Source organism: Phalacrocorax carbo, chromosome 3, assembly GCF_963921805.1.
Source record: "Phalacrocorax carbo chromosome 3, bPhaCar2.1, whole genome shotgun sequence".
NCBI classification, from domain to species: domain Eukaryota; kingdom Metazoa; phylum Chordata; class Aves; order Suliformes; family Phalacrocoracidae; genus Phalacrocorax; species Phalacrocorax carbo.
The window spans coordinates 66,148,523-66,292,701 of NC_087515.1; the positions used below are offsets into that span (position 1 = coordinate 66,148,523).

Here is a 144,179-nt window from a genome sequence, read left to right on the forward strand (position 1 = left end):
CCAACACTATCATGATGCCACCTGCATCTATGTTTGAAGTCGTCTCAAAAGTAACGTGAATCATGTCTGACTTTGTATGAGTATCAGAGGTCCAGTGTAAGACCTTGAAAAGAAAATTATCTGGCTTTAAAGAAGTTAGTTACTAGCTAGCAAAAAGGTACACATTTTCAGCATTGAAGTCGATTACCTCCATTAAGGTAATTTGAGGCCCTAGCCATACCCTTATATGCCATGACCCCTACTCCTTAGTTCTTTCCCAAAAACTACAGCCCCAAACTCTGTACCACATTCCCATCCTACCTTGGGACCCCAGTAGCAGATGTATCCACAGAAGGTGTTTTTGCTTGGAGCTGCCCCTCATTCAAGTACTGTGAACATCTTCTTTCCTAAGACTTCATTCCTTGCCTTCAGACATACTGAGGGAAGAATGAAATAACATCTCCTGCCAACCTAAGAAGAAAAGTCACCACCATTGTGACAGAATTATGATTGGGCAGCAACAGTCAACAACTCCCTCCTTCCTCCCCAAACAGCCAGATAAATCTAGGATGGTATCGGTAGGTGTCTCTCAATTTCAAGTACCTCAGCTTGAAGGGTTGGGTCTTATCACAACATTACTTTTACTAGAGGATATGACACTTTTTTTGAAAGCAAGGTACTGCCAAAAAGACCCCCAAACCATGAGAAATACTGACAAAAACCAAAAGATGCTCAGATGACTGAATACAAATTTCAAATGTCTATTATTCCCCTTACATGAATGAGAACAAGGGATGGTCCCCTCTGCTCACCTGAACCTGTGGAGAAAATTCAATGCCAAAAAAATTAACACTATACTCAATTTCATACTGAAATGTCATCTACATAGTAAATCTTGCTTCCCTACCCCTACCCGCCCAGTCCAGAAATAAAGTTGATTTTAAGACAGCTTCAGAAGACAACTATATGGAGTTGTGACCAGTTTGTCTCCTTCAGAAACATGCATCTTCCTGTAAATGCTCAAGATTTTCAATTCTCAAAATGATACTTTGTCATGTTATTACATTTACCATGATCTCATGATTGTACGTACCAAAGCTGTGACTGTTCCATCACACATTGTTTTCATCTGGAGTAAAACCAACCTATTATCAGTAAGGATGGGCAACACCTGTCCATTTCCTCAGCACGTAGTCAGCTCAGCTAGCTGTTAGCCTGCTTTTAAGGATAGTTACCACATCACATATATACTCGGGGGAACAAAAAGGAAGGAAAATATGCAAGAACTGGGATGCAGGATGAAACTCTTAAAACACACATCTCAGAGATACTGAGGCCCCCAGACCATGGAAGGGTGTACTAGATAAGTTTATTAGATACACAGTAGTCAAGCCAAATAGAAGGGAGGAGTGAAGGGATTATGTACACAGGGAGTGTTGCATAAACGACAGAGAATTGCAGATGGAGAAACCTAGGAGAATGACTGCAAGCTTAGATAAAGGTCACTGAACTTTTCTTACACTTGCAAATCAAACAGGGTCAGGTCTCATAGTTATGCACCCTTCTGGAGTTGCTGATACTTTTACAGTTTTAGCACACTTCCAAGCACTACTACCCTGGAAAATGTGTGGATGTTGCTAAGTGGACAGCATGTTACATTAACTTTTGCCATTAGGAGGCCTGGATAAAATGAATCTGTTTGGGATGGGATGTTGGGGATTTTTGAACCTGGATTCAAGCCATGTCATACGTCTTCTGGGCAAAAGCACGATCTCCAATCTGTTTTACTTAGAAGTATAAATGTAGCCTGAAAGACCTGTTGTAGAAAGGGAGGCAAAGTGCACTTCTTTTCTTGATTTATAATCTGTAAAATGATCAGTATTCCTGGACAAGACAGAAAATAAAGTTTGTTGGAAAGGAACAATAAACTTGCAAAGAAACCATGTAGACGTAAGTTTAATTCTTGTGAAGATGACAGCTGCCTCAAGGTTACAGGTAGTTCCATTATTACTGAATGTGAGAGACAAGTACAAAATCAGCAGAAGCCTGTGTGGGTTGTCAATGAATATAAAGTATTGCCTTCCAGCTCTCACTGGTGTTACCAGGAAAAGCCTCACAGTCTTCATCAGCTGTTGAATGTAGCATAATGAAGTGCAATATGTCTGGTTAAACAAATCAGACGTAGTATTCTTGATAGATTACTTTTTGTGTTTTGCACACAGATGAGAGGTGTCATTCCTCTTTTTGTAAATGTTTTCTTGCTTTTGTGGAGAACACTGTTTCATTTTGTGATTTTTTTGAGGGGAGATGTTTTGATTTTTCAGAACCAGGTAGGTTGTGAGAGCAGAGATGGAAATACTGAAATCACCTCATTTTTGTTTCTTAGTGGGAGGCCCACAGGGAAGAGCAAAAAACAAGTTTCCTCAGCCCAGACAAGTTTAGCAAGATAGTGTGAGGTGAGGGCTGAAACATATTCTCTGATCATCTGCAGGCCGTGTATTGGATGAGCATAGAGCCCTTATTGTTGATGGTGTACAAATTACCCAGGAACTGTCACACTAAAATTGCATAACCAACCACTCAGTGTTCAGTAGAACAACTTTACACTAATGAATGGGGACAGTCTTTGAGAAATATTATGTGAATTCTCATGTCCATTAATCAAACAGAAAAAAAAAGTTTCTTGCATACAGCTGATTTTTTTTTTAATTGATGATGGTTTAGCTCTAATCCTTTATAAGAAGGGACTGTCTTAAATCATAGAATCATTAAGGTCAGAAAAGACCTCTAGGATCATCAAGTCCAACTGTCAACCCAACACCACCATGTCTCCTAAACCATGTCCTGAAGTGCCATGTCTACACATTTTTTGAACACCTCCAGGGATGGTGACTCAACCACTTCCCTGGGCAGCCTGTTCCAATGCTTGACCACTCTTTCAGTAAAGAAATTTTCGCTAATACCCTATCTAAATCTCCCCTGGCGCAACCTGAGGCTATTTCCTCTTGTCCTATTGCTAGTTACTTGGGAGAAGAGACCAACACCCACCTCACTGCAATCTCCTTTCAGGTAGTTGTGGAGAGTGATAAGGTCTCCCCTCAGCCTCCTCTTCTCCAGCCTAAACAACCCCAGCTCCCTCAGCCTCTCTGCATAAGACTTGTTCTCCAAACCCTTCATCAGCTTTGTTGCCCTCTTCTGGACATGCTCCAGCACCTTGATGTCCTTGTACTGAGGGGCCCAAAACTGAATACATTATTCAAGGTGCGGCCTCACCAGTGCCGAGTTCAGGGGCATGATAACTGCCCTGCTCCTGCTGGCCACACTGTTCCCGATACAAGCCAGGATGCTGTTGGCCTTCTTGGCCACCTGGGCACACTGCCGGCTCATGTTCAGCTGGCTGTTGACCAACACCCCCAGGTCCTTTTCTGACAGGCACCTCTCTAGCCACTCTTCGCCAAGATTATAGCGGGGGTTGTTGTGACCCAAGTGCAGGACCCGGCACTTGGCCTTGTTGAATCTTATACAATTGGCCTCAGCCCACTAATCCAGCCTGTCCAGATCCCTCTGCAGAGCTTTCCTACCCTCGAGCAGATCAACACTCCCGCCCAACTTGGTGTCATCTGCAAACTTACTGAGGGCGTACTCAATCACTTCGTCCAGATCATTGGTAAAGATATTAAACAAGACTGGCCCCAATACTGAGCCCTGGGGAACACCACTTGTGACCAGCTGCTAACTGGATTTGACTCCATTCACCACAACTCCCTGGCCATCCAGCCAGTTTTTTACCCAGCGAAGAGTACACCTAAGACAAGAGCCACCAGCTTCTCTAGGAGGATGCTGTAGGAGTCAGTATGAAAGGCTTTACTAAAGTTGAGGTAGACAACACCCACAGCCTTTCCCTCATCCACTAGGTGGGTCACCTTGTCATAGAAGGAGATCAGGTTGGTCATGCAGGACCTGCCTTTCATGAAGCCATGCTAACTGGGTCTGATCCCCTGGTTGTCCTGCACATACCTGGTGAGCTCATGCAAGATGAACCGCTCTATAACCTTCACTGGTACCGAGGTCAGTCTGACAGGCCTGTAGTTCCCCGGATCCTCCTTCCAGCCCTTCTTGTAGATGGGTGTTACACTGGCAAGCCTCCAGTTGTCTGGGACCTCCCCTGTTAACCAGGACTGCTGATAAATGATGGAGAGTGGCTTGGTGAGCTCCTCTGCCAGCTCCCTCAGTACTCTCAGGTGGTTCCCATCTGGCCCCATAGACTTGTGAGTGTCCAGATGACGCAGCAGGGCGTAAAATGTTTCCTCCTGGATTATGGGTGTTTATTCTGCTCTCTGTCCCTGCCTTCCAGCTCAGGTGGCTGAATACCCTGGGGATAACTGGTCTGACTATTAAAGACTGAGGCAAAAAAGGCACTAAGTACCTCAGCCTTTTCCTCATCCTCGGTGGCAACGTTCCCCACCGCATCCAATAAAGGATGGAGATTCTCTTTGGTTCTCTTTTTGTTGCTAATGTCTTTGTAAAAACATTTTTTGTTATCTCTTACAACAGTGGCCAGACTGAGTTCTAGCTGGGCATGATTGCAGCATTAAAGCTGTCTGCAGATCACCCATGTCCATCCCCCTGCTTTACAGACAGACAGACACCTGAAGGCCAGGGTCTGACCCTTGCTTCTTCCCATGATCCCATCTGACTCTCCTGCCAGTGAGTCACAGCAACATTGTTGTTCTACCTGCAACCTCCTCACCACAACCTCCTCACCACTTGAAAGGCTGGGTGCTGGCTTCATTTCCCGGTTTTCCGGGCTGTTTAGTTCACGAGAGGCTGCTGAACTACAAACAAGTAACATGGAGCTGGGGCTCACCACAGTTGTTAGGGGTGAAGACAAGGTCACTGACAAGCAGCAGGAAATCACAAGCTGAAGGCACAGACTCCGTTAATATAAGAGCTCTGCAACATTTGGGAATGTACCGGTAGCTGGTTATACTCAAAGAGAATGGATAGGGGGGTGGATGGATGGATGGTGGATGATGGATGATAGATGATGGATGATGGATGGATGGATGGATGGATGGATGGATGGATGGATGGATGGATGGATGGATGGATGGACAACGCGTTCCCCAGAGCAAGCACAGCATTTTGGCTTCCATTGCCACTCATGCCTTCCCAGCCCTTGCAGAGGAACACTAACTCCTACTGGCAGAAAGCCTAATAAAGACTAATTATAAGATAATATTTGCACACTGACAATTGAGAACTATATTTTGAAGCACACGCTTACTTTTCTCTACTCATCTGCTGAGCTGTGGTTATACAAGTCTTTCTGTACTTTGTTTTTTATAAGACATTTATCCCTCAAGTTAAGAAGAGAAGCAGAGTAAATAGTAAACAGCAGTGTATGCACTGCATACAACTGGTAGAAATGATTGATTTTTAGGTAATGAGTTAATCAGTTGCCTTTTAAAATGTGATTATTTAAAGATTTGGAACCTTTATTATTACAAATGTCCTTTTCCTTGAAGATTCAGTCATGGGGAAAATGGGTACAGAAGAATCCATTATTCCCTCCTTCCCTGGGGCTGCAATTATAATGTTAGGCCAGATAGTACCTTTTACCTGCCTGCTTCCTGTTATTTTTGGAATGATCTTAAACAGGGTGAAAGTGCTTATTCAGGGTGTGGGCATAGGAAGGTTTTATTTCACCTCTCTGAATATGAACTCTATATTGAGCCAGTATTTTACATGACAAGCTAAGGACTGAAATAGATTGAATTCTACGTGAATCTTACAATAATGTCAAATAAATTTGGAAGAGAACCTGAAACAACAAGAATACACAACCTGTGGGGATCTGGAGGAGATGTTGCATTATCATTCTCAGCAATTGCTGTAGACCATGTGGCAGTGCTTGCAAACAGCACTTTTTTTCACTTTCTTGCCCTCACAAAGTATTTACTGTTCACACAGTTAAGTGTGTTAAGTCTGTACTAGGCTCAGACTATAAATAACCACATTGCTTTTAACTTGAACAGATTGTTTGTTTGAGCATTCTCATGGAATAAACATATTACATCAAAGCAACACATTCATCCATTCACCAGCTAGAACAGCATAACTTTCTCCTCAATGTTGCTGATGTGAAGAGATAACTTTAAACTATATTAAAAGTCTCTCTGAGTTTTACTTTTTGCTACTGATATAAAGTGCTGAAAGAGACAACTTCAGCATCCGATCAGACAGGATACCATAACGACTAGCAATCTGGGTAAAACTAAATGTAGACCTAGTTTTACGGATTTTGCCCTTACTGAACGAAATACGTGCAACCATTTTGACTTCCCTCAATTATTTTCCTTTCTGCATGTATACACCTTTCTCATGGCTACATTTTTGCCCTTCATTCTCATTTCTTTCATTTTCCCCTGGTTATTTTCAACAGGAAAACATCCCCAAAAGATTTCAAGAGCTCATTTTGTGCCTTGGAAACTCAGAACCAGTGTGACTAATTAAGGCTTCTTTAACTAACGTGGGTAAGTAGTAGATTTCTGCTATTTCACATGTAGCTTGGGATCCTTCCCAGAATGAGCGCTCGATGTAAAAGACAGGAAAATCGGATCCTCTGGGTCCATACCTGAACAGAATTTTCTTTGAAAAGATACAGTAATTGCTTCCAGGTTATGAAGTGGAAATTTTAAATCCTGCAAATTTAATGTGCAGCCACATTAGAGGTGTCTACAGATTCAAGAAATTATTCTCATTTGAAAAATTTTAATTCATTTCAGGAACCTCCAGAAGTCATATAATTCCTTCAAATGCAAACCAGCTGTAAGATTACAACTGGACTTTCAATACATTGACAGTCTTTTGGTTGGTCATAAATACATATATGTTTATATCCATATTTGAGATACCAATGTTTTATTGCTATTACTTTTGTGTGCCACTCCTGGAGAAGAACCATGCTGTACTCAGTCAGGTAAAACTATAGAATAAATAAAGATGATCCTTTTCCCAAAGAGCTTATAACCTGAGACAAGCATTTTTTCTGGTTGGGGAATAGTTACATTTCAACATACAAGAAGTTTTTTTAAAAAATTCAAATCAATGGATCATGAAAAAACTCTTCCTCTTCTTTTTAAGAGGTGATCATTTTTTCTTGATATGCACTCAAAGATAATGTGTCAGGTCTGCTTTAAAATACTGGAAAGCATCATGTCTTTATTCCAAGGTGAAGGAAGTTTCGTACAAGCACACAGTATTTGCTAAGTCCCTTATATTTTTGTAAACTGGCAGGCTCCCTCACCAGCCAGGGAAAAAAATCCGGTACCCAAGCCCCTTTAAGGTCCTTCCCTCAGGCACAGTTTATTATCTAAAATGCAAACTTTACCAAGCAGCACAACACAAGGTTATTTCCCCTGACTAAAGCTACCCCCAAGGGCCGCTACAGCCAGAAGACAACAGATCCCGCTGAGTTTCTTGGTCCTTAGCAGGACTCACTTGATGCCTTCCCTTTTAGTCAAATAATGGCTCAGGACTGGCTGGTTCCAGTGCTCCTCTCCCACCTCCTTAGGTTCAAAGAGGCAGCCTTGGTTACTCGCCTCCTCTTTGCTATGTTTCACTTTTTTTTACTCAATCTTGTGTTTTCACAGATAACATCCATTGACATTTTCTCACTGCCTGAGAACATAGATAAGAAATTTTCTATACCTATTATTATCTTTTGCTGCTCAGCTCATGGTTTCTTTAGCAGTAATAGGGTGTCTCTAAAACAATGTACTCCTCTGGAACTCGATGTACAATTCCGCTGTTTTGTTCTACCAAAATCCTCTCCTCAATGTGTTTTGTTGGTCTCGTTAGTGTCAAATTAATTCATGAAAGGAAATGCAATTATCTCTATTGACTTTCATGGGGTTTGGACCTGGCCCCAAATTAATTTCTATAAAAAGATGACCAGTACCTTTTCATTGGAGAGTATTAATAGAATTCTGCTGTAGCATTTATTGAGAATGAAATGTGGATTTCCACATGAGCACATCTGAATTAAAATGAAGTAGGAATATTTTTTGTTTCTGTTGCAAATAATGCTCTTACTGATCCTACTTGTAATATTTCCAATCATTCTAAACTTTAACAAAGGTAAGTTACCAATACAGAGTGCTGGCATTGCATTGTAGCTGTAAATTATGATCTCAAATTTATGAAATCCAGCAAAGCACTGATGCATCTGTCTAATGTTCTGCCAGAATAAGGTTTCTGAATGGCAAGTAGATACCAAAATTTATTGCTATGGGGTTAAATTCATTCCCGATTAAATTTCATTGAAGTCATTTTTACATGCCTTGCCAAAAAAATTATACTGACTTAATCCATCCACACTTACTACTGGTGAGTATCAATTATTGAACACTGAATAGAAGCCATTTTGTTAAATCCTGAATATCCTACCATCAACTTAAGTAATGTGGATAGACTGTGACTATTCCTATTAAATACTCCAGACTCCAGGAACAGCTTCTGCCAAATAAAACAGGCTGCTCCACAAACAGCAAAGGGATGAAACCTGGATTCTTCTGCACTGTATCTGTTGTGCTCCAACTACCCTTCACAGAAGCGACCAGAGCTGTCTATATCTCTGTGACACCATCATCATGCCCATACTATGGCTAATGTGAAAATCTGTATACACACAGAACATGTAACAGACCAATTTTAGATGCCTTTCTATCTAAGGGAGCACTAATTTGAATCCCTCTCTTGTATCTTGCCACTCAATTTTATGAAGATTGAAGGAAAACTGATTTTCCAAAAGCCTTGCTTCTGTAGATTTTTGCAAAACCCCCCACCCTGATTACTGACATAGAAGGAAAATTAACTTAATTCTTGATTTCCATGAGTGCAGAGCAAAGAGAGGCTTTGCTGCAGGGATCCACTCCACTGAAAGATGATGTACTTGTCACCCTAAGTCAGATGTGTTAGACTCTTCAGAAGTTGTCTGCAGGAATGATTGGTGCAAGGTACACCTGATTCAATATGATGCCTTCTGGGAAATTACTTTATCCATAGCAGAGGGACAGAAAGAACCATTTCTTGCCATTGTGTCCATGCATGATTTGGGAAAAATGACTTAAATCCTAAATTAATGTGGCTTACACTGCAACATCATTGTGTCTGCCAGGGAATTCATTGCATGGTTACAAATATAAAAAATAGATGGACTTCAGTGCAAAGATGAAAGTTCACCACACCTCCAATCAGCAAAAAAATCAAATAAAGCAATTATAATTTTAAGCACGTTAAGCAAAATTTTATGTAGTTAACCTGTCCTCAGAGACAGCTTAGATAGTGAGACAATACTCTCTTCAGAAGGGGATACTTGGAGGTAGCATACTGTTTAAATAGAACAGCTACAGCAGTTAAGCTTTTGACACCAGTATTAAAATGTTGATTCATAAGGCCTGAGCCATGTTTGTTTTTATAAACAGTGCAGATACGAAAATTGGGGAGATGACTAAGATCTCTCCAGTTAAACTGAAATCCTGCCATCACCCACGAGGTAGCTGCTGCAGCACCCTAAGACCAAAAGCTTACATGTTCCTTTTCGTAACATACGGTGTACAGACTAGGGAACTTTGAACTGGTACTGGTTTTTTTAATTGGTGTTTCTCCTTTACACTTTGTGGCTAATGTTTTCCTATTATCAAGGTCTTGCATATTTTCAGCACCCACCCAACTCTGTGGTATTATATGTATTTTTTAAAGGTCTGAGTGACAAGTACATTGATATAAGTGAATCATCATTTTGCAGGCATAAAATTTTATCAGATTGGTTTTCAAGTAGATTTATGCATTTAAGACAGTGCATCTGCCATACAAGATTAGCTCATGGAAGATAGGACACTCTAATACTGAGTGATAGAATTTTATACTTCAAACATGTGAAGCAAACTAGATAGTAAATGAGCATCTTGTTAAGTAGTTCCTGGTTATCAGATAAAGTAAACAAAACTGAACTAAAAGGATATTATTGTGCAAGATTAGGCCAAGTTTCCATTCCCTGCTAGTGTCACTGCTTTTTGCTCCAGGACTACATTTGACTCTAGGATACACAAAATATAACCAGATGACAAAGCAAGAAAGGCAAAATAAAAGAACATCTGAAGTGCATTATTTCCTGTGATTGCAGGATGAATTAGCAATACCTGCAGTACATGAGAACTGATTGAGAGATAAAGAGGGACTTGAAAATTTAATGAAGAATTACCCTTTTGAAGTTAAATTTTTCTTGGGGAAGAAAACAAAGGCTTTAGTCAAAGACCAAAGCATAGTATCAATCTGAATGAAGCCACATTTCTTATTCATCCCATGACGCTCCCTGTCACACTTAATAATACCATACATCTCTTTTCAGCCTGACATATCCCGATTTTACAGATTCAGTTCTGAGTCTCATATGCAAAAGAATGTGATTCAGGAAAACCCTGCAGGCAGCAGATTTCCAAGAGAAGCGAGTACAGAGGGTTTCCCTGACTCAGGGGCCATGGTGTCCCTGCCATTAAGATGCCTGCAGTTTGCCCCTTCTGCATCACATAAAGGTAACCAAACCTGAGGCTGCCTACGGACCGCAGAAGGCTGGACAGCCCTGCACTGCGGGCGCGTGGCAGCGCTCCGTGGTACAGAGGGCAGCAGGCTGCGCACACCACCAGGAAGGCTGTACTCAAAATGAGCCTAAGGAACTCCTTGTAGCTGCGAATTCTCTTTCAGGCTACCCCACGACTTGCACTGACCCCATGTGTGAGTCTGCACTTCAAAGAAAATGGATACGTGTCCACTGAGTTTGCCACAGCCTCATTTAATACATGAATATCAAATGGTAATTCTTCTGGATGTCTTCCGGAAGTCGGTATTCATTCTTCTGCTGGAAGTGTTTGTTGCGTTTTCCATGTGTCAGACAATTCTCCCCCTGCCCCCTGCTAGGACAGCTTTTTTTTTTTTTAATGTCAGTAACCAGAAAGGACAAAAAATAAGTCTCTGAGAGACTAGCACATGAAGTTTTCTTGACAACATGATCTGTTCTGCCCAGCATGTATAGTTGGGTTTGCCAAAGTCAGATCCCAAAAATTTAAAAGTGCGGAACACAGAAACCAAAATCAGAGTAATGTCTTCCCAACAACCCAACTATAATTATGCCTCCCCCAAGCATACATCTGCCAGCATGTCTTTTTAATTTAAGGTCTATACAAAGAGATCAGTAGTGGAATGTCCTGGTCAGATTTTATCACATATTACTTTATCTAGAAAACTGAGAGACTTTTCAAACTGCATTTGCCCAGCTTTGATTTGCACCTGTGGACGCTTGTGTAACGTTTCTTTAAAGATATTTTCCAGTATCTCAATTCTTTATTTCTACTGAGGCAACAGAAAAAGATCCTGCTGGTGTTACTGGAAGCTTGACTGCATCCCTGTGTACAATAAATATACCTCACCACAGACATATTGGTGAAGACGCAGTACACGGTAGTAGCCAGGGCCCATGACAAGCTTTTCAAAGTGCTTGATGTGCACAACCATATACAACAGAACGCTGCCACTACGTATGCATGTGAGTCACTATAATATGCTTTAGCACAGACACATGCATCATATTCAGCCCAGTCATAATGACAGCCTTCTGGTTTGGCTCTTCCTTATGTCTGTACCTCCCATTAATTTATCCTGTCAGCCACCTGTAACAAAAGTAGATTGAATCACTAACATAAAGATTTTCATGCCTTGCAGAACTTCTATATAGATTTTAAATATTTACTGCGATCATGTTTAAGTATTCTGGTCATCCACACAAGTATTTGGCCGTGATAATTTCTTCCAGCATTGAATTTTACAGTCTAATTCTGTACTGAATGAAAATTGTTTACTTTTATCACTTTAAAATTTGCCTTCTTTCAGTCTCAAGGAGTTTCAGTTTTTACTACGAGGGAAAAAACAATGACTGCTTCTGAGCCATTCCCTAGTATATACTTTGGTCACATCCCATTTTATACATCTCCTCTGTAAGAAAAATTCTTTATCCTTTTAATCTTTCTTCATGTAAGAGATTTCCCATGTCCTGATGATTCTCATCACTTACCTCGCTCTGTATCAACAACATACCTCATAGACCAACCAGAAGTGAATGCCCCTCTCTGTTGTAATCATATCTTATTTTTTCATTTGCATGTAAAAACGATTGATCAGGGATTTTCAATGAGTGCTTCACAGTGACTATATCCACCATGCTCTTGGCAACTGTGCTTGAATTTGAGCTCCCCGCAGCTGTGTGGTTCAAGGTGGTTCCCCTCCTTGCAGAGACAGAACTTCCCTTTCTGGGCTGATGTTGGGTCATTGCAGATGAGAAGCAGCCTGAGAGCCAGCAGGGAGGCAGCAGGATGACAGGGGAATTTGGGATTGAGCACAAAGTCTTTCAGGAAGTATAGATATAGCTAAAGTCACTGAAATATTTTATTCCTTATTGTAACAGTAAGTTTACATACGTGTGAGCAACACGAATGTGGTGGGTTTTAGGTGTGTTTACGGTTGGACTCGAGAATCTTAAAGGTCCTTTCCAACCTAAATGATTCCGTGATTCTATGTTAAACCATCCAAATAGGCAACTTCTCCAGATGAAATTGCCATTACATTACCATTTGCCATCGGTTGCCATCTGACTTAGCTAGATCTTATTGAAATTGCATAAGGTCTTGACTGTCATAAATCAGTAACTCACATGTGAAACCTGTTGTTCTGCAGACTGATCCATTCTCAAAGAAATAATGAATATATTAACAAGCTCATTCATATTGTGGAAAATTGGAGACACTTGCTATTTACCATATGTACAAAATGATCATTTATTAATACTCTCTGCTTTCTGACTCCTAAATCAGCTTCTGCTCTAGATGGTGTAATTTTAAACAAAAACACACATGTATTTATTGGCTGCAGTTCTTTTGATCACATAATTTATCAGCTGGAAAAGTGCTTAGTGACATTGTTAATATCTATACTTTAAAACTTAACACCCACACTGCATACTGTGGTATAACATCTGGAATTATGCTGGATTTTTCCCAGAGCAGGTCTTGCTTAACTTTGGTTTAAAAGGAAACAACATTGAAATAGACTGAATGTTTTTTAACTAAGAACTTTAAAGCTAGTAAAAAGCTGGATAACTTCACCTTAAGAAGAACTAACATAATTCAAAAGACTTTCTGCTTAGCTAAAAGAAATTATTAAATATTTCATTAATGGATTCTTACTGTTAAAAAAAAATTAGTAGTGCTGGGGCTGGGAGTGCCCAGGAGACTGCTGAGAAAACCAGGATTACCAGTAATGCTGACACCTGGAATGAGACAGGTGGTCTTTGTTCATTTCTTAATGCACTTCTTAATTAAAGTAATATATAAACTCAGTGGGCAGGAAGGAAGTGAACACTCACAGCTTTTACCAGAATTGACCTGGTTAGTCATTCCTCAGTCAGAGCTGCTGGAGCCAGACTGACTAGGTTCTCTGATGGTGCTTTAATTGCTGCTGAAGGAATGTTTAGTTACAGGCTGCTTTGCTATCACATGAATACCTTTCACGAACCTTGCATTCACGTACAAATAGCACTAACTAAAGTATAGCTAGGGCATGAAGACTAAAGCTTATTATTTCTTGAACACCCTTTCCCCAAAACATTTACATACGTCTTAGACTTAATGAAAGGCAAGGAATGATCACAGTGTATTTATGACTCTCTTAAGATACTGCTGTGATATGAAATGGTTGTGCCTCTGTAGGAAATTGTTGTTCCTGCTTTTTTTTTTTTTTACCCAGGTCTTCCTATGACATAACCTACTGCACTTTAAATGAAGAAAAATAGCAGCCTTCCAAGTTCACTCTTAATGCTATGGAAAGACTACATAGTGTATCACCTCCTACACCAGGCTTAGATAATCTTTATATTTTTACAACTGTTTTTTTCTTCTTTTAAATACTAATTTTGAAACCTTGAAAACAATGTTACATTTGACTATGAAGCAAATGAAACGTGGGTCATATCTGTGAAGGCCACATTCACTGAAAATCAAAAGCAATAACATAATAACTGTGAACATAAAATTCAAACATGAAAAAAATTATTATTTGATAAGCAGCCGGAGTAAAAAGCATGAATAGGGAGGATAAAAGAAACATCTTTGCAATAGGATGGTCAGGTGTGAAATGAGAAATGTCTGCTTGAAAGAAAAAAAAAGGCTAAATTTACATTATTAAGATTTACTAGAGCTTTTAGCATTTGAAAATGGGCTCTAAGTAATTTTGGAGGCTGGAAAGAGTCCCGTTGCCAAAGTAAACCTGTTGGAGGCAGACTGGCAGGACTCTGTGAGGGTTGTAGTGCTACAGTGTGTTGTTACTTCGCTAAGGGGTCAGATAACACATGCTTGAATGAGATTTTAGAAGTGTGTCACCCTGGCCATGTAATATTAAACCATAACGTAAAATAGCAGTTCTCACTTTTGTATATTTGACCCATATCAAAAGACTGGGAGAGGTAAGGATCAATATAGCTTCCATCAAACCTCTGCTCTGAAGAACAGTTGGGTCACTGAAGGTCAACAGGACACCAGCATTAATTAGAAATCTTTGTTTCCAATTCTATTTTAATGTTAGCACCATAAGAAAGATATTATCTAGATCCTAAGTTTGTGCAGCTGCATGTGCTACTCTGTACGAATTAGTCAGAAATATGCAAATAAGAAAACAATCTGCACATTTGCATACAATTTGAATATGAATACAGGCTTTGGCTTATGTTTTACACACCCTGCCTCCGGCAGTGACCAGGAAGCATGTGGAGTCACAGATATTGAGAGATTTGGCATGTGGGCCAGGGTGAGACAATGGTTAGGTGGCAGTTACAAAACAAAGTTTGTAGGGATATTGTGGCTGCACGGTGGGATATCAGAGGACACCTGGGGCATGCAGGTGGCTGGAGGAGGCTGGATTTCTGGTGTTGTCAAGACCAGATAAAAAGATGGTAAATAAAGTATTAAAAGGTCTTGAAGATGGCAACACCTGGCTTGAGAAATATTAATGGGATCATCTGAGCATGGAGATGAATGCAGGTATCCAGGGAACAGCTGGGCTGGAGGATGGAGAAGCAGCTGAGTCTGTCAGAGCTGGAGCTCAGCAGGGAGCACTGGTAGGGTCTGTGAACTGGGATGTCTTTTCCATCTCCCTCTGCCACTGAAGCTTACAGTCTTCTCTGCTTGCCCTTCACTCTCTGACCCAGCAAGAGGCATAGCTGTAGGGATGTTCCTTGATCATCTGATCCCTTGGCACCACAACAGCGCATGCAGGCTGAAACTCATTTTTAGCTAGTGCCTACAGTAGTGTGCCAAGGAAGTCAAATCAAGACCTCCATCGAGCCCAGCGCTGTGACATTTTGCTGCTTAACACTGCCAATAGCAATGCTAGTTAATACAGTTTGTGTTTACCTACAGCCAGCTCGTTTAATCCTGGCCACTAGTCAGTCACTAGGTCATAATGGCTACTGGTCACCAACAAGCCAGGCCAATTTCAGCTGTTCCAGATTCAGAATTGAAAAACTTGTAGTTAATTTCAAGGCCTTTCAAAGTCTGCTCCTGTGGTGGTACACGAACACAGAAATGGTATTTTGAGAGCGTGTTTAAATGAGCATACCCTTCAGCAGAACTTAGGTTTGAAGTGTGACTAAAGATGTAGCAACGCGGGCTACGCTTCGAATGCCAAGGCTGCACCCGACTGCAAGATCAGACTCATGGCAGCACCGGCAACGGGGTGGCCGGGTGCCGACACTCTCCGTGTCGGCTGCAGCACAGCAAGGACGGCGGCGTGCCCCTGCCGGGGGGCAGGCGAGGTGTCCCTCAATAACCGGGCGCTGCCCTGCCCTGCCCTGCCCTGCGCGGGGCTGACACGCCGCCACCGGAGGCTGCGGGCAAAGAGCTCCCGCCGCACGCCGCCGCGACGGCCACCCCCTCACGCATGCCGGTCCCCTCACGGCCCCTGAGGGAGGCGGGGGACGCGGGGCGGGGCGAGGGGCTTGAGCCCGCCTCTGACGTAAGCAACGGCCCCGCGCAGGGGCGGGGCGCGAGGGGCTGAGGGCACCGCCCTCCTTCGCCCCGGGCCACCGGCTGACCGGGAAGCGGCCGGGCGAGGCGTAATACGCCGCGCATGCGTGATAGCGCGAGGAGGGCGGAAGGTAGCGCAGCGCGCCTGCGCGGGGGGATTCCGCCAGGCCCGCCGGACTCCAACATGGCGCCCTAGGTCCGCCGCGCTGTCGCTACCGCGGGCGAGGGAAGGAGCGGGGCGGCCGCCACCGCCGCCATCATGTCCCGGCACAGGAACGTCCGAGGCTATAACTACGACGAAGGTAGTGGCGAGCAGGAGCCGGCGGCAGAACTGCGGGGGCAGTCCCGGACGCCGCCCCAGCCACCGGTCCCTTCGCGCCTCCACCCCCCCCTTCCCCCTCCCCCCGGCGGGCCCTTCCGCCCCGCGGCAGTGTCGGCCGGCGTGAGGGTGTGCCCGGGCCCCTAGGGGCGTAGGGGAGGGCGCGGGGGGCTGTCGGGGGCGGTGGGAGGGGAGGAGTAGCCCCCTCCCCCCGCGGGGGTTGGACGAGGCTCTGTGCGAGGCCTCGCCCCGCCCCCTTCACCCCCCACCAGGCCCCGGCCGTTTCCCGCCGCTCGCACGTGGCCGCGCTGCCCTCCAGGGCCGCTGCTGCTGTTGTTGCCGCCGCCGCCTCCTCCTCCTCCTCCTCCTCCGCCGCCGCCGCCTCCTGGCTCTCCCGGGAGTTCTCACATGGGGAAAGCGCGGCTCTGGCGCGCAGGCCGAGCTGCAGCAGGGTTTTCCTGCGTTTCCTTAAGCTGCCGAAGCTGACCGCTTTTCAGGCGGGTGGGAGTGACTTGAAAACCAGCCTCAATACACTTGAACCGGCCGTTCTTTTGTTTAGTCTTGTAAAGCTTAAAAGTTTGCGTCCCAGTCTAAGTCTAGTCTAACTCTAGCAAATTCGCTGGTGTTCAGCCCATAAGTTGCAACAACTGTTCCTCGTAAAAGAAATTTATTTCTTGAAGATGGAGTTGAACGTCTAATGAAGAACCTTTTTTCCTGACATCTTTCAGTCATATTTTATTTAAGTTTGTGTGGAATGAACAAGGTCTTGTGTAAGAACTTGGCTCGTGCCCACAGTACTGTAGCTTTCTTTGTGCCCTGTCCCATTAACTTAGGCAAACTGTAAATTGCACCCTTTTTTCTCAGAGGTTTTGTTTGCGTTGGCTTGGGATGTGGAAAATGGACATGCTTCCAGTTGACAGTGGTATTTTAAAGAACCTTTTGGTATGGGAGCAGCTATTTTGTTGCCTCACTTTGTGAGATGATGTAAGAAAATTGCAAGAAATACTTATGCCTGCCTCTGGTCTTTTGCTGTTGAGTGAACAGATGCAATGTGTGTATGTATTATAATAGCACAAATTGTTTTTTTCCACCATGATCATGGAATTTTTGGGGAAATCATGTAAATCCATGTGAGCCATGACATTTGTGTGGCGTACCTTGCAGGTTTTACTAGTGCACATTTACCTAATATAGGCAAAATCTTAGACTGGATTGGGGGTTTTACTGCTTGATTCTTTCATCCTCTAGAGATTTTCTTAATCACAGATAGGTTGAAATGTTGATTTCAGCTGAACCTCTGTCATCTGTGAAGTTGGGTGGCCAATCCGTAGAATTCATTTCAGTGTTTATACAGTCATTAGAATCTCTTTTAATGAGGTTGCTGAGATACATAATAATTTGCCATAGGCATATGAGGGTTAAGTTGCTATTGCTGTTTGAAACTTCACTGTTGCATTGCACTTCAGGTCTGTTTAGAAGTGTGTATATATGTGATCTTTATACTTACACTGTATTCTGCTTTTGTAGTTGCATACAATCATTTCTGTCCCAGATGAAGCACACTTTTGTGTCTTTTTTTATTTAATATAATGCCATGTGTTCTTTTTATGTCACGAATCTCTGGCTCACTTATTTGTCTTTTTTCTAAACTAAATATTTGCAGCGTTCTTTGGTCTTATTTCACAGGAAGACTTCTGAGGCCTTAGATCTTGTGGCCTTTATTTGACCATATTCTCTTTCTGCTCTCTCGTTTTTGAAGTATTGTGATCAGAACTGAGTGTGATATTCCAGCTGAGAGTATATTGGTGATACATCTGTTGATACTGTGGAATGCTTCTACTCTGTTCTCTGTAATTTCTGTCATTTTTTAATAGTTATTTGTATGGTCAATGCAAGTTGAGCCATTTTCACTGAGCTGTCTTTCTGAGTCTAGGAATTAAACCAGTATGGGATATACAAGTGATTCCGATAGTACACACTGATAAGGCTTACCTTGATTTCACTTACTACTAACTGTGAACGTTAACCATTCAGACAAGTCATCTTCGAGTTCTTGACGCTGTCCAAGTATTGGCCAAACTACAAAAAGTGTTCTTACTTTGAAAAAAAAAGTATAGTTCTTCTGTAGACTTATAGCTTAATAGGTCCTAGCATGGAGCCACTAGACAGAGTGGTTTTTTCAACATGGTCAGAAAATAGATAACAACATGCTCTTTTTTTTTTCAAGACAAACAATCAAAACAAGCCTATAATATGTTTTCTTTATCTCATGACACTTAATTTCCAAAGCAGATTCCTGGGTTTTTCACTAAACTTTTCATACACTTGTGCCAGCCATTTTAGGTACTGCTTTTGGTTGGCTTTTTTTTTTTGAAAATCACAGTGAATTATAGAGTTAAGTGTACTTTGAGATAAATGAACTTTTCATGGCCCAAATTCTGAGCCTTTCATAGATGGACACAGTGTTTGTAATGTTCTGGTTCTGTGGTCTGTAAGTTGATATCAGAGTGCAGTTTTCTTTTTTTTTTTTATTAGCTGTTAGCTACTTTTTTCTCTCACTCTTTTAAAACAACAAACTATACAGGGTATTTGTGAACCTGCCAAGTGTATGCAATAACAACTTAGAAGTAGTTCATTACTTTTTTTCATGTATTTCATTATTGCTTAGTGAAAATTAGAAATTTATTTTCCAAATGTACATAATACTGGGATTTTTTTGCAGAAGGGAATAATGTACTTTCTCTTTTTGTTTCCTGATAACTGATTTCTGATACCTTTTTTTTTTTTTAATGGGCTATGTATATAGCTATATTTAAGTGACTGTATAAGATTCTTGCTTTTTTGGCTGAAACAATTTTGCATATTCAAAGGGAATTGTGAATTGTCTGTTTCGCCTTGCTGAACCTGAGTTCAAAGGTAGATGGCCATGAGGATAGACCAGAGAAAAAAGCTGAGAAGTAGATAGGTATGGAGTAGAAATGCTGATCCTGAGTTGTTGGAGTAGAGATTGTAATTGAACTGTCTGTGGTTAAGACTATTGAGAGGTGAAGAAGAAATATCAAGAGAGGTGTCATGGGTAAAGATTTGTGGAACTGTAGAAAGTTGGGTTTGGACTGTGGGGACAGCCTTCCAAAAGAGATACTGAAGGAGGAGGTGTGAGGCATGGCAGCTGCTGAAAATTTTTAGCTTTCTTAGTGAACAGAGTATTAAGTGTTAAAATTCTATTGTAACTTAGAATTTCTTACCTAGGTAAATAAACAGTACTTAACTGTACTTCTGGAATGCTGGAGATGCTAATTTCTTAAAACCTTGTGTAAAAACTACCCTTTGAATTATAATAAGTATTTAGAAATTGTGCAGACTAATGTTACTGTTTCTGCTTCATAGATTTTGAAGATGATGATGTGTATGGCCAATCAGTAGAAGATGATTATTGCATTTCTCCTTCAACAGGTTAGTTCGGATAATTATATATAAGCATTGTCCATTGATTCCTATTCTGATATTTATTTCTACAATAAAACAATATTTAAAAGCTAGTCAAACTTTTGACAACTGCCATAATAGGTCATAGCCCTGTTAAAGTCAGTTAGGTAGTGTTAGGCATTGTTGTACTTTCGGACAGTAGACAACTGGGCACATCTTGGTTGTACAAGTATATTTTCTGGGGTGGTCAGAATGTACTTGATAATGTGGAAATCTGATTTATGGGAATGTGTTGGTAGTCTTGAAACATTTGGTATCCTTTAAAATTGTTGGTAGGATCAAGCTGCGCTTAACAGTTGTGATTCCGTACCTGGTAGTTGATGTCTTTTACACAACTTTAAGTAAATGTGGGGTGAAGAGTCTTATTGTGGGATGCAGCACTGGTCCTCACTGGCTTCTGTTCTCTTGCAAGATTATATAGAGCTAATAAACCTTTGGGCATTTGTAATGTTGCAAAGTAGGAACAAAAATAGCGATGCTGTGTGATCAGATAAGGCATAATTGGAGTGGCTCAGTGCAGCTGAATTCAACTGGACTGTAGAACCATTAGGTTGTGTTCTCCAGTCAAATCTCTGGCAAGGTTATCAGTTCAGTGCTTCCTCGGATTTGCTGGCAGTGTTTCAAGCGCTGAGTAAGCCCTGAAAATAGTATGGCTGATGTTGATGGGAAGCTGTGCTACTGCAGGTAACTAGGCTGGATCTAAATTCCCTGTGACTTTGATGTAGTCTGTGACCTCTGGCCACAGGTACTTGAGCTAATTAGGTCTTTAAAAATCTGTTCCTCTGTCATCCTATTGATTTTAGATAAGCAAATCTAGGTGCACATTTTATTTGTAGTCACATGCTCTGATTTAAATTCAGATTGTCTTGCATTCAGTTTCTAAGTTTAATTGCTAGAATTTTTCAGACCTTTTCTAAGAATTAAAGTAGCCTTGTATTATGTGATGAAAATGTACAATGTGTGTACTTTTTAATCAAGTATAAACTGTTAAATTGCAAAACTAATTCTCGTTTGTGCGCAGTAATTTTCCTAAGAATTCTTTTTACAGAAGCTTCATTTATAAAATAATCTGATCTAGATTGTATAGCAAGTCTTAATAGTTGCTTCAGTTATGGTGATTGAATATGGAATGGTATGCATTTGCAAAACAGGTGCTAAGGCTATACTACTTAATTTCTGGATAGACATATAGTTTCAGTATGTATTTCAGAGCTAGGGAGAATATAATGTAAGAAAATTTGTTTACATTATACTTTGTACATTTCTGAGAGTATGTAATGACTGGGGCTCATGTTCAACAAGAATTTTTATCTGTGTGCCTTAACGTGTTGCTAAATCAGTAGAATTATGCATTTGCTTGAAGTTTTGTGTGAATGTACATTTCAACTTATGGGCTGTATTTCTAATGAAATTCCAAGGAGAGAAGAATGCGTTCAACTCCATTAAATTGTTACCAGTTGTTTGATGGTGCCATACTGTAAAAGCAATGTTATTTTCATGCTAATTTTTTTTATTGGTAACTGAGGTTAAAAAAAAAAATAGTAGAGTAAGGTTCTGTAGACATTGGGCCGTAGATGGTAATTTGGTGTAGAAAATACTATTTTTCAAATATTCTAATATTCTTTTATTTGAATACTGGACTTTGCAGAATTATTGATTTACATGAATACAGGATATTGCCCAGCCTGTTTTTTCACTGTGATGATGACGTATTTATAATCTAGCATGACCTGCTGCATGCTCTGTACAGTCTTTAGGTAGTAGTCATTATAGAGTAGCGTCCCATCCCTCCCTCCGAAACCACTGCAACAGGTCACCTTCCTAACTTTTTTCCCCTTTAGATATGTTTTGTTCTTAAAGGAGGAAAAAAGATTCAACTTTTTTCTTTAATACTTTGTTTTTTACCTAATGCAGCAGCTCAGTTTATCTACTCCAGACGAGACAAACCAGCAACATGTGCTGAGCCATTAGAAGAAGAATATGGCTATGAAGGTACAGATGATACTGCTGAATATTTTACATCCAATCATCAGTTGACTGAAGTTGATAGAGGTAATTATAGAAAATAAATAATTCTCAGGACAATCTCTTTTTATGAATTAAGGGCGTACTAAAATAGTCTTAAATTAATGTTGTTACTTGACTGACACTATTCACAATTTTGTAACCTTGTTATAGAACAACACCCTTCATGAGCGTAGCCTCAGTGGGGATTCTTCAAGTTTGTAACTATCTTTTGTGTACTACTTGTAACTTGGTTACATACATTGAAATGTGTTCTTAGTTTCTTGTTAGAAATAATGAGATTTGATACAAAATCCAGACACAAGAACAGCCGTACTGGCTCAGGCCAACCATCTATGTAGCTCAAGGTCTTGACTCCACAAATAGACACTTAGGGAAGAGTATTCGAAACAGAGTATTTGTAGAATGGTCTTTTGCTTGTATTGCATTCCAACTTAGCAGTATTTGAGAGATTTTCAGTGTCACAAATTTCCTTGAGGCAGCAGCCAATATCTTTAGATACCTGTATCCTCTGTAATATTTTCTTAGCCTGTTTTGAATTTATTAGACTTTGGTCTACGTTCAGTCCTGTAGTTGTGAATTCCACATTACAAGCTGAGTTTTGAGCTGGGTGGTTGGGGAAAAAATACTTGCTTTTGTTTTTTACACTTGCTGCCTGATAGCTTCATTATATGCTTTGTGGAAAAAAAAAATCACAAGTCTCTTCCCTAACTATTATGAGTTAACTTAGTTTTTAATGTTTTGGAAATAATCAGGGTTATTTTTTAAAATGTTGATAAGCTCAGAGTAAAGTGTGGTGAATAAATAGACAATAAAATGCACGAATGAAATTTGATATTTAAAGCAAGTTGCAGGAAATTCAGAAACAATAGGTAGTATAGAAACAGCTAGATTCCACATCAAGTAAATTGATAGAAGCTATGGTAATGCATAGACATATAGGTAAATATGATAAATTGGGGTGTAATATACATGATTTACAGCAGGAAGTAGTGCTGTAGAGGGCACATTGAAAGAATCAGCAGTATGTGGGTACAGGTGATAGAGACAGTACAGTACCCTGGCTTTTCAGAATGCTTTTGATGGACTCAATCAGTTAATACTGGAACAAGAAGGGAAGTCATATTCTGGACTAAAAAAAGATGGAAAAGAAACCTAGAAATAAACATTACTGTGAAAACAGCAGTGATCCCATAGGCCCTATTATGTGTGATATAGCATGCAGTGTTGTCTCAAGGAGTTGGAACTCTTTGAGCAAGTCCAGCGGAGAGCTACGAAGATGATCAGGGGACTGGAGCATCTCCCATATGAGGAAAGGCTGAGAGACCTGGGTTTGTTCAGCCTGGGGAAGAGAAGAGATTTCATAAATAACATGTAAATATCTAAAGGGTGGGTGTCAGGATGATGGGACTAGGATCTTTTCAGTAGTGCGCAATGACAGGACAGGGGGCAATGGGCACAAGTTGGAACATTGGAAGTTCCTCAATATGAGTAAAAGCTTCTTTACTGTGAGGGTGACAGAGCAGTGGAACAGGCTGCCCAGGGAGGTTGTGGAGTCTCCTTCCCTGGCGACGTTCAAAACCTGCCTGGATGTGTTTCTGTGCCCCCTGTTCTAGGTGTGCCTGCTCAAGCAGGGGGTTGGACAAGATGATCTCCAAAGGTCCCTTCCAACCCCTACCGTTCTGTGATTAATGCAAAATTATTGATTGTAATCAATCTGGTTGCAAAGAGTTTGGCAATATTGACCTTGTTGAGCGTTGGATAATAAAATGGCCAGCGAGCACATTGTGCAGGGCTCTGTCAGCATTTGTTTTGCAGCGCAAGTGTTTGGGGAACATTGGCTTAATCACAGATCAAGGGTGCTGATTTAAGTAACCTTGAGGAAATTGGAATTCTGTGTTGTTGAATTCCCTTAGCAAAGTTCTTTAAACATCAGTCTTTGAGGAGGTGTTCAAATAAAGAATCTGTAGTCATCTTCCTGTTGTTCAGTTCTTGTATTCTAAACGCTGAACTGGCAGAAACTGTGATATTTAGGAAGATTTTATTCTGTTCTCTTGTGTTTTTATGTCTGATTACCACACTACTTGCAGTGCATGGCAGCCTGGTGAATTTTCAGCCTGTTGTTCTGAGCCAGGTCAAGACTTAAGAAACCTACATTAGTCAAGGCTTTTACTAGTTGCAGAAATATGCTTTAAAGAAAATTGATTTTATCAGCCAAAAAATGTATTGCAGTTTTAGGAAAGGTAAAGATCACAGGTAGTTTCAAACCTGGCATGTTGATCCAATTTTCAGTTGATAGGGCCTGAGGCCCCCGAAAATGCTGTTTTACTTTGGGTGTTAATTATAGCATCTGCAAAGACTTAAAATGTGCTGTTCAGTGGGATTCTGTGTTGACTTACTAAATTACTTTGGATAGTTTTAAGGTGATTATTTGTATTTCTTCTCGGCAGTGAAGATACTTAATTTTACAACATCGAAGTATTTCAATATTGAGACTTTATAAACTAATAAGTAGTAGTCAGTGATACGTTCCTTATAAAAATATCTGAAATTGGTCAAATACTTGCAGGGTCTAGGGACAAAGTTTATCATGGCAATAGCTGAGATTGGAATTAATTTCTAAAGGTTTTATCTCTTACTATGATTTTTTTCCCGTTTTTGTTAATCAGATTTGTGGTGCTAGTGGTTAGGCCGCTTAAGATATTTTTTTTTTGTGCAGCTTATAACAGTAATGTATCTCTTTTAGCCCGTCTTAATTCATGCCTTGATCAAATGAGAGAAGTTTTGGCAGAGTCTGTACCAGAGCAAACAATGGTGCAAGCAGTACTGGATAGTAAATTTGATGTACAGAAGGCTTTGGATCTTGTGCTTTCACAAGGCAGTAAGCAAAATGTGAAGACCAGGAATGAGGATGCTGTGATTGTAGGAAAGACGACAAAAGGTATACTTCTATTTAATTGTTTACATTCAAGATGATTCATTTCTATGCACAGTTTAATTTTGGCTTTACAAGCTGTGAAGATGCTTGTTATTTTATTAGTCATTTATTAGAAGAATAAAAAAGGCCAACTTACTCTTCTATTTCTGGGTTCTAAAAACATTTAAAGGAAACAGTAACTTTTCTTGAGCTAGAAGTCAAAATAAAACCGTAGTGTCAGCTTAAATTCAAACTGCAACCATCTGCAGTTCAAAGTAAATTTCTGATTTCTAATATGTGACTTAGTCGAATGAACACATGTTCTAAAAGTTGGACAATCTTTAAGTTTTATGCACTTCCATTATTTGTTTGGGGAACTGACATCATCTCTCTCCAATACCTCCCTTTTATTGGTAGTGCCTATACAGTAACTTCCTTATTTTATGCTTAAATCTTTGTAATCTTTATGGGCATTCTTTGCTGATTCTTAAAGTTTCTTAGGTATTTCAGTAGGTACCCATAATTTAACTGTAGAACATTGCATGTCTTTGGATAACACTTAGTAATTAAATGCCTTTTCATGTTTCTTCTTGATTTTTTTTGTTGCTGCTGTCTACTCTAAAAAAAATCGGATATTCCGTTGTGACTGCACTTCCACCTGAAAATTACTGGCTATTGTAAGGTAAGGAGACTTACTTTGTTGTCCAGAAATGTGTATTGATACAGACAGTAGCTCTTGTGCAGTAGAAAATGTTGCTGACAACACCAACAAAGCTGGGTTTGGAAACTTGACAGCTAAAAGTGGTTCAGCTTGTTACTCTTTAATTACAAATGACAAAATGCTCCTTAATGCTGAAAAATCCAATAGACCTACATCTGAAAGGAAAGGATTGAAATCCTCTTCGCTTGTTCTGTCATCTTCTTTCAGTGATGATTTGGGTAAAGGATCGTTTTGTGAACCTGTCAATAAACAGGCAGAGAATCAACTACCAGAAGGTTCTAATGCAGTAAGTTCAATTCCTGGCAGTGAAGATGCTTACTTTAGCATAGGAAGTAACCCATCTGGAAATTCTTACTATAAGAAGTTGGAATGCAAAGAAATACAGGACTTGAAATCCTTGGTGATTCAGAATGTGGTTTGTGATTCTCTGAGTCCTGAAGACAGCATTCCTCTTGTTTCCTCAAATACTTCTGATTGTAAAAGTAATGCAAATTTTTACAGCCCTCCGTGTTTAACAAGTGCTTTAGGAAAACTAGCTCTTGATAACAAAGTCAGTCATACTGTAAGTAGAAAGAATGAACTTCTTGAAAATTTTTCTTCACTTGTGCAAAGTAGAAAACAGCAAAGCCCCTCTTCAGACATGGCTGCTTTGCCAGTGTTAAGGTCTGGAAGTACATCGTTGGCTGACTTACTTCAGGAGCACCAGGAAAGTAGTGCTAGCCACTGTTATTCTCTGGCTGATCTTTATACCCAGTCAACAGCAAGTCTCACTAATAAGAAATTGGGAACCTCACCATTATCACAACTAGTAAGTCAACCCCAAACTTCCTGTGGGATGCCAGAACTAACAGGATCTTTGTCCTCTCTAGCCCTGTCTAAAGCTCCTCCACTAAAGGAAGTTGAGAATTTATCACTCTCGGATCTAATAGCAGAGACTATTGAAGTAGATAAAACTCAACAAACGACAGACTTCCCCATGCTCAATGTAGCTGAATTGAGGCCCCCTAAAAGAACCAACATTGATTTAAGTGTCCTTGTAAAAAATGCAGATGTATCTGCAGAACAAAATGTGGTAGGACAGTCAAATATCTTAAGTGCTGAAACTAAACTTTTAAAAGAAAAACAAGGAAAATGTTCTAGTTCTGCCAAAACAAATAAAAAACTCAAAAAAGGACTTACTCCTAAGAGGCAGGATTTGTCCCTTTCATGGATGAAGGCGCTGCGTGCAAGACCTTCAGCTTTTGCTTTAACTTTATGTCTCCGTTATCCTCCAAAAGGTTATAAGCGGCGCACAGTTGGTATGCATAAAGCTTTCCTATACAGTAGACAAGTACAAGATGTAAAACCCAAGGAAACTGGTCCGCTAATAGCCATAACACCATTTGACTTCAAATCAGCATCTCCTGATGATATTGTGAAAGCTAACCAAAAAAGAGCTTTTACAAGAGAGTAGTGCAAAAAAAAAACAACCCAGAAAAACAAACCTCCAACAACAATAAAACCTCGCAAAACTCAACCCAGTGTTTATATTTTGGTCTACTAAAAAACACCCCAAACTAATTATACAGGTCCTATTTATAATCCAGAATTGATTTTTTTTTAAATTATTTTTTTAATTGACATATTACAGCTCTCACTGTTTGGTGACAAATTTGTATATGAACTTTCAAGCTGTTGCACTGAATATCTTTATTTTTGCCTCATTTTCACTGATTTAACATTTTTAACTTTTGCAAAGTCTTGAATTTTAGTATATAGATACTGCATGTACAGAATTCTATAAACAGCATTAGACTTCTTGAAACATCTCTCTAGGTGTTGAAGATACCATTGGGAAGAACACTGTTTATTTTGTAAAGTAATTTAGTTTTGCTATGTGGTGCATAGCTTGGGGAGTGGGAACCTCAGTTTATATTACGACTGTTTTATTAAATGTTTTTGAAGTTAGATTTTCTGATAAGATATGTTATTAAGGTGCCAGTCTTGTAATTGGTACTTCCAGTCAATGTTACTATTCTCTTCTATCTTTATACCTATTACAATATGACAACAGAAATACCTTTAGTTTTTGAAAGCCTCACTAACCTCTGGTTTTGACAGTTTTAATTGACATGTATATTTTTGATAGGACCAAATTTGTAGGGGAGCAAGCAATTAAAGTTGTGTGGCCTCCCGCTCACTCTTTAATTAGCTGTCATAATGTGATATTCAGAATTTTAAAACAGCTATTTTGTAGGTATATACATGTTGCACGTATTTCATGAGAAGTTCCATTAGGATTTTGTGGTTTATTTTTAAGTCTTTCAGAAAAGTATTGGAATAACAATTCTTAACTTCAGCATGAGAGTCTTTGCTCAATGGAAAAAATTTCAGGCAAAGCTTAAGTGCTGTTTCTGTCTGCGTCTCGTCTGTTTTGAAGAAAGCTTCCTTTAGTAATGGAAATATATTCTCTTCTACTGTTTGCACCAATTGCTGTTACTTTTGAATCTTTATATGGAAGATCAGAATCAGGACATTCTGGACTTATTTTTTTAGCCAATAATTACCAGATTCTGGTGCCCCTGTTAGTCAAATTAGTAACTGCTTGTATGTTTCAACTTTCCCTCTGGTACACATTGCTACTTTTAGTATATTTCCAGTGTCAGTGTTTTAGATCCTGAAGAGCAATAAGTGCAATAAAGGTATTGTTGCAACTAGAAAAATACATTTGTTCATATAGTGCCATACACTTATTCATGCTAAACTTGGCAGCTAGTATGGAACAGTAGATATAATTTTCAGCTAGTTTAAATTTAATTTCTGTTGAGCATGTTGCATCAAAAAGACGACAAAAATTTAAGGTTTATTCCTGACTTCAGGTTGCACTACAATTTTGTTTCAAAATAAAAATAAAACATGTTCCAGTGCTCTCAGGTACAAATTTTATGTTCTGTATATTTTGCTTGTTTGTCTAGTTGATGCTGTTGTTATTTAGGTGATGAACAGTGTGACCTCTGATCTCTTGAATGAAATTAATGTTTCTTACCCTTACTATAATAAAAGTTTTATATAATGACAGTGCTGCAGTGTTTGTGTTCTAGTTGACATGTTAATCTAGCCATCTGTATCCGTACCTATTTTGAGTGCCTTAAAGCATTGAAGTGTGAATAATACAATCCAGTGTACATACTGTGATCTGATAAGTTCATGAGCAGCAGCGCAATTGATTTATTTCCTCAGAAGACTTTCTATAGAAGTCTTGCTGATACTGCCTGTACAGTGGTTGTTTTATTATTTTATGTCTTAATAGCAAATTCTGCTTTTTGAACAATGTGAAATGCTTTTCAGTGATCAGTTCCTCTGTAGTTAGTCTAGATATTAACTTCCTACTGCTTAAAAGTCCAAGTCTGTTTTCCTACTGAGGCAAAATGTCCTATTTGGAGAGTATGTAATTAAAGTTCAGTTTTTCCAAAATCGTGTGTAGAGACATTCTAGTTTTTAGAAGCAAAATATTGGTACAAAGTTTGGCATCATCATGCCTGGTGTATTGTTAGATGGTTTTGCTTTTTTAGGTACGAAATACTCTTGAGGCCCTAATTAATGTAGGTAGAGATTTCCAATACGTGCATTTAAAAAAAATTTTCATTGAACAGCTTTGTTTTCCCTCTAAATCTTTTCCTTTTTTTCTTGTTGAACTTCTCTTTGGTTTTGCTCTGTTTTCTCATTCCCCTGGCTGCTCTTCTTTGCATAAAACTTACTAGAATTTTAATATTTTTAGAGCCTGAACTGGGCATACACTTAAATCTGTGTCCTGTGGATTCCGTTGGAGAGTATGTACAAGTAGTAGGTGCCAATGTGTAGTAGCTGGAGCTCAGTTTTGCCATAGGCTTCATGCGGATTAACCTTTGAACAAGTGGCTGAAGCCAAAGCGCACCAGCATTACATGTTTGTCGCGAATCTTACTGTGGGATTGATACCTTAGGAAACAACTTTGCCTCTTGTGAGGTAGCTGGATTTTCATATATAAATACTTCTTCATTTGCATTTGTCTCGGTGTTGTTAGTGATATTGAAGCAATACATGCTGTTCAGCGTGTAGGGAGTAGGGGGATTTCTCTTCAGTTTGCAATCCTGAATCCTGAAGTGAGCCTTGAATTAGTACAAACCTGCAGGCTGAACACTGCAGAGGTGCTTCAGTGGTGGATAAACCTGAATTCAAATTAATTTTCAGCACAGATTATTTATTTCCATGCTTGGAAAAATTTACAGTTTTTATAAAGAAAAGGTAATGTGTTACTATATTTGATTTTTAAATGAAACAGGTATTTTAATTAGTTCCTTAATTATTCCTTAAGTTCCTCACTGAGAACCAGGTTTGTGTCATTAGTGACAGCTTTAATTGTCTTAGAATACTGCATGATATTATGATAGAAGGTATTTTTTTGTGTAAGAATTCTGTGTTTGGCCTTTGCACTGAAGTGTTTCTCCCTAATGAATATTAGAATTCTTGTTAACTGAATCTATTTTATGCTTAACACAGTGAGCTTATTGATGCATGTATAAAACCTTTTCCCCCCATTTTGCAGCTAGTGTGTATTTTTGTCTAGTATGGGTTGTGTTACTTGTTTTGGAATTCACATATTAACATTGCAAAGTACTTGTGTCTGTGTTTGCATATGGAGATAAAAAAGAATATTAAACTACATAGATATACAGTCTGAATACCAGAAGTAGTATACTCCTGAGGTTTTTTGTACATTAGATTTATTTTGTACATAATTTTTAAGTGGTTGATGAATATTTTTATTATAAAATTGCTTTGTGGATATTGCTTTATGTATCTAAATAAAATGCGTATTCTTAAAGCACTGACTTAATTACAATGTCTTGTTAACTTACCTGATAGAAAGAGAGTTGTGATTGAATGTTCTGTAATGATTGTATCTCTTGTGGAAGCAGGCTCCAGTTATTGTCTAGGTTTGCGTGGGCATTCTTCTTTCCATGGAAGATTCCTCTGGAGAAAGTAAGGCAAAACCTGGCGTCTGCTAGTGTGTCTGCACATACCATATTGAGGCTCCCATTTGCTGTTGGTTGGAAAGGGGTTTGTATAGTTTCTTTTTAGATCATTTTGATGGCATTTTTAAACCTTATTTGGATCTTAAAAAAGAAAGTATATCAGTGAAATAAAAAAAAAAGCAATTGTCTATAGTTAGTTCTCCAGTTGTTACACTAGAAATTAGAGGTGCTACAGTTGATTTCTTAAAATGTCTCAATACCAGTTCCATTTTTCTCTTTTATGTTTCCTTTTTCTAGCTGATCTCTGTCTGACCTTGTTTTGGGAAACCAGGGCAAAGTGAAAGTCAAAGTATGAGAAGGGTAGGAAAATAACAACCCCCATTGGGATATCAGAAATGATTGATGCTTTGTACCCTTCGGGGTGTGATTTAATGTAATTATATTTAGCTGTTTTTTTAACTACAACAGAAAACACTTGTTTTGAGAAAAGTATAGCCTGTTAGGAGCATAAGCTTCAGGTTTAAAAAAAGCCATAGGATTAAAACCTCACATACCTGTTTTTTACTTCAGAAATAGCTGTATGAGTAATTACTCATCGAATTGTTCAGACAATTCTCAGGATCTTAAGCTTAGAGGCAGCAAGCTACTTGAATTTCTGGAACTATTGCACAGCAATATTTCAAAATCTTGCTTCTAAGAGACTAAGTGGTGCAGTGAGGTAGTCCTTGCAATTTTGTATTTTGTCCTATTTCCTCTAATTGTGCCATTCAAGTACATTTTTCCAGTAATCAATTTCTGCAAATCTACACTTACGCAAAAAGTTAAAGGGCAACTACTACTGCAGAAACGAGTAGCTATACAAAATATCTGTATGAAGATAGGATATAGGTTGTCTTTATAAAACGTATGTAGTTTATTACAGTACCTTTACACCAGGGCAGTAGTTTAGGGTTATACACACAATCATTCTTCACCCAGAGGATGGTGGAGCACTGGAACAGGCTCCTCAGGGAGGTAGTCATGGTGCCAAGCCTGATGCTATTCAAGAAGCATTTGGACAAATCCCTCAGACACATGGTGTGAATTTTGGGGTTGTCCTGTGCAGGGATGGGAGTTGGACTCAGTGATCCTTGTGGGTCCCTTCCAACTCAGGACATTCTATGATTCATATCTCTTTCAAATCTGAAATGCTCAGCTCTTCAAAGATAATAAAGCATTTTTTTATTAAATGTTGATTATGAATTGTGGTTGGGAGAAAAAAAAAGCAAACATTTCATCACACTGTAATTCCTGAAGTAAAAATAAACTTCTGAAAGTGCTGAACGGGGATGCTTTTCTGCTTTTTTGTTTCTTTGGAAGCTGAGTTGAATTTTTAAGGATAATTTATGTCCTTTTGTTTGTGTGAAGTGTAGACAGCTGATAAACTCTTAAGTAGCTTTTATGTTCAGTTCACTATGTCTAAACGGCTATTTAGATGATGAGGAAATGTCATTAGTATACACAGAAGCATAGATAACTTGGACTAATGATTTTGACATACAGGATTTTCTGTGGGGGAAGTAAGAGAAACTTCTTTTGTGAAACTGGTGTGTTTAGTCTGCACTAGAAAACAATGTGCTGAAACAAAACTCAAAGCCAGTAGTGATTTACTTATTTATTTATTGAAGCAAGCTCTTTTGGTCTTCCCAAAATTGCTGTCTTAATGTAGTTCAGCGGGAATGGGTCTCTATTTTAGTTTTGCTCCTTTATGCAGACTGTTTGTTGAAGTATAGATCTTTAACAAAAGTAAAAGCTAATTGCAGTTTGTGATTTTTAGGTGATAGTTGAGATTAACCATCCTTATGAAATGGTTCATGGGTTTCTGGTGTCTATGTCATCATGGAAGTGTTCTTTATCTGGTTTGTGGACACGTTACACTGCATGTCAGTGGTTTGTTGGTCAAATAGCTGATTTGGATGCTTAGTGTTGGTAGGATTTCTTTAGAAAATGACCTCTCTACCACTTTCTGGTAATAAAATGACCAGAAGCTGACTGGAACCCATGAAATGGTTGTAGACTGCAGAGATTAAAAAGATACATTTTGAAAGCACTCATGAACGATGTGTTAAGAATTACAGACTTTGAAGACAGTGAAAATTGTCTTACTCTTTCTATAATGAGAATATGGAGATTTTAGAGAAGAGTTGCCTGTGAAGTATTTACTCATTATCATGTCAATGTATGAAGGGTAATAGCTGATGACGATGGATTTTATTTTAATATTTCCATTGGCTGTTTTGAGTCTTTCTGTCCAGAAAAATCAAAGAATGAAATCTTAATCTAAAGTTCTTTTTAATTGTTGACATATGTTCTTGACATATGTAGCATTTCTCAAACGTCCTTTACTTCATCTCAGCAGTGGGTATTAGCGATGTTCAGAGAGTGCAATTTGAAATGCACTATTTTAAGAAGTTTGCTTTCCCTATAGTCAAGAAAGAATTTTCATTTGATGAAATTTAACTGATATTTATGGGTTCTCTGAGAAACCTCTCTTAAAGTTCAAATTTCTAAAAAATGTTTAAAAATGGTACCTGCTTAGTCAAAAGGATCTGCATTCTGCGCATATTCATTTCATTTCTGCATGCTTTTTCTGGCTAAACTACATTTTCATTTCTTTTTGCCCATGTTGGTATTGCAGAACAAACACAGATACTGTTGAGTGAGCCAGATTCTGTTCAATTTCAGGCACCATTAACGGAATTGTTAACCGCTTTACGACACGAAGATTTTTGGTTGTAGTGATGTATGAGCAAGAAGGAGGTCAGATGCCTGTAAATGTGCAGTCCTTGCAGGAAATTAAAACTATTGTGAACTGAGCATGTTTAGTTTGATTGTTGTTGCGGTAGCAAGGAATCTAGTCTTTTTTTAATGAAGTCATTCTCATAGTTGAGCTATCTTTGTGGGGGCACTGGCTATTTTGTTTATGGTAATTTCTCAGGAATAGCACCAAGAACAGGGCCTTTATAGAACTATATAAATATTTAATAAGAAACAAGCTTCACAGTAAAGAGTCAAAATTGAAAGTAAGGCACAGGAAGTTGAAAAGCCTTACTCATGATATGCTGGATAATCTAGGAATCGAACACAGGTCTCCAGCTCAAGTCTAGTTTTCTAAATATTGGACTCTACTGCTTTGCTTGCAGCTGTTAATAGAGAAGCAGTCATTTCGTCACTGGCATTTATTTTTGATTTATGATTTTTATTAATACTGCATGTATTCAGGTTTTTGACGTAGCTATTAAGACAGTGTAGGCAGTTTCAAGAATACAAGCCACAAGTAAAATTAGTAGGTGCTTAGCTTGCATTTTGTTAACGTTTGTATTTGTTTTATAGAACTCTTTTTTTGCCTCTCCTGTCCAAATATCTTCCTTCACTTTTGTGTTAGTCCAGTAACAAATACACAGAAATCCCACAAACACGATCACAGTGTGACTTATTGTAAGCAGCTTTTTATTTTCACTCAGTTCAATGCAGCAAGGTTTGGTTTTGGTTCAGAATGATGGGTATTTCTGAGTCCACGGACAAATACTTATTTGTCTTCTGTCTTTTTATGCTACAGATGGACACTGTGATAGGAGTTGCTTCCTAGTGCAAAGTGTTGGAATGCAGATTGTGCTTTAACAGATAACCACAAAGCAGAAGTAATAAAAGTTAATGGGCAAGTGAAGTTGGAAGTCTTAAATGAAAGAACAAACTGATACTTTTGGATTTTATTTATAGGGAGATTTCCAATGAAATCCTGGAGGAGCAAACATTCTGAATGGTGATGTACAGTATATTTTCATTAGCTTCGAGTCCCTCAGGTTTTACTTCTGTTTATCATAGTAGCCTCTGATGCGTTGATTTTGCACATTTGAAAATCCATTATTTATACCCAGGTAGCTCAGAAGGAGTTTTTGTCCCCAACTTCAATTGGATGTGCTGCCTTTTCTGTAACATGGCAGTTCTCAAATGCCTGCTATAGTGATGAGAGCCCACTGCTCTTAATGATACTCGGGTACGGCATGTATTCAGTCTGTGACAAAGAGAATGTGTTCTTTACTGAATGGAAATGTTTGAAATCTGACATGGCTGATGGTATATCTTAAATCATGGAAAGTAATGAGAATTTAAGACTTCCGTGTTTTGTGTAAGAAAAATATATACACAGACTTCGAGAAGTTACTGAATCTTGACACTGTGTGGGTTTTAGAAAGGAAGTGGCTTATTTCAGGGAAAAATGTGTCACCAGCAATGAAAAGCTTTTTAAAATCCTTTGAGATACCTTTTTGAGATTCTCCTCATACATACTGTACACCTACACTGGAAAAAGTGACACTCCAGGCTTTTTCTGAGTTTTCTTTTATGGTCCTTGAACACTAGTTTGGTTTACTTTTTTTCAGATGAAGTGTAAACCAATACAAAGTCAATAACTTTCATAGTTGACTGTATCGTGTATGAAAGTTGGGTGTTCTGCTTGGAAGCTAAGAGAGCTTAGATAAAACTAAAAATGATTGTGTCCTTTTTAGAACTTTGGGATTCCAGAAGAACCAGAGATCCTGGAGAAACTGTAGCTCCACTTGTTCTTACAGTGGCCTTCTCAGTCCCTGCAGGTCATGGTAAAGATCAGTCATCAGTTGGTTTTCTCTGTGTCTTTAGAAGGTAAAGTGAAGAATTTACTAAGTTCTCAGATGTGATTGCTGGAGTGCCAAGAAAGTATGCTTGGAGTCACTTTTTAAAAAATCCTGTTAAGTTTTAAAGATGAATGATTGCTGCTGTAGTGCTATTGTATATCAATTTAAACATTGTTAAGTCCTACCTGAAGCTTGGTACGCTGGAGCACTCACACACTTGAGTGCTCAAAGCAAGGCTGTTGACAAGCCTGAGACAGTAGTATTTCACAGTTGTAAACCAATGCATTTCAGCTTTAGAAGCTAGTAAGACATTGAAACATTAGAAGTATAGGCATATCAAATCCAAAATTATGGGAGCAAAAGAAGTTCAAAATATATCAGTTACTGATGAAAATGAGCTTGAATGCTAATAGGAAACACATGTAAAAATTCAGAAATTAAGCTAAAAGATAAAAGCCAGCAAGGTGTAAAAATGTAAGCTTAAAGTACAAAATTACTTTACAATGTCTGTTTATGTGTCTTTCACTACAAATACTGTTGTTCCTTAATCATAGAATGTCCTGAGTTGGAAAGGACCCACAAGGTTCGTCAAGTCCAATTCCTGTCTCTGCGCAGGACAACCCCAAATTTACTCTTATGTGTCTAGTCCAACTCCTTCCCTGTAAAATTTGTGTTAACAATACCTACTTTATCTCTGTACTGTCTTCTGGATCTGTTTCTGCAGTATCATACTTTTTTAATTCTGTGTGATTCACTATTGTTGTAAAACGTATGAGTTGCATACTGTAGTGTATTATGCCACATATATGCCAACAGAAATGCCACCCACCCACTACTTGTGTGCCTCTATTTGCACCCGAACTGATTTGTTCTTGGGTGACAAAATATTACCTGCTTTTCATCGTCTCAACTTCTGTATTCTTTCATAAAACTAGCATTTCGGTCTTCAGAGTAGACAGTTACAAATGCTTAAAGTCCCAGGTTCCTCTTTTCTGTTATACTTGTGACATTTGAAATGGCCATTAAACTGAGAACTCGTTAGTTTACTGTCAGAATCCCTGGTAGAAATTCATGCTTAAAAAGCCGAAAGCTTAGAAAAGTAGGTAACTTAATACGGGAAATACCCGTGTCTGCAGAAGCTGTGATGCCCAATTGGCAGAGACATGGAAGAGCTTTGGTTGTTGCTTCAGTTCTTCCATATTTTTACTGCATATAAAAGCTCAGCTGAAATGGAAATTTTATCTCTAATTAATTCCAAAATATGAGCTGAAGGTGTTTTGCGTAATCCTTGTTTGAGTCCTTGATACCAGTTTTTGTGGTTTTAGAATCACATTTTCCTATTTTTAATGTTTTCCTCTTCCCTATTGCTGACCCACGTAAACAGGAAAATGACTAACTTTGCTTGTCAACTAGGCAAGGTGGTGAAACTGCATATACACCAAGTGCTATGCTTAAGTTGAAAAAAGGAAGAAAAGTGCCACTTCAAGATTTTAAGTAAACATTTTTCAAAGCAAAAATGTGATTTTAATTTTATGCCTTTAACACTTTTTCTGATAACGTAAATACATGAGCAAACTACTGTAAGGTTGTGGATGCTGTGTGTGTGCTTGCAGGTACTACTGTAAATGTGAAGAGTCTAACTGTTCTTTCACCGCATCAAGGAAGAGGAAAACATTAAGCAATGAACTTGAGTCCATGCAAGTTCCTCTTGAAAGTCACAATACAGTGAAATGCACTGCTTCGTACTGACAAATGAACTTTTCCTGGCATTCATCTGTATCTGATAAATCTTGCAAAGCCTATTTAAAACTGTAGGTTATATTTTACCATATTCAGTTTTTCTTCTACACTCAGATACGCAGTGTTGTATAAATAGGTTTGTGTCTCTGAATGATTTCAGCAATGAAGAACAGAGCCTTCAATGCTGTGTTTCACATCACATCTATACATAGGTTGTTCCAAATATAGGTCTCCCTTATTCAGACTATGGTGATGTTCAGTCTCCATTTTTTCTAGACTTAATTAAGCAAGTTCATCTTTGATTACTCTGGAATTCTGATATGTTTGGCTGGCGCCAGAGGAGTTTGTAGGAAAAAGTGGAATAGGTCAAGACATTTTCTGAATAGTAATATACTTAAATAATGCTAGTGTAAATAAGTAATGCAGATACTGTAAAACATGCTGCAACTGAAAAGGGAAAACCTAACTGAGTACACTTCTGATTCTGAAGGGTAGGGCAATTTTAATAAACTTTTCCTAAATTTTAATGCAGAACAGATGTTTTTAAATGTATTTTGTGCTTCTCAAATGTATGTTGCTGTGTATGTCAAGTAGCTTGCTTTTACCTTGCTTACTTCAGCTTGACCAGTATGTTCACTTCTCCTTGCAATGGTTTCCCTGATAAATACAATTAGAGCTTAGTACTAGAATTGTAGTTCAGTTAGCTACTGAAAGCCCTACTTCAGATAGAAAGCTGACGCTTAACCATCTAATTAATGTTGGATTCACTAAATCCCTAATAATGTCCATTGTTACTGGTAGCATCCGTGATGTGTTTCTTATGGAATGATGTCTTCCTTGTGTGTAATCTTTTGTACCTCAGTGCTTGCACAAACAGTGTGGTGTTCAGTGGTGATCCAGAAGAATTGCCTTTGTGGCTTTGATAAGATTTGTCTCTAAAATTGTAGTAATAGATGTGTGAAGTTGTTTGCCTTTTTTTTCCTGCTAGAATGTTGTTTTTAATACTGCGGAAATTCTGGGCTGCAGATAAATTCCATATGCTTGATCAGCCTATTGCATTGATGCAGCTTGAGTTTGTTTTGCAAGTTAGATTCAGAGATCTTTAGCAGTTTCACACCTAGGTTTAGAAGACTCTGTCTGTAAATGTGTTGCCACTAACACATTTAAATAATAGAGAATGCTAAAGCTTTTCTCCATGTTCTTTGTATTTTTTAATAGCCATTGCTTCCTCTGCATGTTTGCCCTTCCTCAAATATACTCTATATATGACCTGGTCAATATAGCAGTGTGGCAAATTACTTCTGGTTATTTAGGAAGTGAACAGGATGCCTTCAATTAGAATTAAAGGAAGTGGCAAAAGTAGGTGTTGAAGCCTGTTGATATTACAGGGAAGACAAACAGAAAATTTGACAAAAACAAACTAGAAGAAAATTACATGGCAGTGAAGTATGCCTTAGTAGTTTTAAACTGCATTATCTAACAGCTTGCATCTCAAGCTGTGCTTTTGAGAATGTGGGCATCCTTTCCTGGGGTAGTATATAGTTACTGTTTGTCTTTTGTTGCAGACAGCTGATCTTCAGTAGGTTTGTGTGTCATCTATTGAACTTTCATCTGTGTAGCACTGAGGACAAAACTGAGATTATACTCTTTTTTCCAGATAGCAGGAGTTGCTCAAGGTCAGGAGGTGCATATGTCAAAAAGTCCTTTACAGCACAGGACTATCTGGAAAGAGTACCAGCAGGAGCTGCTAGTGGTGATGTGGCTAGCTGTATCAGAAAAGCTGAGCTTTGAATCCCAGTAGTATGGTAGAATAAAATGCTGGTTTTCTAGAAAAATTGTGACCAGTTAAGGTCTCTTCCAGCAGAGAGCAGTCACATATTAAATAACACATCTTCATATAGCCCGTTGTTATGGACGTAGTACTGAAAACTAGTTGATAAGAATGTGACCAGGCTTCAAGCCTCATTTCCTTTTGTTTTTCTTCTGATGTTCCGCCATGAGTGGAAAATAACATTAAGGAGAAGAGTAAGACTCTGGATGTTGGTGGGAAGATGTTCTGATTTTAAGTGGTAACTAATATAAGATATAGGGAAAGCACACTGATAAATAATAGCACGTCGTAAAATGTAACCTTTAGTACTGAATTGGTAGGTTGCGAGCATATTGTAGAAGTGTCTTGTTTGATGGTGCACCTACAGCCTTTGGTTTTGTGATGTAAGAACACACTAAAAACAAAAATCAGCTACAAGGAAGAAGCCTTAAGTGTTTTCTCCTGGTGTTACATTTTTAAAATTAATATTGTATGTCTACAGAATACCTTAAACTGTCCCATCTACATAGAAATAATCTGTAAATCTCATTTCTTTTTAACTGTCTTAAGCTAAATTGCATATAAGAAAAAGTGTTAAAACTTTAAGTAGCATCTCTGAAATTTCTATTGGAAGAATTGTGATCCTACAATTAATTTTTTTTTTTGAAAAGGCTACTTAATGTTTTGTAGCTGAGGAATAATGGAAAATTGATCTAGTGGCATAAAAAAAACACCCCTTAATCTGAGGTATTGGAATGGTTAAGGAGGGAAAGAGCAGGTACTTGATCAACATTAGTCTCTTTCTTGGTTTTTTTCCTCCAAATTAAACAACACCTTGTTAAATACTTTGCTTGGTTTTGGTAAGTTTATGTGTTTTTCTTCATTATCTTACATTTAGTCCTAGTAAAATGACTACTGTAAAAGGTGTATGTTCACTCAGCAAATTTCCTTTGAACAGATTGTGTGAAATGTTTGACTTTACCTAATTTACATGTGCAAAGAACTGCATTTTTAATACCTTTTGTTTCCAACTTGCCCTTTCTTAACATTTATTCTTATAAATTAAAAATTATAAAAATCTGAACATATATATAATCTTAACATTTCTCTCTTCAAAGTAATTGGTGAGGTGGGTTTTAAATGTATGTATTAAACAGTTTAAGATTCACAGCTTTTTAAAAAATCTAATATATAATTTAACTTTTTACAAGGTTGTTCATTTTCAGTAGCTTCTTAAGTTTTGGATATTAAGAGACTGGTTGGAATAGCAAAAGAGGTAGGATTTTCACGTTATGGTACCTTTGAGCTATGCTGTTCTGTAAAACCCTGTAGAATAGAATATCTTCTACTCTATCCTCCGTCTTTTAACACAGCTCTTTTGTAATCAGGGGCTAATCAGCTGCTAAGCCTGGAAGTTCTATAGTTTGGGCTTGTCAGCTCTCAGAGGTACCTTTTGCATCATTCCATTATTACTTCCTGTGAATAGAAATCTTGGCTTTTTTCGTTAAAAATTTTATTATTTAAAATAGTTGGCTACTTAAGTAGAGGCATCCATGTGCACAGCTGCAAATACTTGCTCTGAAAAAATTCCCATTGTCTTGGGGGCACATGGGCAGACACTGTTCTGCTAGACTGCCTTAAAGAGTGAGAGCACCTATTATGTGTAACATGCTAGTTCCTATTTCACTGCTTAGTCTTGTTCCTTTGGAAGCTTTTTTCCATCCAGAGTAAAAGGTGTGACTTGAGCTGGAGGCCTTGCATAGAACATGATCATTTCTGCAAAACAGGCAAGCCTGTAGAATGTCAGTCTTGTTTTTGACTGCTTTCATCTTCATTGGAGCCTGCCTTCCAGCATCATTATTTCCATTCTGGTGAATACTGTTAGCCTTTTCCTTGTCAGTTTCCTCAATTTATTACAATTGGTCATGGTCAGGAAAGCACTAAACACTGTTTTGTGACAGTTTGGGAAATGACTGTGTCTAGTTTCTTTGGTTAAAATAATACCTTTTAATTATTTTTATTTTGGGAGTAATAATAGCACAATAGTTCTCACCGTACCACAGGTTTTTTGTCAGCAACGACTTTTTGTGTTCTTGTATCTGATTGCAGTTTTCAATATAGGGAGTTGCTGTACTCTTTGGTATGTTGGATTTTTGGGGTTTTTTAAATTTATTTTTAGGAATGTTTATGGTTCATGTAGAAGAAGTTCTATAATGTTATTTGTCTTTGTACCTTAGTGTCTTTTTTCTTCAACTGCAATTTTCTATCTTAATGGAAGTGGAGCAGTGGCCTGAAGCACTTCATATTGAGTTCAGGTCTCCACTATGGTTATGGACTGTAGAATTTAACTAGCATTTAAGTATTTGTACCAAAAACGGAAGAGAGGTTTGCTTTGAGTTATCTATATGAGCAAATACTGAACATCCCACACAAAGATGGTTCTCTTTCAACCAAGGCTTATGCCCAAAGCTGATTAGTAGTCTATACTTCCAATTTTAACTGGAAGATTGTAGTTTGCCAAAGTGAAAAAAACCAAACCAAAAAAACCCCCAATGCACCACCCTCCCCCGAACCAAACTATCAAGAGTCTGAACTTTTACTGTGCTGTGGATGATAAACACATCATCTACAGTTTCTGTTGGTTATAGTAAAGACTGTGTACCTAGTTTTACCAGATCCCAGAGAAGTGCCCAAACTGCTGGCTTGGGAAGATGTCTCCATCTCTATTGAGTAGGCAGTGGTGGGCATGGCGAGGATCAAAGAATCAATTTTGTCATGACGCAAAGTAAAAACCTTTGGAATATGAACTACTCTGCATAATGGGCTTCTACCTTTTCAGTCCCATTTCTGTTGGTAATCCCATAACTCCATTCCTACTGTCTTTACCTTTAATGAAATTCTAATACATACTGTCATTTCCTTTCATCTTCATGATAGGTAAAGCTTTCAAAATTGGAGTCTTTGGCTGACTTTTTGTAAAATACTTAAGTAGAGTATGTCTACTTTTGTATTTTTTAAGGAAAAAACCACAAACTAAATGGGGACATCTCTGAGGATTTGCTATTTAATTAGCATAACCTCGCAAGCAGAAGTGTGAACGTCAGTGCCAGTGAGTTTGCCTCTTGTACTGATGAACAATTCCTATTTTTTGTTTATTAAATGCATTTGTGTTTCAATTTACAGAAGGGAGGTGTGTGTACATAGTGTTTTCAAGAATTGCTGTACTACTGGACCTTGATCATTTCCCCCCCCGCCCCCCAAACTGTACTCAAGCTGTTGAACATTTTTTGCTTCTTTGCAATCATGTCTTACTTAAGTCCCTAAACTGCTTTTTTCAGTAACTGATAAATTCTTGATATTTGATTAAGTTATTCTTTTGGTCCTCTGAAGTCACAAATCTTCCACTCTGAAATGCACCCTGTGCTGACATTGCAGTCTGCGCTGCTGTCCCTGAAATTATGGAGGGACATCAAGTAAATGTATTTTTCTTATACAGGGCTAACTTTGCAGAGAAATAAGAGTGAATGTGCAGACAGGTAAAAACTTGCAAATTTGGCCAACTTTCAAGAAAAAATGGATTAATTCTCCCACAGATACGTCAGCGTTCTGGCCCAGTCAGGGTCTAGTGTGGTTGTAATGTCACCAGCAGCAGAGTGGGAGAGTTGAGAATTCAGAGAACCTAAACTAAATTAAATAAGGTTTTAGCTAATCTTATGTTGAAAATTCTCACTATGTTAAAAATCTGCAAAATAAAATTTTCCAGAACTTATAAAAGCTGAAAATACTTGCAGCTTCAACATACTTAATTGTGCAGGACTAGTAAATAATTTTTTCCCCTGCAACTTCAAAAGGACACCTCATTAAGTTTCTGGAGAAAGTTTGCAGAATGGTTGTGGAAGAGTTGAAGTTTTAAGATTATTTTTATGTACTATCAGTTTGCTGGTATGCTTTTCTTTTTCACTATTGTTCTTATATTTAAACTTCTGTTTCATAGTGAAGTAATTTTAGTGCATAAATAGAAGTTGTGGATCAGGAAAGCTATCTTGTAAAATGCCTTGAATTCCTGTAATAGAAACAATGAGAATGTACTTGCATAGATAACGTCAACGTGTAAAATGTATAATGTTGTTCCTGCATTACCTGGATGTTGTGCAGGCAAATAGCACCATCCTCTGGCACTATAATAATGAGTTGAGAATTAAACCTGAAATTGCTGTCTGTTATTTTTGGACATTCAATATAATTGTGATAGAATGTACATATTGTACTTTCAGTTTTACATACTCATTTTGGGCCAGGGTTTTAACAGAAATTCTGGTAATTTGCATGGACTCGGTGTATTCTGTTCAATTAAGTGACTGGCTAAAGGGGATATCTTTTTAGGGTTATCCTGCCCATAATGCTGACTCTGCTCTTTACATGACCATTTATGGTAGGAAGTTGCACTTCAGAAATATCAGACCGAGTTTTTTCTAAATCTCAGTGAAAGACAATTCACAGTCATTTAAGAAAAATTCGTTGAATTAGAAAACACCACCAACGATTTACGGTTGTGTATGTGTGGGAGAGTAAAGGTGCTGTTACAGAAGAACTGCAAATGTCTAAGAAATTATTTTTACAGCAGATCGTAGCTTCAGTTACGGATTGAGAAGGGGCATTGTTGGCATTGCTAGAGTGCGAAGAAATACGTCTCCCACAAATAAGGTTTCAGTAGTTACAGGATGAGTTATACTGAGTTATGATTATGTGAAGGACTGGATTTTAGTCCATCTAACTCTAAGCAGTAGGCTTGAGAAATACTACAGGGACATTCTTTTCAAAAACTTGACGGATGAGAAAGTCACTGTTTTGATTGTTGTGAATTCCTATTGGACCTTTACATGTTTACGTATCAGAAATATCAAAAGGAGGCAGCTGATGTTTGTGTAATCTCTAGAAGAAAACAGACAACCCCCCAGTCTGCCTTTCTGCATAGATCTCTGTTCTTTTACACCGGAGGCGTTGGCTTAGTGAAACTGGAAATCTTGAGAGTTTTACTGCAGTGACGGTGCCTTTCTTTCCCCTAATATATTAACTGTGAATGTGAATTAGACCAATTATCCGTGTTTGTGGAAAGACCATAACAATGATCTACATACAGAGTTGAAATTAGCAATGTACTTCAGCAAAGGAATGCATAAACATAACTTCTTAGAGATAGATGCTTATTTGAATGTCATATTAAGCATCCAGAAATTAAGATGTACAAATTTAATTTGCTAAAACACTGAATGCTCACAGTTGTAATAAAGGTCAGTAGGAAGTTTTATGTAAAAATACATGCTATACCATTCTCTGAGACATTAGGTTTCTCTGGGACATCAGATATTCTAAATTAAATGAACACCAGTGAATGCAATAAAGGATCACAGAGAAAACATAGTTTTAATAGGTAACATTAATTTTGTGGTGATTAAGTATTTGAATGCACGTACTTTGTGTAAGTCCTGACAGCCAGAAAAGTTCCATGGGAAGGTGTTTGTTTCAGCTAAGAAGAACAAGAGAATGCAGCAGTAGCTGACTGCTGTATTCTGTATCATTTTGCTTCAGTCAGGGAGGAAGTGTTGATGGCAAGAGAAATGGTAAAACTCCAGAAATTTTGGCTGAATTCCAGGCAGGAAAAAAAATGTGTTATTGCCTCATTATAACACATTCCACCCTATGCACTTCAACCTGATCTAATGTCAGTGTCTGTGTCCTTCTCATCTAATTTGTTTAGTCATCTTAAGTTTTTTTTTAATTCCTGTTTGCGCCCTAAACACAGTATTTCCTCATGTCATTCCAAATTTTTCATTGCAGTTCCATTTTTTCCACTTTATCATTACAAACCCCCTATATAGCCATTCCCAGTTTCCTACATATTTTCCAGTCGATGGCAATGATTATTTTCCACATTCACTTTTTTCCCACCCATAGTTTGCATTTGTTTTCAGTTCTGATCCTCTGCTTCCTTTGTTCATGTTTAGCTCTGCATGTAACTTGTCACTGACTATGTGGCCTCTTGCCTTCTGCCTCTCCTTGCATGCAGATTTTCCTCAAGTTAGGTTGTTAACTAATATTGTCAGATTTTTTGTGGCCACTCTAGCTTTCATTTTATCTTCTCTGCTTTATTGATTTTTGTTCTTCTAGTCCTTGTCTGTCCTTGATAATCTGTTTGTCTTGCTGCTTGCCAATGTTTACTATAGTATTGATTTCTTCTCTTGTCCCCCAGTTTTGTTTTATGATCAGCTGAGGCAGATTGACACTTCCAGTTTGCTGATGTGGTAGGAAACTATGGAGACCACAGGAGAGGTAGGATTTGCTCTCAACTGACACAACTGAGTCCAGCCTGGTCAAAAATAGCCACAGCAGCTACATATTGAATGTTGATAAATTATTTTTGGGATTTAGTTGTTGAAAATTAAGCAGTACGAGCATGTTCAAACTCTTTTCTAAGACCAAACTGAGTGGATTTTCAGAAGGTGAAAAGATCACCTGAAGGATTTAATTTATGCAAATAATATTTTCTTCAGGTGCCATTTTTGAAAATAAACCATTCTGTCTGATCTTTTCCAGTTGTCCTGTTTTCCCTCTCTGGAAGGAAAAAAAAAAAAGGTGGAGAGAAAAAAAAGCCAGCCCCAGGCAGGTACTTCACCTGAACAAATTAAATTTTGGACTAAAGAGTTCAACTTGCTGAAAATTGCAAGCATTGAAAGCAAAGCCTGAGCAATGAGAAGTGCTAGCTAACTAACAGGCGAGGCTGTCAGCCCTTCTAACTGTGCCTACCACACATCCAGTTGTTGCAGCTGCATGTAGTGAAGCAAACTGTTTCTGGAACTTCAGTCTTGGGGTGGCAAGTTGCTGTGCTGTTTGTGTGTTGTGAGCCACAGAGTACTGGCCCATGGTGTAGGTACTTGGGAATCTCAGTAGCCTGCTGTATCCCTTCTCCCTCCTGCTGTATCAAACCTTAAAAACAAAACAAAAATTTCTTGTAGTCAGGTGCAAGTAGACATTTTTATTTTCAGCATTTTTCAGTGAAAATGCCTACTCCCAGTTTCATGAAAAAAAAAAAGTCATATTCACCATCTGAAACTTTGCAGAGAAGGTAATAGTTGTAACAACAAGACAAAGTTACCTGGAAAACCCCTGGCTGTGGTTTCTATTAGGAAATAACCTTTCTTTTAAAAAGAAAAAGTTAAGTGTTCTTGTTTGGAGAATTGTTTTCAGTAGTATCTTTAGAATGGCTGTGTCTCAGCACTCGGAGGGTGACTTAGCAAGTTGCCTTTTCTATTATTTTGTACTGTTACGTTATTTTCGTAAGTGCTGTGGATGTTCAGTAGCATCCATTTTACTGTGGTTCATAGTAGCATAAAGTAATGTGTTTTTCCTAAAAATGAACTGCTTTAATTTAAATTCTGAAGTAACATTTTGAAAATTTTTCATATGTGGCATTTTTTTTATTAGAGTTAGGTGGTGCTTCTTTGCTATCAGGTGTTCCTTGGTGGGCTGCTGCTGTTTCTAGGATCATAGAAGAGTGGCAGACACTTTTCTAAATAATTTAATTTTTCCTTTTCCAGTTATTCTGTACAGCTTTATATATTTGCATAAAAATGGATTTCTCTATGTTGTACTTACTTCTCACATGTGCAGCAGACTGTCACTGACCTGTTACATCCAAAAAAATGTAAATGATGGACTATAGGAATGAGCACACGGCAAATTGTATGCAGGCAAAAGGTTTTAAAGGTTAGCGAACTGTAAATTTAGGAAATCTGGGATGTTCCAGGTTTAGTAGTCGTTATGTACTGTAGGACATGGTTGAGGGTCCGAGACTTCTGATATTATTCCCAGCACTGTGATGTATGGTATCGCTAATACTCAGTGCCACTGCTGATCCAGTGTGCTCTGAGGCAAACTTGAATAAACTGTGATGCAAGTTGCCACCGTGTCCTACAGCGTTTTGCAGAATTTGAATGTCAGATAATTCAGTTGAATTATTAAAAAAAAAAAAAAAAACAAACAACAAACCCAAACAACCCCAAAACCACACCCCCCCCCCCCAAATTTCAGTAATCTCTTTTATTTGGCAATTTTTTAATATTTCCTCATGTTCTTGTTTTTCCTATGTGCTGTAAAATTTGAAGGGAGAAAAATACAATTCTACTGGTTTTAAGGCAAATTAAAGGTTTTAAAGGCTATGTGCTTGTGAGGTTTATGGCATAAATAGAAGGGTATAAACAGTTTGAAATTTGTCAGCTTGGATAAGTTACATTCAAAATTTTGAAATAGCCGATTACAATGATGGATGAATGTATTAGATGTTATTATAAACCCACCTGAATGTGGGCAAACAGGTAATAATATGCTTCTGAGCATGATGTTGTATGTAATTGGACTGGCATCTCTGCATCTGTTTGTCTCGTGTCTTGTCCATATTTGGAACGTTTTCACAACTGTAGGGCCTTAAAATTAGTTTTAAATCATAGCACAGCATATAGGAGGGGAACTGTTATATTGATAGAGGCCTCAGTTATTAAATCTGTTTTTCAGATAGAGCTGTGTCTTGTCTGTGCTTCTGTTGCTACCAATACATTCATTAGTTGCACTGCCAGTAGCATATGCAGAATTTTTTTTTTAATCAGTGAGTCATGAAACATGCTTGGAACAAGCTCATGACATGGTGCACAAAGTCAGCAGAAAACCAGTGCACTGTCTTTTTTCTTTTGTGCAGTTGGTGGCTGTTCCTGTATAATCAGTAGAAAACGGTGTAAGTGTCTTGCTTGTGGTTATATAGAAAGTCTGTAGCAGGGTAGGGGATGCAAACCATATCTTCTAGATCAGAAGGCATGGTGTTACTTGTCTATTTTTCCATGGCAGTGCTGGTTTAGACAGTGCTAGGAGGAGCTGCTTAAGTAAATGAATTATATTTGAAGCATCAACAGTATCCAAGCTCCCCAGCCCTATTCAAAATTGAAATGGTATGAAGCATCCTTCTTTAAGTGCTCATACCACTTTTGAAAATAAAAGAATCAATATAATATAAGCCAAGTAAAAATGTCAAAAGCATGTAAATGACTTAAAGCTTTAAAGAAAAAGAAACTGCAATCTCTCCACGATTAATTAGCATGTAATTCCCTTGAAGGTGCATTCCTTTGCCAGCGCCGATACATCGCTAGTAGTTGTTTTGTGTGTAGACATGTATTTATTTAAATGGGACTGCTATCTGAAAAAGCACAGACTCAAGACATGCCTAACATAACAACATACTTCCATTCTTGTTTTTCAAGCTGAATGCAGGCGTGTTAAAAATTCTGGTTCATCTTAATAGATGTAGGCTTCTCTGTGCAATGGCATAGCTGAACTTAAAGTTTCAGTGCCATTATACGATTCAGTGAGTGGAAGACAAATCGTGAGGAGAAGCCTCTGTGTGTAGGAATCAAAAATGGTGGCATTTTGTTTCTGTTGTTGAAAAGGTAAGGCCATCTGAATGAAGCCAGTGTGGATTTAAATAGCCAGTGGTAGTATGCATTACTCCAAATATGCCAATATCCCTGCTTCCCTTGAGATGGTGGTTGCTTAACAGACTCCTGCTGTTTTTATGCGCCTCTAAACTACCTGGGAACAGAGTAGACTGACAATCAACTCATCCAAATACTGAAACATAACTTCCCTACCTCCAACAGAATTAGTGAAAACACCAATTTTTATCTTCCTTTTACTTTCAATGTAAGTAAAAGAAAAAAAACTGAAACAAGAACTTTTCAGGCCTGTTATGTATGATAAAGAAGCCAAAATAATCTCTTGATTTGTTTGCTTAAATCTTTTACAGGTACTCCTTACAATCATTTTTACAAAGGAAATGAAAAATCTAGGGAGTTGCTTACAGTAAAGGAAGATGGTTGACGATATCCATATAGTTTTGCTATTCCAGCTTGAACACCCAGAGAGATTTTTCATTTTTAAAGACTGCCCCTATGTTTTGCTTGCTTCCTGCATATATATGTCTGTCTCCTGTTTTCAGTCTGCAAATACTTTATTGTGCCATCAGATTTCGGGGTTGTACTTTTTAATAATTTTGAAGTTACAGCAGGTGTCATTAGTAATACTTCTTGACTAAATCAAAGGCTTTTATGTCAGACATCCAACTGGCAGTCACAGGAAAAGTAAAAGCAAAGAGAAGAATAATAAAGGGAAGAAAGTTTTGACTATCAATTTATCATACACTGCTGTAGTTGTGAGTAACGTCAGTGCAGGTCTAGTCTGTCTGTTCCCTTTGGCATTAGGCGCATCCCAATTTAATACTGAGACAAGGTGCATCAGTGCATGTTTTGTTTTGTAATAATGTTTGACTCATAGCTGCAGTACGCTTTAGTCTAGGTCTTCTCGTGTCACTGCAGTCGAAATACCAAATACCTGTCTGAAACATGCTTTGCTTAAAATAGACTAGAAGTTTTGGGTTTTAAACATTCTGAATTGTGAGAACTATCATGCTGACAAGCCTTTACATTTTTATAATTTACGAATATATACTTTCTGTTTTCATGAAAGGAAAATTTCTTTATTTTTCCTACTGTTAAGTTAGTGAATTGCCAGAGTTTTTACAGTGTCCTCTTCAGTAAAATCTCTTGCTCTGCAGTTTTACACCATTGGCCAATCAGTGCATTTACTTGCATGTGATCCACTCTTATTTTTGCTTTTTACAATGCTAGATTAAGTGAAATGTAGCAAGGAGGCATTAGGGCTTCTTTAGGAGTTTATGTGTACCCTCTTGATTTAGGAAACCTATTATCATTGAAATACTTAGGTATATGTTTAAGAATGTCTAAATGGCAGTAGACATAAAGAACTTTATGAAGCCTTCCTTGGCAAAAACTTATATATCCTTTATATCCTTTCCCTTCAGAGGTTCATTTTCCTCACAGCTGCTCTTGTCCTAATCAGATTGGGATTACTGCTCCTATACTTTTTCCAGGTTTGTAGTGCACTTCAGTTGTCATGGGATACTCTGCTTGTTGACTAAGAATTGTTTTAAGAGTTGTATCAGCATTGTGCATTGACTTCCTTTTGGTTCCAAGGTGCAGTTTAAGGATTTGCATATGATCTGTTAAGTGCTGAATAGCTTTTGCTTTGCCTGCTAAAGCAGATAAGAATTTATCATGCAATTTTCTCCGGTGCCCTGTAGATTAGATAGTAAAATATACTCCCTTCCTGGCCTTGTGTCCTTTGTAATGAAGCCCATAATTATTAATCTTTAATGCTGGCTGCAGTGCACAAAAGACAGACTTGGTCCTTATCTCAAATGCGCTGCTTGATTTTTATAGCGCTAGGTTATAAAAACATTGAAGTCAGAAAATTATACTTGATGCTTCTGTCAGTAGTGTTACTAATAATTCTTGCACTGTCTTTGCATCTGTTTGAATTCCACCATTCCAGGATTATCTTCTGTGGTTTGGTTTGTCTTTATATGATCCTGGTCTGCTTCCTTGCTCCACCTATGCCGAAGTATTAGTGCTATATAAAAATAAACGAAGAAAAATACCTAAACTGTCAGTGCTGTTGATGGACAATGACTTTCTCTTGCTCTTTGTAATTTTATTTTATATAATCTTTCAACTTTTAGTGTTTCTTAATCTCTATTTTTAAATTTGTTTTCTGTGTCAAATACTTGATTCATTCAATGTATTTTGTCTCCTTGTACATTTAACTTTAGATCAGTGTCAGACACCCCAACAGTATTGGTACAGAGTGAAGCTTAATTTCTAAATTGATTAGAGAAGCTGTATTTTGTAAAACCTTTGATTTCTGATTTTGCATCATATATAGCAAATATTGTGAATAGACTGCAAGTTATTTCCTAGTTGTATGATATGAATTGTTATCTTGGTTTCTTTCAACTAACCTCATTTCAATTTCATTGTGCTTTTTTGTAATTATTAGTTCCTAGCAGCCAGATTTTAAACATGATATGTTCTGAGAATTAACTGTAATTCAGCTTTCAAATGACATGTAAAGTATTCATGTTTAACTGGCAGTTGAAAGTGATGGCTGCTTGAAAATTGTTAGAATTGAAGTGGAAAAAAACCATGCCAAGTTGGCAACAAAAGTAATGTAATTTTTACTGTAACTCAAGTGATTAGCTACTTATTAAGAAAAACTGCAGCTGATCTATGTAGGAGCTTGAAGATGAAACAAAATCTTTGTGCTAAATTAGTAGTTCTTGTCCAGTGATCTGATAATTTTATATTCTGAACCTTTATTATTTGTTTGTCAGTTACATAATTTGTTATTATTGTAAACCATTACTTGTGCTGTTGTCTTTATTTATCTTACTGTTTTTCCTCATATACAGTGTACTTGGTATGCAACTATTAATAATACACATACAGATTACTTCTTCCAGAGATCACCAGGTGGCATATAAATAAAATGAGTATCAGCAGATAAGACAAATGAGGGAGATGAAGAGCAAGTCATCAGTTAAATGAGACTGTCAATCTGTAGTGTGATTGTTTAGAAAAAGTTGCACAACAGCTTTTTTGTATGCTGTCTATTATAGACATGTCCGTGATAATCTGCTTCCTTACCTGAAATTTTCAGCATCCTTCACCACAACTTCATATTTATACATAACCTGCAAAGCAATATGATTCTGTGTTTTAAATGTGTAGCCATCATACTTTATAACACAATGAAGAGTTAACCTAGATGAGTAGGACCAAGTGACTCCAAGAGTTCACCTTACAGCAGTAATCTAAAATACTTAAAAGATTCACTTGTTATTCAAAATAAGTCTTCAGTTGACTCTGACTATCTGAATGGGTCTATTACTGGAAGAGTAGTGGCATTTTCTAGTTCTCAGATATATCTGTGATAAAAAACTTGCAGCTTAATTCTGAATTCAGGTTGTTTTGCTTTGCTGTGTGTATAACATCCTTAAGAACACAAGGTACGGCTGCTGTTGCTCACACTGTAAAGCTGGAAGTCTTTTTCCGTGAAGGGAGAAAAGATCCTAACATATTAAAGAGGAACTTGTGGAAAGAAAAGAGCTAGCTTACTACTTTTATTTAAATTCCCCCTCCCCAGAGTAAATATTTTTTTTTTCTACAGCTTCACAAGAAACTAATAGCACTGTAGTGCTATTAGTTGTGAAACTGTAGTTTCACAGAATTAAGATTGAACCTTACTGTAATTGTTTTCATTTAAGTTATGGTAAAAATTGATACCTTTAAAGTAATAAAGTTACTCAACTATGGTAATTATTTCTAAATAACCTTTAAGTTAGCTAGCTTTTGGCTATTGCTTGGCTATTTCAGCGTAATTCAGTACGAGACAACTCTGTTTCCAGATTTCGGGGAAGGCCTGGTAGCCCACATATAGCTTGTGCTGCTGCTATCAGTACCTGAGGTAGACATATTTTTTTGCCTTACAATAGCCTTGAGGCTCAACAATGTTAAGGCAAAAGAAAAACTCTAAATAAGAATTAACCTAATGAGCTAGTGAACAGCTGCAAAGCGTTTCGTCGTCCTCATATTGCATGAAATGCTTCTGGCATCCTGCAGAACTGCTGCAAGTAAAGCTCTTGAATGGTGTAGGTGTCATGTAAATGCTTGGAGACACAGACGAGATTTTCACAATAAATATAACTGTAGATTATTTTGAATAAATACATACTATATGCAAGTAAGACACTGAAGTGTGAGAATTTGTCATCACGGACTGGTATCTTTGGGTTGAAGAGAAGTAACGTAACTTGTTAAACTTTGTATTTAACACCTGTTAGTCACAACCTTAAGTTCAAACTTACTTTTTGTCTATTACTAGGAAAAACAAGGGATTGCCAGTCAGCCAGAATGGAATCTGAAATTGTGCCAAAAGTTACCAAAATGACAGTGTCTGGAAAGAAACAATCTATGGGATTTGAAGTTCCATGGTAAGCCAAGCCCTCGTATATCAAGGTACATCAGCAGCACTTCTTTCAGACTGATGCACCTGTAGCAAGTTTTCTTCTTCTTTTTTTCTATTTTTTACAGCAGTTTTAGTGTCACTCTCCAGAACTAACCATCTCAGCTTCTTGTTTGACTCAGAATTACTTTCAGAAGATGGTACCTCACGTTTTGAGATTAACAAATCCTTTCACTATGAATAGTGCAGAGAGATATCAGCTAGTCAGATTATTTAAACATCCGCTTCATAGAATACTGAACTTTCTTGGGGTTCGTTTATTTTAAATTTAGTTCTGTAAGTGGAATTATGAAATCAATAAATCTTAACTGTAATTGTTCTTCAAAGGCAGTAATACATTTAAGAATAACTTATGGGGGAAACAATCACTTATGGCTAAAGTTTGCCTTCCTCTGTAGCTTTTATTAACTTTAACAGGTGTCCGGGGTACAACTGTTGTAGAGAAAGTAGTTGGTCCTCCTTATGTTTCAGCTACATTAGAGTGGTTGAACAGTAGTTCTAATTTTATCCTGACTTGGAACTGTTGGGGAGATGTCTCATGAGAGCATGAAAACAGACATCTAGATCAGAGTCTGTCCACAGCCAGTAGCCAGCAGTGAATACTTAAATAAATATATAAGGACAGGGCATGCGTGTTGGGAATACAATCTGTGAAAGATCATTATGTGTACCGTTCTGTGGCTCCCCACCTTTTTTTTTTTTGTTCCTTTGCAGGGGGGTTAGGCTGTTTCTATTAAGAAAGGTTAATAGATTTTTTTTTTTTCTTTCTTGGATGTGCTTATTCTGTTTTTGAACCCAATGTTATAATAGCCACCTAATTTGTGGGAAGAAATTCCATAGTTCATCCTCAGGAGAAAAATTTTCAAGTGTAAGTGGTGCCAACATCCCCACCTCATCCCGCAGTGTTTGTAGTTCTGATCTGGAAAGCATTTTTGGGAGTAAGAGGGCAGCATGGTCTTTATTTTACAGTATCTTGTGCGTGTTTGATAACTGAGCGGAAAGCAAGCAGTTGCATCTCCTTAGTCTCTTAAGGACATTTAATACAGGGTGTGAAGCTGATGGCATTATTCCCTTTACACTGCTAAATGCCATTGCTAAGAGATGTCGTGTTCATTCAGCTACTTAGATGCAATAAGCTCCATATGAAAAATTTCTGGGCCTTTCAAAATCCTCTTTCTGTGCTGGTTGAGATTTGCAATATATAAAAGGGAACATATCTCTTTTTTTATCTTCTCCTTGCCTCTACTGATCAGTGACTCTAGGTGTGACAATAGGACTTGATCATGAAATTCCTGTCAACATTATGGCGCCTTCATCTCCAGTGTTTCTACTACACTTCTTATAAGTTGGAGTTTTTCATGGGGACTTTTGTGGATTAAATTAATTTGGATATAAGTTTATAAAAAGAAAGGAATCTTAAGTTGGTGAAAAATTTCTGCCAGCTAGTCCTGGATAGTAGTGATTGAATTTTTTAGCTGTAATAATGACTATTTAAAATCTTTGTTTGCAAAAAAGAGCAAATACAGAATTTTGTATCTCTGATACTTACTCTAGCAACTTCCACACCTTGTGTATGTGTGCCAGCTCCATAGGGAAGGAGGAGATAAGAAGAATGCTTCCTCATCTGTAGACTGGAGTAATTCCTGGATAGGCTAGTGATGACTCAGTCTCTGAGGAAAGATGGTTGGCTCTAACATGGTTCTCAGCCACTCTGCTTCTCTTCAGGGACCCTGAAATAGTTTGTATCATGCTTGCTGCCAGTTTAGTGACATACTATATTTTTTTTGTGACAGAAAAATTTCAGCCTTCAGGACCTGCTGGTAATCCCTTTAGATAAATCCTCAATATTGTGAAGATGTCTTTTAAGTGACCTCACTTATTTAGTGGTACTGCTGAAATACTAATCGAGAACAAGCCTCTTTTGCTGTAGAAGTTGGACGCACATTTGGCATTTAGCTTTAAATGGGAGGAATAGGTAAGAAGTGGAGTGATTCGTAAAATACCATGAGATTTGGAGCACGAGATTTGGAGCATAGCCAGTGAATGAATATGGAAGAAAGCACAATTTAAATAGTAGTTATCTGCATGTCTGAATACCCCTGCTTCAAGGACTCTGTGATGGCCTCCTTCTTTTATCCTACAGGCCACTGTGGAGGCACTGCCAAGGCACTAGGACCTTGACAGGAAGAATGGGGAAGGAGGCCTTGACCGTATTTGCATCATATTTTTCCTTCTCTACTGTAGGACAGTGGCATTTGCTCTCCTGATTCTTTTCCTAACAGTTGGAGCTTGACTATCTCCTTTCCGCAGTCTCTGCGTAAAGTCTGTGCTAAATATATTGTGGTTAGCTGAAGCACTAGCATTGTCTTGCAAGCTTCTAATGACTTTGTATGCATTTGTTTCTAAACTTGAAAAATGAAGCAAAACATGAACCCCTGCATCAACCCCATAAGTATCAGAGTTGGGTTTTTTCTTCTGCAGTTATCTTCTGGATTACTGACAGCATAGGATGAGTTGTCAAGAAACAGAATGAAACTGTATTTAACAACACCTAAGAAAAGCTTATTCTTTTGACTCTTTTCAGACATTTTTATGTTGCTATTGCATTGATAAATGTACTGTAAAGGGTATATAATAATACAGATTTCTAAGTACATAGTTTATATCACTGACCAGAAGCGCAGTGTTAGAAATTATTTATAGTTTGGGTTCTAAGCCACCTGTAACTGTGCACCCTGCTCTCACCCCCAGACATTGGCGTTATTGTATGGTGTTGGTGCAGACACCATTAGAAGGTGATTGTACAGTATGTATGAACTAGTTTTTGCTGTCACCTTTTATGGGATCTTAAAGGTAATTCATGGACCATGCTTTTAAAACCAGTGGCCTAGCATTAGCAAAAATAACCATTCTTTGACTAGCTATTCAGTCTTTATGATTCGATCTTGTAATGAGGTATGATCTCATAATAATAAATAAGTCTTACTTAGAATGAACGGATTATTAGAAGCTGTGAATGGCGTTGAGCATTGATTGCCTTTGCTGGGTATTCTTAGTGGGATTGTCTACAGAAAATGGAGTTTACTCACTTCTGACAAACTGTTTTTCTGATGCTCTAGCAAAACTATTTACAGGGCTTTTTCCTCCTATTAAATTATGACGGAAGCCAGAAGAAGTTGTGAGCAAAAACGAGTGATTATTTTAACCAGCCCGACCAATATTGTGAATTTAATAATTTTGAAAGGGGAAATAAATGTAGACATTCCTGTAATGACTGTAAGTACTCCGAAAGAGTCGGTTGCATAAAAATAATTCGCTAAGCGTCCAGACTAGAAGATTGAAAACAATGTTTAAAAGCTAACTTATGCAGAGTTAACCTTCAGCAGACAAGCTTTCAAGTTATTTGAATGCATGGTAGCATGAACCTTTCAACAGCTATGTGATATTGAATATCTTCTAACAAGTCTTACAACAACACAGGTTGTATTTCTTAATTTTCCCCAGAAAACAGTGTTGTAACCATAACATTTTACTCAGTTTACTCTTATGGTCCTTGTTGGCAAGACAACATAGGAAGTTTCTGGCCTGGCAGTTTTAATTTTGACTAAAATGGTCTGTGTCAGGCTTTTGTATGTCTGCCGATTTCCTAACATAAAGCTATGGTAGGGTCTTTTGACTTCAGGCAGCTTTTGTGCCTGAATTGCTGGCAGTCAGGGTTTCTTGAGTACGTGACCTCAGTGCACATACAAGGTACCTAGTGGTTCTGTCCTTTCAGAGAAGTCGAGAGTTGCTTAATCAATGGCTCCACGTTAGTGTCTAGTAGTGATATGGCAGACAAGCACAGATGTTGGCAAACTGAGACTGCTTTTGATAGTTCCATCAAGTTCTCATACAAAGACACAAGCAATCGGTTAGGAAGTGCTCTTCCTCCAAATATAAATTTTTCTTGATATTGTGGTTTGACATAACTCGGACCAGGCTGGAACTTTCCTGCTGAAGATGATTGCTAATGCAGTTGACTTCTTTATACCATCAACTGCCTGCACTACTGACATACTAAGTATTAGTATGCAATCTTATATGCTCTGTCTTCTGACAGAAGTTTTCAATTCAATAATTTTGAAAAATCTCAGTGGAAAGGGCTTACTGAAAAGCATTTTGAACATTATTCATTTTCTCATTGACTGTTAGAGGTGAAGCTCCTTAGCATTTTTCTGAGCTGTTATCATGCTTTCGATAAACTACTCATCTGCCAGGGTCTTATTGCTGCATCTCTCTTCATGTACTTCCATCAGACTGGAATTGTACGTTTCATCTGCCCATCTTCCCATTTAGGTACCTAGCAATAAACTCATTCTCCCTTTCCCTGACATTCGTCAGCAAAAAGCTGGATTATCTCATCAGAAGTGCTCTGTAAGTAGATCATACACGCCATCCATTCTGATGTTTCTCCTCTGAAATGGCAAGTCTTGGTTTATCATGGCACAGGTTGTTTTCAGGTCTCTAAAACATGGTAGTATCTGAAACCTGTAAAACTCTAAATGGAGCAGTGAACTAACTGTTCAAATATAGCACCCTTGAAAAAGTAGCAAGGCCAAATGTTACGATGGCTGGAGTCACGTTTCACTTGTTTCACTTGCATCTAGCACTTTTTCTGTGCACCAAGGTGAAAGCTATTTGGCAGCTTTAAGCAGTGTAGTCACATAAAAAGCTACTTAGAATTGAGAGTGGTTATTTTATTTGGCAATAACAATGATTCTTTCAGGTGCTGTAATTAGTTTGAATTCTACCACTCAGCATTCATTCTGGTTTTTAGAATCCTTACTGACATAGGCTTTGGCCTGCAAATAGATCTGAGCATCTGGGATTAGAAGAAAATCATTACTTATCTAAACAAAATAGAATTTAGAAGCTTACAGATAACCTGTCTTTCAAAATACATTTTTTTTTTAATAGGCGTGATATAACAAGTCTTTGAATATTTTGGAAAGCTGTAGAAAAACATGAGTTATGTTTTTGGGTCACATTAATTGCAGCTTCATCTAAATATAATCCTTTTAAATTTTTTTCATTTTTTGAAAATTTTGTTTGGGAAGAAATGCAGACATTGAAAAGGAGAGAAAACTATTGCCAACTGCAAAGGCTTCTTTGGTATGGCTTCTTGTATAAATACTTCTCTCCAGAACTTAAAATATTAGAAATTCAAGGAAGAAAACTTGATACCAATGTAAAATACAATACTTGCATTACATCAAGTGTGATTTTTGCATATTGGCACTAGTCATAGTACTTCGGTGTGAAAGTGCTAGATGTTATGCTGACACTGAACTGAAGTTTATCTGAAAAAAAGGAAAAAAAAAAGATGGCAGTCTTAATCTTGATGACAAATGTCTAATGCAAATTAATTGTAACTATGTGAGGCTCTCTTAACACATGATTCAGGTAAAAGTGATCTGGTGTACTTTATAATTCAGGTGATTTTAAATAAGTTATTAAAATATGTAGAAAGCTTTGTCACCGCAATTCTCTGCATAATAGCCTTCTATCAGCTTGATTGTTTTCAGTTGATTTTTATGAAGTAAAATGTCACTGAAGAGACATTGGAGGAAAATAATTGTTCTGCCATTCCAAAGTAGATTTTCAGCTTGGACTTAATGTACTGTTTAAGAAATTAAAAAAAAATAAAAATAGAACCTTCTGTTCAGCCTTATAGAAATGCACTGATCTTTTCCAGTAAAAGAAATGATAAATAACTGTAGTGACTATTTTTCTGTGGAATAGTTCCTGTGTAATCACCTTTCTCCATAGCTACATCTAAAACAATGATGACCCAGTAATTTGTAGAATTTAGGGAATCAAGTGTATCTTCATATAAAGGGTATTCAGCCTGTCAAGATATGATGTTATATACTTACTGGAGCTTGTCTAAGGCTATACATGGTGATACAATACAGCTGGTTTCATAATGTCAAATCTAAAATGTCATGATTTTATCACCCAAGGCATTAGTTTGATAGAAACTTGTCCTTCTCCTTCAAGTGGTTTAGAATATTTTGATAAGTTCTCGTTAATAGACTTTCTACAGAATTGTCTGTGTGTTATGTGGAAGTGTAGGTATGATCTGTACCCTTGCAGCCAGCGTGACTGGCATAAACTAAGTTCTTTGCTTAGCTAATTTGAGAAACGTGTTCATGTATGCAGTCTTGATGCAAGACCCTGGCCTTGGGTTGTAGAACTTTAGCAAAAAAAAAAATCAAGTATGCACATTTCTGTTTTGAGGTCTCACAGTGAAGAGAAAAACGTGGCTTTGGGCCTTATGAAAAAGGTGTCAAAATCAATCAATCTGCTACAGTACTAATTACATAGGTGGGTTCTGAAAGGGAGGGGAAAAGGAAGACCTATAAAATGTCCGATGTTGTTTAGTGCTATAATAAGAGGCTAATTTTGCATCCAGTCTCAACATTTCCTAGGTTAAATTTTTAGATAATAACTGTTGAACTGCTTTGTTCAGTAGTCCAAGCATGTCAGTCTGTATTGTTTCCTGAGATATATGTAATAGAAAGGGACTAATACAATGCAAATACACCTATGCAGACAGAAAATAAGAAGTAAAGTCAAATAAAAGCAGAATAAATGCTGAAGTACCAGGTACACTGGAAGGCTGTGCTGCCATTCATTGAGACCTGGACAGGCTGGAGAGCTGGGTTGAGGGGAACCTCATGAAATTCAGCAGAAGCAAACGTAAGGTCCTGAACCTGGGGAGGAACAATCCCAGGCACCAGTACAGGCTGGGGGTTGGTCTGCTGGAAAGTGGCTCTGCTGAGAAGGACCTGGGAGTGCTGGTGGACAGCAAGGTGACCATGAGCCAGCAACATGCCCTTGTGGCCATGAAGGCCAACAGTATCCTGGGCTGCATTAAAAGGAGTGTGGCCAGCAGGTCGAGGGAGGTTATCCTGCCCGTCTGCTCTGCTCTAGTGAGGCCACATCTGGAGTACTGCATCCAGTTCTGGGCTCCCCAGTTCAAGAAAGACAGGAAACTACTGGAGAGAGTCCAGCGGAGAGCTATGAAGAAGATCAGAGGAGTGGAGCATCTCTCTCATGAGGAAAGGCTGAGAGACCTGGGTTTGTTTAGCCTGGAGAAGCAAAGACTGAGGGGGGATCTTACCAATGCTTCTAAATACCTAAATGGTGGGTGTCAAGAGGATGGGGCCAGACTCTTTTAGGTAATAGACAGCCCTACCTGTGGCTGGGCTCAGGTAATAGACAGCCCTACCCAAGGGGACGCAATACTAGACCTGATGATCACAATGCAAGTGAGATAATCAGTGACATCAAGATTGGATACAGCCTGGGGTGCAGTGATCATGCATTAGTGGAGTTCACAATCCTGAGGGATATGGGAAAAACAAGGAGTATAGTGGGGACCCTAAATTTTAGGAAAGCAGACTTGCAGCTCTTCAAGAAGTTAGTCAGCAGGACCCCTGGGAGATGGTCCTCAGGGACAAGGGAGCAGAACAGAGCTGGCAGATCTTTAAGGATGCATTCCATACAGCACAAGAGCTCTCAGTTCCCAGGTATAAGAAATCAGACAAGGAAGGCAAGAGTCCATCATGGCTGAGTCGAGACATGCTGGTCAAACTAAGAGCAAGAGGGAACTGCACAGGCAATGGAAGCAGGGACAGGTATCCTGGGAAGAGTATAGGGATGCTGCCTGGTTGTGTAGGCATCGGGGTCAGGAGGGCCAAGGCATGGCTGGAGCTGAATTTGGCAAGGGATGCAGAGGGTAACAAGAAAGGCTTCTATAGGTACATCAGCCAGAAAAGTCAAAGAAAGCGTACCCACCTGATGAACAAGAATGGAGGCCTGGTATCAACAGGCAAGGAGAAGGCTGAGGTACTCAACAACTTTTACACCTCAGTCTTCTCTGGTAACCTCTCTCCTCACCCCTCCCAAGCCGATGGACTGCAGGATGGAGACCAGGGGAAAAAAGCCCCTCCCACTGTAAGAGGTCAGGTTTGTGACAGCCTGAGGAACCTGGATATACACAAGTCTATGGGATGTGATGAGATGCATCCCAGAGTCCTGAGGGAATTGGCTGACGGTAGTTGCTGAGCCACTCTCCATGTTATTTGAAAAGTCGTGGCAGTCAGGTGAAGTCCTCAGGGACTGGAAGAAGGGAAATGTTGTGCCCATCTTTAAAAAGAGTAGAAAGGAGGACCTGGAGAACTACTGACCTGTCAGCCTCACCTCTGTTCCCGGGAAGATCATGGAATGGATCTTTCCAGAAGCTATGCTAAGGCACATGAAAGACATGGAGGTGATTCAAGGCAGACAGCATGGCTTCAACAAGGGCAAGTCCTGCCTGACCAACCTAGTGGCCTTCTATGAAGGAGTGACTACATCAGTGGACAAGGGAAGAGCTACACATGTCATCTATCTGAACTTCTGTAAGGCCTTTGACATGATCCTCACAAAATCCTTCTGTCTAAACATGAGATATACATATTTGATGGGCGGACTGTTCAGTGGGTAAGGAAATGGCTGGATGGTCACATCCAGAGGGTAGTGGTCAATGGCTCGATGTCCAGATAGAGACAGGTGACGAGTGGTGTTCCTCAAGGGCCCGACCTGGGACCAGTACTGTTTAATGTCTTCATCAATGGGACAGTGGGATTGAGTGCACCCTTAGCAAGTTTGCAGATGACACCAAGCTGAGTGCTGTAGTTGACACACCAGAAGTACAGGGTGTCATCCAAAGAGACCTAGACGAGCTTGAGAGGTGAGCCTGTGAGAAGCTCATGAAGTTCAACAAGGTGAAGTGTAAGGTCCTGCACCTGGGTCAGGGCAACCTCCAATATCAATACAGGCTGGGGGCTGAAGGGGTTGAGATCAGCCCTGCAGAGAAGAACTTGGGCATACTGGTGGATGAAAAGCTGGACATGAGCCAATGATGTGCGCCTGCAGCCCAGAAGGCCAACCGTATCCTGGAATGCACCAAAAGAAGTGTGGGCCAGCAGGTCAAGGGAGGTGATTCTACCCCTCTACTCCGCACTGGTGAGAGCCCACCTGGAATACAGTATCCAGCACTGGGGTCCCCTACGCAGAAAGGACAAGGACCTGTTGGAGCGGGTCCAGAGGAGGGCCACAAAAATGATCTGAGGGCTGGAGCACCTCTCCTATGAGGACAGGCTGAGAGAGTTGGGGTTATTCAGCCTGGAGAAGAGAAGGCTTCAGGGAGATCTTGTTGTGGCCTCTCAGCACTTAAATGGGGCTTATAAGAAAGGTGGGGACAAACTTTTTAGCAGGGTTTGCTGCAATAGGACAAAGGGTAATAGTTTTAAACTAAAGGATCATAGATTTAGACCAGACATAAGGAAGAATTTTTTTACACTGAAGGTGGTGAAACACTGGCACAGGTTGCCCAGAGAGGTTGCAGCTGCCCCACCCCTACAAATATTCAAGTCAGGTAGGATGATGGGGCTCTGAGCAACCTGATCTAGTTGGAAATGTTCCTGCTCACTGCAGGGGGTTTGGACTAGGTGACCTCTAAATGTCCCTTCCAACCTAAACCATTCTATTATTTTATTCTATGATTCATATCAGTGGTGCCCAACAACAGGACAAGGGCCAATGGGCACAAATTGGAACATGGGAAGTTCTGCCTGAATATGAGGAAAATGTCTTTATTTTGAGGGTGCCAGAGCAGTGGCACAGGCTGCCCAGAGAGGTTGTGGAGTCTCCTTCTCTGGAAATATTCAAAACCTGCCTGGATGCAGTCTTGTGCCCCCTGCTCTAGGTGTGCCTGCCCAGGCAGGGGGGTTGGATGAGGTGATCTCCAGAGCTTCCTTCCAACCCCTACCATTCTGTGATTCTGTGAAAATAAGTTGTTTCATTTATAGAAATTGAAAAGAGGAAAACTGTGAAGTTAGTTGTGGTATGTAAAGAGAAAGTGGAGAGTGAAAAATTCGCAGTGGATGTGGAGGCACTTGAGTCTTAGAGCCTGCTTGAACCCCTTCCATAGAAAGCATCCTGCAGCACGGTGGTACTGCATTGAGAAGTGTTTCCAGGGGAGGAAGCCTCTTCTTGTATAAAGTTTTACAGTATTTTGTAGGCATTTTCAATATACTGTAATGGTCAATGTCTTGTATATTGAAGTTTGCTGTGATATAACGTCATACCTGTAATAACTGTTCCTCTCTCGCTGCTTACATTAATGCCTCACCATGGAGCTATGCTAGGCAGTAGGAAAGCTTTTGCTCTCTTGAAGATTTTACTTTTCGTTTGTTTTTAGTGGGCATCTTTGCCGTAACAGGTGAAGAATTGTATTGTGTATTCTTAGAACACTTGTGTAAATTAGGAAAATACCCTCATTTACAAATCAGAGAGAAAAAAAGTAAGAGATTGTAAAAGAATAATATATTTAATATTATTTACTATTAAGATTAGTAGGGTGATCTGTGGGAGAACAGGGCGTTAGAGAAGGGCGGTTGCGGAATCCAAAGCTCCTTAGTACTAGGTGCCTTATGCATAAAACAAATTTTCTCAGTATTGATAAATGTAACTCGTCTGTTATGGCTCTATAAAAGCAATGCACCTCAAATTGCAGCTCAGATATACTTAGTATCTACTCTTTATGATCTGTTGCTGTTCTCACAATAGAATGTTGCTGCATTCAGCTGCGATACTTGCAGTGTATGCAGAAGCTGTTTTAGGATCATTGCTTCAGAGTTGACTTGGGCTCTTACTTCAGAGATGACCAGCTCTCTAGCTGTTCTGCACAACTGTCCTTTCCCTCCCTGTTGAAAGAAGTGCCTATGGGAAGCTTTTGTTTATCTGTTTCATGTATTTTACAAGATTATTTCTTATCTTGCTTTTGTACACAGTGCTTTTCAGACAAGATGTTCAGAGCTGGTATCTGTGCAGTTTGTATCCAGCTGCTTATCGCTTCCACCTTAATGGGCTTATCACATGCTCTTTGTCTGGGGCTTACATGATAGTGAAGGGAAAACTCAACTTCTCTCCTATATTTCTATGGCTTCTTTGTCATTTGCATTCCTTGTGTTTTCTTTTTTCCCCTAGTGTGATTGCTGAAGAAAATGGCCATGCTAACACACCTCAGAAAGGACTGTTAACTGAAGATGCCAGTGTAGCTTCTCGGGTACTTGAGGCCGTCTCAAAATCTACTCTTTCACCCCAGGTAGTGCAGGTTTCAGAAGAGCAAAATACAGTGCCTGCTCCAGTAAAAAAGTCAAGCAAGACAAAACCACAAATAGATGTGAAAGCGGAGCTGGAGAAGAGGCAAGGAGGAAAGCAACTGCTTAATTTGGTGGTAATAGGTAATACTGTTAAGTTACACTTTTGACGGAGAGATTAAAAGCTGTGTTTATTGAACCTGGGAGTGGTAAAGAAGCAAAACTGTCCTCTCTCCAGGGAAGGGAAATCTCATAGTGTTTTCAGTTGCAACTGCTTGATTGTTATTCTTTGGAGGGAGTACATTCAGATGTCCTTGACTAGGACAGTGAGGTCGGCTTAGCTTCCTTTTGACAGTATAGTAAAATACACTTTACTTTGATTTAATTTTGCACTGTGTTCTTTTTAATATGAATCTGGAGGTGCTATATGGCTGTTATGCTAACTGACTTTCAATAAACTATCTCTGTTTTACAGGATTCTGAAATTCTATGGATTGCATAAGCATTATTAGTGCATGTGATTTTCATATGTTTAAGGATATTTCTTCTTGTACTATATTTAAAATGTATAGATTAATAAAATTGATATCATATTTATTTCCCTCCATAGGACATGTTGATGCAGGTAAAAGTACTCTAATGGGTCATCTGCTCTACCTTTTGGGAAACGTGAACAAAAGAACTATGCACAAATACGAACAGGAATCTAAGAAGGCTGGCAAAGCTTCGTTTGCCTATGCATGGGTTTTGGATGAAACTGGTGAAGAGAGAGAAAGGTAGAAATATCTTTTAACGGGGTTACCTTTTTTTCCTGAAAGAACAGCATTTGTTAGGAAATACCAATCTACTAATAATGCTTGGTAGAAATATTATAAAAGTTTAAATATATTTACTCAATACTTATTAGCAAATATTTTTCTTTGTCTATATGAGTATGTTATCAAAAGAAAAAAATATCCTTGTTTGTTTGTAAGAAATGTAAATGAGAACTTGAGTATCCTTCACATATTTCTGTGCTGTGGAGTGCAGTGTAGGACTACAGTGCAGAATGCTTCCAGTAGCCAAGTTCATTTAAAGCTGTGCTACTGGTTTATTGCTGCCCAATTTCTCTCATTTTGGTTACTGTTGTATGGGAAAGTTCTAGGTTAATTTGTTCTATGAAAGGGTATCAGAATTATAAACTATGCACTAAAATGTCAGTTCATCACATGGCTTACGTTGAATATAAAATCTATAAATTACATTATATTTGTATTCTTTATAACCTGCCTTTAATTTATTAACTTGAAATATTAAATTTACATACTTTTTCAATATGATAAAATTTAATTTTAATGGGGAAGCAGTGAAGCTCGTTTTAAAAAAAATCTGTAAGAGCTTTTAAGAACACTATATAGGAAGCTGAAGTATTCTGTGTTCACAAAATAATAAAAAAGGCATTTTATTGTGCATTTGTATTTTTACAATTATTTGTCACCCATGGTTTCATAGCGTATAAGCTCTTCTTGTTGGAAAGATAACCTTCACAATGTAAACTGATGCTAAAGAACATGGAGTAAGGCAGTCCCTATTGAGTGTGTAACTGCTGTTTTTGATGGTGGATACACTTTTGCAGTGTCCCTGTATATAGCTAGACTTTTGCCTATGTGAGTGGGGGAGTGTGTGTTGGGGGGTGCAGGTATGGGGAAGGGGGGAACAATCCTGAAGCAACGAAACAACAAATTTAAAAAGTAGCCTTACATCAATTAAGGCTGATATTGTAGTGTTAGTGGTGTTGTGACATTATAGTCTAAGGATGTAAAAGAGGAAAAGCAAATGGGGGGGAAGTGGTGGTGGTGTGTTTTGGTTTGGGGTTTTTCCCCCTTAATCCCTGTAGATGTGGCTGGGTGTAAAACAGACAAACACGGAAGATCAATTCCTTCCACAGATCTGTAACAGAAAAATTGAACACCATATTAATTATGTTATTTTATCAATGCAAGCTACCTTTGACAGGATGTAATTAACATGTGAAACCAGAAATAGAGACAAGTGTTTATTGCCTGAAAAGAGTAAAATGTTAAGAGAAAGTAAAGTTTGTGGAATAATTATCATGAGCCTTAAGTTTGACATCCCTTGATCTCTGATTTTTTGGGGTTTTTTGTTGGTTTTTTTTTTTTTTTTTAAGTATCCAACAGTTGTGCATTTAGGTACCAGATTTCTCTTCAGAAGATAAATTGTAATTATTAAGGGAAAAGTTTTCTGAATTTGTATTTTTGATTGATTCTGTTTTCTTTTTACTTTGAGTATTGTATTTTTTTAAAAAAAGTTTCTGAGGCCATCTGTAAATGGGGTTTGGAGGGGGAGGTGTTTTGTTTGGATTTTTTTGTCTAATGTGAGAAGTTCTGTCCCTTGAAAGTGCCTGTCTTTATTGTCTGTAAAGGAAGATGCAGGTGACTAACCTACATACAGACATGTGCATGAGAGGTATTTGCATTTGATCAGATGAGTCCTATCCTATATGCCATGCAGAACATGCGGTTGTTAGTGAGATGTGGAATTGAGAGCACTGCGATCCCTCCTTGATAATCAGTAGTTCTGGATGTGGATCTCTGCAAATACATAACTATTCCTAAAGTCCCATTACTACTTTTTTTTTTTTACCCTTGGCTATGTTTCTGGTACTCTATGATGCCTTTTTCTGAAAAGTATTAAAAGTAGAATTAGTAATGATTTAAATACGCAGTACAATTTTCATATTCTCACTGTGCTTGTTGGGACATAGTCTATGGATGCATGGAGTTAGTACTGTGAATTCTGGGTGTTTGTTTCTTCGTGACTAGAGTTAACTGAAGGGCAGCTCTAGAGGTCTGCTTTTCCAGCAAGCACACTTTCTTCAATTTTTTTTTTGTGCAGGCTAAATCAAATGAAAGCTGTGAAGTGTATAATTTCACAATTGTGTTTTTAATAGCTCACTATATTTCTATAAAGCTTTCAAAGCAGTTTTGATGTTGCATTGTATGTATGCTTTTTTAAGGGGAGTGACAATGGATGTGGGCATGACCAAATTCGAGACAAAGACTAAGGTAATTACACTGATGGATGCTCCAGGCCACAAAGACTTCATTCCAAATATGATCACAGGAGCTGCACAGGTAGAGATGGTCTAAAACTCTTTTTTTTTTTTAATAGCATTATTATTTCTAACTTTTTCTTAAATTGATTTTCTTGTTTTAAAATTTAAGATGAAATGGAGTCATTGGTGCTAAGATACAGCTTTAAGGTTTTCATTAGTTTTCTAATCTTAAAAGTGTTCTTTTTGGAGGAGAGTTTTATTAGGGAAGTAACTTGAATATAAAGTTGCGATTTTATAAAACCATCGTTAAGCCTTGAAAGGTATTCAAATGTGGCATATGTCTACTCAGCAAGAAGTTCTGTGAAAGTGGTCTTGTAGCTAAAGTTTTTAAGTGGTTTTGAGCTTAAGGAAAAAAGATATGGAGAGTTCAAACAATAGACATTCTTCTGTTTAACAATGTATTTTATATGGGATGAGAAAACATTCAATAGATAACAAAGTTTATGCAGAATGCACCTGTGTTGCCAATAGGACATTTGCAGAGACTACGTGCCCCTTGTTTTAGGAACAGTTGGTAAAGTCAAAAGTATTGGGTACTACCCATTGAATTCAGTAAGGCACTCACAATTCTCTTACAGGTTAATTGTTTAATTTATGGAAATAATAAATCAGAAGGAGAGGGGAAGAATAAAATGTGGTTACATGACATAAAACGTGAATTTTTTTCCACTTAAAGGCACCCTTTTTTAAATAGTAGACTTGTTTCTCCAAAGTAGGGGTGTAATCAAAGATTATTTGTTTTCTGAAGATAAGCTATTCTGTAGAGATTTTTGCTTTGTTCATGTCATCACAGTCTGAAATGTGAGTTTCATCTTAAGATGTCAGTAAGGATGAGTACTGTTAGTATGATTTCACAGATAGAGGACTATACTGTAGGAAAACTGATTTGCCCCAAATTTTGCTCTGGCTCTGAAGCAGAGCCTGGGTAAGAAGTCAGACTTTGTGACCCAGCGGTTAGGCTGCAGAATAGTCAGAAATTTGGAAATTATGGTGTAGAGCTTGTACAGTCATCTATGTTGTGGAGCATATGTTGTAGGAAGTTCAGGAGTTTTAAAATTAGAAATGGATCTTTAGTTTCAGAACAGTGGAAAAATGTTGATTCATCCACACCATTTTCTTTACAACTTTAATTTAAATTGGCTTGTCTTTTGTGGGGGAAAAAGTAATACAGGCAGAAGTGTTAAAAGAAGACTGGCAGGTCCATCAGCAGTTGTATCAGTTCAGCAGAAGATGGGGCTGGCTGAATAAGACTTGGTATGTCTGTGTTCCCTCCGCTCTCAGGATGGTGAGGGGCTGGTCTATTCTGAAGCATGTTAAGGAATCACTGAAACTTTGAAAGTTTCTGTTGCCTATTAGTCTAGGCTCAGCACTGAAGCAATGGGTGGAAGAAAGCAAACGTGGAAATGGCTCTGATGCCTTTTTATTGTGGAGAATTCTGTTGGGAGGTGAATCCCCAACTGCTGTTATGCAAAATGCAAATCGGCCTTATCAGGGCCAGGATCTGGCCTTTGATACATATGATTAATTCACGTAAGTTCCGAGGCATGGTTTTTATGATTTAGAAAATACAGGATGTCCTTTTTTTGAGGGAGAAGTTTACCGCAATGCACTTCTGAGGCTGAGAGCTATGGGAAAATTTATCCCTCATCCTTTTCCCGTTCTCACACTTGCACTGTCTCTGTATGAGCTGTGGGGATTTCACACCTAGGGCAGGGTGAGGGGAATTCAGAGCCAGGACAGTGTCCTGTCTCTGTTCCTTCTTCTGGCATCCTGAAGCATCAGCATGTAAGGGAAGGGAGAAAGTACCACTTTTTCTTCTTTCTTTCCATTTTGTCCATATTATGAATCCTACACCTGCCTCTTGACAGCAGTACCTTTATTGTTCATGTCTGTTGCCAGTGCTTGGTACGTGATGATGGTCTAACCGGCTGTTACTTACCAAAGGAGGAAAAGTAGAAGAAATCTTAGCAGCATTTCAGGCTAACAGCAAAATCTGTGATTTTCCCCTGTGCTTACATGCTGACTTTTGTGCAGTGCTGTAGACTGTGTGATACCTATTTGCTCTTAATGCTGTGGCAGAGAGTTTGTCTAGATGGTAAAATACACTACTTCATCTCTTCCACCTTATGATTTTGGCATGCTCCAGTGTGAGTGACTGCGAAGCATCCACATCCAACATGCAGTCAACTGGTTCTCCATGTTGTATACTGAGGTGATTTATAGTTTTTGCAGCTTCTCACTACGACGGTGTCCAGACTGAAGCAGGGAAAACTGGACATTGTGTTCATACCTGTTCTTAAGCTTCTGGAGCACGGGCCGTTTTTGTTTAATTGAGGTCTGTGCAGCACATCTGTAGTGGGTAGTTTGAAGAGGACAGGTTCCCAAAACCAAGAGCTGGCTTGTGCTTAACAGTAAATAGTAGTTTATGACATGAGACGACATAATGCCATAATGCCTCACCGCCATGGGTATTACGCAGATAGGACTGAGCAGTTTCAATTACATTTGAAGCACACCAGGATTCCTTCTGTGTAAAGTACACTTTGTATGAAAAGTTGCTGATTGACATATTTACCCATATTATTTCCACCTCTTAATCACTTTTGGTTTTTTGTTTGGTTGGTTTTTTCCTTAATCTAGGCTGATGTGGCTATTTTGGTTGTGGACGCTAGCAGAGGAGAGTTTGAAGCAGGTTTTGAGACAGGTGGACAAACTCGAGAACATGGATTATTAGTGCGCTCTCTTGGAGTGACACAGCTAGCTGTTGCAGTCAATAAAATGGACCAGGTACATGCTTAATTTTTCATTTAGTTGAAAGCCTTCCATCTAGGATTGTGGACCCTAAGTTTAAGGATCAATATTTTGAAACTAATAATAAAGCATTGTTTCTTTGATTCTCAGCTCTGTCTCTTGTGTTTGGACTTTACCGTACTTTTATTTATATGGGTGTATTTTCAAAGCACACAGAAGGATAGTTTTGGTGCTAAAATGAGTAGGGGTCCCTCTTGTACTTGGGAATCTCACATAACCAGTTAACCCAGTGGCATCTGCAAGGGCACCTTGGTGGACATTCAGGTCAAGACCCCAAGAGCTTTATTTAAGCTTGTAAGGTGTGTTAAACATTACTGCTTGTGTTTTAGAATGTTACTGTGCTGTATATATTCTTCCTGAATCTGAATTTTGTTTAAAATTTAAAAAAAAAAAAAGTACTGTTCAAGGACAAATGAAACTAAAGGGGCTTGCAAGTTAAGTGGTGTATTTGCTTTCAGTAATTGTTAATGTCTATGCTCTTATGAATTCAACTATGAATCCACCTGGAAATCTCATATTTATAAATTGGGTGCTTTGTGGGAAGCACACCTATTGGTACTACAGAGTTGATGACATGCAGCTATATGTTTGAGTTGTGGTTAAACTACAATTTTATTATAATCTGTTTTCTATTTTAGGTCAATTGGCAACAGGAAAGATTTCAGGAAATTACAAGTAAACTCGGCCAATTTCTTAAACAAGCTGGCTTTAAGGTAATACAAATTTCTGAGGTCTTTGCTTTGTTCAGGTATTTGGGTAGGATGAGCTTTTCTTGCAGCGAGGTGGTTTTGTGTTACTTTCCTGCTACTACTATGTGCATGTAGGTTAGCAGGTTTCTTTTCTTACTGGTAGGGAGTACATTGAGCCCTGGGTAAAGTTAGTCAGTTCTTCAGTACTCTTTTTGTCATCATCTTTGTTTAGGTCTGTTGAATCTTTGGGGCACTCGCCTCATTTGTAGTTTCTTGGGATTTCTGTCTGCAAAGCAGAACAATCTGAGGATCGTCTGTGTTAATGTTCAGGATTACATGAATGACAGTAAAGAGTTTTGTACCAGAGCAGTGTCAGTGTGGATTGTGAACTCATAAGAACACTCTCCATTTGCCAGTTGTGTTCTTCTCATGTTTCATCAGTTCCAACTACTATCCATTTGGACTGGCTGTGGCCTTCCTGAAATCTGTACGCATAAACAAGCAATTCAAACCAAAGTTTTGCCTGTTAGATGTGGAATTGGAGTTTGTTACCTCAACTCAGTTTCCAGTTGTTTATGTTGCTATCATCATGTTTAAATTTCTCCAACTCTTTGTTGGAGCACTGCGGTCTGGCTAGTAAACGGAATGGAAATGGATCAACAAAGTAATCGGCCTTTTCCAGGGGAAATAGGAATGTGCCAATTATTCTTTTATAGCTTGGATGCATAATATTGAAAAAAAAAAAAGCACCTTTTGCTTCTGCTAGAAGATCCTGTCAGTGTATGCTTAACTTCTGTTTGTTTTCTTAATTAGGAATCGGATGTGGCTTTTATCCCAACAAGTGGTCTTGGTGGTGAAAATCTGGTCACAAGGGGTCAGTTAAGTGACCTCACACAGTGGTATAAAGGAAAGTGTTTGTTAGAGCAAATTGGTGAGTGCAGTTTTCCTCATTTAAAAACTGGTATATCTTAGTCCTCTGTATGTCAGAACTTTATTTTGGGGGAAATGTGGGACAAAGTTTTTGGAGTGCAGTATAGTTGATTTATCCTTAAGTGAGAAGTTGTTGAGATAACTATTGAATACAGAAATTCTAAAAGATCTTACCAATTTATTTGTAGATTCTTTCAAGCCACCACAGAGATCAGTGGATAAACCATTTAGGATGTGTGTTGCTGATGTTTTTAAAGGTTGGTTGCTTTTATAATATTTTCGCTATCATTTCACTGACGTTTAACACACGTGTTGAAAAATGATGTAAAAATAAGATTTAAAGTAGGAGCTCTATGTGTATCAGTAGCCTTGAACAGGGATATAAGTTTTCAAGCACTGTTCTTTGTTAATTTTAGATAGTACCCCTGAAGGAGAAACATACTGGAAAAGAAATTGTGGAAGAAAATCTGTGTGACCAGCTAATTGGCTATGTAATGAGTTGATGGTTCTGTAGCACAGAGTTTGGGAGTTTCTTTCCCAAACTGGATCTTGTTGCCTAAATGAATGTTTCTCAAAGTTTTTACAAGTGTGACTTCGGGCTCTTTCACCTTTCACTCCTAGATTTTAAAAAAATTTGAATGGTTCCTTTAATGCTCATTGTTGTAGCTGTGAGTAATGATAAATTCCTTCATTTTCATATAAAAATTTGGGGGGGTGAATTGGAAGAAAAGGGGGGTGGAGGTGAGACTGTTACAACCAGCCAAGGGTTTAATGAAATGCAGCTAGCTGCTATTCCCTAGCACTAATAGAGATACGGACAAGTAACTATAACCCTTTCTTATTCCCATTTTCTGGAGAAAATAGACTGCCTTGAGCCTTTGAGGTTTTCCATGGTAAACTTGCTATTTTTTTCAATTAAATCCATTTACATTTACAGGTAATTTAGAAGAAATAAGGTTTGTTACTCATCCCATTTGAAACATTCCATAGGTCCCTTGAGAAATGTGAACAAAATGACAGCATAATTTGAAATGTTATAAATATTTGTAATCAAATATTATTGTTGAATTTAATATATTCAAAGAAATCTTGCTCTCTATATAGGGTGTTTATAGGGGAAATACAAATAAACCAGATCAAAATACTGATTGTAATTGGAAGAGTAAATTTTGTGCAATTTTCATGTGAGTCTTGGAGAAAACACTAGATGCTGTACATGCCCTGGGCTAGCGACTTAAGGTACTGAAGCCATAATGTTAAATATTGAAACCTTGCATGAGAACTTACCCTAGTTTGTTATCACTAGTTTCGTCATCTAGGCCGTCACTGTGTTGGGTTTTGGTTTGTTGTTTGGTTTTTTTTTTGATTTTGTGAGCTGTGGGAAAGTGTTAGGATTATTGATTGAGATCTTTCAAAATATTATCACAACTTTTTTGTTTCAGTAATCATTTTTGTATTGAGCTAAGTTTCACAAAAGGAGCAATTTTGACTAAATATGCTCTGTGGAAAAGTCTGACTTTTTGCTAAAGTGTGCAAAAAATAATGGCTTTGGAAAGGACAGTTTACATATACAGGGTTTATTACTGAATGTGGCTTTTTAGGTGTTTTTTAGGCTTTTTTTTTTTTTACTTTGTGATCTCAAAACTTAATTAACTTGGATGTCACCAGAGGAAGTAGCTGCAGGTACAAGTACATGAAGCAACAGTTGTTCTGAGCTCTATTCCAGTGCCTGTTCATGCTCGGGAGGAGCTCTCCATAGAAGTGTGTAAAAAGTGAGAGTGCTGAGTGTACTCTTATGTAGTTTGGAAAACCCCTTTATTAAAGGTTACCCACACATATGAGTCATCTACCTCAGCCTGATTTTAGCTTTTGTCCTCCATAGCCCTCATCATATTCTTTCCAGACAAACTATCTGCTGATCCAAGAGGTCCCTGTAATTGCTTCACCACTGCATCAGTCCCCACTTACCCATCATATTACTGTCTAGGGTATGACTTGACCTGACTTTAGAAAAGCCTTGTCCAGCAGCCAAATCCTGAGGACAAGGAATGTCCTGGCAGAACCTGATTACCCCGATACACAGAAATTGGGCCATTTTTCATACCCTGATTCTGTCCCCCACTATCCATTTTGTGCTTGCATTGATTTCATGGGGAGCTGAAGGAAGTTGACATTTTGCAGGAAGCAATCAGCATGGGCGAGGACAAAGCTTCAAACACCACACTGGTTTACCAAGCCAGAGCTGGTGATGGTGTGAAAAAAAGAGAAATGGTTCTTGATTGTGCTTGTGAGTGGTTGGGAACCTGGAACCAGTTCATGTTTCTGGTTGCCTGCAAGTGCTTGCAGAGCCAGCTTCAGGTTCTTTTGTGCATGATATTGAGGTGGTATTTTGTGCCGTGAGTTGGGATTCTTTTTCTAGCAAGTATCTGCTTCTCCAGTTTTCTGTTCCTTTGACATCTGATGTCACCTGTTCATTGACTTCATCTCATTTGCTGGAATGAATAGCGGAAAACTAGCTTGCAGGCATACTGGTAATACTTTTCCAGCTAGATAGATGGAAGCACTCATGAATAATGGTGATGAATGCAAAAGAGCAAATTGGTAGTGTGTGACCTCAAGATTTGAGGTCAACTTCTTTTGAATTCAACTTTAATTTCAGCTTTTAATCTAATGTGGCACACAAAATACTAAGATGCTTGCTTGTCACTGAATTCTAATGTTCAGCAAAAGATATATTTGTTGTTTGTATGGATACTGAAAATGTCATTGTAGAGTCACTTCAGAAGATTCTTTTTAAACACCTGCAAGAACATGCCAAGGAGATGAGGCATTTCTTAAGGTGTATGTGCATAAATGTGCACGTGTAGCACATCTATTGAAAATAACTCACATAATCAAACGATGAACAGAGTATTAGGACACTGAAGAAGAAAAACTTTGTGAATCTCTTATTCAGAAATACTGAAGTCATCCACAATTATAATAGCTCCTCATATTAAATAGGACGGAATCAACCTTTGATTTGCCAGGAGTAAAAGTAATATGCAGACAGAGCATGTAGGATTCTGACTCAGTTAAACAGTAAATGGCACAGGAATTTGCACCTGTATGTGTGGGAATTTTTATGAAAGGCTTGTGGTATGTTTGTTTATCTGTAATTGTAGCGAGAAAGTGCTGAATTAAATAAAATTGCTAGAAATTAAGGGTCTCAATCTAATATTGCAAAACTAAAAAATATGTCTTCATGTACCTACATTAGTGTAAAGAAGGATATTTCTCCCTTAGTTCTGAAAAACAGAAGATCTAGAGGTTTTGAATTTAATGTTTCATTTTCATTATGATGCACAGCTGGCTAACTTGCAAGTACTTCAACACTCTACTTGGCGGGGGGGGGGGGGGGGGGGGGGGGAACAACTCTGTCTTTGTTGTATTAAGAACTTACCTATGCACTGCTGAAGGGCTAACTTGTGATGGGAAACTGACCTTATTATGAAGTCTTTTGAAATTATTACTGTGCTTATTACAGACCAAGGATCGGGATTTTGTGTGACTGGTAAAATAGAAGCAGGCTATATTCAGGTTGGAGAACGACTTCTGGCAATGCCTCCCAATGAAACTTGCACTGCAAAAGGTACAGTCTTCAGAAGCGTGTTTACTTTCAGGTCAATACTGGGCTAGAAGCAGTTACTGAAATGGTAACAGACTGTCAAACTGATACTAACTGTCAAACATAAAATGTGAAAGCATAAAACGAATTTCTTTAGATGTGACTGTGTCTGTATAAATATGTCTATGAAGAGTATGTGAAATCTTGCATGTTTTTTTTTTTACCTTTTTTTACCATATCAGATATTCCAAATGTTACAGCCTCATGACTTTTGACATTGCTTTATGAAGAGCCTGTGAAAACATCTGAGTTCCAACAATGTCTATAAAAATATGCAGTACAGGAATCATTAATATTCAGCTTTGCTGTGGAGTGTTACTGCTGTTAGGAAGTGTGAGGATGTTGAACAACTTTTAGAAATTAATCTTACGAATTAGATGGGGGAAAAGCTTGCAGATTGGATCTCTGCTGTTTGTTCATGAGATTTGTCACTGATACTTTCATAATATACAAACTTTCAGGATATAATTGTCCTGAACAACTAGAAAAGCAAATTAAATAGGATTTAAATTTCAATACAATAAAAAATTAAGCCCTCAAAATAAACTAATAGCTTTCTGTATCTAACTATTTAACCTGAATTCAGCGACGTGCTGGTTTGACTGTCCTGTTCTGTTCCAGAACCAGCTCATTTAGTGCTAATTTGGGAAGCTCTTCAGTGTGCTAGTTTGTACAACTGTAAGCACCTTCTTTGCATGCACAGAAATGTTAAAATAATGTGGATGAATATGGGTTTCAGACCACTGTAGTCAGTCTTCTGTTTGGGGAGTGTAAGAAGTAGCATGGAAAGAGATGTATTTCGTCTGAGTATCCCCAATGGTACAATTCTGTAGGGTGTTTTGGTTTTGTTTTTTTTTTTCGGTGCTGCCTCTCGTATGGCTGAAATCCAGGTGAAGGTTGATGGTATTAGTTCATTAACAATGTATTATTTATATATAATGTAAAGAAGAGATAATATAATTTATCCTACAACACTTACTAAAGGTAGTGTGCGCATTAGGATTCAGTATTTCATTTCAAGAGGCTGAGTTGCATTTATTCTGGGAGAATGACACCTATGTGTGAAATGATTATCAACACTGCTTAAAATACATTACTTAACATGCTTGTAGTTGCATGATGCTTTCTGGCACGTTTTTGACAGGTGGTTTTGGGAACAGATTTGCGAATCAATAAATACAGTCTGTAGTGAAATAGAACTAGATCCTACAAATTTATGCAGTATTCTTGAAAAAGTGGGTTTTTTTCTTTCTTGGTGTCTACCAGAAACCTCAGAATGTTAAGTCAGGAGCGATTAGTTTTGTCCTCACCCACCAGCCAGGTTATCTTTTAAAGCAATTAAAATACATCAAAATCAGAATAAAATTACTTTTAAAGGTGCTTTCTAGTAGACGCGATGTCGTGAACGAAAGGCATCAGCTATGCTTTTTTTATGAAAGAGTCAGCAAACCCACTTAAGGTAAATGAAAGTTGACATAGTACCATTAAAGTATATGAAAGATGCGGTCTAGGGCGTGCATGTGCCTCAAAGGATGGGTGGGGCAGATACGGAGATATTAGTACTACGGCATTTTCAGGACTGCGTCATCTGTGCTGTGTGACAAGTGCCAGGTCCCCTCCTCTGTCTTAAATAAAGCCATGTTGTTGTGCAGGGTGGGGTGAGAGAATAGTGAGTCCTTACCAAGGGGGGAAAAAAGCTTCCTCAGTCTTCTCAGTTAAAAAGCTTTTACTCTCAACCCATTCATACTGAAAATTGATGAGTAATGGTTGATGAAGCACAAATGGCCCGAACAGAGCTGTTTGTTTGTAGCTCAGAACCTAGGTACTTCACTGTGAGGTTCTGTTCTTACTCATTTCCAGGAATCACACTGCACGATGAACCAGTTGATTGGGCTGCAGCAGGAGATCACGTTAGTCTCACTTTGACCGGCATGGATATCATCAAAATCAAGTGAGCAAAACTGGGTTTCAGTCTAAGTAACGGTTTGTTTTTAATGAAAAGCTTTATAACTATTACACTTAACAATCAGCGGTTTACTTGAAGAATGATGTGGCTACCAGGATATTTAAAACCAAAGTGATGCATATCACCTGGCTTGCATGTACAAACGTTGGAAACATCTGCTACACGTACAACGGCAACCTCAGAAGAATACTGTTAGTTTTCATACTTTGCCCTGGTAATGACACTGGTATCCTTCAAAGCCGTTTTACTGAAGACTTTTCCTTGGACATTTGAATTGCTGAATTAAGGAAATCCTTATTGCTACATAAAACGGAAGATTTTTTTAAGAACGTATGGAATTGTAAATCATTATAACAAAACACATCCAAACAATTGCCATTGTGTGCTAGTAAGTAAATCTGGGCAAGTGGAATTGATGGAAACTGTTCATTCAACACATTTAGCTGTTTGTAACACTTGTCCTGTAAAGGTTTTCCTGACCCTTTTTGTGGGGGGTCTGATGCATTCAGTGAGACACAGCAAAACTCTTCATGCCTATTTCAGTCTGTAGGTTTCATGCGAAGTGTTAGCTTCAAGCTTTTAGGTAAGTGTCACTTGTTGTTCAGACTAGAAAATTGGATCGATAATTTGTTCATCTTTTTTACATTCCAGTTGGACTTCAGAGAAGCAAACTTCAAGCTACTGTTTAAAAAACTCCTTGCATTGATAGTTTTGCAAATTTATGCTCTGCTTTTAAGGGAAAAGTGGAGGCTTTTCTGTATTGCCATTTCGTAATGGGGTGTGATTCTCTGTGGTAAGTGGGGGGTGGGGGGGGAAGAAAGTTTTGCTCTACTTGTTGAATGAAGGCTTGAGTCAATTCGTTACCTTGATGTCATTCATCTTTTGGAGATATGTTAAATTTGTCAGAAAAGGTAGGAAGTTTTAAGTCGTCTTGATATTGATGAAGTTTGATTACATCTGATGTATACATTTAATCATACTGTTTGTTCTTTTTGGTCATGTTTTTCTGGGTGGGATTAATTTTCCTTTAATTTTAGGTGGCTAAAGCTAGCCACTGTGAAAAAGCTGTGTCTAGTCTACCTTATTGACTTGTAACGAGCACCAGCTTTCTTGTGAATCTGTGTAGAGTTTTTTGGAAATGAGTACCGCTGAGAGCTTAAGTTTAGAGTGTCCTGATTATGGTGTTCCTTTATCTACAAAATAGTTGACTTACAGGCAGCAGTACTGCAATTTTGGGCACCCTGCAGTATTTTATGCTATTGATCTGGAACAATTAATCTCTGAATGAAAGTCTAATTCTTCAAAGTACCTACGCACAGGAAACAGTGACATTTTTAGAAACTGACTAGCAATGGACGTAATTGTTCACTGAACTAGACAGACCTCTTCATGCATACTGACAAAATACCGTAGACATTGTCTAGGAATTAATTTCGTTACAGGCTTTAATATGGTGTTGCTGATTTCCACCCCGTGTACACCCACCTCCCCCCCCCCGAGTTATATTGAAGTGGTGTTGTCTTTGCTTTGCTTGTCTTAAATATTTTTCCAGTGCAGTGATTAACATTTGTACGTCACAATATATATCAGTTTCTTTTGTTCTCCTCTCTTGTAGTGTTGGCTGTGTATTTTGTGATCCCAAGGAACCCATCAAAGTTTGCACTCGTTTCAGAGCTCGGGTTCTCATTTTCAATATTGAGGTTCCAGTCACTAAAGGATTTCCTGTAAGTCTCTGTGAAAGTTCCTGTGTTCATTACAGGGTTGCTCAGGACTTTTCCTTTCCATGTTCGACGTCCCACGAATATGAGAGGCATTTAGCATTCAGAAGTTATTCTGTCTCTTCAGAGGAAATGGATTCTTCTGTAATTTGAAGAGTATGTAAGGGGCTGTGGTGGCTGTTTGTGCATATTCTTGATGGATGTTAATACATAGCTGAGCCATTTCAGTGGACGTGAGTTCCACCACAGTCAGGCTAGGCTGTCCTTTAGAAAGCTCATGCCTTGTGGGAGTATGATGATGCATTTAGTTGTAAGATACCTTTCAAAATAAATATCAGTTCATGCTATGGAACTGCACTGAAGTGGCAGAAGCAAAGCACTTAAGAACGAAAGATGTATTTATGGTGAATTAATACATGACCTTTGACGTATCCATAGAGATCACAAAGTCTAGGAACTAGGAACAGTTACTGAATGTGAGGCAGACCCACATGAGAAAAGTTTTATAAGCATTTGTTTAAAAAAATCAGTCTTAAGTTGATGTTTTCAAGTAGTAATATCTAGGATTTGTGATTATTGTAGAATATTTAATAAGTGAAAAAATATTTTTAGGTGCTTTTACACTATCAAACCGTAAGTGAACCTGCTACTATTAGAAGACTGTTGAGTGTCCTGCACAAAAGTACGGGTGAAGTGACAAAGAAAAAACCTAAGTAAGTGTTTTGCATAGGTAATAATTACTCAAGAAATGGACTGACTGTTGATTAATATACGCTATATCAAACAGCTTCTATTATGAAGCAATAATGTGTTTATAAGAACATGCTTTCATTGTTTTAGTTGGTTTAATGTTTAGATTTCAAAGTGCTTTACAAAGTGAAATCCCTCCTGTCTACTTGATAAATGCTGAGCACCCGTGAAGAAAAATGACTTGCCTAAGGTCACTTGCAGAATTGGGAGTGAATCCTAGATCACCAGCCTCAAAGGATTGATTTTTTTTTTTTTTGGTTGTTTTCTTCCTGTAATAGCATGGAATCCTTGGTATAATTCTAGAGATGGGTTACTGTCTGAAATAAACTTGGCTAGACAGTGGGTCAGAGAAAAAGAGATTTAGGGAGTCTTCCCATAGAAGTCAAACTATGGGAACATCCCCCTAGTTATTTAAAGCTGTATTTGGGTGGAAATGCTGTTTGATACATACAATATTATCAGAATAATCCTTTTCCAGCAATTGTGTGGCTGAAACTGTTGCTGAAAGGTAATGGGAAGAAAATTCATTACTTGTACAGAGCAATGAATTGGCTCTTCAGTCGTTGGGTTTGAAACAAGACTTGAGTTCTACTAGGCATGAAAAAAGCAGGTATTAATGAGATAATTAGCTTCAAAACAATTTGCTAAATGTTGTGGTGGATGCCCTTCTCTAGAAGTTTTTAAAGAAAACTCCAGATGCCTTTTTAAAAGGTGTGCTCCAGGCAAATGAGTTTTCAGTCTGGTGGCTTGGGTTATACTTGAAATCAAACTTGATCATTATACTTTTGGGTTTTTAAATTGTTTTTTTTCCATTTATTCACTGTTCTCTTTTTCACTTATGCATGCAAATAGTTATAATAGAGTCTTCTGCTTATTTACCTACAGGTTCTTGACTAAAGGACAGAATGCTCTAATAGAACTACAAACTCAAAGACCTGTTGCTCTAGAGTTGTATAAAGATTTTAAAGAGCTTGGGAGGTTTATGTTACGCTACGGTGGTTCCACTATTGCTGCAGGAGTTGTCACAGAGGTATGGTATTTTTGTAACAGACTTTCTATACTGTAAAGGAACGGTGTTAACTTTCACATAGCATTTAGTTTTTATGGTTAAGACCTGTTTTACACCCTTTGTCCTAAAAAGTGAATTTATTCTGCTGGAGACAGTGCTTCAGCAAGTTGTGAGGAAATGTTGCCATGGTTCTGGTCAATTTATTAGGAGCAAAAATTACTCTATTTAGAATTTTTGAATGTTGGCTTTTTTCCCCCCTTTCTCAAGTGAAAGAATAACCCTTCATTATTTGAATATACATCAGTTTTTCTGAAATCTAATTACCTGTATAAATATACCAGAAGTAGTTTGTAAATAAGAAGCGTTGGCCATTTTTATGGTGGCTAGTTTGGGTCCCAGATCTTTTTTTGTTACCATTAAAGACAATTGTATGTTTGATTCTTACTGATGCCTATAGACACTTTCTGATTCTCTGTGAGAGAAGCAAGGTCTCTGGGGCTAAATATAAATGTTTTGTCTTCTTTTAGGAGCAAAAAATACAAATGTAACTTCAAAAAATCTGCTATGATTCTTGGATTAGAACTTAAGTTCTAATTCTAGGCCTGAGGGAGAGAAATTTAGTCACATTAGCCAGCTTCTGGTACTAAGACTTAAAGCGGAACATCATTTAATGTCAAAACTTGGAACTAGAGTGTGAGAGTTTGTGGCTTCTCCCTGTGTGCATAGGAATGATGGGCTAGGTGTGTCAGGGGCTCTGGGCCTTATGGAGCTTTAATGCTCTTAACAATCTATTTGGTCTTAAATAGGATCCAGAATTAGGGCTTTAATCTTGCACCCATTTTTCATTAAATTTAAGTTATTGGGTCCTATTTAGATCTATGGTGCCCAATGTTTGTAGAACTGGGGACTAAATAACTCTTTGATTGTTATTTGGGAATTAGTGTTTTAGTACTTGTGGTCTTGTTCCAGAGAATTTCATAGCAAAAGGAATTATTTTTTCCACAGCTAACTATATCATGTTGAAAAAAGCTGTGATCATTTTAAATTTTTCACCATAGGGTTTTTTTCCATTTGCTTATATTTTTAGATTAAAGAATGACAGTGGTGCCAGAACCTCCTCCGTCCAACCAAAATGCAGTCAGATATCCAAACCCTTAAACAGGAGTCCAGTTTACTTCACCTGAATGAACAAGTGCAATTAACTGGGGAGATGATGATGAAAAAAGTTAAATCGTATGAGACATCTCGGGAGCCCTTCATCAGTCTATCCCACTGCAGAACAAGATACCAACTGACAAGGAACTGCTAATGTTGCACTTGTCAATCTCAAGAATCTCATGAGCTTCTCCACGTGGAACTTAGCCCTTAAAGAGCTTGATGGAAAAATCTTAGAAAGTTGAATTAGAGAAAAAGATGATGAGTCATCATGAAACAAACTCCTTACTTCCAGACATAAATTGTTTACATATTTTCTTTTATTTGCTTTTTTGCTGCACATTGATTCAGTAAAGTAACTTTATTGGTCTAACATATTTTTAGGTTTGAGCTGAACGTGTATTTGGGGAAAAAAGAACTATTACTCTGGTTTCAGGAGAATGGCATGTAGTATTATCCCAGGATTGTTTCCCCTGCCCCAAAATTTATTTAAAAGAAGTTTTCTTTTGCTGTGTAGTGGAAGCTGTGCCACCATTGGCTAATTTTATTTTTTAAACTCTAAGAATAATAAAATAAGTTTGAGCATAACTTTTGTCTCCTTCATCTTTTGTTATTTAAACACTTCCGAATTGTGTTAAATCATTCTTTACTTGCCATAACTCAGAAGTTTCAGAGTAAACTTATGAGTTAAAATGCGAAACTGGCATGCGGCTTGTCTTTCTGTGGAAATAATTTCAGTTTTTCTCCCATTACTCAGTGCAGCCACTATGCATACACATCTCTTTCATCCAGACTTAGTGCTCTTTTGAACAACAGCTGACAGATCAATGTTGGGATGTAGGCTTGAGTAAGCACAACAATCTGGCTCTAGCATGTAACTCCTTTCTGCTTTTCAGTAATAGGGCAGGCAAAAGCTCCCAGCTGAAGAGAAAAGGGTCTTTCTGCTTCCTCCAGCATAAGCTCAGGACAGACACACTTTACTGCAACTTGGAAGATTATTTTTTTTTCAATAGGAAGTGTGAGAGAACCTCAAGTATTTCAGGACCTGTACACTAATGCAGGGTGGAGACAACTCTACTTTGACCATAGTTAGTAGTGTGGGGAAGGAGCTGAAGTACTTGCTACAGAGTATCAGTCAATGGGGTTAACTGAAATAGAGCTGTGCCGTATGTAGTGAAGAACATAAAAAGCCAATATTCGTGCTTAGTTCAAAGTCACGTATGGTTCATACATATTTTTCCCACATGACTTTTTGGTAGGTAACTTTTTGGCACTTAGATACTTTAGCCCCAGTTCAGCAGACACCTGCACTTGGCTGCATAGATAAATTGTGCTGTTGACCACAGGCATATTTGTAGAAGTGTCAGCAACGCTTTCTGTGGAAATTACTTTTGTAAAATCTTATGAATCTGAAATATCTGAAAACTGCTATTGCCAAAACTGAAGCTTATGAATTATCACTATTTCTTATGTCTTTTTACAGTCCAGAAACGGCATTTAAATACTTACCAGTTTCAACATGCCAGCTGCAAAGGTTTCAGTGCACCTGTTGGATTCCAGAGATTTGTACTGCCAAGCTCCTGCGTTGAACCTGTTCCACTTGAATGTGCGTTCAAACCTTAAATGTTTAGGTTGCTTTTAAGTCGGGACAGCTGAAGTGATACAGGCAGAAGAATGTGTCTTCAGTTTTAAGACTTCAGTTACATTCCTTGCTGCTTGTGGACAAGGAAGTGTGATATGGGATGAGCCTCTGATAACCCTTCTCAGATGTTGCATTAAATTTTGAGACTCAGTATTCTGTTACAACAGAAAAGCAACTGCATGCCCTCCCTGTTTGTAGCTTGGGAGAGCCGGTGGTATTAACCAATCCAGTTTCAGCATGACTTCGCTACCATTCAGCGCTGATCTGACCTCTGCCCATAAGTACCAGTTAGTTGATGCTAACGGTCTGTTGTTGTGCAAAAAAGTCATATCACCTTTACTCGATCAAAATATGTTCACATGTTGACCCATAAGACATTTGATGGCTTGGCAGTGGTCTAGGGTGCAAAAACTTTCTAAATTGCTGACTGAGGTATTCACAGTCTCCTAGCGACAACAGACTGTTCTCTAATACGGATGAGTTTTGGCTCTCTCTGGAGTGCAAGGAGGTGGCATGCAATCTTAGAGCATTTTGATAATCTAAGCATTCTCTCTTGGAGAAAAATCTCTTTTACACAGCTCTTACTGGGTAGTTTGGGTTCTTGGGAAGTTAAAGAAAAATCTAATTATATGTAACATGCTTCCCTATAGTAAGGTGGCTTCCACTGGAATATCTGTGAAAGGGAAAGGATGAAAGCCAGCGTTTTGCTTCTTTTTTAAAGACTGGATTTCTGAAAACATACAACAGTACCAGGTAGGATTGTGCTTCTCAGGTGTTTTGAATTGAAGGGCCACTCAGCTGCATACACTGGTTGATGTTTGGGGATATTGGTGGAAAAAAGAGTTTCTTATGTTGAAAATCTTTTGTTTTGGCAGAACAATTGTTTTGGGGGTTACAAGGAAAAGTATTACAGAATCACAGAATGGTAGGAGTTGGAAGGGACCTCTGGAGATCACCTCATCCAATCCCCCTGCTTGAGCAGGGGGCACAGGACGTCCAGGCGGGTTTTGAATGTCTCCAGGGAAGGAGACTTCACAACTTCTCTGAGCAGCCTGTGCCACTGCTCTGTCACTCTCACAGGAAAGAAGTTTTTCCTCATATTCAGGTGGAACTTCCTGTGTTCCAACTTGTGCCTGTTGCCCCTTGTCCTGTCGTTGGGCACCACTGAAAAATGAGTCTGGCCCCATCCTCTTGACACCCACCATTTAGGTATTTAGAAGCATTGGTAAGATCCCCCCTCAGTCTTTGCTTCTCCAGGCTAAACAAACCCAGGTCTCTCAGCCTTTCCTCATGAGAGAGATGCTCCACTCCTCTGATCTTCTTCATAGCTCTCCGCTGGACTCTCTCCATAGTTTCCTGTCTTTCTTGAACTGGGGAGCCCAGAACTGGATGCAGTACTCCAGATGTGGCCTCACTAGGGCAGAGTAGACGGGCAGGATAACCTCCCTTGACCTGCTGGCCACACTCCTTTTAATGCAGCCCAGGATACCGTGTGCCTTCATGGCCACAAGGGCATGTTGCTGGCTCATGGTCACCTTGCTGTCCACCAGCACTCCCAGGTCCTTCTCAGCAGAGCCACTTTCCAGCAGGCCAACCCCCAGCCTGTACTGGTGCCTGGGATTGTTCCTCCCCAGGTGCAGGACCTTACGTTTGCTTCTGCTGAATTTCATGAGGTTCCCCTCGACCCAGCTCTCCAGCCTGTCCCTGGACAGGCTCGTTGGATGGCAGCACACCTTTCTGGTGTATCAGGCACTCTTCCCAGCTTGGTATCATCAGCAAAATTCCTGAGGGTACACTCTGTCCCTTCATCCAGGTCATTGATGAATATGTTGAACAGGACTGGACCCAGAACAGACCCCTGGGGAACACCGCTAGTTACGGGCCTCCAACCAGACTGTGCTGTTGATCACGACCCTCTGAGCTCTGTCATTCTCCACCTCACTGCCCACTCATCTAACCCACACTCCCTAAGCTTACCTATGAGGATGTTACGGGGGACAGTGGCATATTGATCATCATATTGATGATGACAAAGCAGTGAACATGAGCTGTAAATATGCTAGTCCAAGTGTCTTTTCTCTCTGTCTACTGGACAGAGAGCAGGTCCCTGGCTAGGTGTTTCAGTCTTGAATTATTTTGTATTGTTGTTGCAAAATGTCTTCAGACTGTAGCTTGAAAAACTGGTATAAGGAGAAATTTCCCTGTCAAACCATTCTTTTCCTCCCCTTCTTCAGTACTTACCCTACCTGGAGTGCTGCGTCCAGCTCTGGAGCCCTCAGCACAGGAAAGACATGGATCTGTTGGAGCAGGTCCAGAGGAGGCCACAAAAATGATCCGAGGGCTGGAGCATCTCTCCTATGAGGACAGGCTGAGAGAGTTGGGGTTATTCAGCCTGGAGAAGAGAAGGCTTCAGGGAGATCTTGTTGTGGCCTCTCAGCACTTAAATGGGGCTTATAAGAAAGGTGGGGACAAACTTTTTAGCAGGGTTTGCTGCAATAGGACATGGGGTAACGGTTTTAAACTGAAAGATGGTAGATTCAGACTAGATATAAGGAAGAATTTTTTTGCAATGAGGGTGGTGAAACACTGGCACAGGTTGCCCAGAGAGGTGGTAGATGCCCCATCCCTGGAAACATTTAAGGTCAGGTAGGACAGAGCTCTGAGCAACCTGATCTAGCTGAAGAAGTCCCTGCTCACTGCAGGGGGTTTGGACTAGATGGCCTCTAAATGTCCCTTCCAACCTAAACCATCCTATGATTCTACAGGCAGAGGGGAGCTGTTTTTGAACAACTAAGCTAATTCAACTCCTGCTTCAACTCCTAGAAAGGAACCAAGTGTTACAGAAATGGTAGGTTTTTCCCCCTTCCCTCTTTTCTGCTGTTGTTTCCAGGGTTCATTCCCACTCATGAGTGAGTGGTGCAGGGAAGACGGAGAGAGGGGGAGGAGTTCAGAGTCTCTCTGCAAATACATACAAACCTACTAATCTAAACTGATGCCCTTGTAGAAAAAAAAAAACACAGATGAAGCAAGCAGCTAATGATGGCTCACTCAAAGGCTCTCTTAGTGCTGGAAAACTTCATAGGTGGCAAATTTGTTCCTTGTTCCTCCTACATAGACTCCTATAATCCATCTACTGGAGATGTCTACTGCAGGGTGCCAGACAGTGGCAAAGAAGAGGTGAGTACTATTCAAATGTATAAAGAAGTGTAAACATTAAATGCACGTAACTTATTTTGAGTGGAGGAGGCTGAGGGTGAGAGAACAGAAAAATGCTGAAGACTAATGCTTAAATGAGTAGGTTCTTGATTGTATTCTAGCACTGTGTGATCTATTACTGCAGCAGCCAATACTGTCATTTTTTTACATTTTGCTGTTAGAAAGTTACAGGCTGTATCTTAGGCTGGTGTAAATCAACAAAGTAACTTCAGTGGAGCTCCTTCAGCTCACGTGGGAGGTATCTTGTACATAAATTCACAATAACGCTCAGACTGGCTGTAAGTACAAACAATCTGTAAGAGAGAAAAGGGTTTATTGATCTCTTCTGTGAAAAAACTTAAACGCAATGTATACAACTAAATGTGTTCTCCCTTCGTGTCTTGATGGTTTGCAGTTGTCCTTTAAAAGGATTTTTGGTTTGCTGACTCTTCCCTGAAAATGGTAAAAAGCTTATAGACCTCTCTGGTTTTGGTATTAGCAGTCGGGTATTAAGTGGAGGTGATGAAGTGGCTGCAATGAGTGTGTGTTTCCTTATAACGTAGCCTGTCATCTGCATCAGTGTAATGTTTCCAAGTCCTGTGGTCTCTAATGGGATGAATGTTTCCTGGTACCTTATACATGTTTACCTGTGGATGGGCAATGTGACATTTATCTGGGGAGCTGCAGTTTCATTGATGCTACTTTATAAGGGACCTACAAGTGTGTATCCAACATAGTGTTTCAGATTTACAGCTGAAAAATCTTGGGTAGTGCAAAGGGCTTGAAAAATATTGACAAGCAGCGTATAGTATTTTAAAAACATTTTTTAAAACAAAGTGTTACTGTGTGTAGTTGTTCCCTTCACTTGCGTTTCAGTCCTACTGACGTCTTTTCTCTTCAGTTCTCTCAGCAGAAACCTTTGCACTGTAATTTCAACTAGGTAAATATTTGCTAGATGCTCATGACCAAGGGTTGAAGAGTAACAGGTTGGGTTTGCTAGAATACATCTGTGTAAGTTCATTCCAACCCTAATTATGCCTGAAAAGACTTCTCTTTGATGTGCAGGTGCAAATCTTCCTGTTGATTCATTTGCAAAATCATTAAAACAAGAGAGATGTGAGAATGCCAGAACAACCTAACAGAAGTAGGCTGCGGATCATTCTGGAGATGTAGTTCAAATATATTAAAGGCAATGGCTTTTCTCTTTCATCTTTCTGAGTTAGTGGTTGTGCGTAGCAGCAGGAACTGTAAAGTTGGAGACTGCCTTATTCCTGCTGTTAGACAACTATACAAGAAGGTCTGGCTCTGCAGAACTGGCATATCTGCTGGTGACTGATGGAATATGCTGCAGGGGAAAATGCAATCACATACTACTTAAAGGGTATCTAGAGATATCAAAATAAGTGTCTAGACCCAGGTTCAACAAAGAACTCGGGATGCTGGTTTCTAGCAAGGGTCAATGTCCAGTTGGATTTTTTTCTTGGTTAATTTTAGTAGAAGGTTAGAAGGCAGAACACAGACAGAGAGTGAATCTGTTGCTGACCCTGGAATTTAACACCAGGTCAGCTGCAGTGGCCATTTCAGCCAGTTTCGCTCAAAAACACTGCATGTTCTTTTCTTTTCAGAGGTTAATTTGTCCCCCAGCTAGATGTTTTAAATTCCAGATAGGTGCCCTGGATCTCCAAAAGACAGGCTGGTGAGGGCAAATTAGTCCTGGCAAATATTTCCTTAAAATCTCTCTTTAAAGAACCTTGCTTCTGTGCATCATCCCCTGAGAAAGCAAACATCATGTCCTGAGGGTAGTTTTCAGAATTTTGGTATCAACCTTTTACAATAGGCCTGGATTGTGTGTTCTTTCTCTGTGTCTGTATTGTGCTGAAGCAGAAAGCAGAAGGAAGCGTTTCAGACACATGAGTTCATAGCTGAACTCTTATGCATGTTTTCTTCATGGCTCAACTTTCTTTGCTCCTTTTTGCTAGTCAAACTAAGTAACTGTTTAACCTTTGTATGCTCTCTTACTTTTGCTGTACAAATCTCTCCTTTTTTTCCTCTTGCCTTCTTTTTAGATTAATCTACTGCCACTTCATTCCTTCCTTTGCTAATTTTCTCTTCTGCTTTCTGTGAAAATGCAACATCTTCTTCCTTCTTCTAAACCCACTGGAGGGTTAAAAATGCAGATAGCCTTAACTTCACATCAGCACGCAGCACCTGCTGGAAAAGGCCACAGAGGAGAGGACAGATGAGAAGCAGCACCACAATGGCACCTAATGACGGGAGGGTGGAAGAACAAGTTAATTAGTAAAGGTGGTATGGTTTCAGAGGGTGAACCTTTTCAGGGTAGCATGTCATCCACACCTGACTCACTCAAGAAGCTGCAGTTCCCCTTTCCCAGGCCTGCTTTGGCCCTGCTCCAGTTGTTTGGTGGCTGGCAGCCTGCCGCCTCGGCACCTGAGCAGTAGGTTGTCGAACTACGGTTGCAAGAGTCTAGGTTTCTGACTTTGGCCAGTGATCCATGTGACCTTGTACGAGCTGGTTTATTTCCCATCTTGGCCTCTGTACCAGTATCGTTCTGGCTCTCAAACTCTGGTCCTTATTTTTAGGGAGACCATAAATTCTAATGTGCACGGGGAGGAAGGTTTTTCACTTGTTTGAACTTTTGTGCCTAATTAGTAAAATATCACTGGAATGTCTATAAATTATTTTGTGATGTTTTTTATAACACCCGTCACAATCTGAAGGAACGAATTTGGATCTCGGGTTTGTGGAATTGGAGAAAAGGAGCCTTCAATGACTGCACGGGAACCAGCACTATGGCAACATTAGGAGAGGTCAGAATGATCTGATTAGTATTATATCAGCATCATCCTAGTTATTGAATTTGGCAGATTTCCAAAAGCTGAAGAAATTTATGAGCAAAAGTTTTGGGAAACCATCTAAGACAGCTTTGGCTAAAAGCCCACTTTGATGCATATATTAGACATTGGAAGCAATAAAGAAGAGGCTACATAGGATGCAAAAATTGGGAAATAGGGTAGTTAATTAAAGTATGGAAGAATGTTGGTAACAGTCTCTAGTAATCCAAGAGACTGGTAAACATAAAGAAGGAACTCCTTATAAATCAATATATGCAGGTAACTTGCATTTAAGATCCCAGAGGAAATGATTGATGGGAGAGGGAGCTTTCTGGTGAATTTTAATCCTTTGAAGCCTTGTCTGCTTTAGAAAAGTGCTGGTAATCTGCCACTATTCGAAAAGGTCAGGCTGAAGGACCATGCAGAGTTATGTACATCTCAGGCAAAATACTGACAAGACTGGTGTGCATCTATATAAATGCATGTAACGATCTTTCATCTCTGTAGACTTCATTACATGTTTGATGAGAGAAATGACTAAACCCGAAGAGTTTAGAAAGGAGCTTTTTTTCTGTGAGGGCATTAATGAGTTTCTAGCTGTAATCAGGTAAGATTAAAGAATTTCTCTGAGTGTCCATTCTGTAAATATGTTCTTAGTCCTTGCTTGAACCAGCCAGGGGAAAGGGAAGAGGAAGTAACAGGGTAGCAGGGCATACGGTCTGTTCCTTCCCCAGTCCCTTACCTTCATCATTGCTTGGTGTGCCTGAACCCCCATGTTGCAAGGACGGTGGATATTTAGACTGAGGCTGCATTTGCTCTGTGAGATTCTTGCACTTTCCCCCATGAGAAACAAGATTCTGCATGGTTTCAGCCAGTGGCACTTGCTGGTGCCAGTTGACCAGTCTGGTGTTTCCTCTAGGCCTGGAGGCTTGCCCACAAGTTGCTGGATTTTAGAGAAAAGTAAGTTACAGTGACAGTTTCTTTTCTAGATACTCCATTTCAATAGTACTTGTTGAGTTATGGGATAGTGTCCTGAGGAGCTGAAAAATAGAGAAGCTATCAATAGTCACAACTCTGAAGAGATGGAGTCTTCCCAGAAATGTGGTCTGGATTATTAATCTCTCAAATATGAATTCATTTGCTGATTGTTTGATAATCTTTCTAAGGCTTTTCATTAACATTCACCATCCATCTCGGTTTTTTAGGTGGAAGCTGCTGTCAAAGCTGCCAAAAATGCCTTCCCAGTTTGGTCCTCAAAAAGTCCATTGGAAAGATCTCAGATCCTGAACAAATTGGCAGACCTGATTGAACAAGACCTGGAAACATTTGCACAAGCAGAGTCAAAGGATCAGGGTAAAAATTGGAACTGCTGATCTCAGATATAGTATGTCTTGTTGAATATTGAAATGGACGATATGGTACAAATTTTTAGTATGGTATGAACTGTTGGAACAGATTGGAGTTGATGTGCATGAACTTTGCAGAAATTGCTGATTTTGGATTCCTGGGGCATTCTTGCTTTTCAGAATTGCTGACTTTGACTTCAGTTGTTAGATATATGGAATGCAGTACTACAGGGGAGCCGTTGTCATTGACTATGGTTGCACTATGCCAGGGATTGCTTGGGCTCAGGACAAAGACATTTCCCTAAAAACATGCAAATTATCTTTCAGAGGAGGGTTTAAAGCACTGTTTCTGCCCATGATAACACAGCAGTGTGCTTGGTTTTGTTTCAGGAAAAACTATTACATTTGCTAGAACAGTGGACATCCCTCGGGCCGTGTACAACTTCCGATTCTTTGCCTCTTCCATACTTCATCACACGACAGAGTGCACCGAGATGGCAACCATGGGCTGCGTGCATTACACCTCGAGGGCACCTGTGGGAGTTGGTATGGTGCTCCAGAAACACTGAAAAGTTTGGCAGAGTGTCTGCCTCAGCAGTGGCTCAACAAAGGAAGAGGATTTTTCAAAAGCATTTATTGTCTCTGGATCATGTGCTAAACACAGCCAGTCCGCTAAACCCTGACGAAGTTTATGTCAAATCAGTTATCACAGAATCATAGAATGGTTTGGGTTGGAAGGGACCTTAAAGGTCATCTAGTTCAAACCCCCCTGCCGTGGGCAGGGACACCTTCCACTAGACCCAGTTGCTCAAAGGCCTGTCTAACGTGGCTTTGAAGTTATGCAACTTCATGGTAAAAAGAGTGCTTACATGCCTTAAAAATAATGTATTTTAACCTGGTAGCTCTCACCCTCAAAATCTTTCTTGTGTGTTTTGTACGTGTGTGTCTGTGTGGGTAAGTATTACTGCTGTGGATCAGTGAGATGCTCAGAAACAATGAGCTGCTGTTCCTGTGGGGAGAGCTGGATCCTCCTCGCCTTTGGTGGAGCAGTAGTTGCCTGCAAGGTGACATTTCAGCCTGTGACTGGAATGCACACGGGTGGCTAAGCAGCTTTTAGCTGGGAAATTGCTGAATTCAGCCGCTAGGTGCTGCTAATACTTCAGAAATAAAGTGGCTGTGCTGCACTGACAAGTAATAGAAGCCATAAAAATTCCATTATAGGGTGTTTTATCTAAATATATATGAATGTTCCACATTCGCAGTTGAATTATTTAAAAAATAAAATTAGCTAACCTAGAGGACCTATTTAAAAGTTTTTGCGGGCAGTGGAGAACACGAATACTTCTGGTAAATTTTTTCTCATAAGGAAAAATCACACACTGTATCTGCTCCATCAAACAGCGAGAAATCCTACGGCTTTTGTGAGCAATCACACCAAACAGTTACAGATTGTTTTTCACTATTTCCTATAAATATGTAAGGTGGAAGTATTCCCAGAGGAAATTACTGGAAAAATACAAGATTCTGCCCCGAAGAAGCAGCAAAACTTATTCAGAGAGTTTGACTGATCACCTTTAGGATCATTTGCACAAATCTTTTAAAATTATCTGCCTCTGAGAAATGTTTCTAGCTGCAAATTTGTTGTACAATTGTCTGGAAATAAAAGCCATAGCCAAATTCCCTTCATAAATCTGATTTGGTGTGTAACTTCTCGACCAGCAGACCAAACTCCTCTCTTTTGTGGTTTTGCTTTGTAGCTGGTTTAATCAGTCCCTGGAATTTGCCACTATATTTGTTGACCTGGAAAATAGCTCCTGCCATTGCATGTGGAAATACTGTGGTTGCCAAGCCAAGTGAGATGACATCTGTCACGGCTTGGATGATGTGCAAGCTCTTGGAGAAAGCAGGTAAGTCCCATAACATGCTAGGGAGGGGGAATGGGGTGGGAATGCTTGCCTGTGCACCATTTTTTTTTGTTGCAGAAATCAGAACGTGCTCAAAGAATTTGGGAAAGACTGTTTGCTGTAGCTCAATGCTGCACTGTAGAACAAAAAGCTCTCCCTGCTCTCGTACTATCCCTTCTCCCCACCTCAGCTATTGCCCCATTTTTCCCACTATCTTCTCATGAAAAGTCTTCCTGTGCCTCCTTTCCCACTCCTGCACTCCACTTAAGGGAGTCCTAAGTCTGTGGTGCCAGCAGAGGAACCATGAGGGTGTAAGAGAGTGCAAATCAGCTGTCGGTGTCTTTGTTGTGGATGTATTTGGTGCACTATTAAGAAAAACCGGAGGGCAACTGCTTCTTCCCTGAATGACTGAAAACTGGATGTTAGGCAAGCTTGACTGATCAGTGGAATTGGTTTTATCTTTTAACTGATGGCCCCCAGAGTTGTTTAACATCATGCATTTCAGCTACTATGTAAGTTGAGGGTCAGTCTTTGTACCTTAAAGCTACTGGTAATTTTCTAACTTCAGAGGCAAAACACAGTGAAGTGAAACCCGCAGAGCAAGGGAAAGGGTACGATGACTGTGTGCATTTCCTCCCATCAGGAGTGCCCCACGGGGTGGTGAATGTGGTGTTTGGAACAGGCACCAAGGCAGGAGAAGCCCTTGTCTGCCATCCTGACGTGCCTCTGATCTCCTTCACGGGAAGCACACTGACGGCCCAGCGGATCATGGAGAAAAGTGCTCCACACTGCAAACGGCTCTCGATGGAACTGGGAGGCAAAAACCCTGCGATCGTCTTTGATGACGCTGACTTGACCCAATGCATCCCCACAACCTTGAGGTCCAGCTTCGCCAACCAGGTGCCTCCCGCCTCTGTAGCCTATAAACCCTGCCTGCAGCAGGAGGTGTGCCTGTGTCTGAGAGTGTGTGCGTGCACACGTGCACGTACCTTTGGATCCCAATCCTAAATTGTCAAGGTCTGTTTCAAGATTCTATGTTGTAGTCAACTGCAAATCGAAAAATATGAAAAAAATTTCATTATTCCACAAGCAGGGAAACAATAATAAAAGGCTCTTCCTAGTACTCTCCCATCAGAAAATAGTAAGGTCTCATTAAATGACACCTCAAAAAATATATATATATTGCTTATCCTTCCAGAAAGCAGCTGTTTCAAATCCCACGCTGCAAGTAAGTGGGAAGCTTGCTGATTTGCTGGAATTAAATTAGGAGTCTCCCCGCTCCAAATTCTATCAACGTTCCTCTTCCCTCATCATCACCCTGAGGAGAGATTACTAAAGCTGTGAAACTGTATCAGGGCAAATGTTCAGAAAAATAGCTTGGTATCAGAAAGGGATTATCAGGAAATCAAGACAGAGATCATTCAGAATTGGAAATCACATTTCCTATGAAGAATGTTGGAGAAGACAACATGTAATCAATGAAAAATCAAATTTGTTTGCATTAGTGAGTGACTGTACAGTCCTGTTATTGCCGTTTTGCCTTTTTCTTCTCTTTTCCTTTTTTAATCTGGGAAAGATCCTATTCTGCAGTGTTGGTGAATGTAGTTTGCAATCCTGAGGATGCAGGGACACAGGTCTCAGTCTGGGATGTGGCTCTTATTGCTCATCAATCATACAATGTAATATGAACTAATATTGTTATTTTTCCTGTCTGTTTCTTTTTGGTAGGGTGAAATCTGTCTCTGCACCTCCAGGATCTTTGTTCAGAGGGGCATATACAGTGAGTTTTTGAAGAGGTTTGTGGCAGAAGCTAAGAAGTGGAAGGTTGGGAACCCCTCAGATCCTACAGTCAACATGGGAGCACTGATAAGTAAAGAGCATCTAGAAAAGGTGATGTTACATGGAGTATACATGATCTCATCTCATCTGCTAGAGGGATATGAAAGGTGATTTCAGAGGTTTATGGAAAGGACCATGTCCTCTCCAAGATTAGCTCTGAGGGATGATGATTTAAAGCCGTTATAAAGTATCTTTTTGCTAAGGTTTTTGTTGCCTGTGGCCTGGGATCATGTGAGAACTCCAGAAAAATCAGCTCCATGGGGAAAATAATTTAAAATGGCAACCAGTAGTTTTTTCCCATTTGAAGTGAAATAATTTAAAATGTGTAAATCAAAATCCTGAATTTATACTAACCAATCTTAGAGTTCAACAACGTTTTCATGGATTTTAATGTTGCATTTGCTGAGATCACTTGTTTGCCTAATAAGGTAGCTAACAAGGTAAAAGTTTTATTTTTATATCACTCTTTGGTAAATTCTGGGGAGTATAAGACACAGTTTCCTAGGACCGCCTGCAGTAATTTGGAATTGCATATGTATAGAGGGAAGCTGAGATGGTGCACAGTTAAACATAGTCTGCTTTAGTGGCTTATATAAAATGAATTTTTATGGTGTCAGACAGACATCAGGAGAGCAGATGCTCACATCCCTGAACTATCTGACACAATGAGCATAAGCAAGATGCAGATGGAAAACCGCAGAGTGAGAGAGAAGGCCAAACCTTTGTCATGCTTCCTGACACCTCAGCAGGTTCTCCAGACCTGTTCAGAAGCAGAGTGGCAGAGACACCCACTTCCCGAGGTCCTCAGTCTGTGGTAACACAGAGGACTTCCAAGTCTAACCTACCAATGTGGTGTATCTCTGTGGTGTTTCTATAGGGAGAGAAACCAGGCAACCATTTCAGAACTGCAGAAATAGATCAATAGCAGGTCCTATGTGTCCAAGGTATATATGATAGCAGCAGCCATGGAAACAGCTTTATTTATTGATGAGATTTTCTACAGCATTCATGGCTTCATTGTCCTAGTGGCATGTAAACACTTAGCAAGCCTACCTGTGAGGTAGGAAAATATTGCTGATCCCTATGAGTAATTGAGTGAACCATGGCATGGAATATGTGGCATGGAACCGCAGCGTGGAGTACTGTCTGAGCTCCTGGAAGAAGAGAGGGAGGCCCTGGGACCACTTGTGTTTTCACCAGAGTCCCTACCCTTTTGAGAATACTTAGCAAGAAGGGCCAGCAGTGTTGCCTGCTAGCCTAGTAAATGTTTGGAGAGAAAGAAAGGTTGTTTTACAGCAAGAAATACCCAGACTTACTTTTACAAGAACTTAACAACAAAATCTAGAGAATGACCTCTGTTGTTAGGAGGGAAGTAAAGGCAGAGTGATCCAGTTGGAGATATTCAGGGGCTCCTGTTGATGTGCCCAGGCTGGAGAGGTGGACCCTCAGGACTTGGTGTCCTTTAGCAGTGATTTTTTCCTGATGTTTCCCCAGGTAAGGAGCTATGTGAAGAAAGCCCAAGCTGAAGGAGCCAGAGTCCTCTGTGGAGAGGGAGTGGATTTCTTGGCTCTCCCAACTGGCAACCAGAAAGGCTATTTCATGTTGCCCACAGTTATTGCTGAAGTCAAGGATGAATCTTGTTGCATGCAAGAAGAGATCTTTGGTCCTGTGACATGTGTGGTAGCATTTGATACAGAAGAGGAAGTAATCGAAAGAGCCAATGGTGTGAAATATGGCTTGGCAGCCACTGTGTGGTCCAGCAATGTGGGACGCGTTCATCGGGTGGCACAAAGACTGCAGTCTGGATTGGTATGGACCAACTGCTGGCTTGTTAGAGATCTGAACTTGCCATTTGGTGGAATGAAAGCCTCAGGCATAGGAAGGGAGGGAGCAAAGGATTCCTACGAGTTCTTCACTGAGGTCAAAACCATCACAATAAAGCACTGACGTATGTTAACAAAAGCGATTTAGGGTAAAATAAATTATGGTGATTTGTTTCTGTAAATGGCTTTCTGGAACACAGGCTGCTGTTGTGGCCATCTTTTTCTTGAGCTTTGGTCCAGTAATATCAAAGACAGCTGAAAATAATCATCCCAAATGCTAATGTTGAATTCAGCCTTTCATGTTAAATGAGAAGATCAGTGGGGACTACACAGTCAACCTGGACTAAGCCAGATGACTTGCTTATCTTATGGATCCTAAAGCTTTTTGAGTATTCCTGTCTCAAAAATATCTCCCAGGCAGATTGGAGAAAGGATGATATATGACTGTACCTGTGGTTGGTGAATTACCTTGATGGACAAAGTGGCAAGCGTGTTGTGAGGGTGATATTGTCATGGGGATCAGCCCATTTCTACTATAAGCAGTATGTTCCACGTACCAATCCATATTGCGCTTCACTGATACCAGATAAGGACTAATGCTACAGCACACTGAATGCCTAAGGCAGCACCTTTAATCTGTTAGGTGGTATTAAGCCATGGGGTCATGAAATTCTTATGAAACACAGAGACAATAAATGTTTTAATTATAACCTGTTTTATGGTATGCAGCTGAATCATCCTAAGACTTGTTCTGTAACTATTTTGAAATTACAGCCTTTTGTCACTTCTAGGCCTCAGTGACGGTGTTTTTCATATCCCTACACAAAGATTTGGCTATATCACAGACAGCATCATTCTTCATTGATAAAGACTGGGAGTGACTTCTAAGAGAACAAACTGCTGGAAAGGTTTGTCACCAAAATGTAAAACCACTGGCAACTTTCCCTCATTCATTTACAGAGCTTTTTATTTTATCAGGTATCTCACAATCTTGTTCGCATTCCACAAAAAGAGAAACAAAGTTGGATACACATTTCCCGCCCCTTGAGATGGCTACATTACTATTGCATTTTTACAGCAGCCCTTCATGATTTGTTTTTCAAGTTTTGAGCTGAATTTCACAATGAACAGAACTGTGTGGAGTTTCATAAATGCCTGTATTCTGAGAAGAGCTAATGAGTAATTGGGATATTTTTTCAGAGCTGCTGGGGGGAAAAAAGGCACCTCTAAAATACAAAAAACTGATGAAAAATTATTACTGATGAGACGTGAAAGAATGGAGTAGCAAATTGCTCAGCTGCTCATCTGTACACCGAAAAGAAAATACAGAGAGAGATTTGGGGTTAATAGAAAATGCAATTTTATTTGTTGTACAGTTTATAACCTTTTTAGAGGTGTTGAGGTATGATATGCAGGGCTGAAATACCTTGTAAAACTGATCTAGACGGTCTAGAGGAGTCTCTAGGCCTTGACTACTAATCCATACCTTTATTTTTTATATTAAGGTTAAGATAGGTTTTTTGCATAGTGTACCTTTCAAGAGTACATTTTCCAGAGAGGATTTATTTTTCCTTTCCAGAGTTTGGCCAAGCCTAATACTGGGATTTGCACTTTTCTTAGTAAAAATAAAAATGCCAACAGCATGTATTACATTATGGCTCAAAAAGTCAGTCTTTTCTCTCTCTTTAAGTACTTTTTGGTGAGAGAAGTCACTGGAATAAATAGTGGTGGTGGTGTCCTCACTTTGTGTGAGTCATACCAGGGACTGCTCTAGAGGTCTTAGAGTGGGGGATGGATTCCCCCTTCCCCTTTCCAGATGTCACTCCAGAGTGAGTTGCTCATCAGGAGCATTTGATACATGTGTCTCAAGTTGGCTGAAAGCTGATTTTCTCTTTCGGAAGACTTTGAAAATAACTTGTACCCCAGAGCTGAGGCCTGAGTGCGTGATGAACCTTGAAATCTCTGGATCCAGCCCAGTTGCAGGGCAGACCTACCAGGCAGGCTGGGAACCTCGTCATCTGATGGATTTGGAACAAGTACACCCAATTGGAGATGAGTTAAGGAAACACATAAAAACGATAGGCTTAGTGAATTGATGTATTCTGAAGAAGCACAAATGTTTTATTTTAAAACTCTGCCTGGGTCTATTCATGGCCATGTGGGGGCAGCAGAACACCTGTGTTGGCTTTTTTATCCCCCTGTCACTTGTTTTGCTGGGACGGGAACGAACAACTGTATCAGTGCATGCTTCATTCTGCCATTATTTTTCTTCAAATCCTGTTTGGAAGAGCAGAAGAACCCAAAAGCTGTGAAACGCTTCATAAATTGGAGGGGCAGGCATTTTCAGCGACAGCAGATGGGATATTACACAATTACTAGATTTGGATGGATTCCTTCCCCAACCCAGATGTGGGCTAGGTTCAGTTTTAATGAGCTGAATTTTCCTTCAGGTGTTGATTTTGGCTTGGTTAGATGTGATGGGAGATTTCTGTATATATTTCATGTACAGGAGATAAAGGCCTGTGTGTCATCTATGTGTTTCTAGACCAAGACATCTGAGGTATTTTTTAGAGAGGTGGAGTAGTAGGTGGGGAGGGGACAGAGCTCTGCAGGACCCCCAGATGAGGGGTAGGAAGATGGCAGCTCCACGTCCAGCATGGCTGAGGGTTTCTCACAGGTGAACTCCTGGGGTGCCCCATTTGGTCATCCCTGTGTCCAGCACCTCAGAGAGGTAAGGGAGGTCTGCTGGTGCTAATGATGATGTTTACTTTTGGGCAGGAGGAGACAGCCCATGTGAAGATACAAAATATTGTCCCTCTCTGCATTTTTCCATCTGTAATGGACTCCTTCCTTTTCTAGTTAATATGCAGTTCAAGTGCCTTGCTTATTCTGCTACTTCTTGCCCTTTTAGATGAGTAGAGAGTCACAGAAGTATATGCACACATAGGTGGCTGGGTGGGCATTACCTGGTGGGGAGATTTCATTTCCTGCCTGTTGTAATGGATGGTTGTTGGATTTCACATGCCCACCTCCAGCCTCAGGTCCTAGCCCATGAGACAGCTGCTAATGCCCGTGGCTGTGACGCTGGTGACATGAGAGAGGTTACCTGCTTGTACCAGGGGCTGCCTGTGGGGACACTGAATTCTCCTACGTACCAAATGCTATGAACTTTCCCAGACTTTGTTTATGCAGACTGACTTCTAGTATAGCAATGCGCATGGATAGCTGTCTCGCATCTTACAGGTGAAGTAGTCCAAGAACATTTTCCCCACAGATGATGATGATGATGCCTGTTGCAGCTGCTTTGTTTCTGGATTTTCTGCTCTTGGTCCCAGTGTGCAGTGAAGAGGATATCCTGGAGGACGAGGCAGGCTGATCCAAGGCATCTGGCTGACAGGTCTCGTGGTACTCTCTGGGCTACGTGACCTGGAATTTTCCAACCTGGCAGCAAAGCTTTTTTTTTTTGTAGACTGCCCTGGCTTGTGCATGAAACCATGTGGCCATTGTATTTGTTTAATTATAGTTACGTAAAGCCCGAAGAGTTGCTCCATCTGTTAATTCTTACAGACGGAGCCAGCACAGTTCTGTTTAACACCAGAAGATTATCTTACTGTGTGAGATGATTACTTTACATGGGTAGGTAGTAATATATTTACCATACTTTACAGCTCTCAGTTAGCATAGAGTTATTTTTGTTATATTTCAGATCTTTTCTTAGCATGTTTATATCTGTATCCAGCTATTGTATAATGCTTGAAAGCAGCTTTGCTTAGGGAGACTCTGGACATACTTTGGAGAGGAGACACATCAGCTCTACTGTTTATATTCAAATCAAGCTACGTCCCTGATCCCACAGTGTTTGCAACTTAGGCAAAACAAGAAGTATTCGTAAAACTTCCAAGGGCGAAAACAGACTTGACTTTCTGGGTCAAAGAAAGTTTCATGCCTAACTTAAATGTGCAGAACTAGAATGTAAGCTAGGATAGTTTTAAAACCTCTGCTTTGAATTTCCAAACTTCAGAAAGCTATACCTAAAGATTCAGCTTCACAGGTAGAGTCAAATCACTTATCTTTAAGACTTCTCTTACAACAACCACAACAGCAATAGAAGATTTTTTTAGAATAAAAAAAGGGCAGTGGAATCCTGAAGGAACTGTGAGGACTTTCTTGTCAGTCTTGTCCTCAGGGCTGAGCTATAAGTTTTTGCTCAGTCTGGAAGGATGTTTGCTCAACACCTGTCTTGGCTCTAGAAGGGATGCTATCTGAGGTGTCCAAGTACTTGACCTCAAGCTTCTTATTAAGCCTATGGATTTTCTGTGTGGTGAGAGAGTGAAAAATGCAAGTTGAATGAAATTTTCCTGGGCTGGAGGAAGGCCTGGGTCCCGCTCTTCACCCTAGTTAGTAGTTAAACGTACTGTAGAAAGCTAAATGTAATGAATAGAGGAGACCCAGAACAGTTGCAGGAAATCCTGGTGACTGGGCCATTTTCTTAATTGAATTCTGTTCCCCTCCTCTCCAAGCATTTGTTTTTCACCTGGAGGGTGGTTCTTGTACTTAGGGAGCCTCAATGCACTAGCCTTATTGTTCTAGAATATAAAAAATCCCTATTGGTAACACTTGTGCTCTAGATGAAGAATGGTGTATAACCAGAAAAAGAGGGAAGTCCTGCAGTGTTATAACTGGGTAAAATGGATGCATTTTAATGCAGCTGAAAGCTAGTTATGCATCCAGAAGCTGTATGTGTATGGTGCTGCCTCCTGAAAAGGAGCAGCTGAAAAGGATTTGGAGATCATAAGGGAAAGCACAATCAGTATGAGAATACCAGCTCAGTCAAACCAGGCCAGCAGAGCATGAGCTCCACTACATCATTGCAATTAAAGGGGTAGCCAGCATGATCCCAGAGAGGATAAGCAGAAGTGTGCTGAAACTGCAAATAGTCTTTACCTTTGTATGTAGTATTACTGTCATGTTGTGCATCTATTTCTGATCTCTTTTAAAGGATGTGGAGGGAGGAAGATTATTCCCAATTTCGAATAAAAGTCCTTCTAGTGTGGGACTTAGAGCTTGTACCATGTGCTGCAACATCCTTCGGCTTCAGAAACACCTTCTTCACTAAGACAACTGGCGTGTGTGTGTGTGTTCAGATGCAGGGAAGCAGTTACAGAGGTCAGTGATGAGTCCAGAGGGGCAGATGCACACTGCTGGGCTGGTATTGCAAAGAGCAAGTTTTGTCTTCTAAAACATAGGAGCTGGTGGAGCACTCCTGACAGATGTCCTCTCTGTTGGGTGGCAAGTTAGCCACTGCACAACCTGGCTTATGGTGTTTACCTCTGGCACAAGGTGTCCTTAATAATTTCCTAGAAAGTGCTCCCATAGAAGAGAGCACAAGTGTCCTGAACTGGCTTCGGCCTGTGGTTTAAAGCATGCTGTTTATGGAAAGGGGGAGATGCGGAGTGGTGACCTGTCAGGTGGATCAGGCCAAGGTTTCTCAACTGCTTGCAACCACTCAGTCTTTGTCCTGGGCTTTGGGAAGATGTGCTGGACCTTGTAGCCCAGCTGAGGTGAGGGCAGGGATGGCTGGTCTAAGGAGCCTGCTGGGACGTGGGTAGGTGAGAGGCAGATGGTAAACCGCAGTCAAGACCGAGGCATAAGTACTTGTGCAACTTTACTGAGGGCATGCAGGGCCTTTGGACAGATGACATATGCGCAAGATGAAATAAGAACGTTTCTCTGTCAATGAGAGGTGTTGGTGAGTGCTCAGATATGATAACGATGGGGTCTATATAAGTCCCTGAAAGAGCAAAAGGCTTCTTTCAGAGTAATACTAATGTGGTTTCAGAGAAATGGAAGTAATCATAGACCATTTATTGTGGAGAAGTACGGACACACATTCATTCACAGGGTGCTAAGCTTGTCCAATTAATTCTGAGCTCCTGAAATAATAATGAAAAGATTATGCTACCATTTTAGTAATTGAATTTTCTTCTCCTTTGGGAACAGCGCATATTAAAGTGAGGGTTTACCCTCGGTTACAGAGAGATTTCTTGTTTTTCTTCAAGTTTGGCGGACCCAACGCAAAAGCCAGGCAAAGGCACATTTTCTGCAGCTGTAAAATAGCATTTTCAAGGGTTGATTTTGGAAGAAAAAAGAAGGAAATACAAGGAACATTTTCTAATCTTGCCTTAATTTTTTAAAATGGATTTGTTTACACTTACTTGGCTTGAGTGAATTCACTGTGTTTACCTGCTGAAAATGCAAGCCTTTGCACTCAGGAGGAAAGCCAAAATATTTTTTTTGGTGGAAATAGCAGAATTTCAGTCGGGGATTCTGTCTGAGATTCTTGTGCTAAAATATCCATGTTTTCACGTAAGTATTTGTTAGGTGAAAATAGATATTTTCAGTCCTGCTTAATGGCTGTATTTCAGTCACACTTTTCCAAGGAGATGCTGAAGCCAGTTTTCCATGTAGAGCACATTGAGTAATTACAATAAGATAATCTTAGAAGTTTGATTGGGAAATTACCTCCTTCCTGTGCTGTTTTGCTCCCAGAACTGCACTAAGCTCTTTGAGGATGGAACCTATACTTTTGTAGCCCATAATTATATTCCTATGGTTAATAATTTTTTGTCAGAGCTGTCAGTTTTGCCTCTTCAAATGCACAGTGTGGAGGATTTTTCTTGATCATCAAATGTGTCTCTGGACTTTGTGTCTTTGAGTCACATGTGACAGGGGTGAAAACCAGCATCCTGCAATAGCTGCGTGCGCAAGAGTTTTTTTGGAGATTCAAAGAGAATTTTGCAGTTACAGCACTCTGAGATTCTTCTAAATCAGTTGACCCCTGCAAGGAGCTTCAGGCTGCTTCCTCTGTCAGTGATACGTTTTGAAACCTTGCCTTTGTGTTTAAAAAATAAATATATGTGTGTATGTGCATAAGTATTCAGATATGTAGTTTCCATAGTGTGGTGCTCCAGTAAAAAGGGCAAGCTGAGCTATTGATCCGTGTGCTTCCAAAGAAAATCTCACCCTGGTCTGAGACCTTACCTTCCTGTTCAGTTTCTTTCCATGAGCAGCCTAAAAGAAAAGCAGTTTCTCAGATTCCTGAGGTCTTTATAGCACAACCTTCTATTTATTTGTAGTGCTTAACACCATAGACTCATCTAAATAATAAAATCCCGTTATTTTAAGAACAAGGTTTCAGGGGAGGCCACGTTCCTCTCAGCTGATACAAACCAGTGTTTTCTTTTGATCATCAGCTGATGGTTTGGTCCTGGTTTTGCTGCCATCCTGCCTATGACTCACTTTTCTTTTCCTCCCAGGATCTGATCAATACCACTTGCCCACGGTGGGGCTAGAACATTGTTTTCCAAAGCACCTCATGCTTCTTTGCCTAAGGGATGTGACTTTTCACCACTGGGGAAGGAAAGTCATTCCTGCAGTCTTTCATCCTGAGGTTTGGCTGGGTTATTGCGGTTTATGGTGTTTGGATGTGAAGACGATGACGTTCTGTCCAAGGACAAAATTCAGCGAGAGCTGCATCTCTGTCTGATTTTTAAAATAGGCTTAATCTTTCTTTCCTTCCTAATTAATATTTGGAAATGAGCATTCATGCACTGAGATTCACTTGTTGTTTTGCTCCTAGATACCGTTTCTTACTAGTGTTAGTGATATGAATTATTTAACGGATATACTGTGCTTCAGAAAGAGCATTTTTAGCTGGGCTGCTGTGTACTTGGACAGACACAAAAAAGATCACATTCTGAGGAAGCTGTCAGAAATCTATTGTATTTTGAACATCAAAACTCTGGGCCCTTAATGTGGAAGAAAATGTCATTATATTCTAGCAATATTTATTATAATGTCCCATTTCAGTTGCCTGTCAAAAATAGGTAGTGAAATCACATCTCTGACTGAGATACAGCTTAGAAATACCAGTATCTAAACAATCCCTGAGGCTCAAAGTAAAACTTTGATAAATAATCCTATGATTGGACAATTTGTCTGGCATACATTTTCTGTGCAACATCAATCTGCTTTTTATGTTTTTTATACCAGAAAAGATGGATTCTGGTTATCTGTTCTTAGCACTTCATTCAGAGGTCTTCCCATCTTCAAAGCAGTATATGAACTTTAGCTAATTAAGCCTCTTCACACATCTTGCATCTGGAAGTGTGAAGCATTTTTCATTTTGCTGCTGACGAAATTTATGGACAGAATACACTCTAATACCTGTAAGACATTTTCTTCAAAGGAAGTTGAGGGTGTTTTTTCCCTTGTGCAGTCATATCCTGAAAGGCTTGAATAACCTTGCCAGAGAAGAAAGTCACTTTGGAGGGGGAGGCAGAAGGTCCCTGGCTGAAATTTTCTTGCTTATTCCTTTAGTTGGTTGTAACGTGGTTTGTGTGGTCTCCAGGCATCCTGGAAAATGCTCGCTGCTGGAACTCAAGGAAAAAGGTGTTGCCTGGTGTGTACTATGGCTGCTGGGTATCTGGTAGCAATGAGGTAGAGCAAAGCTGAGGTAGGAAAAGTAAGAATGAAAGCTTTCAGTATGCATTACTGAGAGGTCAGACTGCTTTAATTCAGGCAGTCTGTCTGGGTAGTTTTTATTTCACTGTAGGTGACTCTTGTAAATCCATTTATGTACCTCTAATAAAGAAGTGTTAAAGTAACAGTAGGTGGTATTTATACCACAAGAGAATTCATAGATGTAAAGAAGCCAGAATATAAGTCAGAACTAGACTCAGGTGAAGCCCAGAAAATGAGAAAATAAAAATGGTTTCAACAGGTGTTGTTGACTTTTGCCTTTGAGAGCACTCAAATCATGTACCTGAACAGAGAAAAAAAGCAATGCTGACTCATTCATACGCAGGAGAGGAAAATCACAAATCTACAGCAATATTCTGAGCAATACTAACTTTTCATTCAGATTTCACTGCCATTAGCAGTGTAGGAGCTTAACTTATTTTGGTTTAAGGAAGCAGCCATTAAAGGCTGGACTGGCACTACCTGAGACTGCCATGGGATGCTGTCAGATTTTGGTAGATCTTAAGAGAGCTCTGTTCATTGAAGCTAAGTCAGATAATTTTTGTGATTAAGTCACAACTTTATTTCTCTTTCCATGTGCAGTCTACTTAGCTATTCTCTGGCTTAAGAAACCTGATCACTCAAAGCACTGATCATGCATGGACTGACCCTGCATGGTCAGAGCAGAAGCATTAGGCATGCCAAATCAGGGTTGTGCTGTCTTATCTAAACTGGAAGTTGTCCAGGAGTTTGCAAACCTTGTGTGAAATCTCTTTTCTTTTTCTATGTGGCCCTGAACAATTTGCCATGCTTTGAATAGCTAAAAGTCTAACTTTGTATGGAGAGCCTGCAGATCTCCACACAAAACGCTTGACATCTGAAACAGCAGGAATGGGAGTAACTCTTATTTCTCCGTAGGGGAGACTGGTCTATACTTTATTAATGGAATAGTGTGAATGAGGAAAGGGCTCTCTAGTCCTAGGGAGGACACTGAATGCAGCATTTTGTTCTTCCAGCATAAATGGATGTGTCTCTACTGCTGAGGCAACTCTGCTCTGGGTGGGGAAGCACAGTTGTGGAGCTCAGACCAGCCCTGCAGAGCTGGGAGGACTCAGCCTTGTTCTTATCACTTTGCTTCAGGTCATTGCAATAGGAAGTTTGGCCAAGCAGTTTAAATCTGCAGCTCCAGCTCTTAATTTCCACTTAGAACTACAATCCTCCCCTGGAGTGGGGTGAGGGCAAAGGTAAAGAGACAGTCATTAAACTGTGTGACCAAAGTATTGTTTAAAGGTGACCGTATATCCCGGATCAGCGCCTGTCTCATTTTCCCCCTTTCCCTCCACAAGCCCCCTAGAAGGTTATTACAGTTCATGTTCTTAGACAGCGGTTCTGCAGAGTAGCACTGCACCCTTTCCTCAGGATGTGTCCTGTGCAGTCTAATCTTCATAAAAACCACGTCCTGAACGGAGAGGTTAGGGTCACATTGCCACATATGGAAACGAGAAACCTTTCCCTACATTTCTCGTAAACATCAAGACTAAATGATGATCCCTGTGAAAAGGTAAGGGGAATCTCCCCACCCTATCCATGAACCTCTTGTCACTGCATTGTGCGGTGTGAAATGTGCTCCGCCTTGGGTGATAAAAGGAGTGCTGCTCTTTCTTCCTTTTGGCACTGCTAGTTCCCTTCTGCAGGTTCACAGTGATAAAAGGTCTATGTGCTGCTCGCATGGATCGGCCACAGCGGCGCCTACAAGTTGTGCCTTGGTGGCAAGGCAGACCATGCCGTGCGGGAGTGAGGAGTGGCTCTGGGTGGAAACAACCTATTTGTGACATGTCCCCACCTATTCTGGAGAAGAAATATGGGCAGGGTCACACACTCTTTCCTCAACGAACACTCTCATTACCTTGAAATTACAGTTTCCAAAGGGCCATTGCTCTATGTAATTTAATACGATGGCTCTATGCTATTTTTAGGATGGTGCTTTCTTTCTACTGTAAAATGTTTGCATTGTGGTTAGTTAAACTTGTTTCCTCCACCACCCCTAATTCTGTGGAAAGTGTAGGGAAGTTATGAAGAAACGCTGGTAGAATTAATAGCCCAAGAGACCTAAATTTCCTCCTCCACAAATGGAGGCAGATCAGGCCATAACTTCTGCAGTGGGGCCTCAGCTCTGCCCAGCTAGGACTGAAAAGAAAAAACTCATTCTCGGTGTGCACAGAAACTGCCAGCAAAGGTGCTGGTGGTCATGTTATTGCCAAGAGTTGGATCCAACTCATTCAATTTCTGCTGCTCATCAAAAAGGCGTTGGGCAGCACCAGCTTTTGAGCTACGGCACTAGCTTGATCCAGGACCGAACCAATAGCCCAGCTAACAAACGGGGCTGTGGTTTATGGCTGGCTCCAAGGTATCTGGGAAAGTGCAACAAAAATGTTGTTGCTGCTAGGAGAAGCAGGTGAGCGTACACACTCCCCCCCCACCCTGGCCCCCCAGCACACGCACACACTCGTCCTGCACAGTAGGATTGCACTAGGATCTTTGTAGTCCCCCTTCTAATAATGAATCTGTTTTAGCCCCTGAAGCGGCACATATTTTTTTCTTGATACAGTGATTAACCACTGAGGGGTGTATATAAATGCATGTACTCTTCCTTAAATCCTATTATCTGGCAATTCTCCACAATAGCCTGGACCTCATTTCATGCTGCTTTTGCTCCTATTAGATGTCAGAGAGAGCAACTGAGCATGAAAATAAACTCCCCGATTTTTTTCCACCCCACTGAGGAGCTCCCTAAGGGCAGAAGCCTGCCATACGAGCACTCTTTTCTTGTAAGCCAGCTGGAAAGCAGTAAATATCCCAGTTCCCTCCCTATAAACCCATCATATTTTTTTTCTTATTCTGTCCCTGTACACCTCCAGTCACATTTGGGATGGTAGGAGTTTGATCCACAGCTAGTACATCTGGGCAGACCTTCATTGGTTTACACTGGTTACCAGTTTGACCCCATTCCTTGGGTAATTCGGAAGGAATTCTACCAGGACAAAAATACACCACAATCTGTTTTAATGCTCCCGCACAGTCACTTGTGTCTGCAAGCACTTGTGAAGCTGAGTAGACTTATAGGGTCAGATTTACCAAAGGCTTTAGACAGACAAGGCAAGACTTCAGTGCTATTTAGCCAGTGACTTCTCATGTTACAGTTTCCCAAGCCCCTGCTTAGCCACCGTGCAAACCTGTCATCCTCTCTGCATTTAGCATCAAAATGTTCCAGGTCCCTCAGTCCTTTCAGGTGTGTGTCTAGAAGAACCGATACTTCTGCCTCATGCCAACCTCACCAACAACTGGGTGGGAGGGGGCATGAATGTCCCTGATAAAGCTTTATCTATACATCCCCTAAAGGTAAATTGTGACAGAGCGGGAGAGGTGGGTACACAAAACTCTTGTTTTCTTGCTTCCAGGACAGCCTGTTCAATTTATCTAATGGATCATAAAAGCAGTTTTTAATAGAAATGCCTGCAGTCATTGGAGTAGGAGCCCAGACTGGCTCTTCCCTGGAGCTGAGTGGTCGCGTTCACTTACTCTGGCCTATTTATCCATGCCCAGCACTACGGATTTTGCTTTGCATCTAAAAATTTGGAGTTACTATGCCCAGGTTGCATGGGGGCTGTAGGTTTTCACATGGCTTCTTGAATGTTTTTGAAAGGTTAAAGCTGAGAGGAGAAAATGGTGTCATTATCGAGGGAAAGGAAGATCACACTTTTCCTATCACTCTGTATCTGATTGCCTCTCTCTCCTTCCTCTGCCCTGCCCAGACTATGAATAGGGAGTTCGGAGGTGTTTCCTGCAGGCCAGCTGCAGTATTGTTGCTGGAAAGTCTCAGTTACAAGTGAAGAACACGGACTGGTTCAAAAGTGATGAGTTACTGGTGACTGATCTCAGCTGATGGGGGAAAAAATGACTCCTCGGTGAACTGGGCTAGTTCCCAAAAAAAGAATCCATCACTTTGGAAAAGAGATTAATAGAGTATATCCAGCAGCTCTGCTGGCTGGTGGACAGCAGTTTGCACTGCAGCCACCGGATGAGGCATTTCATTTTGTCATCGTGTGATTATTTATATCTTCCGTTGACTAGCACATTTGTTTCCCCAAAGCAGAGTGGGTGTATGATTTGCTATTTTTTTATTCTTTATTAAATTCTAAATATAAACCAGCCTGAAGGGTGTGTAGTGCTGTAGTGCTGATTGATCTGGATGGGATGGGAGGAGGCTGAGGAACTCCCCCTGTCCACAGAGGTCTCCTATTCTCAGCGTTCACAAACTTCTGAGCCAGGCAATGAATTTTCTTTTCTGCTGGTTGCTGTTTATTTGAGGAACAGTTTGCCTTAGTCTGCAGAATTAAGACCATTTGATAGCTCTTCTCTCAAGCACCAGAAAGAATTTTACCGATAAAATAATTTGCAGTGTTGTGTGTATTCATGATTTTTGCTAGAGCAAGCATATGTTCTGATAGTTGTAAGCTCTTTGGCAATACATGGCAAAAAGGGCTAAGTTCATGGGGTGTTTTAGTAATGTTGAGCTGCAAAGTGAAATATTCTTGAACCAAAGCTCTTGATAGCTATAGAAAACTTATTTGACTGATCATTTATATTAGGAGATGAAAGTTCTCTCAGTTCTTTCCCTCCTTCTTTTGATAAGGTTTTTTTTCAGTCTTGTATGAAGTTATATTTCAGTATTGTAGCAATTTAAGTTTTAGAAGTACAAAATGATTGGTTATGTGTGTATAAACCTAATGTTCATATAAAGTAAAAAGAGAATGGATGAAACAGTTCTGCTACTTCTGCAAAAGCTGATTAATGTTAGAACAAAAAGGACCATCAAGTTCTCATACTGTGTCCCGTATAACCACTTGTAAGTGTTGAAGGTGTATGGTTGGAGGGTCTCCCTGGTTTTGAGCAGGAGACTGAGGGTTTGTGATGAATGTTTTCCTGAGGCTTTCCTGTGGGCCTGTCAAAGATGGTTTCCCAGCAAGTAATTCTCTAGCGTTCCGATGGACAAGGAGATACCTGTTTCCAACTCAGAGCCTGCTGATCTTTATTACAGGGCTCTGTGTCCAGTGTTGAAGACAGTAGAAGATTTTAAAAATGTTTTAAAAACATAAATAAGAATTTAAAAGTAGTAGTTACCTGAAGCTCACCAACTTCTCGAAACAGATGTTGGTTCTGATATTCAAGACCTTTGTTCTCAGGTTTTTAACATGATGTTACTCCTATCTGCTATACCTTTGCCTCTGCAAGTTTGAAATAACAAACAGCAGAAGGACAAAGCACTGAAAAGCTAGCAGGAAAGTTGCTCCTGTGAGGGACCCTTGTCCTTAAGGATTTAGATTGGCATTAGATCAGATCCAGATGTGATATACTTTGAAACATCAGACCTTTGGAAATATGCATTAAATTGATGTGAACCTGTGTCTGTCAAAACATTCAGTTACCTCTAGTGACAGATTATAATTCTATTATATTCTTTTTTTCAACTTCCACTGGCTATGCTGAGACTTAGACTAGTGTCTTTTAAGTGGAAGGGTGTATGATATTGACAGTTGTGTAAGACCTGACTCTAACATTATGAACTGGACCATAGACATCAGGTTTTATAAAACACAGTTTGGCTGAAGTAAGGCAAGCTCATTTACTGTGCATGAAAAAGCACAGTGGTATGAAAGAAGTATGTGGGGAAAAGCAATAAACATTTTATCAGCTGAAAACAGGAAAAATCTAGGTGATATGATTGATTTTATGAGAAACTGTTTTTGACAAACACAGTCCAAAAACAGGTAGCAGAGCCAAAAGAATTTTCCACCCATGTGTTCCCATTTCAAAGCCAGCTTAGTTAAGCAGAATTAAAGTAGCTTTTTGGATCCACTGTGAGGTACCACTTATGAACACTGTTCGGTCTTCATGGAGCTTCATCTAATAATCAGAACACTGCCTTTCACTGCAAGTGCTATGCTACTGATTGTTGCCATAGCAGCTATACTGTATTGGGGAAAAAAGTCTGTATACTGAGTTAACTGCAGGTTTATTTTTAAACAAAATTCTGACTGACCTCAGAGGACAACTTGCATGCTTAAATTTAAGTATATGCTTAAATATCTTATTATAGTTGAGCAACGGTCAGAGATAGTATTATACCTGGAGACAAAATCTTAAGTTTAGCTGAGCGGAGTGCCTCTTTAATAGTCTCTTGTGGCAATAAACAGTGGAAACTATAATCTGGCATTCAAAGATAATAACCTGAAGGTATTTCAGAACTTTATTACATTTAGAAACAGTGGAAAAGAAGGACCTTTGCTAAAGTAGAAATATAGGACACAATTGCCAAGCAATGTGAGAAATAACAAGTTATTACACTACTCAAGCAAGAGCGTTACTATAGTATTCAGTGGAAGTTGTTCTTGCTTGGTACCCTCTCAGCTGTGGACTTATGAATGGCTTCACCTGCGACAAGCCAAGCTGTCCCGAGTCAAAGACATTGACGCTTGGAAGTGATTAAACCGCCCCATATACCCTTGGTGAATTAGTGGCCGTTGCCTCACACTTCCAAACACCTGTTTCCTAATACACAGGCTACTTGTGTGGTCAAATGCTTTAAGGTGATTCGTTCATGCCTTGAGCCTGGGCTTTTGATATCTATAGCTTCAGGCGTGTCTTACTGCATCTTGGCCTTGTCTTCATGCTGAGCCTGATAAACTTTCCCTTTTTATTTCCTGGCACATGACTGTCTTCTTCCTGCTTAGTTTACTCACAGTCAGCATTCATCTTCAGAAGCGAGTTAAACAGGAAAATGCCCTTGTTGCTTCTAGGCTAAGAGTGCCTGCACACGGAGAGTTTAATACAATCACTACTACATGTGATGCTCTGTGGCATTCGTGAATCTGGCAGACTGCATCCCCTTTACCTCTGAACAGAGTTGGTTTCTACCCAGGAAGGGCAGGCTGGTCCTTGCCAATAAGTAAATTGCAGTAAAACTGACATACTGGCTACCTTGCCCTTCACGCTAAATAGAAGGGACACTGAAATGCTCCTGTATGCAGTGAAAGCTGCCTACAGATATACAAAGGGGCAGCCCCGCTTCCTGGGAGGTGATGGGTAAGGGATTTCTCCCAGGACAGGATGCAACTGCAGAAGTAAAGGCACCTGTTGGAGGGTGCTGGTTTTGTCAGTAGGAGTCAGGCATCCTGGAGACAAAGTGAGAAAGTGTGAGCTGGCCCCATTCTGACTGAGGCTGCTGGGAGACTTGTTAACTGATTTCAGCAAGGGCAATGATGCTGAGTGACAGTGTGTATCTAAGAAGGAAAAACAGACCTCCCAGCCATTTTCCAAATTCTAGCAGAAGTCAAATCAATGGGAATTAATTTCTAAAATGGTGGTTGGAATATCTGCTATGATCTAATTCATTAATTTAGGGATATGCAAAGCACCCTACAAATCATAATGAGCTAATAATACAGCAGATGTCTGCGGTGAGAAAAATATGATCTCTGCATTACAGACAGGGGAAACTGGGGCACAGAGAAGATCAAAGATTTAGCTAGGCCCTTCAGTTCCATTTTTAATTAATACACTTACCATGTACAAAATTAGCCAGTTAAAAAAAGAAAGCTGTGTGGAACCGTTGGCTACAGAAGTCAGAGAAGTTGGTTTATTATGTGCTGTTATATAAAGAATATACTGATCTCCAAACCCCCCCATCAGTGGATTTCAAACATGGTGCAGGGGCACCAAATCAGCTTATTCTTCTCCTGGCTAATATTTTTTTCCACCCTGCTCCAAGTACTCGGGGGCCAAGGTAATGAGATGACTATACTGTTATTGCTACAAGACCCAGAATAGAACAGAACAAAGAAACTAGTATGGCTACCAAAAAGATGCTGAAATTGCTATGTGTTACATTAAAATCCATTATCTTAGTGATCTTGAATGTCATCTTTTTGGGCTTCACAGCATAATTCTGCTGCCTTTGACTTAGTACCTCCTGATTTACACTAGTGTGTGTGAAATCAGGTTCTACTTGTAATTGATCCTGTGTTTGCAGTTGGAAGGAAGCTAATTTTTTCTAGGTTAGAATTTTAATATCAGAGGCTCATAAAGCAATAGGGCTTGAAGAACCTCATGAACTTGTCTAGGCTTTGCTTCTGCTTCAGGCCAGAGTAATTATACCTCTGTGTTTATTACATTTGTCCTTAAAAACCTCTGATGGTGGACAGTAAACAGCCTCTCAGGCACCCTATTTCAGTATTGCTTCCTGCACTGCTAAAATGCTTTTTGCTAGCATCCAACCTGAATTCTCCTAACTGCAAATGAAGGTCATTACATCTTCCTCCCTGTCCATCCATGATGGACAGAAAGATCTCATTATGTCTCTCCTCTTTCCAGTACCTTTTTATATATTGCTAGATTATTTTACCCCGTGCAAGTCTTCCTCATATATCATACTTTCTGGATCTCTCTTGTTCATGGCTTTCACTGGATTTCTTCACAAACTTCGAGAGGTTGAAACTCATCCTGGCTATGGTATCCAAGTGGGAGCTCACAAAGGACTGCTTCCTGTGCCTCATGGGATTTGAAAATTACATGTTAGTAATGAACAAAGATCAGCTTTGAAATATTACAGCCCTCAGGATCTGCTCTTCTACCGTTCAGGAGTCCTTTTCCCCATTGTTTTCAATAGACCTCAGACTCTGTATGATCATGATGTTATTATGGCCCAATATGCAAACTATAGTTTTCAGGAAAGTATTTCCAGTTGAAGGGAAAAAATGATAACAAGGGGAAATGGTAAATGCTGCATCAGTGAGGAAAAACTAGCTCAAACACAGACATACACAAATTCCTCTTTGGTTCTGCATCAGGAATTTGACTTCTGCTAGGATATACTGCTACTTATCACTGAAAGAATATGGGAGGACAGTTACTGTTCTCCTTTCACAAACATGTTCCTTCTTCACCAGCACTCTCTTTACAGTGATGAGAGAAAAATCATGTCCCTGTGGGAGACCCCCCTCCCCTCCGCAGTATTGGGTTAATCTTGAAGTCCTCACACAGACAGTAAAATCACATCAACCTTACTGGAACACTGTCCTCAGATGCAGGCTTTCTGGTTGTAAGGAGTCCTTCTTCCTCCATTTCTTCCGGTGCTGTATTAGCAGGTCTTAGCAATGCATGACTTCAGTGCTTTGACTTTCAACATGAAACATGGCTATGAAAGTGATAATGAATGGTACTAGTAGTCTTCTTGAATAGTCTTAATGGTTTTAAAGGTAATATATTGCTCAATGTTCAGTATTTTAGTGCTTTCCAATTAATTTTTATCTCTAAACATAAAAATAGTCCTTTCACATGAATCATGAAATCATTAATCATGAAATTATTGACATGGATATTATTTGCTCCTCTAAACATGAATTTTCAGTTTGTGTTCAGCTGGCAGGAAATTTCTGTCACCCATTTTTGGTTTTATAGTGCTATTAGACAAGCAATGATAGAGGTAGTGCTATTTGGAACAGTATATTCAGCACAAGGGAGCCAAAATAAAACAAACAGTCTTGTGCTGATCCTGATCACTTCCAACCCTGTTGCAGCCTCTGATTCCTGAGGAATGGCAGTGCTTCCCTTCACATGGTTGCATGCTGAGCACATCTTCATCATGGGATGCAGTGACTAGCAGAAACAGTTCTCCTCAGCGTCTGTTATTTACATCTGGAAACCCGTAAGGAAAGTCTACTTGGCTATTTCTTGAATTCCAAGTAGGTAGGAACACCTTGGTTAGAGGTACACACTTTACCTTACGCTATTGTTTTATACATATTAGTGGTATCCAGTATATCTGGTTATCTATATGTTATGCATATCAGGTAAATACTTCTACTGGCAAATCCAGTAGAACCACTCTTGCCATAGGAGGCACAGGTGTCTGACAGCCTTCAAACTGGCTTAGGACCTCGAGGCCTGATTGCTATTTGGTTATCTTATGCCCTGGGTGACTGGCTTTTAATTCTGGTCCTTATTTTCCCCATCTGCAAAATAAGACAACATTTGTAACTTCCCTCATCTCAAAGGCAGAGCCTCGTGTCCTCTATTCCCTTGCTCTGGTCCCTCCCAGTCGCCTTGGTCTTTCTTGTGGAGAATGGGGAACAGGGGAAGAAGACAGGCAGGAGAAATGGAAGGGAATGATGTTCTTCTGGGTCATACCTCACAGCAAGGACTGGACATGGCCAGAGAGTGCATTTGGGTGTGGGAGCCAAGCAGCACCCCTGTGCCTCATGTCCCCAGGGAAACACAGGGTCACCACGGTCTATGGTGAGCAAGGAGCTGTATTTGGCACTCCTAAATCCCAGGCTGGTTGGCTAGACTTCCTCTCACCCGTCTTCCTCTCAGTTAGTAATAAAGAAGATGGAAATAGATTTTCTGGTGAGGGAAAGGTAGTAGTCCCATATCAGCACCTACCGACACAGTGGACACACATGGTAGTCACGTGCTGTTGCTGAGACCATGCAACTGCGCCCCAGTCCCTACCTGTATGTGCTGCCTGCAGCAGCCTCCTGGCCTGGGGCAGCTATGCAGCAGTACAGATGGATGGTTTCCTTCAGGCCAGAACAGCAGAAACAGAAATATGTGGGATTTCCTGGCACCTATCCCGGTGTGGGACCGTGTGGCTTCTGGAAGGCACCCACACCAACACCTGAACCTCAGTTCACAAGGACAGGGATAAATCAGCTTCTGAGTAACTGCCAGCAGCATCCAGAGATCACTTGGACATTCATGAAGTCTTCTGTGTTGAGAAATTCCATTTTTACTTCTCTTTAAAAAAAAAAACAACCAAAACTAGTTCCTTCCTGTTTTTGTAGTTTTTCACACCTGTGAAATAAATATTTTTGATTTAGCCATATTTAGCTACATGCCACTGAGACAAAACTCCGGTTTTGCAAAGCTCATGGTAAAAATCAGGATAGCTGACAAGATTTGATTTTTTTTCCCCAGGACTTTGGAATCATACAGTAATGCCTTAGTGACTTCTTTTATGAAATTAAAATGATTAAAAAAACCCAAACCAAGAATAAGCAAACCTGTTCTCATGACTGATCAGAAAAAAACACCTGAGGACATGAACAAATTGAACACCAAGGGACCAGGAGTCTAGAAATCAAGTAAGAGCTTGGACACCACTCACTGAAAAAATCTACATTTCCAAACCCAGCTGAGAGCATGAGGGGCAGAGTGTGTGGGAGGGGAGGAAAGAGGGTTCACTTAACTGCTTTGGGGTGGCCATGCTGCTTCTGACACTGAGCTGCAGCTTTTCTTCAGACTCGCTCAGGCACCAGCTTGTAACAGCGTTGACGTGTCGCTGCCTCCTGGGAGCTGTTATTTAGGGTGGCAGCAGCTAATTAAACCCTGGGAAGGAAAGTGCTGGTTAAGTGAACCTCAGCTACATCTGCCGAGGCTGCACTGCCTGTCACACGGGCCTTGGGGACCCTAAAACCAGAGTGTCATCGTGTGCTGGCTTGCCTGAAGCTGAGGAGCCGAAGGGGAGACCTGTGGCCCGCTGGCTTGCCTGGGGCCAGTGGCCGAGTTGGCACCCTGGCTCCTCATCCCTGCAGAGGATGGTGGCGGTGGCGATGGCTTTCAACCCAAACCTCCTTGGCAACTATTGCCTTTGAGAGGGAAACCTGTTCACACCCACACCCTGTACATGAGACCAGGCTGCCTGCCAGACTACCTCCCCTACCCTGACGTGTAATTTAGTTTGTTGGGGTTTTTTTTTTTTAACCTGGAGATATAATTTTGTGGGTTTTTCTTTTTTCCTTGAAGGAAGGAATCACTAGATGGCACTGTATCACCGCGGGACAAGCCACCTCCCTCTAGGATGGATGAAAGACATTGCCTACCTCTTTATTTTCAGTTGTCTGCTTCCAATCTTTACCGGGGGGGAAAAAAAGAGAAGGAAAAAAAAAAGCTGGGTCTGTGTTAATAATTTCCCTCTTTAGTTTCAGGAGTACTAGCCCTGAATCATTTGCCCATGGGACCTTCTGGTTAGAATAACGTACTTTACATGACTTAAGTTTTGTACTTTGTTCTTTTACCCTGTTTCTCTCTACCTGCTATTGCCAGTGGAAAGAAGTGGGATTGGATGTTTAGTTTAAGAATAAACTCCCTCATATGTGGGCGATGCTTGGGAATGCTGGTCCCGAGCTAGGCTTCTAAGTTCTTAAAACAGATGAAAATAATAATAAATGGATGCGCTTAGCTGCATGCACATAAATGGCTAATTGAGAGCCATCCACTGACACATAGCATTGTTCACTGAGCCATAGTTTCAATAAATTACTGCTATTATGTGCTGCAAATATCCTTAATCAGAGGCTTGGTCAAAATTACTTTCAGCCATCAAGCTTGCAAAACTGGGCTGTTTCATGACTATGGGGTTGGTTGCAATAGTTTAACATTCTTCTACCTATTGAGGATCCATAAATTTACAGTTTGGCAGAAAAAGAGGATAAACTGATGCAAAAAGAAATTTAAAATGCATAGAATGTTTACTTTGGTCTGAAGTCTGAATGAAAAGGTTTTGGTCATTTCCTATCTGCTCAATGAACCTTAATATACTAGTGTTTCTTTCATCAAGAAATGTTGCCAAGTAATAGTGCTTGGAAGCAGTGGGTGTCTGAGCACTTCTTTGCAATCTCAGAGAATCAGCCTTCTCATCGTTCTGTTCTCATTAGTAGCTGCTGTAGCTGCAGCAAAATTACAGAGGGCAGAAATCTCACTGTTGGGAGGGAGACCAACCTATTTACAAAATCTGTGAGAAATTGTACTGCACACAGAAATGTGATTCTTGGTTTAATGCTGCTTTAATCCATTTTTGTGTTGCAAGACCATTAAGATAAAAAGAATTTGAGTTTTAAAAATGAAAGTCTTAAAAGGAAAGGTGCCACAACTGTGTCCAGTTTCCTCTCTTTTCTTATTAAATAATAAAGTTAGTCTAGAGCTGCAGCCTGCTGCTGCTGAAGGATGATAGGTTAGCTTTGTCAGATAATTAATGTTTGCCACCAGTCACTGGACATAGATTTTCATAATTATTTTATTGTATTTCCCCTTTAAATGCACAAATAGATATTTATTTCTGTGAGATCCTGTTGCAGTTGGAGGATGTGATACTTCTGTATGCTTCAGTCTCTCCATGACAACTGTAAATGGGTCAAGCACCAGTGCAGCTTGGCACACAGCAGCTATGGGAAGGCAGCTGCAGGAGCCTGCCTTCACAGCACTCTACATTATCCTCACCTGGAGCTCCCATGCATGATGCTTCCTAGGACAGTAGAGTACTACAGCCAAGAGGTACTGTGGAAAAGGTTTCTCGGTGGTCACTAAACATTGAGCGTTCCCTGCATGTGCTGTAGGTTTTATTAGAGGCTACCCATCCAGACATCTGGTGTTGCACAGACCCATGCTTCAGGTCCATGTGCTTGTTGCAGGTACATTATAGTGCTTTCCCATACCAGTGCAGAGGTTGTTTCAAGCCATGTTTCAGACCATGACCAAGAGAGCCTGGGCTAAGGCAGTCTGAGGAAAGTGCCTGGCGGAAAGAGAGGATGGTTGTGAGACTGTCATGTGCGTGAGAGAGGGAGGAGAGCTACAGGCACAATGAACACAGGCTTTGCTCAGTTGCAAAGGGTAAACTCATTTTCAGGACATTGGGATGCAGGGAGAAGTCACTGAGGATAGAGGCACACAGAGAAGCAGCAGCAAGAGGCAGTGTCTGGGTACCTTGACATTAGGCAACCCCATTTGGATCCCACATTACATGGTTTGTGAGGCTACTTACCTTCCATGTGGATAAACAATTACATGGTCTGAAGTTAACATGATTCGGTGCTGCAACTAAAATGGACAAGATGAAACAAGAATCGGAAATAACCCTACTTTGCAATATTTTGAGAGTAATTCTAGACTGATTGTTGAGGGAGAAAACCGAGACATGTTTAGCCATAAAATTATAGTAGTGCTAGGCAGATGAAATGGAGGCATGCATTAGGGTTCTGTAATAGGAACACTGGGAGCAATTCTCAAGGCAATTGCAATTTACATTTCCTAACATCTGCCTGTGGAACCTGGGGTGGGGAACGCCAAGCCTAATCTTCGGTGTCTGCAAGTCTTGTTACATGGTCTCTTCATTCCCACAGCAGTCTTGATCGTTCAGTGGTGGGAATGGAGTCATCGTTCTTCTCTGCTGATCTGTGACATGAGGTGTTACATTTTCTGAATAGTATCTACCATGTAATAGGATCATAAAATGCAAAGAAATTCTTCTGACCATCCATTTCAGTTGCTGGAGTAAGAAGCAACCTTGTCATTAGGCTCTCTCTTAATACTGGTGTCTGTTAGGGAAACCGGCGTCCAGTCAGTAGTCCACATTAATTGAATCTTTGTGAGGTATACTTCTGCTAGGAAGAAGAGACACTGATTATCGCTTTGTTAAGGAACAAGTGAGTTTCTTTTCACCACCCAGAAAAAAAACAAACAAACAAACCAACCAATGGAAATCACAGACCTTATGGAGCTATTAATACACAGCCTTCACCTGGAGAAATTATGTTTTTGTCTCTTTGGCCATGTCTACATAAGTAAGTAATTCTGTGTGAAAAGAGCAGAAATATAGACTAGGACAGATGGATCACCATCTAATGTATCAAAATTGTTAGTGGTTTGCAGATTTTACTCTGGACTAAATTTAATCTGGGCCCCTGATATCACCACCTCATGCATGGTTCGAGACTGTCTAATGGAGAAGTAACTGGAGAAGGACTGGGGTGAATTTGTTGCCTAAGTGGATGGTGGAGAGCTTTTGGATGCTTCCTCCTCAGAGAATCTGGTTTGAGTGTGCTAAAACCACCTTGCAAACCCAACTGACAGGTTGTAAATTGCGATGGTCAGGGTTTCACTTCCTCGCTGAACTGAAAGGGCAGTACGGTCACAACCTGGTGAATGCAGCAAGAGCAGGTTGTTGGGGTCAAAAGCTTCTGGTGTCTAAGTGGAGACTGTTTTGTTCTCAAGTCATTAAAAACTCAGCAGGGAACTAGTCCATTGTCTGCAATATTGTCTAAATGATCACTTAGCTCACCATGGCAGTTAATCTTTTTTTCTTTCTAAAATACATGTCATGACACAATTGTTAGATCATTTGCCCTCAGGATGTTCTTCATACTGTTCTTCTAACCTGTTAGCACAAACCCCCTTCTCTTTTGAGTCTCTAAACACATAGGTCAACTTATCTGAGTCATACATGCGCTCCTGTTCTTCAGCATCATGCAGTGATTAGAGTTATTCTTTAATTTAAGGACAGATAATGAGCATTATTTCAAAGGCATACATTCCCTGTGTGTGCTGAACCTGAGATATACCAAAGCTGATTTTGGAGGGGTGTGGGCAGTACCAAAGCCATTCAAATAACTGAGGCTGTACTGCTTTAACCCTTCTGAATATTATTGACAGCTCTGAACTGAGCATCTTTGTTTTTTAAAAATTTAGATCTGCAAACGAAGAAATGTATCTTGATTTTTATTCAGCAAGTCTCACCATCACACAGCCTGTGGCTGTCTGCGTTTAATTAAATTAACTTATGGCATTGTTAGTGGTGGAAAAGGAGAAAATGAACAGCTGGTAAAGAGAATAATGTTATTATTTTCAGTTCAGGGTGGTCACCTTAGCCTAAGAACTTCTTGGATCACTCCCTTTCCACATATAAAGCTATATATAGCTGAGAGATGCCTTAAGATGGCAATTACTTCACTACTTCCTCTTAACTAGCACAGCGTCTCCCAGCATAGGATTAAACAACCAGGAACTTGGTGATTTCTTATCCTTTATACACTTAGTCTTGTCTCCATTATAATTTGGGGCATGTCAGAGGTGTGTAGTCCAGGGCAGCATGTATAGACCTGAAACCAGAACCGAGAGCATGGGTTAGGTAGGTGGGGGCTATTTGGGAGCTCTTGGTTTGCTGATTCCTATCTCTTGCCACCACAGACCACCATGTTGTAATCGTTTTCACAGACTGCTCAGCCTTTATCTTAATCCTAGCTAAATTTCTTCTCCCTAATTTCTGCTGAGTTATTTGAATTTTCTGGGACCTCACTGGTCTGCTGGTTAGATACCTTCTATTTTCCAGATTCAATTTATTCAAAGCCATTTGTTCTTCGGCAACACAATTAATTAGTTTAAATATTTTTTCCTAGTCTTTATTTTGCTAGGCTAAAATAAACTGAGTTCTTCTTGTCTCCATTCATGAAGAAGGTTTTCCATTCACCTAATTAATTTAGTGCCCTCCGCCCCCAACCCTGAATCCCTTTTGAGGCAGAGCAGATTTTGTTGAATGTAGGTTGCTGGAATTGTATACAGCACTGCCGTGTCTTGTGCCAGTGGCAATAATATTAATATAGCTCTACTTTTCTTTTTTTTTAATATATTGATTTATGCTGCTCAAGGCTGCTTTTTTTTTTTTTTTTTTTTGGCATAGGTTTTAAGGTCATCCTGTGATTAACTAAAATCTAGGTCTTTTATTTTGTCAGTTGTTTCCAAATGTTGCTTCCTCGCCATGCAAGACTGTAATTATTTTGTTAGTTTGCATGTATTTGTTCTATTACTTACCCAGTTTCTCTTTCTCTAGTCTTCAAGAGCACTCAGTCTCTCTGTGATGATAGTCTGGTCCTCTTCCCCATTAGCAGGGCTTCCATGGTTTGCCAGCAGTGCATCCCAGCTTTGTCAGCCATGAATTTCATTACACTATTCTTATATTTTGGTATCAAGGTCAGTGATAAAAATAGTAAGGAAAGATTTGTTCAAAGACCATGGGCTGAATTACTAACTTTCCTCAGACTTAACATGTCTCTTCTGTGCTGTCTATTGGTATATGCAGATCCCTTATAAATGCTGTAATTCTCCTCTTCTCCAGCTGAGCCACTAGTCTCCCGGATAGCACTGTATCAAATGCTTTGCTAAATTAGATCCAGTGCACTCCCATAGAATCACAGTTTCTGAGGTGGGGAAGCACCTCTGAAGGTCATCTAGTCCAAACTCCAGGTCAGAGCAGGGTCACCTAGAGTGGGTGCTCAGGGATGTGTCCTGTTGGGTTTTGAATACCTCCAGGGAGGGAGACCCTGCAACCTATCTGGGCAACTTCTTCTGGCAGTCAAACACCCCCATGAAAAGAAAGTTTCTTATGTTTAAATGGAATTAGCTGTGTTTCAGTTTGTGCTCATTGCCTCTTGTCCTCTCACTGGGCAGCACTGAAAGGAGCCTGGCTCCTTCTTTACTCTCCCATCGGGTATTTATATGCATTGATAAGATCCCCCTGAGCCTTCTCTTCTCCAGGCTGAACAGTCCCTAGCTCTCCCAGCCTCGCCTTGTGTGAAAAATGCTCCAGTCCCTTAATTATCATTGTGGGCTTTCACTGGGCAGCCCAGAGCTGGATACAGCACTCCAGGTGCATCTGACCAGGGCTGAAGAGAGGGACAGGATAACCTTCCTCTACCTGCTGGCAACACTCTTCCTAAGTCATGTTTGCTGCAAGGGCACACTGCTGCTCATAATCAACATACCATCACCTCTTTGTGTGTGTCCCCTGCCCCCACCAGCTCGCTCTTTTTTCAATTCTGCCAAGCTGTTTTCCAGCCAGCCAGTCCCCACAGCCTGTGCTGGTGCCCAGGGTTGTTCCTCCCCAGGTGCAGGGCTTTGCGTTTCTCTATCAGCCTGTTTCTTCAGCTTGTTGCGGTCCCTCTGAATGACAGCACAACCCCCTGGCATATCAGCCACCCCTCCCAGTTTGGTGTCATTAGCAAACTTGCTAGGAGTGTATTCAGTCTCATCATCCAGGTCATTAATGAAGATGTCACACAGTGTCGGCCCTGGTGTCAAACCCTGGGGTGCACCACTAGTGACTGGCCTTCAACTAGACTTCGTGCTGCTTATTGCTATGCTTAATCACGATAACTATTTTGTAGATAGTCAGGCAAAACTGATCAGGTTAGTCTAGTTTGATGTGTGCTTGCCAAATGCAAGTTGCACTTCATTAAAGTTTGGTTTCACCTTTCCATATTTAGGAAGTTTCTCATAAGAAATAGATTCCGGCACCTGTACCTTGATAAGACAAATGTGGTGAGATTCATAGGTTGTTAGAGGAAGAAATCTATACTTGTGGGTAGGAGGGAACTCTAGGAGGCTACTGTTGCATCAGACCTGTGGAATATGGTTCAACTGATAATGTGTAGGGCCTTTCTGGAATTTTTTTTGCCCAGTATTATCAGCAATAATAACATTTCAAATAAGCTTTTTTGAGCTTGCAACTTAGCTTGGTAAACCTTACCTTTGGAATTGGGATTGTTTCTGAGAGGGAGTGTAGTGCTCATTATGGAAGGAATCTGCAGTGTAGAATATGTATAGTTGTATTGCATGAGGATAAAAACCCCTTCCTCTAGCTTTTCCACACTTATTTCCATTCCATGTAAAAGGCTTTGCAACAGATATCAAACAAACGTAATACCTCTTGTCTGCTTGGGGAAATTTAACATAAAAGCATCTGTAAGAAGGAAATGACACAAAAATGAGATGACAGAAGTAATGGAGATTTAGATGAGGAGAAATCAGCTCTCATTATGAGGTAATAAGATTGCTTATCTGGCTGTGTGTTAGAATAGACTTCATCAATGAGATTTCTGTTGGTGAAGCTAGATAATGGAATGAACATCATTTTCTTGCCTGGTAATTTCTATCCTCAGTGAGTGTATTGCTCATGTGTTTCCAAACATTATGTGTATCACAAACAATACACATATGGAATTCAGCAAAACAATCATGATGAATGTGAACATAAAGAAAATCAAAGTCCCTTCAGTTTAATGAATTATGGCTTGATCAAAAACGAAAGCAGATGATCAGAACAACTAGGGATAAGAAAAGCAAATCTTTAGCAATAGCTTGTAGCAATTATACATCCTGAGAAGCAGGAGTTACCAGCTAAATAGATTGGACATACTGCAATACGGTCTTAAATATGATTCTCTGGCAGTGTTGTGAACAGTATTGGGAAAAGCCAACTATGGGGACACAGTCTCTGATTCTGCAGATGCTTATGGATGAGTTTAAGTTTAAGCATTGATTTCTACTGAAGTCAGGGCTACGAGCTGCCTGCTTAACTAGGCCAAAATACACCTAAGTATTCATGGGATGGGGGGGGGGGCAGCTTTTCTTCAGTGACACCACATCCTCATATTTTCCATTAGTGGTCAATGGAAAAAGGAATATATATTTTTGATGATTTCTCTTCCTTGGCATCATTTTCAGTATACTCATCTGTTGTTTTTTTTAATTTCCTTTTTACCACAAATGATAGCTCTGCATTTATAGGCCTGGAAGCTATCCTGCAGTGCTTGGTTGGCAGTCCAGTCTCAGTGTAAAAGCATCATGTCAGTAAGCAACATACCTGAGAGGGAGCACGGGATAGATACCTTGTTCTCTTAGCTGCTTTGGCTCCCACTGGTCCCGTGGGTGCACTTTAGGGTGTTGGTTCTGACACTAAATCGGTTGGGAGTGGAGCGACGTTTCCAAAGCTGAGCTCTTCTCTTGATTCCACTTCCTATAAAAGAAAAGGGAAGGGAGAGTGGGCAGGGAGTTGCCTGCCATAATCCCTTTGTTCTGAAATTCTCTTTCTGCTCTGTTTGACCCAGGTTGAACTTGATGGAAATGGGGTGTCCAGGCTTGATTATTTGGGAACCACTACTCAAGGCAGCAGCAATTGCTAGCTTTCAGGGCAGGTTGCATGTCCCTGCTTGCTTCCCAAACCAGGACTCTACTCCCAGCCATCTCCCTTTCCCAAACTTAAGCTCCTTGCTTCCTTCCACACACCCTTCTTAAGGAACAGTTTGCTTCTTGGCTCCTATTTCCTCCCCTTCCTTTTCTATCTGCCAGAAAGAGGACTCCAATCCTACCCCTCTTCCTTCTTAATTGCTCTTCTCCTTTCACCTCAGGGGTAAACATGATCTAGCCTTTCTTCCATCCTAATCCAATGCTCTCTACCTCTTCTGCCAAGTTCTTGCAGTTTGCATTGGAATTACAGGCATGGCTGTGCTGGACCACCCTCTGGGAACCATAAGGGATTTATCCAGCAGCTCCGAAACCTCCACATAGACATTGTCGAGAACTGCTGCTGCCACCTGCCTGACACATTCACCTGGAAGAGTTTTCCATACCCTCATGCCATGCAGACAGTGGATTGGGAACCTCAGATTTTGACATCTGTTATGTGGGACTGCCAAGAAGACTGAAGGACTGGGTTTTTAGGTGTGACAGGTGTATGTTGTGGAGTGTGTGCATATGCTAAGAAAGAATATATGCTTGGTTAGAGAGAAGGAAAAGGTTTGTACCTAAGTTGCAGGAATGTGAGCTGGCATCTGTAGTGTTTTAGTTTTGTCCAATAGTTTCCAACATTATATCCATTTTATCTGTAAAGCATGAACTTCCGCTTAAAATTAATTGTCTGGGAGCATAAAAAACCTTGCCGCTAAAGCCAATTTAAGCATTTACAGGTGTATGAAACACAGGCTTGAAGTTATCATTTTCTGTCAGCATCAGCCTTTATGATAGCTACTCTCCAATTTTCACAATACAGTTGTTTTTTATTATTTTTTCCTTTCTGAAATATTTGAAGAATGGAATTTCTGAAAGATTCCAAGTAGCTGGCTCCTAATCTCAGTGACAATTGGGCATTGAACTTACTTGGATGGGTTTAAGAAAGTCAACCCCATCACAGGAAAAAAAAAACCAAACCAACAAACCCAAGAGTGAAGTGTCTAGATGTTCAATACAGTCTCATCCAAATGTGAAAAACTTGCCATGTTTTGTATTTAGGCTATGCTTAGGCTGAGTCAATTAAACAAGCAGTGGACATTTTAATAAGCAGTTAATCGATTGTGAGATCCCTGTTGATTCTGTTAGGTTAGTATGCTCTTTATAGCCATTTCCTATGCCCACATGTAAATCTTACTGCTAATGTGCTTCTAATGCTTAGGAAGCACGCTTCTCTGATCAGTCAATCTTTTATAAACAAAGCAGTGTGTGTCATGCAGAAAACTGATTGAAACCTGTGGCCTGTGGTGGCATAAGATTCAATGCAAAAGCTTTCAGACGTGCTAGTAAAACATGCCCGAATGACAGGGAAGCATGATTTTCAGATCAATCTTTGTAAAGACCCCATCAGTATATATTCACAGAACTATTCATAAAAAGGATGTGTCTGTGCCTGGAATGCTTGTTTATAGCCACATTTTAGAGGTAAGTAGCATCATTTTTAACAGTTTTCAAAGAAAGAAGGTTTGGGAGAGGCCCCCTTGGAGTTCAAGCTGGGTGATCCAGGCACCTGGGGTCATGTACAAGGCACTGATCAAGGAGCAAGTTACTTGAAGCTCACCTTCTCTCTGTACCATTGTCATCCTGAAAGATGGGAGACACATCTATTCCTGCTCTTAGCTTTCCATTTTTATCTTCATTAGCATTGTCTATTGACAACTGATGCTAGACTGTAGCATCTTTGGGACAGAGAGGTTCAGGTCCAATCCACCAAGATTACCGAAGATCTCAGGTGACTTTCAGAGGAGCAGGTCTTCTTTTCATCAGCTGTATCTTGCTAGACTGAGTATAAAGGGAATCTGACTTAGATGACATTCAATAACAGTCAGTAATCAAGTATGCTTGAACTGTATAGTCGTTGCTATGAGTGGAGTGTATACTCCTGCTGCAGTATTGCAGCTGGAGTCTCCAAGAACATCTGTAACTTAAATGATCACTATGCCAAGAACTGTCACTGTTTTCCCTCCTAGGATATATGCTGGCTTTACCTTATTTTAGCCTGCTACTGATTAAATGTCTTAGACAATAGAAATATATTTATTCAAAAGCCATCTGAGCATAGTCTTGGGCAGCCGGCTCTAGGTGACCCTGCTTGAGCAGAGGGTTTGGACAAGATGACCTCCAGAGGTCCCATCCAACCTCAATCATCCTGTGATTCTGTGAAATGCAGCAGAAAAATAGAGCAGAACATACAGAAGGGGAGAAAGAGAAGGAAAACCTGTAACAGTGTTGTGGAGTAGGTAGAAGCAGGCACTGTGTGCTCGCAAAGATGTTTGCTTCAATGTGAATGCAAAAACCTTTGGGGTTTGCTCAGATTGAGGCTCTGTGAAATGTGAAGTGGCAACAGAGATGAATGCAGTCCATTTTGCCTTTAGGTGGAAAAGATGAGGGCAGCAACTTGGGCCTTTAATAATTGAGTATATTGGTAGAGAAATGAAATTCCTCCCTCCATCTCAGACACAGGTTTGCTCTTTATGTATGCCCTTTGTGAGCCTGACACTGAAACTCAGAAAACATTATCTTACTCTAGCAATATGTGCCTTAATAGTAGCTGAAGGTGAAAATTGCTTTTTGCAATTTTTAATCTCTGTGTTAGTCTAGTATAAAAATTGATGGTACCTAACCACCAGCTGGGACAAGCATTCCTTTGGATTAATCTAACCAGTTAATTTCCGTACTCACTTTTTATACCTTCCAAAGAATTTAAAGCTTTCAGCCACCTCCCATATTAGAATTTGCTTGGCCAAGCTAAACACATTTAATGATATTAATCTTTCTGCTTAAATCCATCTCTCATACTATATACTCTGAGGTTATATCAGTTGGAGGAGGTGAAGGAGGCTAATGTCATGGATTAACATTGCCACCCCACGTGTGCTCATTTTGTTGCCAGATGGTTGAGAGAAGATATTTTGAACATATTCCCGGATAAAAACAGTCCTGGTTGGTCAGGACAGGAATGCTTCTTATCTCCTTTCAAAAATCTGTATGGCTCAGCAGTGAGGATAGTCTAGGGGCGGAACACCAGAATTTATGAGCAAATTAAAAAACACCTGATTTTATGTCCCTGCTTCACCTTCAACCACTTTTTTCCTATTATTGTTGGCAAACCGCTCATGGCCAGTCCCTCAGAGGTGCTTGCACTCAAGCCTTTTCCTCAGCACTGCAAGACCTGACTCCCTTCATGGTCACTCCAAGCACTGAGTTGAAAGCACAGGTTTCCTATGCCATGTGCACGGAAAAGCAGCCACCTGCAGAGAGACAACCATAGGAGAAATGCCCAGGAAAGTTTTAGGCACCATCCTAACGGGCTTTGTCAGAGGTGAATATTTATTTTACAGGATTCTTATCTGTCAACACTTTTTTCTGAAATGGTTTAATTGCTCAAATGCAGAGGTGTGGTACTGAACCATATTCAGGAGTAGCTGCTGAGCTGCACTGAAAATTTCCAACATGATTGAGAGAGGATTTCAGTTCTGTCCTTTGCTTAACTGGGGGCAAAGATTCCAGATCTTCCTCATTCTGGGGAGATGCTGTAGCCATGGGTCTTCCTGCCCCTTTGCAGGGAGGACATCCCTCTGTCCTTGGACTTTGGCTGCTCAGGGATTAGCTCTAGTGTAATTGCTGGGAAGTGGGAGAGCAAGAATTGTACCCTAGGAGCATCCCTGGAGACCCGTGGCCCCAGTGGTTTGGTGAAAGCTTGAGTGAGCACCAGCAATACCCAGGGCACGTGTGGCGTTAGGTGGCTGCTGAACAGCAATCTCCGGCCTTTCCCTGCTGCCTGCGCCGGGGGCTCGGGTGCACAACTTGGTAAAGGGTGCAGGTGGGTGAGGGGCTGGCTTCCTTGCATCAGCTCACCTGGCAGATGGAGATAACAATGCTTTGCTGTCTCTCAGGGGTGCTGTAAGGACAAACAGAGTAAAAGATTGTGTGAGGTGCAGAGGTGTGTGATGGGGGCTTTAGAAGAAGTTAAGATCAATAAACTGTCAGCAGTACGGTACAACAAAGAGTCTCCTCCAGTTTAAGAACTGCAATATTAATGCTATTTTGAAAATAACATCTACCTCTACCTAATGGAAATGATAAGAATAATTTTTATTTTGCAGTTTTTGGAAAGGAAACCTTCCTGTCTAGGTAAAATGGGTTTTTTTAGACAGTGAACTTGTGTTCAAATGCTGTTATTTTAAAACTTCAATTTCCCTCTTTTTGGGGAGGGACAAAGGTGGAATTGACTAGTTTTGGAAAAAAAAAAATCCAGTGTACATTTTTTTCCACACTGATATTCCTTTATAATATGGCTAATTCACTTCAAGTGTTCATTGTTTATTTTATGCTGGCTGACAAATCAGTAGGAGCTGGCTTTAAAACTTTGGTTTGCATCTTTCAGCCTCTCATCTTAACAACTGATGTGATAAGAATTACTACAGCCCTCAGAAGACTTACCAAGAGGCTTGTGGTCACTCTGTTTTTATACAATGATGCTTTTATTAAGCAAATTATTTTTATTCTGTCATAGCTGTATGTGTAGTAAAGTGTAGCAACAGTTAAAATCCTTTGTATATTCCAGAATGGTAACCTCTATTTCCTATTCTTCTTTTTCAGTTTTATATCAACACCTGAAAGCAGGAATTAAAGTAATAATAAAAATAGTGCAAATTGCGTAGTTGGATAAAATTGCCAATCTTTGATTAAGATAAAAATCTGGGCTTCTCTTTTTCCCTGGTGTAATCTAAAATCAATTAAGAAAGCTGAAGCCCTCCCTGTTTTTCCCACTGCTCTCCCTTGTGACATTTATTTAATCTAATTCTCAGGGCCTCAAAGACTTGCATTTGTTCTCTGTCACTCATTAGCGTGTGTGGGATTGGAATCTGTGGGATTTCTCTGTTTAAAAACACAATGTTTTCTTCTCTGAAGATGTTAAGCTCACAAGTGTGTTGATTTATTTTAACGGCATACATTGAAGTAGATGAATGATGAACATTACTCCTCTCTTTTCAGATTAAGGATCAACTACACAGATGTCATTTATGTGCTTTACATTTGCTGTGTTTCTTCTGTGGTGCCCAAGCACAATACAGCTTTCATTTACTGGTCCTCTGCTGGTAGGGCACTAGGTACTGTACTTTTCATGGCACAAGTCAAATTCAATTTAACTTGTTCATTTTAACCCTGAGGTGATGTTTTCAAACACTTCCAATTCTCATTCAGGTTCTTTCAACAGCACTTAACAAGCAGAGCTCATTTGCCTTAAAAGTGGATGGCATGACTGTGTGGTTCTATTTTGCCCAGCATATTGCCCATTGCATTTTAATTTTCATCTAAAGAAGCAGAAATTGTCTACACAAATCTTTGTTACAAAGATAACACTGGTGTGAGGCCAAATCGAGAAGGTGTATCCTGCACTGCCTTGGGAGGTAACTTGCTTCCAAGTAGAGAGCTTCTTGCTTCGTATATATTGTAGCATCTCTGTTATTTTTAGCAATGTAGTTTGTTCTGAAAACTAAAATACAGACCTGAGAAAGTAAACCGTAATGTAAAATAAGTTGGGCTGATCAACCAGACCACCTTTGCCTAGGACTATATGAGGAAAATGGACAGAGAAAGAAAAATTGATAGGGAACTAGCAGCTGAGGCTGTCTCTTAGGCCCCAAAATCAACAGCAAGGAGCCTGAAAGCTTGAGACCTGGTGGGTGAGTTTGGCTAATTATGGTAAAATGCCCCAGAAGCTGAGATGCTGGAATCTTTTATACCTTTAGATGCCCCAAAGGAAAAGCAGCAGGATGAATTCCAGATAAACTCCTGTCTTTCACTACAGTTTGGCCAAAAGTTCTTGGTTTTGACCAGTCAGTAGTTTCCAATTAAAATCTGCTTTGTTGAGAAATTCCCCAGCAAGCATAGTAAGATCCATATAAAATTGTTGACATGATAACCTATGAACCAATAACAGCTCATTGCTCAAGTGGCTAAAAGGACTGAGAACATCTAGAAGAAGCTACATTGAACTCTGCTGTTCATTTGATGTACGGCCTGAAGAACGCCAATGTTATTATAGACTTGCTGACTCCATCGAATGCAGTCCTGTCGAATGATTCTGCGCAAATGTCTTCGTAGTCCTTCCTGTTGCTTTCTGTTTGTTTTTACTTACAGAGACTCTCATATGAAGACAGAATGGGTTTTTCTAATGAGTTTGTCTGCTTCTCCATTTGGTTGCTGGCCAAACACCTAGTCTCCTGTGACATCATTTTATTCCTCATTTCAGCTGTCACCGACTGGGATCAGAGTGTCTTTTATTTGTCCCTTCTGGACTGGACAGGTGAAAGAGTGCTACAATCCCCCTGCAGAGCCTGCTTTCTAACTGAAGTGATGCCCTCTCTCATGCCTAGCTCTGGAGCCCCTGGAAATAAATGCCAGCTGGGGTGCCAGTCACAGAGGCAGCTGTAATGGCTGATTATTTGCAACCTGTCAATTAATAATGTGAGGGACGAAACAAGTCTCATCTGTCTTTGCATAAATATCCTTCACAACATAGTGGGCCAAGTGAGGAGAAACCACAAGATAGGCAAGCAGAATTAACTCTGAAAAGGATGTCCTGAAAGTTAGGGCAGCAGAGGTATAAACCCAGTGAGGGATCCTCAGGAACAGGAATGAAAGAGCAGGATATGTGGGGTTTGTTGTGGGGTGGGTTTCTGGTTTAGTTTGGTTTGGTTTTTCTACAGTGATGAAACTAGTTTCATGTACATGAAATTACCTTGACTTGAGTACCCTTATATATATTTTATGTATATTTTGTATATATATAATACAGTTACGTATGTAGAAGAGGTTCACATTCAGATATTACAGGTACTGTTAGTAGAGCCTAACTGTTAAAAAAAGGAGATTCAAATAATTTAATAATCAGATTATTTCTTTCTAGCTTCTTCCTTCCATGACCAGGCAGGAAGTAAGAAGTGCCAGTTTAAGGAATATTAAAAAGATGCACAGAGATATAAGGTATCTTTCCCATAATATCTTAAGGTTAATAGTAATACACTTGGGACTTGCAGAGCCCTGTAAGACATCCTAATAAGCTCCTTGGTTCCTGCATGGAAGAGACCTGGAGTTGCCAAAGGACCTCTCCAGTAAACTGGCTGTGTAAAAACCTCAGAGAAGAATCCAATACCAGATAAGTAAGCCTAGTGCAGCTTTTTTTCCCCCCTGGTGACTTCCCTGGGAGCATAAGAGACTGAGAAAGTAGCATGAACTTAAACCTTGACTAGATATATAACTTTTCAAGGAGCAGATGGCCACAGCTTTGCCTCCTCTTGTCTCTGCACCTTGGACCTGGGCAATGTTTGGGGATGCTGCAGTTCAGAGCGGAAGACTCTGTTCAGACCTGTAATGCGATTTTCAGTTGTGTAACTCTGGGTTACACAATTAAATACATTTTAAGGGTATCACAAGAACCAAATTAACTTTCCAAGAGACAGATAACAAGGCAGCAGCTGTGTTACCACAACTACAGCACAACTGGTGACTTGGAAGTCACTGGTATGAAAGAACGTGGAGGTTTTAAAAATCACCTCTTGAGTCACACAGCATATGGTGCTCAGAAGAGCTTAAGAGCTACCCAGATAAAATATTCACTGTCCAGTAGCCCTGGGGCTCATTACCCGTAAATATTACAGGGATTACAGGTATGCCAAGGAGGCAAAGGAAATGTACTTCTACCTTCAGAAGGGGAATTAATGTAATAGCATTCATTCCTTTTGTAGATAATACTGCTATTTAGGAAGTCCTAAAGTACATGATGTCTTTGCTGATTAAATTTCCTGTGTAAGCAAAATGATCATAAAGTTACATAACAGCATTTTTCTTCCAACCTCATTGCTGGCAGCAGCGGTACAGGTTTCTGGAGCGCTGCAAGCCTTGCTTTGCCTCCATTTCTAGGTGGCCTAATAGCGAGGACAAGAGAGTGGAGGGAGAGCAGGGGAACTGAGAGAGAGTGATGCTCTTGCAATAAATCCTTCATTCAGTCTGTGTAATTTAAACGTACTTCCTGCCTTCCTTAGGCAGGATCCCTTAACCCATCTTGCATCCCTTAACACATCTAGGCTCCCTGTGGCCTGATGTTTCCCACCATAGGTCGTTACTGCAGTCCTGACCCAGTGAAGTAACTGAAGTAATTTCCCTCTTTAACCCTGGTGAACTGAGCTGAGAAACCAAGACCATCTCTCCCACTGGGGCTGAGCCTGCTAGACAGCCCTTTCCCTCCCGCTTATGCCATACAGTCTCTTTTCGCATACTGTGGAGCTCCTTTCCCATAATGTAACTTTTATTAGATTGGTGAGTAAAGAGTGCCAAGTTGTGAGACAAATGTTTGGCCAGCGGATGTCAGACAGGCACCCTCTGCTTCATCTTCTGCAAGCAGTTCAACAGAAGCAATTGTGGTGGGGAGCATTTGGGGCATGTCCTCTAAAGGAAAATTGTAGGGGGTAATTTTGCTGCCTCTAGACTGGCTTATCTGACTTTTGTATCCTTTGTGGTAGAGCAGGCCCTTGCCCTGTTTTTTTTTTATTCAATTTAAAGAGTGAGTCAGGCCAGGTAGAGTCTATTTCAAAGTTTCCATATTAATTATTATGAGTCAAAGTAAAAATGAAAATAAGATTAGTTGTTTTGCTTAAGTAGCACTGTCCAATCTGATTAATAAGTACCCTTATGCTGACCTCAAAATATGTTGTAAAACTTCTTCAAGATAAGGACCAAAAAATTTACCAAGACACTTCTGCTGTTCTTGTATTTGTTTATTGTACTTCTGCTCCAGTTTCCTTTGCTGCCAACAGCTTTTAAATACAAACGAGCAAACTGTAGGCCAAATTAAAGGAAAGAAAAAAGGCTCTTAAAGAAAATGGTGGGAGCTCAGTAGTCGAGTGTGTGGATATGAAATAAAAGTTTTATTGCGTACAGTTTTGTACTATAGAGATTGCCTCCCAACAGATGGATCGTTGCCCTGCTGTGTATAGACAGGCGATGTCCTCGTCGCTGAACCCCTTAAGAGATCCAGTACACTTGGATGGGAAAGCTTAAAACATCCTGTGCAGGGTTTAAAAAGCCAAGCCCAAAAGCTGTTACCACCAAGGAACATTCAGTCTGGAAATTAAGAAAGGGAAAAGAAGTCATGAGGAGAGGACACACTTCTTAAAAAGACTCTAAGACGACCTTTGGGTTTTGTCAGTATTTTATTAGCAAATCTTGCAGTTTTGAGTTGCTTGGCATGGGTTGATGCAAATCTACTGCATGGCTCTGGGAGCAGCAACAAGTGACAAGCTCTGCGCATGCTAGCTATTTATTCCGAGTGAAAGGTAAAGATCCAAGAGATGGTGCAAGCCTTTTGCCCCAAGAATCAGGAAAAGCTGCTCTTTTGTGCCATTTTGCCTCTTCAGGAATCATCAGCAGCGTTCTTTCAGACAGCACATGATGAAAGGGGTCAATATCCTCCTCTTCAACCTAAGCTTTTGTCTGTAGTGCCATTTGTCTCATTTTTGGCAAAAATCAGCAGTTTTGCTCAGTGTACGTGGGACACTTGCTGCAGACAATTTACAAACATCAGGAGAAAGAAGGGAGTTGGCGGTGTTCTTTAATTCCCACAAGATATTCTTTTTAATTGTTTCTAAATGGGTGTTTTATTTCCTGATGAGTGCAAATATTTGTCCAAAATAACTTAAATTGTTTATTAACATGAGTCCATTTGAACATTTCTTTTTTAGGCACCATGTGAAAGCTCTTATTTCTTCCATGATGGATAGTTGTCATCAGCTCATGTGAATGTTTTGGTGAACCAAAGGATGGATTGTTCTGTTTTGCTTGCTTGGATTGTGAAATAAGAATATCTGTAACATGACAGGGCATGAAAGAGCCTGAAATGAATTAAAGCTGTACTTTAATGAATGGGCTTTTCATTTAGCGGATTCTTTATAAACAACAGTGGTAAATACACTTTCAGTAAATCCAAAGGATGGTTGACACATACATTTCATATGGGTGGGTACTGGCAGACCAGAACTAATGATACATCATTCCAGATGGACCATTTTCAGCAGATGAGTGTTCTAGCTAACGTATTTCAACTGGAAGAACTGCTTTGGTGTACAGCCAATACAGTATGTACTGTGTTTAATCTGATTATCTCAGCTCAAAACCTGGACAGATGAGAACATTCTCAAGATGGATACTCCAAGAATCACCCAACCAGCATGGATTTTTCAGCCTTCCCTGTAAAAGGGGCAGGTTTCTACCTGCTGAAATATTTGCTAAGTTGGACTGAAGGTAACTGAGCCAACGGATATTCCATGCTGAAGGTGGAGGAACTGAGCAGGCATACACAAGTGAAACATATGATAATGCCCAGTGCTTCATTCAAAGCTGTGTATTTATTCAGATGAGGAGTCCCTCTAGGCAAATTTTGCACCTGACTGTCTTTCAAGTTTTAAGCCATAAACAAAGATAACACCTACAATCCATCCTTAAGAGAAAATTAAAGGGATCTATATCTGAATGTAAGTAGGATGGAAAATGTTGTGACTGTGCATCTGTTCTAAGTATTTGAAAACACTGAATTTTGCCAAGACTATTGTGCCAAAATATGGGGGTCGTTAGAAAGCAAGAGCTCTAATGAAGTGCAGGCAATGAGTTGGATCATTTTGCTTTCCTGATCTTGTCAGGAAGTACAGCAGTTGAGGGTAAACATACTGTTTGTTCCTTAAGGACTTACTTACCCACTTGAACCAGAACCTGATGTACATCGAGCCATCTAATTTCTCATGATGATGTAGGCTTACATCACTTTTTGCTTTCAGATACATCTCAAAGAGTACCAGTGTCCACGTGTCTGGGAAGAGTTCAAGGTGACTGACACTCACTTTGTGTTCCTGTTCACATGAGAGAATACTGGAGCTAAGCCCTATAATCACAACCCCAAATAAACATCTGGGATTCTTGATTGTCAACAGGTTCCTCGGAAAGTCACGTACATCCAGTACTAGTCTGGAGAAACATTTTTGTGGGATATGTGGCAAGAACACTGTTAATGATACCTGTGCCCCTTGCCTGTGGCCAGTTTTTATTTTTGAAAGTACAAGTGTGATTTTCAGTCCTTGGTGAACCCTTAGTCTTAGATTTGGTATTAACCTCTTGTTATGCATCTAGTTCCAGCTACAGACACCTACCTGTAAAAACACCTCCTGCTGCTCAGAGAGGCAATGGACTGCAAACTGCAAACTGAAGTTTGTCATCAGTCAAAATGATTTCACAAACTCATTCCTGACTTTTGTTGACCCTATGTTTTCAGAGTTGAGAATGCAAAATGGAACCTCTATAGCTCAGGGCTGAAAGTTTGGACCAGATAAGAGATACTGTTCCTTTGCACTCAAGTATAAGAGTATAATTACAATCAGATAGCTGGTGTGAATACTTTGAGAGGTAAAAACATAAAATCCTTGCATGTGTAAGCATAAACTCCATCTTTGCAGATCTTCTAATTAAACAGGTGCTTGAATGTTTCTAGGAAGAAAGCATGGGAAGATGTGAACATAGCAGAAGACACCTTCTCTTGTCTTTTTAAAAAGATGCTCAGATTTTTCACACTAGCATTTGCACAGCTCTTGCTGGGCATAATAGCAGATATACTTCATGTGACTGTAAGTTTATCATGCATTAAAAGACACCAGTCGGTACATTACATACATTAGAGTCTGTTAGTGCATCAGTGACCCAATTAGTGAGTAGTAAACAGATGCATACCTTGGAAACATTCCCATCTCCCTAACTATTTTAAGTCTGACTCTTTCCATATTTAATGACAAGTCATTATGATAGATAAGGGACAGAGGATACAGAATTCAGTCAAATGAGTATTTCAGGCATCATTTATCTATGGAAAGCAAGGGGTTAACATGGAAATTAGATGCCAGAGTAGACATGATAAAGCAATTTATCAAATTTATCAAGACTGTCCATTCTAGTCTGACCATGACGTAGACTGGGACTGAACTGAAGGATATTGACCTGACCTGGTTTGCATCTGATGGTGCTGATTTTGAGAGCAAATTAGTTCGGTTGCCTATGAGCTCATGGGGCTTCCAATTTCTCAACAGATAAACATTGGCTGGCCTTCTCTTTCAGATTGGCTTGTGCAAACATACCCCTCACAATTCCCACAGATCATGACCTTGAGTGAAATGGGATACTGGAAGTAGCAGTTACTGAAATCTGGCACTAGTCCCCTCTGATTGTGCAGGACACAATGAGTACTTGCACGTGCATTAGTTACGCACATGCCTGCTCCCACTCACCCTATGAGAGAGGATGGCTTCGGTAGCAGTGCCGTATGGCACAGGGCATTGAAAGGCTAGTGTACGTATCTGGCTTCCTCTGACTTTAAATTTTAGACATCTAGATACTGCCAAGGAGTCTTTCCCCTTAAGCTGTGGCCTGCACTGATGTGAAGAGCCATGTAAAGTCCATCTTGCTCTGTAACCCCCTGTGTGGCACTTCCAGTTCTCCCCCGGCCATGAGTCTGGGACTACTGCAGCCAGCAGTGGGTGAGGAGTATGAAAACATGGCTCCTTTCATAGCCACTGTTGACCCAATGCATTCTGAGCAGAGCTGCCCTGGAAGGCTGAACTGCAACGATCTCACAATATAGGATTTCTGCTTAGGAACAGAGTCAACTGAGCTTCAGTTTTTCTAAGACCTTGATCTGCTTTACACCTGATGTAATCAGGGCAACCTGATATAGCCAAGGCAACCCTGATTGCAATTGGAAGGCAAATAATGATGTTGAAAATGGCCTCTTGTACTGTTGCAATAATTTGTGGTGGTTTACTAGGGGTCATTATGGAGTTTGGCTAAACTGACAGGCGATCCTAACCAAAACCAAATCTTTCTGAAGTACTATAATTCTCCCTTAGTCTACGCGTATGTTTTCTGTAAGTGGAATTGAAAACTTGTCTTCATAGCATCTCAGCTAAATTTTTACAAATATTTAGCTGATTAAAATTTATTTCTGAGATTATTTTCAAGATATTCAGAAAAAATACCCCTTTTTTAAAGTGACAATTCTGAATTTTCTAAGGTTTCCAGTACTTCTTGAGCAATAGAGGTAAAAATGCTCTGCATAATAAGAGTTTTGAGACAACCATATATATGTGATGCTGCAAGTTGTTCGTTGGTTTTTTTTTTAATTAAAGTAGAGACTGATCTCAGCCAGGTGTCATTCACACTGGCTTTTTGGGGGGTTGTAAACTGGAAATAAATCTGCAGGCATAAACGGCATGCTCTTCTGCTCTGTTTGGTCTTGTGAAGAATGTACGTGATTATTCTGGTCACAGGCTCCTGCTCTTGCTGCATCAGTATCAACCACACAGGCAGGCAGACAGGTGAGCAAAACTGTTCTTGAAAGGCATCATTAAGTGGGAAAATGAGCCACTGCACGCAGAGAGTACCAGAGCCAATCGCTTGGGCAGTCAGAAGACTGATACCACCTTTGCTAGCGGAAAGCTTCTTTCTGATTTTTTTTCTATGGACCAGAGAACTGGGCTGGCCTTTTGCGTATCTCTCTCTCCTCTAACCTTTTGTTAGAGGAGCTTCTGTTGCCTGTGCTGTTCAGTGCTTTTCAGGAACTCAAGGTGGTGGGTTACCACAGTCTCGCTAAAGAGCAGTTTCAAGGCGCAATTAAGAAAATTATTGTGGAATGATTTATTTGCATCCAGATGGCTGCCCACAAAGGTGCAAGTCAATATGCTGTGCATGAGCTCTCAATGAGTATCATAGTGGCTTATGGTTTTGCATGGTATAAACCAAAGTGTAAATTATGTGTCTGTCAGCTTACTCATATTCAAGCCCTGCCTGATATACACTGGAGCAAATTTAGTTGCGTCTTCTTGGACAGTAGCTATCCCATTTTGGGGTGTCCACTGAGCTCTTGAAACATCCTTTGGTTCCACACAGAAACAAAACCAAGCTCTTTCAAACATGTTCACCAAACTGAGTTGTGTCAAAATGTCACTTTTCATCAAAATTTGAACCATTTGGGAATTGTTATGTGTGTCTGTTCTCATGTGTTCTGTCTTCCTCTCTCCTTTACTTTTTTCCCTACACCACCCTCTTCCGGCCTTCCTGTCCAAACAGTGACAACTTATCTTTTGCAATACAGGCAAGTTTTGATTTTGGCAAAATTTAATATAGCAAAAGATTTTGGCTATTTCTAAATGTGTGCTTTCCTATGCTGCCTAGCACGGAGGTAAAATATACCTCTCCTGCCTCACCCATAAGTTTTTAATACAAGATAATATAATTCTGTTTGCTGAAACACTGCGTTATTTTTTACGTGTACAAGCAATGTCCTTCCCTTGCCCTCTGTCCTCCCCCCATACTAAAACAAAGCAAAGGCCAGCAGGACTGCAGTGTGCGAATTCCACTGCCTCCCTCTCCAGCCGTGCACCCCCTTCCCTCCCGCAGGGAGGTGAACACCGTCCACACATCATTTGAGACAGGAACAATATAATACAATCTGTTTTCAAATTTTCTAAATATTTCCCAACTTCCATTGCAGGCTGTTGTCTTCACGCTGTAAATTCATGCCAAGAACTCCCCAGCAGCATTCTTCTCTGCCTTCCCAAATCACTCAGAGAGCAAACAAACCTTTCCTTGAGTCATTGATTTCTGCAAGAAAGCATTTGTGTTTATTACATATGAAGGAAGAATGGCTAGACTGTACATTTTACAGCTCGCAGCTCTCTGGTGAAACCATAAATAAGAACTCTGAGGGCACAGAGCTGCTTTCTCCTCTGCGTATTTCGATCTGTGAACAGGACTTCTCCCTTCCCAGAGCAGCCAGGGTTCTGCTGTGCTGGGTAGGAAACAACTGCCTGGCAGTTTTCTATCCCCTCCGAGCCCACAAGGCTCTGGGACATGTGCCATCTAGAATTGGTTTTACTGCCTGAACGAAAAGCTTTTGATGTAATAAACACTGTGTACACAGTGCAGTTTCACAGGATAACATGATTATCTGTATTTCGGTGAGCTATACAGAACAGCTCGGTGTAGACAGGAATGTGTTAAATTAGTACTGGAACAATTTAGCAGACACTAGAATTAATAAGAAGAAGATTTTTTTTTTCCTACTGTGAAAAAATATAAGTTATCTAGCACCTAATAATTAAGATAGACCATAGAAATTTTCAGTATTCCTCATCAGAAGTACTTAAAGTGATCACAGTATGTGCTAATACTTGACTGTGAGGGCCTACACTCACCCTGCCCTATATGAGTGCATTTGTGCCTGGCCATGCCTATATTTTGAGGAGGCATAATCCTTGACTGCCTCCAATTATTTCCTCAATGCTCTAGCAATGTCGCACACTTGTATTTGTGTTCATTTTTATCTCTGGGTCAAAATCACCGTCACTTTGTACTTTTGTAAAGTGCTGTTGGAGGGACTATCCTACCATTTGGTGTTTGTGTTATGGCTCTCCCACTCTTCACAGAGCTGTTCCAATACAGAAAGCACAATTCAGTGATTAAAGCAAAGAAAGAGGGTTAATAGGCTGCAGTTCTGTTTCTCAATAGGGCATCAGTAGCTGTCATGTAAAACTGGCAAATAACTCTTTATGTTTCTTGAGCTATGCTGTAAAAAATACTCTGCACTGGGATGTGACACAGTCGGCAGGTGCCCAGCATCAGGCAAATAGAGTGAGTTTCCTTTCTGTTCAAAAAGCTTATGTACCTGAAAGATTGTCTGGGATTTTGTCCCTAGCTGTTATCACCTGCTTTAAAACACATACTACCTCTTCTTACCACCTTACTTGTATTTTTGTGCTAGTCATAGTGCAGTCAGCGTAATGAGTTTGATGTACTTTCTGAAGTGTAGAGAGCTTATATCATCCACAGGTCTGAAACCACATTGCCACAGCCTGGTGCCTGAAGTCTGAAAATTTGAGTGAATATGTCCCGGTTTTGGCACCCAGATTCTGGGGTGCCCATGTTAAATGGCATCTAATAATTATGTCAGTTGGTCCAATTGCCTAATACAAATGGGCTAGCACAAAGCTTAATTTTTCACCCTTACAAAGTGTGTCAGGGCACCTATCTATAGCTGATATATTGATATGAAACATCATACCTATTGCTGTGGAATAGTTGTTTTGCAAAATTATCTTTTCCAGAATGAGATGGTTGAACTTTGCTTAATGTTTGTTTGCTTGATTCAGATAGAAGCAGAAGAATAGTATTTCTGTCTGCTTTACACTGAGCTTGGGGGAAAGGTCGGCAGAGCCAGCATTTTGGTCTGCATTGACAAGGTTTAGTTGGAGCTGGGAATGCTCCTTCTCCAGTGGTTCTGCTCTGCTGCAGCACTGAGCCGTCCAAATTCTGGCTTTTAGCACAATGACTGAAGTTCCCTATCCCTGTTCATGGCACGCTCCAAAAATTCCAATTTCTAATGTTCACTAGCAAGAATGTTTTGCTGTCACTATCTGCAAATGTGTGTGAAGACTGACAAAAAATTCTGTTAATTTCCTTCAGGGAACTCTGAAGGACACCAAGCAGGCAAGCAAGACAAGACATGGCAAGACAAGGAGAACATGTTTATGCTAACTTCTGGGTGTGTGACCAAGGACTGGTTCCAGTCACTATCTGTGCACAACTTCACACATACCTCAGGCTCTGGAGACCCAGAGCATCAAGTGTACTGAAGAGGTACTGCAGACCTGAGTCTGTTCATCTAGGCAGTCCGGGTGGCTCTAACAAAGGGAGGCCCAGGTCTCACCACAGGTCTCCCAGAAGGCACAGCAATAATTTCCAGATGTGATTTACCTTCTCAGAGGCAGGGGATACTGCCTTCTCTTATGTGTTTGAACTCAGTTTGTGAATAGTGGGTGCCTGATCTGGACAGATTTGGGCCAGTCAAAGCCTGCAGCATAGGCAAAAATCTCAGAGCCATGAGGAGCAGAAAGTTTATGTCTGCACTTGAATCTGCTCTCATCTCTGCTTACCGGTGTGTGATGGCATTTTAACAGAGTGCCCTTCAGGTTTCCTCCCCAGTATGAGCTAATACAGAGCTGTAGGCACTGTGGGCCATGCAGGCAATTCCTTTTGAGGCACTCTACTGCTAAACCTGCTCAACAACCCTCCAGAGGAGTGTGAAGACTGTTTTTACAGCTGAATATGGTGCAAGGATTGAACTATGGGCCTTTCATCTTAGTGGTGGCTCCCTACCGTATGTTTTTGTTATGCAGAACTTCCAAAGTTTGGTGTTACATAGGTAAAAGCTTGCACAGGACTTCAGAAAAACAAAATAATCTACATTATTATAAAAACAGAGCTCTTGCTTACATGTAATGAGCTACAGTGAATACATTACAGTTTAACAGCTGATTTGGAAAGTCCTCGTTGCTTTCCAGAAGTATGAAGGATTTCTGAAGAAACTAAGCAACTCTAATTGTGATGGACAATTTCATGCAGGAGATGAATTGGCTGTTCAGAAAAATAGTTTCTGTGTCATAGGAGAACTTGCTTCTCTGCTTTCTGCCTTCTTCAGGCAAACTGCCTGTGCAGAGCTGAGGCAGTGCTGTTGGGGAGCCATGAATATGCTGCCACATACCATCCGTAATTCTGGAATTTCTTTCTCCCACCCACACCATGGCGGTTTCACAATGTGCTTTCTTGTGCTGCAACGGGGACAGCCTCCTCAGGACATGTTTTTCTTAGTCACGTGGATTTGTCAGATCCAGCCTTTTTTCCTGATCAAACGAGCTTTTCAGTGTATACACAGCACTGGATAAGCACAAAGACTCACATAATTAGTCCAGATGACTCTTTAAGGGGACTTTTAATGTCTGTAATTTGCTGCCCATGTTTTCTCTTCTTTGAAGAGTACCTTACTTCCTTGCTTGGACTGAGCAGTACCATGGCACCCGTCCTGAGTAAAAAATGACAGTGTGGCCCTTTATCAGCAGTGAGCAATATTTCATTTGAATGTTTACCCTGCAAAACCGCAATGACAAAGGACTGTGCAGGGGTGGATAGATTGGGAAAACCTGTGGAACAGCTCGAGGAGTTAGTGTGTGGGCAGCGTGGCTCACTGGTTAGGCGTGGAGACCCGACAGATCTGGCCCTGGCAGACAGAGCCTGAGCAGAGCTCTGTTAAATCCAGCGGCACTACAACAGTTTATGAAATGTGATTTTTTTTTTCCATTTTTAATACCCTGCTCTCCAGTGGTCACACTGACTAACCAAATTCCTTTTTCTGAGCATGCATTTCCTGGTTCTTAAATGTCAAATTATCCAGATTAAACAAACTGCCAGTAAGGCTTTGGTTTGCTTCCTGCATTGCTGTTAGTAGTTAATGAGCAATGGTATGCAGCTGTGCCATCCTCTGGGGCATAATCTCCCCATCATGTTAATAGTTGGTTATATCACAGAGGCCCACTGAATGGAGACTATTCCTTCTTGAAAAATTGCTCTTTCCTCTAAAGTAGGGGATCTGTGTGAGAAGAGAGGTATATTGTAACACTGGTTTAATTCTTCAATAGATCTTGAATTCTGAAAGAACTGTAACACAGTTTGTCTGCTTTGTTAGTGTCATGTAGGGACAGGAGCTGTGTCCTACAGACTGCCAGACGTGTAACATCATCATGGACAGCTCCAGTCTCACATCAGGGAGTCCTGTGAGCAACCATCTTGCTGCTGGTATTGTGACCCGTTGCTGGGGAGGCTGGTCTCTCCAGCCTGGGAGCATGGACTGGAGCACAACCTGCTCAGTATGCTGCCTGGGGAAGCTTGTTCAAAGTTAGTCTGGAAGCATTCATGGCTATGCTATGCTCGGTAGTCTGGGCATGTGTTAAATATAGGAATAGCAGCTGGAAGAATAGAGGCAGAAGAGGGAACCCGAGGTAACAAGAAGACAATACTGGTCAGATACACTGTTTTTTACCGGTTTTGGTCAGTTTTCCCCACTTATGCACTAAAATTCTGTTTGGAAAATAAAACTCTTTTTCCTTCTCCTGCTGGTCTTGTGATCACAAATAAAAATGTAAGCATGTATGTGGCCCTCTTGAATCACATTTTCTACATAGCTATATTGAACTGGGATCTTCCAAACATGGCAAGGACTTTCCAGAAATCTCTTTTTTCGCTAATGTTTCTCATCAGCCTGCTGCAGGCTGTCAAAAAGTCAGTGTTTAAATAATGGAGAAAAATGCCAATGCCAAACACAACGCTGGGCTCCTGCAGGCCACAGGTTAAAAAGAGGAGTATTTTGGCAGTTAATTGAAGTTTAAGCAGGATTTTTCCGGTGTGCTATTTCTCCCATTTGTT

The 144,179-nt window shown here is 40.0% G+C and overlaps 2 protein-coding genes across 6 annotated transcripts; both read left to right on the forward strand.

The window, feature by feature from the left end:
* The first annotated feature begins 16,214 nt into the window (after positions 1–16,214).
* HBS1L (HBS1 like translational GTPase) lies at positions 16,215–82,343 on the forward strand. 5 transcript variants are annotated; one of them, XM_064447232.1, is made up of 18 exons: positions 16,238–16,411; positions 19,816–19,881; positions 21,829–21,966; positions 24,686–24,880; positions 52,613–52,721; positions 63,833–64,089; positions 64,556–64,721; positions 66,962–67,079; positions 69,701–69,847; positions 70,510–70,584; positions 71,374–71,491; positions 71,679–71,747; positions 75,017–75,121; positions 77,018–77,108; positions 78,739–78,847; positions 79,454–79,554; positions 80,477–80,621; positions 81,688–82,343. In XM_064447232.1, exons 1-18 carry the CDS (start codon positions 16,369–16,371, stop codon positions 81,697–81,699), a joined length of 2,064 nt encoding a protein of 687 aa, XP_064303302.1. In that variant the 5' UTR covers positions 16,238–16,368; the 3' UTR covers positions 81,700–82,343. The 5 variants fall into 5 exon arrangements, with proteins under 5 accessions (XP_064303303.1, XP_064303302.1, XP_064303304.1 ...); XM_064447234.1 differs by lacking the exons at positions 16,238–16,411; positions 19,816–19,881; positions 21,829–21,966; positions 24,686–24,880 and adding an exon at positions 35,138–35,251; XM_064447235.1 differs by lacking the exons at positions 16,238–16,411; positions 19,816–19,881; positions 21,829–21,966; positions 24,686–24,880 and adding an exon at positions 45,378–45,437.
* Positions 82,344–86,331: 3,988 nt separating this feature from the next.
* On the forward strand, positions 86,332–97,404 carry ALDH8A1 (aldehyde dehydrogenase 8 family member A1). Its single transcript, XM_009508081.2, has 7 exons — positions 86,332–86,574; positions 90,650–90,797; positions 91,181–91,336; positions 92,548–92,697; positions 93,338–93,594; positions 94,423–94,584; positions 96,028–97,404. The coding sequence occupies exons 1-7, from the start codon at positions 86,434–86,436 to the stop codon at positions 96,478–96,480; spliced, it is 1,467 nt and encodes a 488-aa protein (XP_009506376.2). The 5' UTR covers positions 86,332–86,433; the 3' UTR covers positions 96,481–97,404.
* Positions 97,405–144,179: the final 46,775 nt, after the last annotated feature.

What these genes read in the sequence shown, in the direction of transcription:
- HBS1L (XM_064447232.1), top strand. Translation starts at nt 16,369, where the DNA reads ATGTCCCGGCACAGGAACGTCCGAGGCTATAACTACGACGAAG. An exon ending in ATGGGATTTGAAGTTCCATG is followed by an intron (nt 52,722 to 63,832) that starts GTAAGCCAAGCC and finishes TTTTTCCCCTAG; the next exon opens with TGTGATTGCTGAAGAAAATG. An exon ending in TGAAACTTGCACTGCAAAAG is followed by an intron (nt 75,122 to 77,017) that starts GTACAGTCTTCA and finishes ACTCATTTCCAG; the next exon opens with GAATCACACTGCACGATGAA.
- ALDH8A1 (XM_009508081.2), top strand. Translation starts at nt 86,434, where the DNA reads ATGATGGCTCACTCAAAGGCTCTCTTAGTGCTGGAAAACTTCATAGGT. An exon ending in CAGACAGTGGCAAAGAAGAG is followed by an intron (nt 86,575 to 90,649) that starts GTGAGTACTATT and finishes TCGGTTTTTTAG; the next exon opens with GTGGAAGCTGCTGTCAAAGC. An exon ending in CAAGCTCTTGGAGAAAGCAG is followed by an intron (nt 92,698 to 93,337) that starts GTAAGTCCCATA and finishes TCCTCCCATCAG; the next exon opens with GAGTGCCCCACGGGGTGGTG.